General features: G+C 46.9%; 1 protein-coding gene across 1 annotated transcript; it reads right to left on the bottom strand.

Moving 5' to 3' along the window:
• Window positions 1-44,818: 44,818 nt before the first annotated feature.
• BATF2 (basic leucine zipper ATF-like transcription factor 2) lies at window positions 44,819-105,764 on the bottom strand. Its single transcript, XM_086938163.1, has 3 exons — window positions 105,625-105,764; window positions 83,520-83,645; window positions 44,819-47,439 (listed from the first exon to the last, which is right to left on the bottom strand). The coding sequence occupies exons 1-3, from the start codon at window positions 105,694-105,696 to the stop codon at window positions 47,239-47,241; spliced, it is 399 nt and encodes a 132-aa protein (XP_086794289.1). The 5' UTR covers window positions 105,697-105,764; the 3' UTR covers window positions 44,819-47,238.
• Window positions 105,765-144,179: the final 38,415 nt, after the last annotated feature.

The raw sequence follows: 144,179 nt of genomic DNA, 5'->3' as shown, positions 1-144,179 counted from the left end.
CAGGGCAACATTAAAAAGATGTTGTTTACAGAAGTGCAATATGAACGCAACCAACCACTGACGCGTCTGTATAACACTAAGCTGGCTAAAATGCTAGCTCTGGACCTTCTCCCTTTTTCTTTTGTAGAAGGGGTTGGTTTTCTAGAATTAGTGGCAGCGCTCTGCCCTAAATGGAAGGTTCCTAGCCGGTTCTATTTTGCCCGAGTTGCGGTTCCAGCACTACATGAAGATGTTCTGGAGGTGATTGGGGCAGCTTTGCAGAAGAGTGCTGTTCACACTATACATCTGACAACAGACATGTGGACCAGTGGCGCAGGCGCTGATTACATGTGCATCACTGCACACTGGGTCTCTTTTTCAGGGGTTAAAGCAAAGCTAAACTCAGGTGTTGACCCGGACAATGTTTTTAAAGCTGCTCGGAAACATGCAACACTAGCCATGTTTGGTTTGGAGAAACGTCACACAGCACAAAACATTTTGGATGTGTTTAACACAAAGGTCCTTGACTGGCTGTCCCCAAAAAAACGCCAGGTTGGTTATGTTTCCACGGATAATGGCGCCAATATAGTTAAGGCCATGCAGCTGGGTGACTATTTCAGAGTGCCGTGTTTGGCGCACTGTATAAACCTGGTTGTCAAAAAATTCTTGAGTGATGTTATGTTATTGTTTTTTATTGTGCGCACAGCTACTCCAGCCAAGGAGCGTCCTGGCGCATAGACAAGGAGAAACATAACACAACAGGGAAAAGAAGACTAAAAGGGACAGCTAAAACAGAAAAGTTTATATTGATTGATTGATAAAGACAGTGCAGCGTACAGGGTAGTGGACACCTGCCGAAAAATGTGCAACCATTTCTGCCATTCTTTTAAGGCCCGGAAGCATCTGAGGAGCCTGCTATATGAACGTCAAATGCCAGTGAAAGCACTCATCCAGGAGGTGGCAACACGTTGGAACTCAACCTTCTACATGCTTGAGCGTCTGTATGAGCAGTATACGGTACTCGATCACTATTTCTTAACACAGGGTACAGCTCAGAAGGAGGACCTGAGGATGGGTGCGGCGCAATGGGACATAGTTAAAAGCCTGACACGCATGCTTCGTCCTTTTGAGTTCTTCACACGTGCAGTCAGCAAGGAGGACTGTAATTTGGGAAAAGCTATCCCATTGTTGTACATGCTGGAGCACCAACTGAAGGAGGTGTGTTCTGTGTTTGAAAAAGATGAAGAAAACCAAGACCCTTTTGTTCTGGCGGAGAAATTATTAGAGCACCTACAAGGTGATGAACGTCTTAAAATGATCCACTCAAACCAGCATTACATTTGTGCTACTATTCTGGATCCACGCTACAAAAAGGCGCTGGCAGGCCAAGCATTCTTTCCTTTTGCTGATGAAGATGTTACAAAGTACAAACAGTGGCTAGCCTCCTCAGCCAAGAGGTTTGAAAGAGAATGGCAGCAAATTGAAGGAAAAGGCAGTACATCAGCATCAGCAGGCCATCCCCAGTCACAACAATCCACTTCTGCACCTGTGGCTGCGGCACAAGTGACCTCTCAGCCGTTAAAGAGACCGGCAACCGGATCATCTGCACCACCAGACACAACAGTAACATTGGAGGCTGCAGAGGATTGGCTAGCTCGGCTTGGGTTTGGTTCTCAAAAGGTCACAGCAACAGCTAAGCAAAGGGGAGGAACCTTGGAGGAGAACCTTGAGTCGATGGTGAAGGACTATCTGAATGACTCAACAGAGGTCTATGTTAATGCTGACCCATTGGCGTATTGGCATGGGAAAAAAGAATTGTGGCCACAGCTCTCCAACCTGGCTTTAAACTACTTGTCTTGCCCACTCGCAAGTGTGTCTTCTGAACGTGTTTTCAGTGCTGCTGGTGGCATTGTAACTTCCAAACGGAGCCGCCTCCCGCCCAGAAATGTGGAGAGGTTAACAATGATCAAGATGAATCAGCACCTCATACCACCAGATTACAGAGTACGAGAAAGCGCGCCGGATGAAGACTAGGTGGACAGCAACATAGATGAGGGAATTTCTTCTCTGTCAGGTGACACTGAGCTCACCCTGCCTGAATTCGCAGAGTATGATGACGAAGCCTTATTCTTATTTACAACAAGGGGTGGTGAGGGACAGAGTCTCTGAATTAAGCAGAAAGCTCTCACCCAGTCAAGAGATCAGGGCTAGATCCAACACCGTTTTTTAGCTCACTGCACCATCCCAGTTTCAGAACCTGGCTGTATGCAAATTAGTCTGTTCCTGTCCCAGTGCATGATGGGAACAGGGCAAACCAAACTACAAAAGCCAATTCTTACACTGGGAAGGAAACAAGCTCCCGGGGACCGGTTTCTGGCATTACAGCCGTCTTCGGCCTGGTTTGCTTGAATCCTGATGGTGCAATGAGCAAGGGTCTCACATCTGAGAATACCCTTCCACGCTTAGGGTGGACAAAAATATTTACAACAAGGGGTGGTGAGGGACAGAGTCTCTGAATTAAGCAGAAAGCTCTCACCCAGTCAAGAGATCAGGGCTAGATCCAACACCGTTTTTTAGCTCACTGGCCCATCACAGTTTCAGAACCTGGCTGTATGCAAATTAGTCTGTTCCTGTCCCAGTGCATGATGGGAACAGGGCAAACCAAACTACAAAAGCCTTATTCTTATTCATGGACCGTGATACCGAGCCCTTAAAATGAGACAATGAATCAATAACTTTCTTTTTCGTCCTTATTCACTTTTATTCCTGTGTGTCTGTCTTTCTTTGTTGTGCACAGTTAATATAATTCAAACTTTAATCACCTAATCACAAAAACAAGCCCATCAGCAGAACTGTCTTCACTTGTTTGCTTATTGATTTGAAGGTGCCGCAGTCTGCATTCCTCAGGTTCACAAGTTCAGAAGAACATGCTCCTCCATCCTCCTCCTCCAGACTCCTATTTCCATCAAAGCAGAGGGCTGGTTTACGCCCAATGAAGAAAGACTCAGCACTTGTGGGGGTGTTGTTCTACCTCTTTGCGGGTGAGTTGACGGCCCTGGGGCCATTGCTGGGAAGCTCTAATACCGGATAAAAGTGGTTTGGACTAAATCCGAGGCGGAATTTTTTTGGTGTTTTTGCTGACTTGCTTGCCTTTGAGGTGCTCTTTGGGGGGGTTCCGGCTGTTTGTGGGTGAGTTTCGGGGTCTGGGAGCACTGCTGGGACACTCTAATCTTGATTGCATTTGCTTTTCAGGAAATCCGGGGTGGTAAACCGGACTTATGGCCTAGCTACACAGCACGTTTGGACCGAAGGGCGAGAAATATTGTAAGTAGGAGATTTTGCTTTTGGCCTGTTTGGGGGTGTTATGCTTTTTGGCGGGTGGGTTGGCGGGTCTTAGGGCATTCCTGGGAAGGTCTAATACCGGGTAGAAGTGGTTGGGACAAAATCCACGCAGATTTTTTTTTGTTGCTATTTCTGACATTTTGCTCAATGTAGCGTTTTCGGGGGCCTGTTTGGGGGGCTTCCTGGTGTTTGTGGGTGAGTTTCGGGGTCTGGGAGCACTGCTGGGACACTCTAATCTTGATTGCATTTGCTTTTCAGGAAATCCGTGGTGGTAAACCGGACTTATGGCCTAGCTACACAGCGCGTTTGGACCGAAGGCCGAGAAATATTGTAAGTAGGAGATTTTGCTTTTGGCCTGTTTGGGGTTGTTATGCTTTTTGGCGGGTGGGTTGGCGGGTCTTGGGGCATTCCTGGGAAGGTCTAATACCGGATAGAAGTGGTTGGGACAAAATCCACGCAGATTTTTGTTTTTGCTATTTCTGACATTTTGCTCAATGTAGCGTTTTCGGGGGCCTGTTTGGGGGGCTTCCTGGTGTTTGTGGGTGAGTTTCGGGGTCTGGGAGCACTGCTGGGACAGTCTAATCTTGATTGCATTTGCTTTTCAGGAAATCCGTGGTGGTAAACCAGACTTATGGCCTAGCTACACAGCGCGTTTGGACCGAAGGCCGAGAAATATTGTAAGTAGGAGATTTTGTTTTTGGCCTGTTTGGGGGTGTTATGCTTTTTGGCGGGTGGGTTGGCGGGTCTTGGGGCATTCCTGGGAAGGTCTAATACCGGATAGAAGTGGTTGGGACAAAATACACGCCGATTTTTGTTTTTGCTATTTCTGACATTTTGCTCAATGTAGCGTTTTCGGGGGCCTGTTTGGGGGGCTTCCTGGTGTTTGTGGGTGGGTTTCGGGGTCTGGGAGCACTGCTGGCTATGGATACTTTACTTTGCAAGAGGTTTGAAGCAAATCCATGGTGGCAGAGGGGAGGTAGGGCCTAGCTGCAGAGCGCGCGCGGAGTGATTTGGGAAATTTGCAAAAAAAATGACCAAGTGCCCATTTTTGTACTTTTGCTCTTTGGCTGTTTGGGGGTCTTCTACTCGTTTTCTCCTGGGTTGACGGCTCTGAGGCCATTGCTCGGAAGTTCTAATACCGGATAAAAGTGGTTTGGACCAAATCCGAGGCGGAAATTTTTTGGTGTTTTTGCTGACTTGCTTGCCTTTGAGGTGCTCTTTGGGGGGGGGGGGTTCCGGCTGTTTGTGGGTGAGTTTCAGGGTCTGGGAGCACTGCTGGGACACTCTAATCTTGATTGCATTTGCTTTTCAGGAAATCCGTGGTGGTAAACCGGACTTATGGCCTAGCTACACAGCGCGTTTGGACCGAAGGCCGAGAAATATTGCAAGTAGGAGATTTTGCTTTTGGCCTGTTTGGGGGTGTTATGCTTTTTGGCGGGTGGGTTGGCGGGTCTTGGAGCATTCCTGGGAAGGTCTAATACCGGGTAGAAGTGGTTGGGACAAAATCCACGCGGAAAAGCCTTTTGGCACTTTTTGTAACTTAGGGTTCGTTAGGGTTAGCCCTAGCAGCAGGATTGCATGTGTTTCGGGGTGTTCTAGATTTTTGCAACTGAGTTCTGGGGTCTTAGAGCACTCGTGAGAATGTGTAATTTTGGTTGCAAGTCATTTGAAGAAAATCCATGGTGGGAAAGGGGGGATTTGGCATAGTTAAAGAAAGCCTTTGCCACTATTCTTAACTTAGGGTTCGTTAGGGTTAGCAGTATTTCTATTGCATGTGTTTGGGTGGGGGGTTTTCGAGTCTTGGAGCGATGCTGGCTATGGATACTTTTGCTTGGTTGCTTGCAAGTGGTTTGAATACAATCCACGGTGGGTAAGGGGGTATTTGGGCCTACTTTTACTTTCAAAGTACGTTTTGTCACCAGTTTTCTGCTAGGCCTTGTTTTTTGAGATTTGATTGGGGGTCTTCTACATTTTTGCGACTGGCTTTAGTAAGGGTCTGGGTGGGAGCACTGCTGGGAAGATCTAATTTTGTTCTAAAACACAGTTTACAGTACACCTAGCTTGAGGGGAAAGATCCACTACATTAATTTGCCCATACTTATTATTCCTTCAAAAGGTGACTCAGACAGAGTACGCACTTTCAAAAATATTGTACTGTCTACTAGGAAAATCAAAGTGTGACTTTTTGCACTCCACAGCCTACATACCTTATATTTATTTATCAGTGGTGTTGTAATATTATATCACTTCCTGTTTTTCGTTGAATAATTACAGGCCGGGTTTCAGTCTGTGCAATGGGGAAAAAAGGATGGAGTCAGGCTTCACATTAGCGCGCCGCAATTCAGCATCCGCCAGGCAGGCAGTGGACAGGGTGTCTTCTGGTCACCAACATTGATGGACAAAGCGTCAGATGGAATGGAGGAGTGCCGCTAATAAGAGGAATTTTTTTCTGCATGCAACTTACTTACCAATTTCAACAGGACAACTACAACAACATACTGATACAGTATCCATTGTTTCTTTCTATGACTGTGACTGCATTTCTTGGATCTCTCTCTGCTTCTAAATTGATCCCTTAACACATCACTTAGTCCACTCCACTATCACATCTGCACCACACAGTCATTTGTAAGTGCTCCTACGTAATTCGCAAGTCGCAGCACGCCCCAGCCCGTAGAGGACTGGGATGGCCCCAATGATGAAGCATGTCACCAAGGGGCAACCCTGGTGAGTGAGGGGACACCTAGAAAAAGAGCAATTTCTCCTTTTCTATCTACTATACCTTCCAGACCAACCCCATTGAGTGTTGTGAATGGATTTATAGTGACCAGCAAGGCTCTCAGGTATCTGGCAACAGAGACTCTATGTTGAATATAGTTATCAATATTTCCACACACGCCCTGTACGGTCGTAATCTTTCTTCCACAGTTGTCGAAAGTACTACTTACTTTTCACTGACATGCATGCAGTAGTGCATGCACTTTCAAAGATTGATGGATAGGTTTGTACATAAAGATTTGTTTATGTTCACAATTGTTTGTCCATGCTGTGCTATTTTTTCTTGTCTCCCAAAACCTTTCCCAAAAACCCCCGTAACCATCCATTTTTCAAACCCTAACCCTCTTCCCCCGGGCTGTGTGGTTTTGATTGATGTGTGACTAAAAAATTACAGCAATAAATCCACACACTTGCTGGGGAGGATAAGGTGATAGCAACAGGCTGCTGAAGAAATCCGAGGATATATTCTTACTCTGCTTGACAAAGACCCATGGCTAATGTCAAAGAACTTCAACCGAATTAGTAGTTATACTTTACCATTTGTTAGGCTACAATCTGGCACTGTTCTAGTGTACTGTCACCTGCTATATTCTCTATTGGACCGTTGTATTGCTCAGGAGGACAAACCAGATTTCATTTTCTTTTTTTTCATAGGCATGCAACTGCCACTGTGTCACACCACTAGTACCACCGCTATGAGGAAATTTTATCCGCCCAGGATTGCCAACCTTATTCGCTGTTTCCCGTGGAGCCAGCCCTGGGTCTAGCCCTACTTTCAAACACAAATTACAGGTAAGATAAGCGTTTGGTGGGAGGGAGTATAATGGAGTATTAGGAGAGACGAGAGACTGACAGTAGTACTACTAAAGTCCTAGGACTCTTGAATTCACTTCACTTACTCTGTGAGAGGCACTTAGTGTTGAAAACATTTGGGCATTTACACTTAAAGGAAGAAAACGGAACTAAACTTTCAGGAAAACAAAGTTACTGTTAAACCCCCACCCACCAGGCAAGCAGTAAAAAACAGGTATGCTCAGATAAAGTTTGAAAAAGTATATTTATATCCCTAACAAAATAATCTCCCGCAAGACCCTCCCTAACCCCAACGGTTGTCCTTTAAAAGTCCCAAACCCAACTCCCGATTCCCACCCCCCAAAAGTCTCTAAAAAAGGGGCAAGGGACACTATGGGTGGATGCTGTTTACTTTTTGGGCCAGGGCATCATACTCCTGGCGGAGCACGGCGTGCTCTATGCGGAGCCCCTCCAACACGTTTGTAAAGTGGTGGAGCTCCTGCTGAAGGCGGGACACCCTCAGGGTACTGCGGCGCAGGCATGCCTTGCAGTTGCAATGGCTGTGAGAGGCAGCTGTTGTCCTTGCTGCTCGGCGTCGGCGTTTGGCTTTGGCAGCCCGGCTCAGTCTGGCTGGAGCACTGTGCTGGGTGGCAGCCCGTGGGGGCACGGAGGCCGATGCAGACGACGTTGTTGTTGTGGTCGACTGCACACTTTCGTCGTCCTCCAGGGCCACCAGCCGCCGATATTCTGCAACAGTGGCATCGATCCTCCGTTGCCGGGCCGCTCTAGCCAGCTCCTTCCTCCTTGTTTGTTTGGAAGGAGCATCTATATGAAGAAAGAAAGGCATAGTCTGTAACCAATGCTCTTTAAGATTAACTCAATCATTCAGCAGAAATTTGTGTTGCAGTACAATTAGCAACTTGCAAGCGCATTACATAACTATTGAGGCCAGTATCTATCTAACCTCCCACTTCTTCATCCTTGCTCTAACATTAGTGGGAGTTTAAGGAACAAATTCTACGAGCACTATGAACTTCGATTGGAGTCGACTATGAAAGTACACCAGTCTTACTCTTCTTCTTCTCTCTTGTTTATGAAAATTGGTACGTTATCTTCTGCAAGCCGGCAATATGCCAGCGCAGTGAACTTGCACCCGAGAAAAAGAGGCGCACGCCATGATGAGTGACCTAGACTTGCGTTACTGTACCGGTCCAGTACATGCAGGTGGTGAAGCTCTTACTTTTCTACTACGGGTGGCACTGAGAATACTCTGTGACAAGGGCTACTGTTTAATTAATTTAACTTTCACCCTACAGTGCAAATGAGTACTAGAAATGGAAAAATGAAGAAGATAAATAATCTGATTATCTATCACTTCACATGGGATGTTTTTGCTTACATATTGGATGACTTTAGGTGCTTTGCTTTTTATTGAGTGACCAGTGATACATCCACACATGAATGACTGAGTACTACTAAACTTATTAAGAGAGGTAGGGAGTGGCCACCGTAATAACCGGATCTATGCTGTGCTTGCAATACAAACTACTGCTACTATTGATGGTAGTATTTGGACAAAATTACAACTTCTTTTCCTTGCCTTTCCTACACTGGAACGGACGTGCGGGGGCAGTGTTACATGCTCTGCAAAGTTACACTTAGTTCATCCACTGACCGTCTACTCTCTCTAGATCATGGGTACTCACAAACTTTCTCTCAGGGGCTAAATTTACAGTGTAGTTTGTGGGCGAGGGCCGCACTGGTGGGGGCGGAGTCAGAGGGGGCGGGGCTAAAGCAAAACGAAAACTTGTGACCATGAGGTTGCACACAGGTCCCTGCAGCAGATGCCTTCATCCACTGAGCCACCAGACCCAGCATTTACATACATCTCTCTCCCTCCTGCCCTCCCTCTCCATCTCTCTCTCCCTCCTGCCCTCCCTCTCCCTCCCCCTCTGTCATCTCACTGTGTGTGTGTCTGTCTGTGTCAGCCTTCAGCCCGGGCTGAGGCAGCTTCCTCAACGCGCACACACAGACAGCCACACCAAAGTACTTAACAGGTCTTTAAAAGACCATTAACATATTATTGAGGCTTTGTTTGTTGTAGCGCCCCTGCATCTCCACCCTGACAATCACTGCTTGCCCGGCCCCACGGAGCAGAGGCTTTGTTCTATTTCACCTCTTTGTGGCCCTGCATCTCCACTCTGCTCTGTGGGGGCCGGGGGAGCAGTGATTGTCAGAGTGGAGATGCAGGGGCGCTAACAGGTGAAATACAACAAAGCCTCTGCTCTGTGGGTGCCGGGGGAGCAGTGATTGTCTGCAAGGTCTGCGCACCGCCAAGGAAGGCTTGCCGGGCCGCCACCGGCCCGCGGGCCGTACTAGGAGTACCCCTGCTCTAGATACACATATGCTATCTAAGAGTCAGATAGTAGCATGATCCAGGTATATTATGGACACATACAGTTTCTGTCTCACCCACCCAGGCTGTTGTCCTTCCACCAATCATTGCTTCATCATTCACCCAGCCATGCATCTCATAATCTTTCCTTCCCAGCCACGTCTTCAATCTCAATAAGTAAGGAATATATAAGAGCTTACCTCTGCCCGCCTCCACCACCGTCTCAACTCTCACAGCCGGCACTGGAGCCGCCGCCTCCTCCCCTGAAGAATTGCCCTCCGCCTCCGTGTCGAGCACCACCACCTCCACGCTGGCCCCGCCACCAGATGTTCCACCTACAAAGTACATTTAAGATTGTTAGAATAAACCACTCACTAGTATTTGGTCTAGGAATGAAGACATGTGAAAACAATGTAATTTGTGACTGTCTACTCGAAAGTAAAAAAAAATGTCCCTTTTTCCAGGGAAGGGTGTTGTCTTGCTGCACTTTTTGGCACAACTGATGAAGGCTGGCTTTTTAACACGCACCATTTTTCTCCACACAGACAGAAGATGGACTTCTAACAACAAGATCAAGTTGAAACCAGGTGAGAGCTCGGCCCGACCACAAGAAATGTCTCCAATTAATCGTCAGCACTAACCACTTTTCCATTCTCAGTTAAACGTTTAGTTTTTTTATTATGACTTCATTTTAATAAATGTGTTTACTTTTAATAAAGCTTTTAAACTTAAATAGACTGTGTTTTTTGGTCCAGACTAGAGTGACTGAGCGAAAGGTTTTGCAATTTTTGCAAGCATGAGTCCGTGCCTCTGACACTTCTTGACTCTGACTCCGAGTCTGTACTCTTGAGCTACGTTGGATAATCATGATTGGGGATCAATCATCGATGAATTCGGGAGGTAAATGACTGTGCCACACTATGTAGTCAGTCAGTAAGGACATTGGGGGTTCTAAGTCTGTTATCACAGAGGTATGTGGAAACTCTAACAGCGCCTATTATAATTGATAAGCAATGCACTATTTATTGCCCATAGTTCTGTTTCTGCAGAAGAATTGTCCCCGCAACAGTAGTGGTATGGATTGTCCTCCTATCCAAACCAAAAGGTAGTATCTTATTCTTTCTTGGTGGTCATTCACATTTTATAGTTGGGAATTTTCAAAGCAGATAGAACTCTTCAAAAGACATTATGGACAATCCCAGAGGACTGCACTGCACTAAGTTGATAGAGCTATTGCTGACTAGAATGGGAGTTTCGCCAACCGTGCAATCTTAGTTAGCTACACAGACAGACTAATAAGAATAATCTAGTAATACCACAGGGAGTCATAGTAGAGGCAGGATAAGAATTTAGATACAGTCTACAAGAAGATCAAAGACGATTTTGAAAAAATCTAATGAGGAACGCTAGGAAAAATAGGTACTAGTCTAAAATGAAAACTTACTGGGGCCAGCAAAGGAGCCCTCGCCTGCCCGATCCTGGCCCTGTTCAACAGCATCCGCCGGCTGCTGCTCCTGTGTCCTCTGGCCCCTGGGGGGAGCGGACGTACAACATCAAAGAAAGAACAGAAAACATGGATGATTGTTGCTTGTCAATGTCAACCAAATCAAACATTTCAAAAAAACAATAACAAAATATTTCCGCGAAATTATATTGATTAGGTTAGTTTTCATTGATTTACGGACCTGCGACTTCGAAAGTCACGTAACTCACTAAACAAAGTACTGAAAGGTTCACCTAGGACTGGCAGGCAGCAGTCGGCAGGCAAGACACAAAGTGACAGACAAACTCCATTGTGATTTCAGTCAGATCATTGACAACACTAACAGTTGCCTGCTACATAACCAGTCATTTAAATAGTCTATCAATCCACCGCCACTATTTTTCTTATTGTCAGGGGTACAAAGGAAGGGGCAGATTTAAGCCCCTTGCTGCTCTTTTGCTCCGGTCTTGCGTGACTTTTGTGACGCAGCAGCTAAACAAAAGAGGCGCCATGGTGCGGCGTATAATATTATAACAACGTGACGCATTTGGGAGATGCATCCTGTTATAAAGCCCTGCGCCATCAGGGGGCGTTCCGGCGCAAGGGAGGGCATTCCTGCGCTGGAACACATCCTAAAAGTGGCTGAGGGAAATCTACAAAATTTCAATCAGTCACCTTTAGGACAATGATGCGTCACACAAACCCTGCACCTGCTTGAAGCAGACGTACGGCTTGACCCAGCATTGGGGCGATAGGGTACCCCAGAGCATTGCTGGAGCTGCGCCATCGTTGCGACGCAACTCCAGCAGTAAAGCTTCGGTGACGTTTTGGGCCCATGGTGCGCCGCATTGCAAATACGGCGCACCATGTTTGGTGGTGGTAGCGGGCCGCACAATTACTGGCGCATTCCTGCTACTTTGCAGGGATGCGACAGTAATTGCAATTCTGCCCCTTAGGTGCATACTTACTTACGCGTTCTGGCGCATCTCCAGAGATGCGCCAGATCAAATGCGTCACGCAAAACTACCCTTGCGACACGGCAGATGCGCCTCATTTACAATGCGGCGCGCCCTGGCATAAGGGTAGGCACTTGCGTGACTCATCTCATCACGTAAGAGCGGCGCATTGCTGGAGTCACGTCGCCAACGCAATGCAACTCCAGTGATGCTCAGGGCCACCCAATACTTAACATGCTGTGTCAGTCCTTACTGTGTGAAGAGACCCTGTAGGCACAGGGTGGTTGGCCTGAGCACACCTGTGGGCTATAATGAGCAATGTAATCCAAAGTTCTGGTTCAAAAAAGTTTTATTCACTTTTTCTCTTTCATAATTATGTTCAAACCATATTTTTCAAGTGTTACACAAATGATGAGCAAATTTTCATTTGTTGGATAAAGTTTGTCCAAAATATTCACATTCGATAAGGTAACATCCTCTCTACATGTCCTCACCCCGATGCATTTCGAGCCCCACGGCTCTTCGTCAGGGGGTATTAGCTGTGAATGAAGTAAAGGGAGGTGGTATCAGTATGGAGCCGGGAATGGGAAAACGCTAGCAATAACGTGGTAGTGAATTTGTGAGTCCACATGCATGCAGTGCTCTATATCAAGGAAGGGTGAGCTGACAAATTGTGCGCGTGCGTTAAAAGAAATGAAAATCAAGTGAATGATAGAGGTCTCAAGAAAATGTAAAGTCCGTAGACGCTGTGATCCCAAACGAGAATCGGATGTGTGGAAAAGTGACCCATGGATCCATCACCAAAAAAAATGATAACATAGGAAAGAAACAACCCGTGTTGTCGCCCACGATTTATAGCATGCCTGTATATTTAACAATTGTGCCATCGGACTTACCGAGAATTAACATGCAGGGAAGCGGAGGTTCCGCGGGACAACAGATGCTAAAGACGCCCGACAGACGCGAGTGAAACTGGCTAAAAGAGCCGCGATGGCGTTTAAAGAAACCAAACCGGTGAAATGAAAAGCGGACTGAAAACGGAAGCTTAAACTTGTAAACACCAACAAGGGACTGAACGTAAACACACATATCGTTAGCATATCCAAGATGTGCAATGCTAAAAGGAAATATAACAAAAGAACAGAGATGGCAAGCATGTGAAGGAATAGAACACGGAAAGGGGAAAATGGGTAAAAGTGAAAGGGAAGGAAAAAACAGTGAAATGAGCGCAATATAGTACATAAATTAAAGTTAAATACATGCACAAAAAAGTTGATCAACCAGCTGGCAATAAAGTTTCAAATAGTACTACATGAATGTCATAGAAAGCTGCTAAATTCCAAACGCTCGTTGAGACCAAGGGGCACAGTCGTTCCCAGTTTGAAAATCCAAAACAGTTCTCTTTGTAATAAATGTTTTTTGGGATCAATGCCCTCCGGTTTATTTACTGTTTCAAGAATCAAGAAGCGGATTTGACTGTTCGTATGATTTTGTTGGGTGAAGTGAGCTGATACTCAAGATTTCAAGTTTTTATTCCTGATGTTGCTTCTGTGTTCGTTTAAGCGTGTTTTTATCTTACGCTCAGTTTTACCTACATAAGGTAATCCGCATGGGCATTTTAGAAGATATACCACATTGGTGGAATCGCAGGTGGCATTAGTTCTCAGAGTAATGATTTTGCCAGAACTAGGATGGTTGATGTTCGTTCCTGGAATGATGTTGTGGCAATTTTGACAATTGTGACATGGGATCGTGCCTTTGAATATTGCTGGTTCATTACTCCGTGGTTTGATCAATGATCGTAGATTTCTAGATCTTTGATAAGCAAATATGGGCATATCCATGAAAATCCCATTAAAATCAGTTTCTACTTGTAGCATTTGCCAATGGGTTTTGATAGTTTTTTTAATCATATGGCTTTTGGTTGAGAATTTAGAAACAAACACGTTTGGTTGAGTTTCTGTGTTTGTTCTCACTTTTGGTTGCAGTAGAGTTGAACGGACAGTAGAAGTTACGCGTTGATATGCGTTGTTAATAATCTTTTGGGGATATCCTCGGCTTGAGAATTTTTTCATGATGGTAGAGCTGTCTTTAGCAAATGACTCTTCAGTGGAAGCAATTCTTTTTGCTCTAAGGAGTTGTGAATATGGTAGATGGATTTTCAGACTGGATTGGTGGAAACTAGAGTAGTGCAAATAATTGTTGCGATCAGTAGACTTGATATGCATAGATGTTTCCAATTTCTGATCTGTCTTTGTTATGTTGACGTCCAAGAAAGTGATGTTGGAACTATTGTACTGGTGGGTGAATTGAATTCTTTGATCAATGTTGTTCAGATTGGTGATGGCAAATATTAACTGATCTTCCGTGCCTTTCCAAATTAGAAAAATATCGTCAATGTAACGATAGTACAGTTGTAGATGGTTTTTCCAATGGGGTACTGAGAGAATGTGTTCATTTTCAAAGTCTTGCATGAACAGGTTGGCATACGCCGGAGCGGCACAGTTGCCCATGGCTACTCCGGATAGTTGACTGTAAAATTTGTTGTTGTACCTGAAATAGCTGTGCATCAAGGTAAATTCAATAAGTTCCATTAGGAAAATTTGCAAACTTTGTGATTTATCCGTTTTCAACAATGCCGCTTCTGCTGCCTGTATTCCTAAGTTGTGAGGAATGGAGGTGTAAAGGGAATTTACATCTATTGTACACAACAAGATGGCTGCATGAGGATCAATGGTCACTTGACTGAGTTTGGCCAGGAAATCTGTGGTGTCTTGTAAAAAACTGGTCATAGCTTTAACAGACGGTTGTAGATGACGGTCAATGTAGGTTCCAACTGGTTCGTGAATTGAGTTTATGGTACTCACAATGGGTCTGAATGGTGGTTTTGTCGGGTGCTTGTGAATTTTAGGAATCATGTATAGGTATGGAACACTGGGGTAATTCTTGATGAGATAGTTACGATCTCTCATGGTGATGGTTCCAGTGGACAAGGTTTTATCAACGATTGTCTGAAGGATAGCAGCATACTCCTTAGTTGGGTCAGATGGGATTTCCATGTAGGTGTTGGTCTCTGTAAGATGTTTTTGTACACTATCGAGGTAAAATTCACTGTCCATGATAACCAAGGATCCGCCCTTATCCGCAGGGCAGATGGTAATGTTTTCATTAGTAGCTAGTTGTTTCAAAGCCATTTTCTCTTGGTTGTTCAAATTTTGCTTCTGTCTGGTGGGCAATTTACGTATTTTATCAAAATCTTTTTGTACCAGATTCTCAAATAGATCCAAAGTTTTATGGCTCACGGGGGCCATGAAGTTGCTTTTGGGGCGTAAATCCAAGGTCGTATGTTCTTCTGTGTTGGAAGGAGTCGGGCAGATGTTTGAAAAGAAGTGTCTTAGCCGCAGATTTCGCATAAATTTAAACAGGCTGGCTTGAATTTCAAGGTCGTTCAAGTTGTATGTAGGGACAAATGATATCCCTTTTTGTAGAACTTTGTTTTGGGTGGTGGAGATGGTGGTTTTAGAAATGTTTATGATTATGTTCTGTGGCTCCTCGTTGACTGTGCTATGGGGCGTTGTTGCTCTGTTATACTGCGTTCTCCGGGATCTCCGGTTGCATCTGTGCCTACCCCTAAAAAAGGAACCGGTCCAGTGCTTTGTGTGGTGCTTTGGCTGGTTGATGCTGCGCTCTGCGGTTGAGAACTCGCCGAGGCGCCTCCTTGTTGGTGTGAGGTTGTACGAGGTGGAGGTCTTGGTTGCCGAAAGCGAGTAGAATCATCTGAGGAGGAAGTATCACCTTCTGTAGATTTATTTTGTTGTGTGCTCTGTTGTCGTCTAGCTGCATAGATCTCAGCCCAATTGTATACCTCCCCCAGTTTGTAATCAACAGTATCCCGTTTGAATTTACGTAGTTTACGTTCATTAATTTCTTTTGTGTACTTTTCCAATTGAGTATTGATGTCATCAAGGGTTTGTTTAAGTTCTTCTCCAGTAAGTTTGGAACTGAGTTCCTCCTTGAGCTGTGTTACTTCAGTTGTGAGATCTTCTAACATTTTTGAGAGTTCTTCAACAATCAATAAGATCAGGTCGAGCGAACATTTATTTAAAATCCCATACCATCTTTCAGTGAATTTGTTGTTGTTCTTGCATAGCGTAGATTTTAAAGGAATCCGTAGACCTCTTGGTATTCTGGATACTTTGTGATAGCGAATAAGTGTACTAGCATGTAGGCGCTGATTGATTTCCCTTTTTGCTGCATAAAGTAATTGTCGAATATTAGACTGTGTTGATCCCGTGCTAGAGCTAACACATTCCGGTTCCTGAATTAAAGTGTAAATCCGTTCCGTATCTTCTGTGGAAAACTCAAAGGTGTCAGCTTTGTTTGATGTAAGGTTTGCAATGTCTGCGTACGACATGATATTCAACAGGTGGGTGCAAAAAGCGGATTGGACAGAAGGAAATAACTGTAGTGAATAGGGTTCCGCTGCACTCCTGGGTTAACTGTAGTTCCTCTTATTAGAAATGGGAAAGGAAAGTCTTTTAGGGTGCTCAGGATGATGCTCTTACTGTCCGAAAAGAGCCAATGGAATACTGTGTGAAGAGACCCTGTAGGCACAGGGTGGTTGGCCTGAGCACACCTGTGGGCTATAATGAGCAATGTAATCCAAAGTTCTGGTTCAAAAAAGTTTTATTCACTTTTTCTCTTTCATAATTATGTTCAAACCATATTTTTCAAGTGTTACACAAATGATGAGCAAATTTTCATTTGTTGGATAAAGTTTGTCCAAAATATTCACATTCGATAAGGTAACATCCTCTCTACATGTCCTCACCCCGATGCATTTCGAGCCCCACGGCTCTTCGTCAGGGGGTATTAGCTGTGAATGAAGTAAAGGGAGGTGGTATCAGTATGGAGCCGGGAATGGGAAAACGCTAGCAATAACGTGGTAGTGAATTTGTGAGTCCACATGCATGCAGTGCTCTATATCAAGGAAGGGTGAGCTGACAAATTGTGCGCGTGCGTTAAAAGAAATGAAAATCAAGTGAATGATAGAGGTCTCAAGAAAATGTAAAGTCCGTAGACGCTGTGATCCCAAACGAGAATCGGATGTGTGCTTTTTGACCCTGGTTGGGCTTTCTAATAAGTTGAATCTTTCACAAAGATTAATTTTTTGTGTGTGAACAGAATTGTTGTTTTTCTTATTGTAAAAGAAGCTTGCCTATAATTGTGAATTCATTTGTATATATTGTCTTGTGTATAGAATTGCTTGTATGATAGTGTAAATAGTGTAAATGTGTGTAAGTAGTGTCTTTTCTCTACCTTAAAATGTCTTTAAAAATGATTTAACAATTAATTGTTTAAAGGGTTTAAATAAAATAACCCATACAAACAATAGGTTCCTTTCCCTTGCTTGTATTCTCAAAAGTTGTGAGAAAATTATCCTGGGGTACAACATTGTTTTTGTTCTATTATATTACGGTCCAGTTGAACCCCTGTCCCAGGACCAAACTCCGTTTCTTTGCAAATGCACCCCAAAATTTGGCACTCCCTATAGATACTAACTCTGCCATTAGCACGGATGAGACGAACATCCTGACAGCCGACATATCCAGTGAATTTGCCCAAAGCTACCAGAGTCCATCCTGTGCCAAAGATTTGAAAAAAAGCAGTTGATAAAACAAATTCATTAATGGATAACATTAATAGTACAACAATTGGGCAAAGCAGAATACCACCAGGGAAGGGCAGTCTAGGAGTCAACAAGAAGAATGAATGACCGGCCCGTGGATCATTGATGGCTGGAACTCAGACTTTACATTTGCCCCCAGTGGCTGCTCCCCTGGTGGTGGTATTGGGAAATGTGCCACCACTGCGGGAGGGCCAGGCAGAATCAACAGCTCAACTAATGTTTAAAGCCATGCATTGGGTGGTCAAAAAATTGGAGGGGGGCCTGGGTGGGAATCTACAAAGCCAAATGATTATGGCTAGAAGAGTTACCTGGGTAGGGCCCACAAGGAAAGAAATGTGGGGAGATTGTGTGGTCTTAAACTTCAATAATGGTTTCATCGTCAGATTCCTTGTGGACAATTTGGGTAATGATTTTGATAGAAATTCCAATATTACTGTGTTATCATTGGGCTTTTTCTATAGACCACTCTTCCGACAAGCAACAGGGAGCTGCCCCCAATATATGGAGAGACAGACATGGGGGGACTTATGGGAGATCCCCAGGTTAACAGACTTGAAAACAGATTTGCACCCCTCTCTGACCTAGAAGCTTGCGACTGACTACAGCTAGTGAAACTAAATCACACAGAGAGTAGTGAGAGCCGGCCCATTTTGGCCCCCATTACCAGTGATAGAGTACAGACATCAATAAGACAACAGGGGAAACAAAAAGCGGTCTTAAAACTAGCTTCATGGAACATAGCTGGTATTGTTTCCAAACTGAGTGATAATAATTGGCTAAGTGTATGGCAAGAGTATGAAATGGCATGTTTCCAGAAAACGTGGGCTGTAGGGACAGTGTACATCAATGGCTATCACTCCTTCCAGACTAAAGCCACACCATCAATTTCGGGGAGGGCAAAGGGAGGCATTTTGACACGAATCAGAAACGATCTAAAGGTTAATGTGAAAAGGTGTGATTGTACAAATTCAAATTTCCATATCCTTACTTTGGAGATACAGCAGGACGGGATTGGTTACTAGTAACTTTTTACACTAACAGGTTTGGCCCAAACATGCACCCAATTGTGGGTGAGGTTCTTAAGGCAATAGAAAACATTGTACAAAATCTTATGGGTGTGAATGCCAATATTATTTGGATGGGTGATGTTAACATTCACCCATGCGATCACAATGCACTCCCAGTTTGTGGACTAGAGGATATGGGGGTAACCCTATAGATCATTTTACTCATAATGAGTATGGTAACTCCCTAAACAGGTTATTAGCCTACCTAAATATGGAAGTAGTCTGTGATACAGATCTTGCTATAGAAAACTCAGGGGGAACTTAACACCGAAACGGGCAGGAGTCAACGATTGATTATATACTTTTAATGACCCCCCTCAGATTAAGGGCTTCCAGGGTAGGAAACTGTTTTACAACTTTTAGTGATCATTCTATTTTATCTAGGGAGATGAAAGAATCTACATGGAACACACATAACCACAAGCAAGTTGGAACTCCAATAGTGGCAAGGAAAAATGGAGTCCAACTGAAATGGGCACACATTGATAGGATAAAGAGGATTTCAGATGTTATAACAAATACACAAGATATCAAATTACTGTGCCTAGATCCAGAGGCTGGTGCAGGGGGAGTGGTGCTGACTTTCTGTGATATTCTAGACCAGGTAAAACTGGCCCTTACTCACACAAAAAAAGTAGAATAAATTAAAGGACAGGGGTTGGTTTGATTCACCATGCTCTAAAGCAAGGAAGGCACTGACTCTAGCTCTGAAAGCTAGGCCTAGAGTTCCGGAAGAGATAAAAACATTACGGGCCTCCTGCAAACTGGCACGGAAAAATAGAGAAAGGGCCATTAAGAGGACTTATGGGCTGATCTTGACAAGGCGGCTAGCACAGGAAATAGCCAAGATTTTTGGAAGCTCGTAAATGCACCTTATTAAAATAATTATAGCGACCCCACAATAGACACAAATGTGGATGAGGAAACATGGGTCTGCTATTTTGAAATACATCTTTGCTTTAAAGCCGAACTCTCCAATCCCCTCTATGGTTGTAGAGCAAAAGTCGTATGCCCCCCTTGTATTTTCACTCAACAAAGTCAAAGTAGGACTAGAATCCAAAGAATTATAGACCGATTTCATTATTGGATACAACATCTAAATTGATGGCCCGCCTCCTCCTCTCTAGGTTAGAGGGGTGTTGCTAAGGAAAATAACACCTTGATCCAGGCCCAGTATGGATTTCAGAAGGGAAGGGGAACCATGGTTCAGTGCTTAAACTTAGCACTGACCATACAAAAATACACAAGCATGAAGGGTGAAAGGATTTATATGGCTTTCATGGACCTAACGGCTGCATTCAATTGGGTGGTCCATGCTAAGCTATGGAATGTAATGGAGGTGATTGGGGGGATTGGAGGGGGTCAACCAACCAATACTAGACTTCATTAGACAATTGTACCTAAATGATGTAGTAACAGTCCGTTATACCAAGGACGGAGACTGTACACGCCCCTTCAATATTGCTAGAGAAGTATGGCAGGGCTGTGTCCTTGCCCCACTCCTCTTTTCCCTATATACTAATGGAGACGAGAAAGCACTCACTATGGCCTCCCAAGATGTCCCTGTTTTTGACTCCCAACCATTACCAATATTGGCTTACGCGGATGATGTGGTGTTAATCGCCAGAACAGGACTTGGCTTACAATGATTGATAAATGCATATGTCTCCTTCATGGACTCACTTCAACTGAAGGTAAACCAAGTTCTTTGTAATAATAGCGGGGGCGGAAAAAATGCTGCATCTGCACACGGATGCCAAAAGAATAGAGGTGGTGCATTCTTTCTCTTACCTGGGGTCCTCTTTGATAAAGACCTTTAATGGTGCAAGTTGATAGAAGGAAGGAAGCTTGCAATGGATTGAGGTATTGCTGCTGTTAAATCCTTCGCTCGGAAACTGAGTGCTAAACCTATTCTACGCATGAAAAACATCTATCAGGCCAAGGTAAAGGCAGCAGCGACCTATGGGGTGGGTGTGCAGGGTATGGTAACTTCAACACCACTCCAAACCACTGAAAACAGTTTTTAAAAAATCCATTGTGGGCCTTCCTCCTTCGACTTCTAAGTATATCTTACATTCGGAATTGACCATACCCTACATTTCTGATTCTATACAGCTAGCCCCGATTCTCCTTTGGCACTCAATCTGGCAGAGAGATACAGTGACGTCAACCAATCAATAATAAAGAGCTGTCTAAGCAAGGATAAGTGGAAGACTTCTAGATGGCTTAGGTATGTGGAATCTGCTCTAAAGGAGATTGGCCTCCCTGAACTGTTTTATAACCCATTAGCTTGCCGAAAGGTCTCCAAATAAAAGGTCACAAATATGTTTTTATTGATGTCCGAGTACAAGCGTAAGGAACACTATAAAGAGAAACAAGCAGTCTGTTTATACATTCAAAATCCCCCATTACTAGAGATGGGGTTTTTATATTTAGTAAATGTTACTTGGCCGCAACATAGATTTAGATTGCTGAGGTTCTGCTTGAACATGATCCCTTTGATGCTAGGGTATCCAGAAAAAACATAATCACTCAGACTTAAGTATATGCCAATGTGACAATCTCTCATCTCAGACAGAGTTGCATTTAGTTCTATTTTGCACGCTCTAAGAAAAAAAGGAATCACTACCTCACCCCAATTTTAAAACAAAAGAATTTTAACCAGTGTCGGGTGGCACTATATTTCTTAAAATCATTATCCGATCTGTGGATTTGTTATTCTGTAGCGACATTCCTATGGGCGTGCATGAGAAAGAGGAAGGGTGGGGCGTTAAGTTCTGTGAGTTTACCTCATGATTAACCCAATTGTGCTGATTTCTTTTTAAACATTTGAAATAATTTTATTGTATTAGGCTTGTTTTTATCTGAGAATTTATGATGAACTAGAGGGGGGAAATTCTTCTTTTAAGAAATTATGTTTTTCCTGATCTGTGCTTTTATGAGCATTTTAATTTGATTGAATAAAGATTGGAAATTGAATTGACATCACAACAGTAGGTAACCAGTTTTGTTACCTACAGTTGCTGTCATAGCAGTGGGTTATAAGATTCAGAAACTGAAATAAACAATAGAGTATCTCTAGGACAGCCATACATAACAAATATTTAAATCAGAATGAATTAAGATTTTTCAGATCCCAGACAGTAGGACAAGCTGGCGCATTTTGCGCTACAATAATGTAGATGTATACTAGTTCTGTCAAGAGTTCGAAAGGTGGCATCAAGGAAGAGACCCCTAGAACATCCAAGTCAAATTCCTCTAAGCATGAAAACTTTACGGCCGAACAGTAGAGGATGGTAAAGGTCACAAGAGTGTAAAGATATCAACAGCTAAAGGCAACCCAGAGAGTATAGATTTCTCTGTTACTCACAACTAGTGTTGCCACACAGCAGGCATTCCAGGTCAGGGTTGCAACTGTTCAGTGATGAACTATTGCATCTTTCAGATGCATGTACAATAGGCAGCTTGGAATGCCCAAGAAGAGTTTTAAAACAAATATATGTTCTGTCACCAGTTATAAGCCTTCGCTTGATTGCATCGGTTTCAGATACACAAATAATGCCAATCAAGCTATTTATCATCCAGGTGACAGTTCACTTTATTCCTTTTGGTCAATCTGTGCAGCGATTCTGCAAAAGTGTTTTGCAAGGTAGTCCGCATTCCCCCCAAAAATTAAAATTGCTGAAAAAGTTTGTTAGACCTGGCACCATTGGCATGGGTCTCCCTTCCATTTTTACTGTTGCCTCATGTGTTTTTGCTGGTGTTAGATGCTTTGGGCACTGTGCCACTGCTGTCCAGTGCCACGGTGTGAGTGCTCCCTACTGTAAATTGATGTATTGATTAGTGGTTCCATGATTGGATGTTTGGTTTACTTGTCAGACCCTAGTACAGTGCACTAAGCGTGCCCAGGGCGTGTAAATCCAAATGCTGCTAGTGGGCTTGTAGCACTGGTTGTGCCACCCAAAGAAGCGGCCTTGTAAAATGTGTCTAAGGTCTGCAATTGCAGAGCCTGCTTGCAGTCTGGTACGGTCATGCTGACTGGGCAGGTGCACCCACTTGCCAGTACCTAAACCTTCCCTTTTCTTCATATTAGTCACCCCTATGGTAGGCCCAAGGGCAGGGTGCATTGTACGTATAAGGTAGGACAAGCCCTAATGTGTGGGGTATGTTCTAATAGTTTTTCACTATTGCAAGGCTACCTGTTCTCCATAGGCCAGAATGGGCTGTTAGGATTATAAACTGTAATAATTCTAACAGACTCAGAGAACATGTAGAAATTAGAGTTTAGTATGCCTGAACTCAGAATAACAAAATACATCTTTTAGTGAAGTTTATTTTAACATTCTGTGTTTGCAAAGACCACTTTTAGAAAGTAGGTATTTACTTGCCTAGTCATTTGAGCCTGCCTCTCCGAGGTTGTGTATTCCTTGTCTGGGTGTGTGTGTGACAGGGCTGGGGAATTCCAGGAGACAGGCTGGGGCTGCCCGGTAGTGAATAGGGAGATATGCATTTAGATGGGAGGGAGGAGTTGCACCTGGGACCTGAATAGGGCTGGGCCATCCCTCTACAATGCTGGCTCCATCCCCTGTGGTGCGTCTGATGTCTCTGCCCTGCACCCTGAAAGAAGAAAAGGAAGACTGTCAACAAAGTGCTCCAGGACTGTACTTGCCTTCCACAATGCTGGCTCCACCTCCTGTGGGGCGTATGATGTGCCTGCCCTACGCTGTAAAAGGAAAGGAGAAGTCTGGTAAACAGAGTGCTTCAGAACTGGCTTGAACTGCGCACAGGCCCCTCTCCCCTCAGAGAACAAAGGATTTTGGGGTATAAATATTGGGACCCTGATCCCATGAAATTAGATCACTTCTGGACTTACAAGACGAAACCGAAACCTCTGCTGAGGGAAGGAACCTGAAGAAACTAAGGAGAGACTATTCCCAAGCTGAAGTGCTGCTTGGGGGATTGGCCTGCAGTGGTTGCCTGACTGCCAAAGAGAGGAGAAAGAACTTTGTGGACTTTTCTTTCAGCTTGTGCAAAGATCTCCAAGGGCTTGGAAGAGAGCTTGCCCCCTGACCGAAGTCTCAGGACCAGTGGACTTCACCAGCCTTTGTGAATTGCTGCTGGAAACAAGTGGCTACAGAGGCAGGGAGCTGTGACCGACTCTCACGACCAGCCCAGAGTCCTGTAGGCACCGCACCAAGCAACGTCCGCCTTGAACAACGCAAGCTATGCGCTCACCGACTCCGTCCTGACGCAGTCACCGAGCTGTAGCCTGCACCGCGACTGGAAGGACACCGTGACGTGCAATGCCTTGCTACACCGTATCGAACTGGTCTGACCGACGCGGTCACTGCTGCGGACTTAGAGTCCTGTGACCGCACCGGAGTTGGGCACCGCCTCGCCCGCTTCGGACCGTCCGACTCGCACTGCTATCCGGACTGATCAATGCCAGCTCCCGAACTCCGATGCATTGGCCGCACCGCAAGCACCGCATCGAAGCACTGTCTTGCCCTGCAACGCAAGCCTTGGATCCACCGACTGTCAACAGGCCGCTGCCTGCACCTCACCGAGGGACAACGCGTCTTGCAACGCTTCCTTTCTGCACCCCGACGATCACCGGAATCGGCTCGGACATCCGTGCTGGCCGTCCCAAGTAAAAGGTACTGTAACTGAGTCTTTCGACCATTGATTGGGCCCGTACTGACGCGGTCTGCTGGATTTGCTAGACTGTTATTTTCAACAACGCTGTAGCCCGTCCGGGCTACCGACTCGCACAGAACCTTGATTTAAGCCTTTTTAACCAGAACTCTTAAAAGCTAACAGTACTGTGGATTCTTTTTGTCGTTTATTGATCTTGTGGTAACTCTATATAAAGTATAACTTATTTTTGATATAAAACCTGTGTGGTGTCCATTTGTAGTGCTGTCACTGGGTTACTGTATGTGGTCACAAATGCTTAACTTACACCGCCTCTGAAATAAGCCTTGACTGCTTGCGCCACGCTACCTAGAGGGTGAGCAGGGGTTATTTTAAGAGTGTAATCCCCCTTACTCTGACTAGAGGAGAGGGTCCCCATTTGCCACAAGTACCTACCTGTGCCAACTAGAGACCCTCAATTCTAACATTGGAAGTCAAGCGGAAGGGATTCCGAATTTGCATTTGTGACTCATGTACAGTGATCGGTGAACACTACTTAGTGAGTGCAGACCATAACTCAGCCACGTACTTCTGATACTTGTTTTTGCCAGAGATCTCCATTTTTTTTAAAATCATGCCTGATTAAGTCATCATGGAGGAGACAGCCTCAGTCACATCTGTTGACTGTGATTGGGAGGAAGAGAAAATTGGAAAGCTACACCAACTAGCTGCTGAAGAGCTTCTGCAGAAAGTTTAAAATTTCCACAGCCGGGTTCACCAAAAAGGAGCAATACCACAAGGCGCTGAGGGCCTTGGTGGAAGCAAGGAATGCCCCTGGTGATTTAGTGAATTGAGAGGATGCGGAGGAGCAGCTTGGTGGGCCACTGGGTCCTGAGAGGAGGGGTTCGCCCTCCCCAGTGGGTAGCAGTGTTTCTGGAGGAGTTGGCAGACAGAAAAGAAAACAGGATGCTGAAATGGAGATGGCCAAGCTCAAATTGAATAGGCAACTGGAGCTAGAAAGCAAGAAGATGGCTCTAGAGGAAAAGAAATTGCAATTGGAGCATGACAACGTTTTGAGGGAATTGGTTCCGAGAGCCAGGAGCCTAGAGATTTCTCCCTCTGGAAGCAGCACGCCGTCAGCACCTGTGGAAGGTAGAGTGTACATCCCCAAAGATGTGGTAAAGGAGTTTAAGAATTATGTTATTAGACAGTGGTTCAGAGCCTATGAGGTAGCCATGTCTTCCCACCGGGTCCCTGAGAGAGATTGGGAAGCGGGGTTGTGGGGAAGGTTCCTTAGTGAGGGGCGGGACACACTGTTGGACTTGCCTTCTGAAGTCCATAATTCCAATAGCCAGATGAAAGAGGCACTCATGACTAGGTATGGTTTGACCCCTGAACTCTATAGGCAGTGGTTCAGGCAGTGAAAAAAGATAGAAAATAGTACCTGGGTAGAGTATGTCTCTTTCTGTTGCAGAGCATTGGATGGTTGGGTAAAGGGCAGCAAAGTTAGATTTTCAAGGTCTCATGGATTTGATTGCATCAGAGCACTTGTCTGATAACTGTTTTCCAGAGCTGCGCCAGCACCCGATTGATAGCAAGCTGACTAACCCTATGAAGCTTGCTGAGGAGGCGGACCGCTGGGTCAGTAGCAGGGTCCACAAGGGTGACGTGGGAGACTCAGCCAAAGGTGGGCGGGGTCCCCAGCAGAAGAGTCGGGGGGGACAGGGGTAAACAGAGGGAGTTCTGCAGAGGGCCCCAACGTATTTCCCAAGGGAAAGGTTTCCAGCCTCCCCCTCAGAAAAAGCCAGTGGTACCAACAGGTAATCCTGTTCCATAGGGACACCTGAAATGTTACTGATGTGGGGACCTGGGTCATAAGGCGACTGATACCAGGTGCCGCCTGTTTGGTAAACCAGCACCCACTGGTGCCCCGCCCCGGCAGATGGCTAGTGTAGCCTTTGGGGAGGAGGTGGCAGTCCAAGGTGGGTGGGGTCCCGCAGAGATGTTCCTTGTCTCTTTAGGAGACTGTGTGGTGGTCCTAGAGAACCAACTGCCCAACAACACTAAGAAATATGGGCAGTGGGTGACCATCAATGGCCAAAAGGTGGAGGCTCTTAGAGACACAGGAGCCAGTGTGACAGCTGTCACCTGGTGTCTCAAGAGTAGGTTGTCCCACATGCATTCTGCCGAGTTGTTAACGCCGACAACACAGAGTCATTGTCCAATGGCTCAGGTTCCCTTTGAGTGGGAAGGGGTCTCTGGTACTCTTCAGGTAATAATAATAATAATAATCTTTATTCGGTTTTTTAGCATTTGCAAAACCATAAAAGATATCACAGAATACAGAATTAATAATTGGAATCATTTAAAAGGTACAATTTAAAATAGACATTTAAAAGAGTTACGTTTTCCAATATTGATACAAAATTAATCCACTGTTTTACAAGTTGTTGCGATGCCTCATAATACACTTTAGGAAGTTTAAAACATGATAGACAGTACACTCAGAGTCCAAGATTTGGAGTGCCAGCATGGCCGGGCGACATTGTCTATGGCCCCATTTTTTAAGTAGAGGAATTAACCATATCTTCCGATGGGGATGATAAAACTTACAGAACAGTACCGTGTGTATGGTGGACTGTTGAGAAAGGTCGTCGCATGGACATGGGTCTATCTGTGCATTCCAGTTGTTTTTATCAGGGAAAGTCACTAACCTGAAAAAAAGGTTCATTCTAAATCTTGTTAAGAGCATTTTCTCATAGGCAGTTAGCTCCATGGTCAGATATAGCTGGATTTTCAGGGACTGCTGGATCATTATTGCGTGGGTGACAGATTTTTTTGTGATCTGCGTAGTCAGTCTCAGTGACTCCAAATGGCACAACGCAAGTCGTTTCAGTTCTTTTTTGGAGGTTTCTCTCAGGGTTTCTGGGGTGTAAAAGTACTTTTGTAGGCCCAGGTCCGTAAAAAAGTGTCTGACGTACGAGAGCCATGCGATTTTGTGGGCATGGTCCAGATCCATAACGTCCTGTAGGATACTTTTGGTCAGAGTGTTTTTTACCGAGAGCCAGGCTCGCCTCCAGAGCAGGAGAGGTTGGATTTTTATTAAATCTTCAATATGAGGGATTCCCAGCTCTAAATGTGAGGCGTAGGTGGAGGTACCTCTAGGAATTGCGAGAAGGAAACTGATGAAGATGTTCTCTTCTTTTTGTATTGAACTGGAGGAAACGTGGCCCCAAGTCCCTGCTCCATATAATGCAATAGATTGACATTTTGCAGCGTAGATCTGGAGCAGTTCTACTGGTGCTCTTTTTCCCAGTTTCTTGGAGAATTTTATCAGCGCCATGATTGCTCTTTTGAAGAGGAGCCTCCTGGACTCAACAGCCGCTTTCCAGTTTAAGGCATCATCAATCATGATGCCTAGATACGGGTATTGTGGGGTCTTTTCAATTTTTTCACCATTCAGAAAGATCGACTTGGTTGCTTTTCTTGATCCACCAGCTACCATAACGAACGTTTTTTTGATGTTGATACGCAGGTCCAAGGCCCCCATGAAGTCTGCGTATTTGGTTAGAGATTTTTGCAGTTCGTTAGGGGTGCGAGCCAGGATGACTGCGTCGTCCGCATATAGGAGCGCGGGGATCAAGCGACCTTTTACACTGGGGAGATCCCTCGCCCCTCGCAGCATGGACTCTTCTAGGCCGTTTGTATACAATGAAAAGAGAAAGGGAGCAAGGACGCACCCTTGCCTTACTCCCCGCTCTACCCTGAATGGTGCCGTCAGTTCTCCGTTTGTTCCATATCTTACTCTCGCCGTGGCTTCACTGTACAATTCCCTCAGAAAGTTCAGAAGGGGAGGATCGACCCCCATTACGTTCAGCAGTGACCAGAGCTTCGCATGCGAAACCCAGTCGAATGCGGAGGACAAGTCCACATAGACCATGTAGATGGAGCCAGGTTTAGCATGGGTATACTTTGATGTTAACAGACTTAGGTTTAGGGCCTGTTCAACTGTCCCAAAGCCCTCCCTAAACCCGAACTGTAAGTCTGAGAGGATAGTTTTATCTTCTACCCATTGCTGTAATTTTTCAAGGAGGACTCTTCCAACTACTTTTCCCAGAGAATCTAGGAGCGATATCGGCCGGTAGCACTTTGTGTCCTGACGGTCCCCCTTCTTGAAGATTGGGACCATTATTGAAGAGGACCATGAGTCTAACAGGCCAAGTTCCATTGTGGCTAGACATACTCTTGTCAATATTGGAACCCATAAGTCCGGCAGGTATTTGAACAAGTCAACCGGAACCCCGTCAGGGCCAGGAGCTTTCCCGCTTTTACTTGAAGACAGTGCCAGTGCTAGGTCCTGCATGTCAAGGTCCATGGTTATTGGAAAGGCAACTAGAGGAATATCGGAGTGATTTTCTTCGCTGGTTGATGTCAGTTTGAAGATTTCTGAAAAATGATTCACCCACGCGTCCTCGTCGATGGCCACATCTATTTTTGGACCGGTGGGGTCAGCTAGCGCGGGTGATTTAACAATCTTCCAGAAGGTCTTACTGTCTTTCAGGAGTGCGCTCTTATGTAGGGCGTTCCAGAGGGATTGTTTCAGTTCTTTTTTCCTCTCTTTTCTGGAGGAGATGTACACTCGTCGGAGAGCTTGGATCTCTGTTGCATCTCTGTTTGGTTTTCCGAGAGCTTTCCTTAATTTAGTTTGTGCTTTTCTGCAGTCTCGGTTAAACCAACCTGTGGAATTTATTTTAGTTTGTCTGGATGTTTTAGTCAGCTGTTTTTTGACTTGCTCTATTATTATGGTGAAGTTTTCCAAGATTTGTTTTGGCTCTGCATAAGGGTCAAGGCAGATCATGAAGCTGTTGTAGGAGGATTCTACTAGCCGTTTTGTTAGTATGTTTGGGTCCACCTTTTCCCATTTTATGGTGTAACCATTGTTCTTCCCCAGCTCCAGTCTGTTCTGCGCCAGCGTGTTTGCTATCGATGCCATCAGTGACCTTGGTTGATGGATATAGAAGCTCAGGTTTAAGGCAGAATGATCACTAAGATTATTTTCCAGAATTTTGAAATTTTTGGTATGATCTTTTAAGCCTTCTGTCACGAGTACAAAGTCTACAGTAGTTGCATGGCCCCTTCCTCTATAGGTTGGTTCTAGTTTGCTATGGCGCTGTTGTATAGGGTTCAGAATTTGTAGGTCCAAATCGGCTAGTGTTCTGTTCATGACATTCCCCACTCCTGAGTGGGAAAAGTGTACCAGTGGGTTGTCATTTTCGTCCTTTATCCCACATGTGTCAATCAGGGGGCAGGGATGTATGTTAAAATCTCCTCCCCAGATTATCTGCGGTGTTTCCTTTTTCTGTTTGGCATGCCAGTGATCAGTTATTTTTGATTGGATTAGTAAAAGGACATTCAGAAAGAGGTCATCCTCTAAGTTGTTGTAGAGGTTTATTATTGTGAAGCAAAGCTTTTTCCCAATTGTAATTGTGAGAATCTGAAAGTGTGGAGTTAGGTCTACCTTAGTAATCTTCAGTTCAGAAATTGTGTTAGCCAGGTATGTTACCAGACCCCCTTTCGGTCTACCTGCGCTGCTGGGAAGGGCGGGAGAAAAAAATGTCCTGTAGCCTGCAAGATGTGAAGGTGTCATTGTCCAAGTCTCTTGTAGACAAATGATTTGTGAGTCCTTCAGGAAACCAGCAGCCGAGCCGTCCTCTATTTTGTTTCGGAGGCCTGCCACATTCCAGAAGATAATGGATAACGGTGCATAGTCTAAAGGTGGTTTTTCCACTTGGGGAAGTTCTATTGGAGGATTAATCGGGTCCTTAGTTGTAAATGCTGACTCCGTGGGAATGCTTCTTTGTCAATCGACCATTTCCAGGCCGCTGAAACGATTCATTAACGGTATCCCTTGCCAGTTTTGCCCGTTGGTGGGGTCTCTGTAGCTGGTGCCATATGGATTCTGCAGTGGTCTCTCCCACTGCTCCCAATTTCTAGATCTGTTATGTGGGCCCATAATCTGCCATGGTGCTTCTCTTTGCGGGTGGATTTGGTTTGATGGCCACCAAGGGTGGTCGGGCTCATTATATCGCGGCATTAGTTTTGGGCCCGCGATGTCTATCTCCCATGGCTGCAGTATTGGTTTCCTCCAAATGCTATCAATATCACGGGAATGATTATTGTTCTGATATCGTTTTGGGTAGAAATATGACAAGGGTCTGGTGGCAATTCCCCCAGAGGTATTAAACTCCCGGGAGCAGATGTATTCTGCTATGGTTGGATCCTCGAACGTGATTACTATACAGTCACCCCGGATAGTTTTTTTTCTGTGACCCACCCACGAGGTCCGGGAGACTGAGGCTATTGTGCTTTTCCAATGTTGGGGAACAGGGCGATTAGTGTTCAGCCAATACTGTACTTTATTCTTCAGTGACCAGTTTGGTTCAGCCCCCTCCCCAGTAAGTTCAGGGACCCCTGTCATGACCACAACGTATGGACATGCCGCGGGGGGCAGGTTTACAGAGGATCTTTGGTCAGTAATCTCTCTCGGGGTACCTTTTGTTTTTGTTTGTTTTGTATTTGTTATGGCAGGAGTTATGGAAGCAGGGGGGTTTGTCGTCGCGGGGGTTTTAGAGGAAGGGGTATTTATGCTTGGAGTATTTACTATTGGTGTCGGAAGTGGGGTAGGTGGTGGAGGGATGGTCGAGGACTTGGGAGTGATTTTTTGGACAGTAGAAGGATTTGGTGCTGTTGGAACTTTTACTGTAAGTTGTTTTTTGCTCTGTGGAGGAGGCAACAGTACAGATTTCTTGTTTGGGTGGATTATGATCGGGGAATCTGAAGAAGGCTTTTGAGGGACATGTGAGGGTGTGATTTTGGGAGGACTGGAGATTTTTGAAATTAGACTCTCGATGTTGCTAAGTCTAGCTTCTAAAGGGCGAATATAAGAATTCAGCAGGGAGGCTATCTCCTTAATTAATCTGGCTGATTCTCTTTCTTTTCCTAGTAGTCGTGGGCTTTTTGGTTCCAGGATTGGGAAATCTTGAAGATCGTGTGGTAATTGATGTGTCATTGCTATATTACTGGGCGGGGGAACAGAGTGAAGGGGGAATACTGCAGTATTTGTGTCGCCTACCAAGACTATAAGGTCAGCCGTTTCAATGTTTTCGGTGTGGTCTGGTTTTTTGCTAGCATTTCTTTTTTTGATAGCTCCCTCCCTCCTCCCTCTTGTTTGCCTTACTTCTTCAGGGGTTGGGTCGGGGAAGATGTCTGGGGTTTTTTCGAGGTCACTATCCGAGAAAGCTACTGAGAGTTGGGTGGCAGAAAGATCTACGTTGTTTGGCAGACTGAGTCTGTTAGCAGATACAATCGTTGGAGTTGGCGTTGTCTGGGGGTCTGGGGATCTGGGGTTCTTGCAGTGGCTAGTAGTCCCATTGAGGATCGGCGAGCAATGGCGAGTTCAGTTGAAACTCTTCCCTCTATTAAGCTTATGCTTTGATCGATAAATGTATTTGCTTTGGCGAGGAAATCGTCCATTGGGCCAAGCAATTTATCTCCTATCCCATTTTTTTTGGCTTTTTTCTGTTTGTTAGATCGCGTGTTCATTTTCCAATGGGTGGAATTGGGAGGATCAGAGCGTTCTAAGTGCCTGTATGAAGATCGCCGTGATGGAGCAGTTAGGGGGGTGGGCCGGACCGGACTCTCTCGTACTCGAACGGCCTCAAACTGCCCGCTCTTTGCCCGGTCTTCGCCCCGGTAGTCGCCCCGCGCGCGTCCCGCGTCGCGGTGTGACCTGGATCCAGTAAAGAAGGAGGAGGTTGGGGGCGTGGCCGCCGGGGGAAGAGGCAGCAGCTGTGTACAGCTGAGGCTGCTGGACCTCGCAGTCCCCCGGTAGGCTCCAAACGCTGTTACAGGCGTTAACCTCTACCTGGGAGCGCGTTGGTACACCACCGACTGTGGAGCCGCTCACACCAGGGAGGACGGGGCAGGCAGCAGTGAGCGGCACCCGCGAAGCGGGTGTTGCGAACGGTAGCAGAAAATGCAGGGAAAAACAGGTCCTCACAGGGCGAGTAACAGAGTCCCAATGTGCAGGAAGCGCCCACTCAGCCAGATCCAGGGAAAGTTATTCACGGAGGCTGGGGGCGTGGCCGCCGGGGGAAGAGGCAGCAGCTGTGTACAGCTGAGGCTGCTGGACCTCGCAGTCCCCCGGTAGGCTCCAAACGCTGTTACAGGCGTTAACCTCTACCTGGGAGCGCGTTGGTACACCACCGACTGTGGAGCCGCTCACACCAGGGAGGACGGGGCAGGCAGCAGTGAGCGGCACCCGCGAAGCGGGTGTTGCGAACGGTAGCAGAAAATGCAGGGAAAAACAGGTCCTCACAGGGCGAGTAACAGAGTCCCAATGTGCAGGAAGCGCTCTTCAGGTAGCTGTGAGGCCCGCCATGCCTGTTGACTGTTTGGGATCGATTTGGAGAGCTCACCTTGGGAGAAGGTGGAGAAGAGTACTAACCTGAGGATGGTGGGTCGGCCTGACTGGGCGTGCGGACCACCCGGTCAATGGCAGCCAGTAGGGGTGCTCAAGAGGACCTGGAGCCTGAGAGGGAGGCCCAGGAACCTGCCTTAGAGAGAAGAGGCAGGGGGCGCAGGAAACCGGCCACTAAAGTTCCCACGGCCCAGGAGGAGATAGACCCTGAGGGGGCTGCCCTGGAGCCTACCGGGGAACAGGTAGCTGAACTAAGGGACCTGCCTGAGCTGACCCATTGGCAGCAAGGAGGCCCCTCCAAGGAGGAATTCTGCAGGGAGCAGAGAGAAAGCCCTTCTCTTGAGGGCTTGCGGCAGCAGGCTGCAGGCCAGGCAGCAGGTGATCAGTCTGGGTCACATTGGATCTACTGGGAGAATGGTCTCCTGTATAGTGAGCCTGGGTCAGCCCGTGTGCTGGTGGTACCCCAGAGCTTCAGAGCCTTCCTTCTGGGGCTGGCTCATGATGTGCAATTGGCAGGACAAGACCTTTGAGGGGCTTGTCACCCACTTTCATTGGCCCCAAATGCGCAAGACACTAATTGCAGGACCTTTCAGACTTGCCAGGCAAGTGGAAAGAGTGGGAGGAAGTAGAAGGCTCCTCTCCAGCCATTCCCTGTAGTCAGTACCCCCTTTGAGCGGGTGGGGATTGACATTGTGGGGCCACTGGACCCCAAGACAGCCATGGACAACAGGTAAATCCTGGTCTTGGTGGACCATGCCACCCGGTACCCGGAAGCCATACCTCTGAGGACAGGGATGGCCCCCGTGGTGGGACGAGCACTGATGGGAATTTTCTCACAAGTAGGATTCCCTCAAGAGGTTATGTCTGACCGGGGCACCAACTTCATTTCTAAGTATATGAAGTCCCTGTGGCAGGAGTGTGGGGTAACTTAGAAGTTCACCACTCCTTACTTCCCCCAAGGAAATGGGTTGGTTGAAAGGTTCAACCGAACCCTGAAGGGCATGATTATGGGTCTTGAGGAACCCATGAGGCGTAAATGGGATGTCCTCTTACCATGCCTGTTTGCATACTGGAAGGTGCCACAGAAATCTCTAGGGTTCAGTCCCTTTGAGCTTCTCTATGGGCACCCGGTCAGAGGACATTGGAGTCTGGTCAAGGAAGGCTGGGAGCAATCTCCCAGGAAACCTCCCCAGGATGTATATAGCTACATGCTGGCCTTCAGGAACCAGACTAGGTGTTTCAGGCAACACGCTGAGGCGAATCTGAAAGCCAGCCAGGAGGAGATGAAGTGGTGGTACGACCAGAGTGCCACTCTGGTAGAGCTTCAACCTGATCAGAAAGTGTGGGTCATGGCCCCAGTGGAGCCCTGAACGCTCCAGGATAAGTGGACCGGACCATTTTAGGTTGTGGAGAGCAAGAGTCCAGTTACCTACTTGTTGGACCTGCGGTCTCCCAGGAACCCCTTGCGGGTCCTGCAGGTCAACCGCCTTAAGCCCCACTTAGAGAGGTCTGAAGTGGGCATGCTCTTGGCAACAGATGCTGGAATGGAAGAGGAGACGGAGCCTCTTCCTGACGGCCACAGAGCAAGATAGGTCAGTGGATGGTGTTTACCTCTCTTCCACCCGGACCCCTGAGCAACAGAATGACTGTCGCCTGTTGCTGGGACAGTTTCCTAATCTGTTCTCCCTGGTTCCTAGTATCACAGATTGGTGCGTCCATGATGTGGATGCTGGAGACAGCTTACCTGTGAAGCACAAATCTTACAGGGTAACGGCTTGCATCAAAGAGGAGATCCCAAAGATGCTTGCACGAGGGGTGATTGAGTCCTTTAGCAGTCCTTGGGCCAACCCAGCGGTTGTGGTCCCAAAGGCTGCAGCGCCGTGTGCCACACCCGAACTCTGGTTCTGTGTGGACTACTGAGGGCTCAATTCGGTCACGTAGACTGACGCGCACCCCATCCCCAGAGCTGATGACCTCATTGATCAGTTAGGGGCTGCACAGTACATCAGCACGTTTGACTTGACGTCTAGGTATTGGCAGATCGCCTTGACTTATGGGGCAAAGGAGAGGTCAGCATTCTCCACACCAGATGGGCATTTCCAGTTCTGTGTTATGCCCTTTGGGATGAAGAATGCCCCTGCCACCTTTCAGAGGTTGGCCAACCAGGTGTTGGTTGGACTGGATGAGTTCGGTGCCGCCTACCTGGATGGCATCGCAGTGTTCAGTGTCCCTTGGGAGGAACATCTGTGCCACCTCTGGGAAGTGTTGTTGGCACTGCGGAAGGCAGGCCTCACGATCAAGGCGAGTAAGTGTCAGATCGGGCAGGGTTCTGTGGTGTACTTGGGACACCAAAATGGAGCGGCCGGTGGCGCCCCTACAACCCAAGATTGAAGCCATCCTGACTTGGGAACCCCCCAAAACCCAGACAGAGGTGAGGGGCTTTTTAGGACTTACAGGGTACTCCAGGAGGTTTGTCAAGGGGTATGGCAACATTTTTTTTTTTTAACTTCATTTTTATTGCATCACCAATATAAATGTACAGACAATATACTTAGCATTAACAACACATCATGTACAGTCTTAGTTAGCTCCAGTCGATCGCCGGCAGGGGGTTTCATCTCGAGCTTGGCGCGGGTGACCTCAACCCTGCCCATTTCTTGTGGCTCCTTACAGTGTCCGACCGCTTCATCAAGCAAATAACCCTGGGACGCTTTTGTGGTTTTCTCCCCTCCCCCTCCCCGAATTTCGGTACCCCAATTCCCCTCCAAAGCAGCCTCCTACCCACCCACCCCCGTGGTCGCTCTGCGCTGGGTTAACAGTGTAAAAGCGTCTGGTGTGTTGCAGGAGGAAGTAAACTTTCGCTAAGGTGTGTTCTCCTGTGTAGTGTTAGGGTCTGCTCCAGCTAGTGCACTCTCGCCATCCTGCCCCTCATCGTCCACATCCCGGAGTGCCTGCACCATCACCTCCCATGCCGTCGCCCTCTCCAGCGCCTTCTCATCATTCAACCTCCAGGCCAACTGGTATCGTAGGGTACTTTCACACGCGGCCCATCTCAGACATTCTCCATACCATCTTTTATACGTGGGCCCCACTCTGGACTTCCAGTTTCTCGTGATCTCCCGCTTGGCCAGGATGAGCCCCAAGTCTATAAATTTACTAGTCATCTTAGTCCTAGGTGTATGCGGGAACCAATGTAGGACGCCAACCGCTTTAGTAAACTGGATATCCCTGTCTGTCGCTGCGTTAAGGGCCCGCCCAACTTCCTGCCAATAATATCCCAAGGAGGGGCAATCCCACAGCATATGGCACAAATCCGCCCCAGCTGTGTTACATCTGGGGCAAGCAGCGTCAGTCGCCCCAAAATACTGTTGGATTTTCCCAGGGGTGAGGTATGCCCTGTGAATCACATAAAAGTGAATCAATTGGAACCTGGCGTTCCTCGAGCTCTTCCTTGCCCGTCTTAGCAACTGGCCCCAGGTCGTGTCTGGTATCTCCACTTGGAGGTCCAGCTCCCACTTGGCCTTCAGGGCTGCCAAAGGTTGCAAGGCCTCCCGCTGCATCCTGGAGTAGAGGCACGTGACAGCCTTAAAGGTTCCCGCCGCCATCATGGCGTACTGGCAGGCCATCGAGGTGCCAGGTTCCTGCAGCCCTTCCCCCCAGTGGGCTCGCATAGCGCCCGTGACTGCTGCGTGCAGCAAGTAGTCGCCCCTCGGAAGGTCAAATCGCTCCTGCAGGTCCCGAAACGGCAGCAACACCCCATCTTCGTAGAGGTCACCCAGCATTAGTATTCCCGCCTCCTCCCATCCCAGCAAGCGCGACCAGTCACCCCCATGTGGGAGGGCGGTGACCATCCCCAGCGGAATTTCGGGGGCATACATACGGCGGACACCCGCCCGCTTACGGGCCCGGTCCCAGGAAAGCCGGAACGTCTGCTCCTCGACCGTCAGATCACCCACCCGGAGTTTCTGGTGCAGCGTAATATATGCCAGAACGTGTCGCGGGGTGCCTTCTACTCTCGCGTCCTCGGGGCCTCTATACACTCTCGCCACCTCCTGAGTAAAGGTCTGCAGCTGCGCAGCCAGGTAATACCCTTCAAAATCCGGCACTGCCATACCTCCTTCATCTTTAGGGCGCAACAGCGTGTCGAGCGCTATGCGCCTCCTACCCGTACCCCACAAGAACGCTATGACCAATGACCTCAGGCGTTTGAAAACCGAGCTCGGTACCCACACCGGTAGTGTCCTGAAATAATACAAAAGCCTGGGCAGGGCTATCATTTTAAGCAGGGAAATTCTACCAGCTAGGGAGAGCGGCAGGGTTGCCCAGAAGTCCATGGACCCCCGCAGGGCGTTAATACAGCGAGTGATGTTACCATCCAGCAGGTCGGACGGGGCGTGGTAAACATAGACCCCCAAATAATGCAGACAGCGCGGCTCCCACCGGAGTTCCTGAGCAGTGAGTGGGCACGGTTCTCCCGGCCTCAGGGGAAACAGACAGGATTTAGGCCAGTTGACCCTCAGGCCCGACAACCTACCGAATCGTCCCAGTAGCTGTCGCGCCCCCTGAAGCTCGGGGCCCGCGTCGGCCAAAAACATCAGCAAGTCATCCGCGTACAGGGAGATGAAGTGCGGTCTCCCCCTAAATGACAAACCTGCGTAGTGGCGGCCCAGTCTGGCTTCCGCAGCGAAGGGTTCCATCGCCAACGCGAATAAGAGCGGGGATAGGGAACAGCCCTGTCTAGTGCCACGCCTAATCGGGTATTGGTTCGAGATCAGTGTGCCCACTCGGACCCTCGCTACCGCCTCGGTGTAGAGGACCTTGGTCCATTTTATATATCCATCCCCCAGCCCGAAGCGACGCATCACCTCATATAAGTATCCCCATTCAAGACTGTCAAATGCCTTCTCAATATCAATGGAAAGGACAAATGGGGAGACGGCGTCCGGCCAGTCCGCACCCATCAGTCTCGTGAGTCTACGAATGTTATGGGTGGTGTTGCGTGTCGGTATGAAACCGCACTGGTCACCGTGGACCAGGCCCGTCATATGTACCAGCAGTCTGTTGGCCAGAATTTTACTGAGGATCTTGTAGTCCGTCGTCAACATAGACAACGGACGATACGAGGACAGCGCCGCACTCTCTCTGCCCGGCTTCAAGAGCGGGATCATGAGGGCCTCGCACATGGAGCCCGGGAGTCGGCCCCTCTCCTGCGCCTCGTTGTATACCTCGCGCAGCCGTGGTGCAAGGTACTCTAGGTATTTGCCATAAAATTCGATCGGCAGTCCGTCAAGGCCCGGGGTCTTATTTCTAGCCATCTGTTTTATAGCACAACCTATTTCTCCGAGAGAGATGGGCCGACCTAGTTCTTCTGCCTCCGAGTCCTCCACTCGCGGCAACTGTAATCCGTCCAAGAACTCCTCAAGCTCCTCTGTCCCTCCTGTTCCACCACTCTCATAGAGCCCTTCATAATAAGCACGAAACTTATTCAGGATCCCGGGTTGAGTGTGGCAGGGCTCCTCCCCTGGCTCCTGGATCCCCATGATCGGCACTCCCCCCCGGATTGGGTTAGCAAGCCACGCCAACATTGACCCCGCCTTATCACCTTCCGCATGCGCCCTTGTCATGTACGCCTTGTGGTCGAAGCTTCGCAGCCGCTCCAGCTCTACTGCCAGCCCCTCCCGCGCCCCGCTAAGCCCCTCCTGCAGTTCAGGGTGATTCGGGCGCCTCTTCTCTAGTTCCCTCAGCCGTGTCTCAGCCTTATCTAAGTCATCCAACAAAGTCTTCCGAGCCCCTGCCGTGTGTCCAATACAGTGTCCCCGCACCACCACCTTGAACGCATCCCACTCAACCGCCCTCGTGGAGGCTGAGCCACTGTTCTCCTCAAAATACCTCTCAATACGCTCACTTAGGGCCTCCCTGAACAACAAATCGTCCAGGGTATCAGGTTGCAGGCGCCATGTTGGCACGCAGTTAACAGTCACCATCCATTCCAGAGATAACAACAAGGGGTTGTGGTCCGATATCGTCCTAGCCAAGTATTCCGCCCCTCCCACCGCGGGGAGCACACATGCCGAACAAAGAAACGCATCCAGCCGCACATGCAAATCATGCAGGTGTGAGTGAAAGGAATAGTCCCTAGCGGTGGGGTGCAACGCCCTCCATGCATCCGTGAGGGCCCAGCTCTCCTGCCATTCCAACCTACGCTTAGCGACCCTATGTACTGGGGACGCGCGCAGCGGGGGATGGGACCTATCTAGTAACACATCCTCAACCGAGTTGAAGTCCCCCCCCCCCAAGAGGACCGGCCCTGCCAGGTAACCCGCCAATTTGCCCGAGATGGTAGACAAGAAGGCGGGCACGTCTACATTAGGAGCATACACATTACAGAGAGATATCACCCTGCCTCTTAGCTTCCCCTCCACCGCCACATATCTGCCCTCAGGGTCCACCAATGACTTTGAGACCTGGAAGGGGACCCCCGCCCGTATCCAAATCAGTGCCCCCCCTTGCAAAAGCCGAAAATGTCGTGTAGAATAGCTGCCCCCTCCAGCGCCTTTGCAGAGCCGCCCCTTCCTGCTTATTAAGATGTGTCTCCTGCAGGAACGCTACATGAACCCCCCTACGCTTGAGGTACGCCTGGACTTTATGTCTGCGCGCCATGGACTGCATACCCCGCACATTCCAGGTCACACATTTCAAAGCCCCAGTGCTAGCCATCTCCCCCTACACAACCGGACCATACAGCAAAGAACAATGTCCGCACAAGTCCCGCGACCACGGGCCCACCCACCCACCCTCTCCAAACAGGAAGCTGAACCCCACCAACAACAACTGCCGCCCGAGCAACCCCAACTGCTAGCAACTCCCACCCCCCCAGGACAGGCCCCCCCGCAACTGGAAGTACCCCCATCCAAACCAACACTCCCGACCACCCCTCAAGGAGAGGAGGTAATGCTCGCAGTCCCCACTGCGATGACCTTAGGGGCCAGTAGGGCGCGGCTCAATGCGATAGAACCTCAAAACAAATCAGCCCCGCGCGCTCCACCCCGCAATCCCCTCATTACAACTCCCCAAAACCTCAATCAATAATGTTCCACTGCTGCGGGCCCAGTGCCCCGGTGTCCAACCAACGAGCTCACTCCACCAGTTCAGTTCAACACGCCTCCAATATCTCCTCCGAAGTCTGCGGCGTCACAATAGGGCCCCGGGCTCCACCAAATTCCGATTGTCCTGTCTCCGAGCCCGTGCCCGGGTCCTCCGATTCCGTGCCCTTCCCGGACCGAGTCCTGGCGGTCCTAGATAAGTCCACTACCGCCTGTAGTGCCGCCTGCCTCTCCGCCTCCGTCTGTGACACCGATGGTTTCCCGGTTCTCTTGCGGTTCCTCCTGATCCGTTGGGACTGCCTTACTGGCTTCGCCACCTTGGCCTCCTCCTCCCTGGCCTTGGCACCATCCGTTCCCGCTTTATAAGTGTCCCACCAGTCCCAAGCGTCCGCGGAAGTTGTGAAGAATAGTGTTTTCTCATCCACTACCACTCTTAGCTTGGCAGGGAACAGCAGGGAGTACTTGATGCCTTCCTGGCGGAGCTCCCGCTTGAGGGACAGGAAGTTTGCCCGGAGTCGCTGCGTCTCAAACGTATAGTCCGGGAACATGGTGACTCTATTGTTCTCCACTTGAAAGGGCCCTGCTTCTCTCGCCCTCTGTAAGAGCCAATCTCTGTCCCGATAATGGAGCAACTTGAACACCACCGGGCGAGGAGGAAGGCCCAAGGCTGGCGGGCGCGCTGGAACTCTATGTGCCCGTTCCAGGGAGAAGAAGGGGGACAGACCTTCCGGTGCCACCTCCGTCCGCAACCAGTTATCAAGGTATCCCACCATGTCGTCGCCTTCAATTTTCTCCGGCAGGCCCACTAGGCGTACGTTGTTGCGCCTGTTTCTGTTTTCGGCATCCTCGGCCCTCCTTTCCAGCACCTTCAGGCGGTCCATCACGTCTACCATCTGGGCCTTCAACGTTTCATGGCCCGGGGCTAATTCCTTAACCGTGATCTCCACGGTTTTCACCCTGTCTTTAAGTTTGTCGTGGTCGGCCTTCAGGAGGCCCAAGCCCGTCGCCACCTGAGCGATATCTTGCTGCAGGGCGTCCTTAGTGGTGGCGATGGCCTCCAGGATACGATCCTGCATCCGCTGCAATGCCGCTTGGTCTCGCTCCGCTCCCTCCGCAGCCTCTGTGTCGGTCGCGCCATCTCCCTTCCCCTTTGGTTTCCCCATCTGGGCCGGTTTGGGCGGCGGTCTCCGAGTATATTCCTGGTCACCCTCCGAGTGCCGTCGGGTTTCGTTCTTCGGCAGGGTTCCCGGGCCCAGTTTTGTCACCAAGTAGTAGGAAACACTGAGCGATCGCGGCCCGGCCTGCGCCAGACGTGCCAGGGGCCCGGGGCTCTCGTCACTGGGCCACTGCCGCACTGCCGTCGCCCCCACTAGGGGGGCGGTCCTCAGCCACCGCCCAAGAGTGCTCCCAAAGTCCACTCGGCACCCGGGGAGAGGCGCGATATGGCTGCCAACACCCTTGATTCGTCAGGGAGTAGTCCTCAGTGGGTCTCCGGGCAGATGTCTCCGTCGTGTCTGCTCTCATGCCCTCGCCGCCATTTTGGGGTCCGCAACTTCTCGCCTGGGTTCAACTTTCAAAGTCGAAATACTGCTGTGGGATGGCTCGGTGTCGTCCTCCGTGGGCCTCGGACCCTCCGCAGTAACGTCCAGTACCGGATAGTATCGGTTACCTCGGGGTCCGATCATACATGCTATATAACCCTCTGTGTTTTCCGTTCGGAATGACTCACAGAAATGGGTGTCTCCATGACTACACAGTGCCAGCTCCGTCACACCCTTCCAGGGATACCATTGGCTCCTGGGGAGACGAGCCCCCAAACAGCATTCAGCGGCGGCACCGCGAGTGCGGGCCACGTCCCATCTCAAGCCTTTCTTAGACGCTATTCACACTAGGGAACAGCTTGCCACTCGAACCGGAGGAGAGCTGAAGGTAAGAGCCTGTATTTTCGGAGCAGAGCTCCAGTTTCATTTTTGTCTGTGCAACCTACGCACAATCTAGCAGGTTAGATCGAGACTCCGAGAAGTTTTTTGCCTGTCCCATATGGAGCATGCCACCGAGCCATCGGCTATCACCGAGCTTCATTAGCAGGCTACGTACTTATAAGCTATCACTGTGCTTAGACATTTAGTCGAAGAATGCCCGTTTTTAAGCCAATCCGATCACTTTTCCGTCAATTCCCAGGCTTGCAGCTTAACCAACCGCCAATCGAGGGCTGCTCAACACAGCAATTTGCTATCACTTTTGAGCCCCCCACGCGGTGCACGGTTCCACCCCACTTTGATTCTCTCTTGGTTAATACCGCATGCTGAGAACACGCTGCTCAACGGCACAGCTCCCACCAGTATGATTGCAGGGTCTTTTAAGGACCGTAGCTGCGAGCCTTACCACAAGCTGCCCCCATCCAGTCACCGCTCGCAATGTATTATTTGCAACACATCGCATACCCATTATTGTTTGATCTGCCGTCGAAACCTCATCCCGATCCCTTTGCAATTTCAACTACAGGTTCCTTTTGTTGACTTCCAAGCAATAGATATTTGGGTGAATAATGACCCCATTCACAATTTGTGAGTCACCTACCTTATTGAGGACATTCAGGGTCACCTCCTTTCTGTAACACAGAGACTTCTCTTTTCAGATATCCGAAGAACTACCAACAAAGAACATCCATTGATTGTTCTTTCCCCAAACAGGTAACCTGCCTTCATTTCTTCGCCACACTTCACTCCATAAACTGATTTCATTGAATTACTTTTAGGTGCTCCGTACCACACCTCGTCCTGACGAAGACCCCATAATGAGGATCTAATAACCCTTCACCAATCAGGGTTCGAAAAGTAGACTTCTACATACTCTCAAACCCATAGGAACAGAAGAAATCAATTAATTGCGACCTATGTGTTATGAATGTAGGAGAACCAGGGACCTTTTTAAGGCTGTAAAGGTTCTACTGTATATAAATGTAATTGTGCCTTTACCCTGTCCCTCACGTATCCATTCACTCCTAATCTTCCAACGTACCCCCTTTCTATTACACTGTGAGCACTGTAAATATTGCATTATATTGAAGCAGATACACGAAATTACATTTATGTCTTTGAATTGAAAAAGCATTTAATGAATGTGTCACTTGGTATAATAAATGTATGTATCTGGCGAACAGACCATGTACGATCTTTGTGATGAACTGTTTGTAAGAATTCAAGAATATTGATATTATTCCGTCCTTTTTCCAAACGTATTGCTATTATGACCCAGGTCGGATTGGTTTTTTTGGGCTAACCCCGTTGAAACTCAACACGCTAGTGGGCTTGCAGGACTGGTTGTGCCACCCACAGAAGCGGCCTAGTAAAATGTGTCTAAGGCAGAGATCTTCAAACTTGTTGATACTGAGACCCACTTGTCAAACTTTTTTTTAGGAGTAAGGACTCCCCTCCTGATAAAAATTTCTAGAACCTGGTACTCCCCATCATCGACAACCGTAAACGCCACCAATTCCAACACAAAATAATGTTTATAGTGCGGAAATAATATTAAACAGTGTTTGGAAAACCTAAGGTTAGGGAGCATGGGGGGTGGTCAAAGGTGTAGCTAAAAACAAAGGGCCACATTTATAAGGAATTGGGGTCTGGCAGCGCTGCAGGTCCTCTTCCTGCGCTGCCCTATGCCAATGTGGAAGGGCAGGAATGCACCATATTTATAAAATACGGTGCATTCTGGTTCTTTCCCCTTGCGTGGTGCACAAATTGCTGCCTAGCACCAATATAGGCAGGATTGTTTTTGTGCAGGAAGGGCACCATCCTTCACAAAAATAATCCCAAAAGCAGTTTCCCCTTTCTATGTGAAGTGCAGAATGCAGCACACATGGAAAGAGGAAAACACGAGGAGAAATGTTTTCACTGGAGAGACGTACGTTTTTGGTGCTGCTCCAGGTTTAAGTGATTTTAATAATATGGGGCAGCATCAAAATACATGGGTGTTGCGTGGGAACACCACTGCAGCGCACATGGAACACCTCCTTGACGCAGAGTTAGGCAAGGCAGCAACTTGCCTGCTTTGTCTTATTCCATATCTATGAGGCCATGCAAAGCCATGCAGGGTGACTTTGCGCAGCTCATAGGTATGGTTAAGACGCTCGCGCCCACAGAGCATTAAAAAAAAAACCTGGTGCTCTGGTGGCGCAAGCCTATCATAAATAAGCCCCAAAATATTCGGTATTCTTTTTTAGGTCTTTCACCATCAGGTACCTACATATACAATAATGGGCAGTATAAATTAAAAATAAATGTAAAAATGTGTTGCTCAGTGGGAAAAGCACTGCAGTACATTATAAAAACTCTATTAGTTAAAGCACTGCATAGATGTGTGTAACCAGAGAGACAGTATTAAATCTTAGTAGGTGCAAAGGAGACAAGTGTATTTTTAGTGCAACATGATCACAGCCGGTGACAGAAAGCACTGTGAGTGTATAAGTTTTTATTTTATACTTGCATTGCATTACTCACAGTAAAATATAGACTGATACAAAATGTATAAATGGTTTTAAATAAAATGGTTCTTCCAAAATTTAGATTTTAGGAATCCCAAGGCTTATGTAATGCAATTTATTTTTTAAATAACTGTCCGTTCAACACCTCCTTAGGGGTACCAAGGGCTGCGTAAGTACAGTTATGATTAAAAGCAAACACTTCACAAATATATATTTTTTTAAATCTAAAATTTTAATTTTGGGAAGATCGGTTCTTTTCCAACTTCAAAAGCGTCCACACATTGTCCATACTACATTCTGTTTGATGCGCTTGCACTACTCCCACAAATCAATCTGCGGATACTCACTTAATTTTCAGCTTTCAATTTCATTTTTTTTTACCTTTTATAGAACATTACAGTTTGCTTCTTTATTCGCTCGCAGTTTACTTATCTGTTAATATGATTTAATTTTCTTAGCAGTCAGAGATCCCCTGAGTAGGCTTTGCAGACTGCCAGGTGTCCACAGAACACAGGTTAAGATCCACTGTGCTAACACATCCGTCAGTGTTGGAAGGCTCTCTCATTAATTAAAAATGCAAAGAAATAAGCTAAAACAGTCTATTGACAACTGTTAAATGACAAGAACGACAATTATAAATATAACTTTTAATAAAACTTTTACTGTAACTATATACACAGCTGAAGTATCACCTTTATACAAAGGTAGTACATATACGTCCATTACATTTTAAAGAGTGAGGTAGAATTTATATTGTAGGATTTCTCAATGTCGCCTAACTGCATGTCTATCTCAGAGTATACAATACAGGTGGCAAAATATAAATCGGACTAGATTGTAATTCATCATGATTAAGCCCTCCCTAAAATATACCAAGTTGGTGGTGGTAGTGGCGGGGGTGTAAAAGATCCATTATGAATCAGGCAAACTGGCATTACCACAGAAAACACCTCTCAGCACGATTTTACCAGTTGTGGAAATGCAGCTGGTAAAACCAAATGTGTGGGCATTTGGTTCTTCAGGAATAAATGTTCTTTGTGAACCACAATCCCACATGTTGACTGTGAGTAGAACCCTAACCCAGATGCAGAGTATCACTGAAGAATGAGCATCACCAGGAGCGGACTCGTTGGATACATACACAAGCACTCTCACTTTGTGGTACACTTTACCTGGCACTCACTCATTTTCTGACACTCTTCGTTTGTCTTTTTTCTCAATTTTAGGATCCTTTTGGGGGTCCATGTCAATTAGTTTGTGTACTTAATCATCCTAAACAGACACTTTCAGAAAGTTGAAGGGGCTCCGAAAGTGCCTGTAAAAGGGTCTTAACTTGGACATGGACTGGAACACCATAGGATAAATTCCTACCAGAGCCATACTGCAGAAATGGTAGATTTATAAGAAATGGCTTGGTCATCATAATTACAAAAGGCAACATTTGGCTTTTCACCAGCTGTTCAATAACCTCATCATGGCCCTCTACTTCTGTACTTGGGGGTTTTAAATGGTCCCAGGGTAGCCTGAAGAAGTCCACAGCATAGTATCCCACTTCTCTGAGATCCTACCGAAACATGGGCCCCACTCTTGCTGTCAAAATGCCCACTACCTTTAGACCCTTTCCTTTAGAGGAAAAAGGTAGGAGTTTGCAAGATGAACAGGTAGTACTGAAATACAGCTGTCATTATGTTTAGAAATCTTTTACCCCCTCATAGCCATTCTCCAAACTACTTTTTCTGGGTCCCCACTTGCTGATCTATTTTAGAAATACTGCTTGTTCAATATTTGTGAGAAAGGGATACAGCATCAATTCCTAGGTATAAATGGTGAAGGGAAAGACTGGGCCCTCCCTCGTCAAACATACAGAATGCAAATAGCGATCATAGTTCACGATGGAAGTTAATTGCAACACAAGCAGATATTGTTGAGGATCTGCAGGTCTACTTTAATGCCTCTAGAGTGACAGATGTGTGTAGTAGTAGTAGAGTTACATGGTGAACCCTCAATCCCATCATGCAAAAGCTTTCTAAGGGGGGGGCATAAACATATGGAGTAACCAGCCGTAAGCTTGGCATTAATAAATCATTTCCATACACCAGGCTGCAGCGAAATTGAAGAGCAGCGTTGGCCTTCAAGTACTTATATTATGTTTCCATACTTTTTTTCTCTAAAATATCTGTATTGTGATTTCAAACATTTCCATGCCACCATCCTGCCCCAGAGTTGAAATGCTTCCTTGCGTTTTTGGGCCTATGCATCAAACTTCCTGTACAGCAGTCAAGCATTCTCTTCCCTACCGCCAGCACAAGAAGAGTTCTCGCACTTCAACCTTTCCTCTAACAGGTCGACCATCCCCCAACTACACCCAGCTGCACAATGCGAACCACTAATAAGTCATGAAACTCCCATACAAAGTACATACGAAGGTGTGGACTTAAAACTGGGTGGTAACATAAAATCTTAGGATTTGTGATGAATGTGAAAAATCCTCAACAGGACCTTTGTCTGCTGGAAGAGAATAGTCCAGCAGAAATACCTCCACCAGAGGCATTTAGTATATTCACCCGAAACAAAGGATTTTTATTACCATCAACCTAAACATCAGGCCCTAAATCCGCACACAATTAAGTGACTTAGGGCAAATGCAAAGGTTGGAACAGGGAGTACAGTTTGACTGCTATACTAACAGTGCAATTGACTAGCTTATGCATTGCACACAGTGACTCAATGGAGATGGTACAACCCCAAGCACCAATGAGATGGTGGATCCACCATATTGTCCTCTCCTGTCAAGGTGCCCAAAGGTTGCGATGAAGGTCACCAACGTTTCACAGTCTTGAATCTTCGCCAACCTCCATAAACCTCAGAGCAGTCGCTCGCCGAGTTCCCTTCTCGTGGCCCTGATATGGCATGACATCATAATGCACTGAGCACCATTTGAACAACTCGTCATAAAGCCTGGGCTGATCTTGGAAGGCGAACCGGAAGTAGGCCTAACCTACACAAAGGTCAAGGCTGTACATTCTTGTCCTCCCACTGAGAGGGCCGACTTTCAGTTGGCAGCTACTTTCAGCCCCTCGTCTGTCCACAGAGGGAGGGTGTTGTGCAGCAGTCCCTGGTACATGTCAGGACAGCACATGATGCAGCTCGGTTCATGCTCCTGCATCGCCTTACTCAAGAACCTCATCTCTTTCGTCAGCTGGGCAATCTCTTTCCTCAGGGCAGTGTTATCTTTTTCCAGCCTTTCATGTTCCTGCCAGAAGAAAACAAGGAAGTCTAGAAGTTAGTTATAATTAACTGCATTAGTTTTCTTGTCAACACATCTTTTAATTGCACTGGACAGACTTAATTGTGAATTACAGTGGCTGAAGGAGAGGGAACTCTGCTTACTGCTTCATGAGCAAGAAAACAATTGTATTGCTTAAAATCTTTAGCTGTATAGGGCTGACCTAGGGTAGAAGGCACCAGCACTCATTATGGGGACAAGGATTTATTTGTCATCATTAGACTTTGACACAGAGCAAGCAAGTAAAGGAAAATGAAGGGAGTTGATAAAGCGAGTTTTAGTAATTAATTAAGTATTTACTCGCCGAGTCATACTTCCATAATAAATTAATAATATTAATGAGTTTTTGCATGTTTTGTATTAATTCAACCTAGTGTAAAATGCAATCATAAACGAGGGACTAACATTATGTGCTCTTTGTTGCCTTTACGTTTTCGCTGTAAAATAATATATTAATTTGGTCTCGGTTTTGTCAATATTAATTGCGGCTGTTTAAATAATGGCATGTGCTTATTTTTAAATGTGCTTTCGACTGTTTCGTGTCTTATGGCCTGTGTGTGTAAGGTCTTTATGTTTGTTGTTTACTCTGTGCTAAAAGCTAGGTAACATAAACTAATGGGTTAACATTAGTGATGGGGGTGGGTAACAGAAAGACTTTCATTACTCAAATTAATAAATATTTTGTGTTTCCTTGCATACTAGTGCTGCGGAAGGAGGCCTGAGGCCTAACTTAAAATGGATGTTTTTGAAGTCCTGTCATGATTAGCCGTGCACAGCAAAGAATGAATAAAAAGTCTGTTGTTTATAATCTTCAGTAAACAAATACGTGGAACTGAACTGTGCAGGATGCGCCTCGTGTTGTATAACTTTGCCAATGACAGGATATGGCAGAAAGGCCAAAGCTGAGGAAGCAACAAACTGTTATTCAATAAATTGTTGCAAAGGTCCTCGGAAGCTGTTGTCACTCGTAGACAATGGACAAAGGCGCTAAGGAAAAAATATGATTTTGCAAGAAGAGGCAATGACTTAATGTGGACTGACGGCTGTCAGCCAATCATTTCGCAGGATGGCTTTCTAAATGCATTCTTTTAGCTAGTTTTAGATAGAGAAAAAAGGTATAAAACTTGGCCCCATGGGAGGAGCTGGCTGGCTCATTCCTGTGATCGTGAGATGCTGTCGGACTTTTGACTCACGTAAGAATAATCAGAACTTATGTTTTTCCCTTTAGGTTCCATTTAGTTAGACAGGGAAATAGGGTTTAGGGAATGAGATTCTTAGCTTAAAAACTTACCATGCTGTTTGATTTGAAACGACAAACTAATGTGCCTTTACTTAATAAAAAGATGCTTTTCAAATGAAAATAAAGAATTAATATGCTTTATATTTGATAATAAAGTTAATAAAATAGATTTTGAAATGACAAGCTGGTCTTGAATATTTTTAAAAGTCTAGTTACCATTAGTTAATCCATTGCCTAGGTGTCTTAATTAAATGTGCATTTAATAAAATGATGATAAACTGCAGTTGTATATAAATATTCCTGCAATAGTTCCGATTAATTAGGTCACATGATTCAGTTGGCCAATTCATGTTTTAGTCTTTGATGGGCCTTGTGAAGAGTTTGTTTAATGGTGAGTATCATGGTGTAGATTTGAGTCGGAGACAGATTTTCTTTGGGCCCGCTGGATCAGAGGCAAAAGGAATAAGGTAGGAAACCAGTGACAGAGTATGCAAGGATGAAAAGAACTTGCAAGTGTGAGTTCGAGACAGGCAGTATGGGTTGGTGGAAGAAAGTAGTATGACGTGAAATACAGACTAGGCTACCTGGATATTGGACCACAATGATGTTAAGCAGGGCTGTTGACAAACCCCCACGGGGCATTTTGGGCCCCTGCACCTAAGAATTTAACAACTGCAAATGTTGACCCTGTGCAAGTACATCACACAGATGCTGCAAAACAATGGAAACGGTCTGTCTACTTTGTTTTATCCTGACCTACCACGATCATACTGATGCACCTGTGTAGACATTTGTTTGTAGGTCACTACCTCTGGGAAGCCTCTAGTCCTACAGCGGAGTTTGAACTTGGAGCTCCACCTATGAGTCACAGGTCTGTCCTTCTTACCTATTAATCATAATTCGCAATTCTTTTAGCCTTTCTCAAGCATAAGATTTGCTATTTCACCCTGATCATTTCTTGGTGAAGGCTTCACTTTATTGGAGGGGTATTCCATTCTAGGAATGCTAGATCCAAGTAGCCATGTAGAGAGCTGCGAGTGCTCTCATTGCCTTTAGGGTACTAGAAGCAAGAGCCACAAATGTGGTAACGAATTTACATTTGTATTTCCATCCTAGTTGCGGACATCTCATCGAAATTAAGTGTTTTGTTTGGTTCAAAAGCAATGATGTGCAATACCTTTAACTAGACATATTACCTTTTCTAAATCACCATAATTCCTACTGTAAGATGGAGGAACTTAATTACTCCACGTAATGCAATAGCAGATACCCATAGTCAGTGATTTTTCACCCTCTTTGCAGGAGGGCATCCTTCGCAAGATGCAAAGAGTTTCAAAGGTCCATCTCTAGTCCCATTTTTATTTCATCAGGTACAGGCCCCGCTGACAAGCGGTACCTCCTTTGGAAAGTAGAACATGTTCACCATACACACCTGGGCTTACCTGGTATATGTAACTTGATGAAGAGCTTCCAGAGGTACCCCGGCCCAAAGGTACTTAGCAATACTTTAGCCATCTTTAACTGCAAGTCTGGAGTGTTATGCAAGCTCATTCCTACGATTCCTACTTTCACTTATGGATCAAGTCATCACCGCAAGGACTTCCTCAGCTGCAGATGAAATTGAAACCTAGAGCTTGGCAGCGATGATCTCCTGCAAGCCCAAACCATCCAGTTGAAATTGTAAGACTGGACTCAATGCAAGATCTGGGTGTGTTGTTGCATTAATGTTTATGCTATAGTGGATTCTTAAAAGGATTAGAGCATCACTGGGCTGCCTACTTTCTTGGATTTGGTTCCAACTCCAAGTGACTCCACTCAAAATACACAGAGTTTATTTAGCGGTATTGACCGCAGTTGACTCAACGCTTTTAAGTACCCTCCTTCAGTTATGGGCCCTCTTCAGTGGATTGGACCCTTAATTACAAGGAGGATACTGATCAGTCATGATTTCCCTGCGGGCGAGGGCACTAAGGGTATTAACACACCCTCCCAACCTCCTGAGCGATTAATTAATCTCACCGCAGTCCAAAGTCTGGTGTACCTTTGAACATTGCACCAGCTCTGGTGAGAGGCTGCTCTCATGTCCACTCTGTGCTGGCCCCTCCTCTTCCATCTTAAAGTGGACATGTAAGACCAAAAGTCGCAGCATAGTAGGAAATGTTTTATTACTTTTGAGGTTCTTTAGCCTTCCATTTCCCCTTTGACAAGGAATGGGAGGGGCTGGCAAAGAGAGAGAAGCAAGGGGTGGCTCCTGATGACAGAGCTGCTGCTGCAGCCTTCAGAAGAAGGCCACGAGTGACCCACTGGGATAAGGCACCCTGGAAAAGCAGGAAACTTGCAGCAATGGAATAATGCAAGAGCAGGTGCTTATAGTCGCAAGGGGAGCATTCGTATTGTAATTATATTTATATAGCGGTTCAACCCTGATGAAGCATCGAAATACTTTACGCCGGGCACCACGCTGCTCTGGAACCCAAGGTTAATGGTTAGTTCAGTGTTATTGGTTACTATTTGTTATTGGGATTAGTCTTGTACGCTCAAAGCAAACCATTCCAGGCCGTCCTTTCAGTTTCTTACGGTGGACCAAAGTAAAAGTGGTTGATTGCAAATCATTAGTAAGGGGAAGGGAAGGTAAACTCAAGCACATGGTTGGTGCAACTAATACAGGAGTAAGTGGAGATTAAGTATTGTTGGATTTCATAGGTAGGACTTTCAGCGGAAGGAGGAGAGATTGTGATCTTGTAAATGAGTTGTGGGACATTTGCTGAAATAGATCTAGGTCAAAGTCAACTCCCCTTCTTGTACACTGAGTGCTAATGTGATTTGCTGCACAGTGGACATAGAATTCTTGCCTTTCACAAGAGTTCAGTTTTCCTTTACCACTGCTCCTCAATCTCAAACAGGTAGAACACACAAGGTCAGGATTGGTGCACTGTGCCTTGATAAGCAGTTTCAGAACCAATGACCTTTACTACTGCGGCAAGAGTGACGGTTTCGATGTCAAAATATGAAGGTGAAAATATCGACCAGCACAAATATCAATTCCAACTATAGGTTGTTCGGCATGTGTAGGGAAATGCATTACTTTGGTCTCATACTACAACTTTAGACTTAGCATTTTTCTTCATGGTTTTCAAATTATTGGGACTATGTGCATCAAAGGCCAATGTATATGAATTTGTCATCACATAAGTGTGTGGAATGGTTCTTAGAAGTCTATGAATTTAAGTTACTCCATTTCCTTCCACCATGAATGCAGGCATGTGCTAACACTAGAGCCTGACTGACAACCACAATCCTAACTTACAGCAGTCGTACTTTAAAACATATCAAAACACCTGAGGCCTTTACTGAACTCTCCTACCCTACATAGCATGTAGGTGTGAAAAAAAATAGGCTGGAGTGTGTGGTATTTATGAAAAGGCACTCAGTCTGAATTCATACTATCACGTTAGGCAGCGTAGTAAATTTGACGCGCTTTCTTTTCATGTGCAGGAATTCATCACCTACCATATTTTCAAATTCACAAGCACTTAAGAGGCAGCTTTTGACCTTGTTTAGTCCATGTGTATAAGAGCTATGCCTGTACTCTATTTTATTTTTAATAGCACTGCTTATCCCAATGCAGGGTGTCAGAGCGCCTTACGTAACATACACAATACTAATTGACTAGAAATCATGCCTGTAGAAATAAATGTACAGGATGTATTCTAGTGAGTGTTACATGTGTAGGAGTCCCAGGTCTTTTATAGCTCACTGTGCTATATTAGAAGTATTACAATTTATGAACTGCAACTAACAAAAGGATCTCTGTGTTAAAAGCCATTAACCCCTTGGCTAATGGGGTAATTTTCCTGCTGTGCTGGGGGCGGGCACAGCGCCCCGGTGCTCATGACGAGCTCAGCTCGTCATGAGCTACAGTGCTCCTGTGCTCATGACGAGCTGAGCTCGTCACGGCCACACCCGTTTCAATAGAACGTTCAGCACAGCAGGGGAATTATCCCAGCGTGCGAGCGTTCTAAGGGCCAGGACGAGCTCAACTCGTCATGAGCACTGGAGCACTGTAGCACTGTAGCTCATGACGAGCTCAGCTCGTCATGAGCATGCAAGGGGTTAACCACTTACCATCTACATAAATAAAAATCATGCATCTGCACGTTACATGTTGTGCTTTGCAGGAGACATTAACTTTCTAGACTACTTGGATTCAAGCCTGGGACTAGACCAAACACAGACCTCTCCAGCAAAAATGTTAACTCCAGAGTTAGCTTAGCGTTATTATTCCCTGAGATTTACTGGGCACATAAATATCTGTGCAGCAGGTGCCTTAACCCAAGAAGATATTTAAAAATGCAGACTTTGCAACAAATTAAGCAGAACGGATTTGCTGCCATGTTTCTCCTTGTTGCCAAATTCTTTGCGGCAGAGTTAAAAAGAAAAAGAAACAAGCATTTACAATGCAATGGTCTCGGCATCATTAAAGGTAGAGCTATTGGCATTGCTCATGACATTTCTTTTTTTTTCTTTAAATCATAAATAAATGGCATTGTCATTTACATTGCCAGCACACACCACTCTGCACTCAACAGCACACACCACTCTGCACCTGCACTCACTGCTCTGCGCACTCACCGCTCTGCGCCTGCACTCACCGCTCTGCGCCTGCACTCACCGCTCTGCGCCTGCACTCACCGCTCTGCGCCTGCACTCACCGCTCTGCGCCTGCACTCACCGCTCTGCGCCTGCACTCACCGCTCTGCGCCTGCACTCACCGCTCTGCGCCTGCACTCACCACTCTGCACTCACCACTCTGCACTCACCACTCTGCACTCACCACTCTGCACTCACCACTCTGCACTCACCACTCTGCACTCACCACTCTGCACTCACCACTCTGCACTCACCACTCTGCACTCACCACTCTGCACTCACCACTCTGCACTCACCACTCTGCACTCACCACTCTGCACTCACCACTCTGCACTCACCACTCTGCACTCACCACTCTGCACTCACCACTCTGCACTCACCACTCTGCACTCACCACTCTGCACTCACCACTCTGCACTCACCACTCTGCACTCACCACTCTGCACTCACCACTCTGCACTCACCACTCTGCACTCACCACTCTGCACTCTGCACTCACCACTCTGCACTCACCACTCTGCACTCACCACTCTGCACTCACCACTCTGCACTCACCACTCTGCACTCACCACTCTGCACTCACCACTCTGCACTCACCACTCTGCACTCACCACTCTGAGCAAAAGAGAGGGGAGGGGAAACTATTAGCAAATACTCAGAAGACTTTAAGTAGCAGCACCACTCCTGCGGAGGATTAATTATTTGACCCATATCTGTTGGTCAACAGACTAGTCACCAGTGCAGGCAAGATCACCGAGTTGGTACAGTGTGATCACTAGAACCACAACCGACTAGCAAGATTCCTGGCAGAGTAACTTATAGTAGAACCCTGGTAGTAGAACCCTGGTTTTCCAACAGAAGAACTTGCACCATAACAAAGAGGCTGTGATGCAAGGAACCATAAAAAAACGGAGGGCATTTACAGTGGGCATTAATCAATAGCATATTTTACACAAAAAACATTCAAATCTGTAAACGGGGCAACAGATATGGAAACATGTTGACGCTATGAGAGAACAAAACAAATCAGCTCTCATGAAGTGAATCCCTGGCTGGCTAATGTGAAAGCCTCTGCAGCAAGTGATGTACTATCGCCTGAAATCCTACCTGCACTAAACAGCTTTCACAGAGAATTCACGTGCCTTTGTTCTGCATGTCAGGTGCTGTCAATATGGCTGAGAGATGGCCAAACTCCATTAAAGTCCTAAATCAAGGATGCTGGTGTAATGAGCGCCGTCTGAAACCTCTTGTTGTGTACAAATGATGGAACGCTTGGTAAGTGTTCCTGGTCTTGTTTCTGGCACTATTTTGAGAGAAACATGTTCCTAGACATGGTTTTGGCTGCCTCACTAATGCATTTCAATATAGCATAGTTCATGTGCTCACCCAAACACACATCATTGGTTGTATGTGGACAAAAGTGGCTTTGCCCAGGTACCATCTTGTGGGCCAAGCGGCAGCACGTATGGAGGACTGCATGGCTCCAGCTCAAAGTACACGGGACAAGAGGTAATGGGTTGCTGGATGCTTAGTGTAGGCTTTGCCAGTTAGTCAATTGGGCCCGCATGACACCAACAGTAGGAAAGAGTGGTGACCAACGGGGGAGCGATGTGGCCCTATGCGCAGAGTGGCCGACATGAGAGCGGTTCAATATACGGTGATCATGGGCAGATAATTTAATGTCCTCAGACAAATGAGGTCTGGGGTATGGGGGTGACGCACTGAGTATCAGCAAGAAGATTCAGTATGCACAACAGTGGGCAAGCCACTCACCCCTGGTTAGATTTTCTGATTCGGAATGAAGGGCAGACAGAGCTGGCGCGAATGGGAGCAGCGAGGGGGGAGGGAGGAGGCACCAATTTAGGAGTTGGGCATTTTGTAATGGGGCACAAGAGCGAAAGGTTGTTACGCAATCTTACAATAGCATTTTACTGCTATTGGGGTACGAGGGAGCCGAGCCTTGGAGCTGCCGACTTTGGAGTGGGGGCGTGAAGTATAAATCTCGGCGTAGCTTAACATCCTGTGAGCCTGGGCAGATGATTTAATCTGCCAGAGCACCGCAAAGAAAGTATTTGTCCGGGGGTGACGGAGCGGGGGAGCATTAAAACACTTTTTACAAGTTTTTAAACAATTTCCAAAACATGCAACTATTGTTAAATTAAAACATACTCTCTTAGTATGCAGCAAGAAGGTTTTTTTTAGGGTAGGGTGGAAAACAAAAAGAAGAGTAATGACGCTTCACTTCTAGACTTCTGCAGTTGCGGCACAAACATCAAGCCATTCAATAAAATTAGCTGGGCGGCAGCCGCTAATAACTAGGGAAATAATAAATGCAAAATACAAAAAGAAAACAAACACTTACATCGTCCTCGCGCGCTCCGTGGACGGCCGCAGCCCCGGGTCTGCCGCGCCCGGTCCTGCTGCAGTAAGGGGCACGGCGCATGCGTAAACCCGAAACCTTGAATGGGGCACGGCGCATGCGCAAGCAGCGGGAGGTATAGCTAGCGTCTCAGCTTCCGAGGAGGACAGCGCGTTCGCGCGCGGCCGGCGCAAATTGCCTTGCGCGCGGCGAGGACTGTCCTCCTGGGAAGCTGAGTCGCTAACAATAAGGTCTCTGGCGAGAGCGAGCTTCGCTCGCTTCTAGCCGAGACCTAAAAAAAGGAAGTGGAGGGACTCACCAAGTTAGGCAAAATGGGTGTGACATCACAGGAAGTGACATCACAGCATGTGACATCACAGGAAGTGACATCAAGGTGTGTAACATCACACATATCATCACAGGAAGTGGCATCACAACCCATTACCTCACAGGAAGTGACATCAGATCTTAAGACTGCACATATGTTCAGCAGGTCTATCATGAGTATACTTGAGTGCATTACAATAATTAACAAATTAGATTTTTTGCATTGGGGTTGTGCCAAAATAGTGATGCAACCTAGAAGCAAAATCTGGGGCTCAAAGTATACATTTATTTCTTTTAATCCCTGCCACAAAGAAATTGACAACAAGGAGAAATTTGGCAGTAAATCTGTTCAGCTTAATTGGTAGCCATGTCTGTATTTTAAAATATCTTATAGGGTTAAGGCACCTGCTGCAGAGATCTTTGTACGCCAGCTAAATCTCAGGCAATAATAGTACTGGTAAGATAGCTCTGGAGGATAACATATTTCAGGTACAATGTATATTATTGCGTCAAATAAATGCATTTGATAGTTGTTTGGAATTCTGTAAGCCTTATTATTGGTTTAGAAAATGTGACTTCATTCATGCTTTTCCTGATTTTACTTAGCCCTTCCCGTGAAATTCAGTACTTTTCTGCAAATATTAAACCACCAACACCGGTCAATATTAATTGAGGTTTCAGCAGTTCATGCTGCTTTAATGACCAGAATTACTCCTTGCCTTTATGCACCGGTCTGTCTTCATGTGATGTAATCAGTGCACGTTTCTCGGGAGGTCAAATGTGGTGTTCTTATATACGTTCAATAACGATATTTGAAAACAAAATTTTGAAGTGACAGCTTTGTTCAGCAGATTCACCTACTCCATTTCCTCAAAAACAGGCACACACATAAGCATAAGACACGGAAGCTTGACGTAACAATATTAAAAATGTATAAATGCAAATGTTATCGCAACGGCACTATTCTTTTTCACCAATACAGATGAAATCTAGGCTGTAACCTTGTGGTATGTGTGCAGTGTCACTGTAGAGGGTTTCACCCCAGCGTTACCCAACAAAACTATTTGCATGAAGAGATGGTGATGTCTCTCTCCCCTTCTGTCTCTCAATCATTCTTCTCACATATCAATCCACTCGTACCTCCAATAACTCTTTCATACTCCTCCATCATCCATTCATTCATTCATTCAGCACATCTGCATTTATCCATCTAGCCATATACTCAAGGATGCATCCATCCACTCATTGATCCATCCAGCCAAATCACTCCTGGCCCACCACACATTCGTGCACTCATTTTATGTAAGCACTCACACATCCAGCTATACATCCATACACAAACCAGCCGATTCATCCATATCTCTCAACATCCATCCCTCGATCTAATCTCACGACCATCCCCCAGTCTCTTACACACACATTCAACCTTCCAGGTACTCATTCACCAAGTCATCCATTTAGCCGCCCATCTATCTAACTTCAAGTGCTCATCTATCTAACACCAGGCAAAGCACTAATGGGCCGAAAGACTCATTAGCACTGCTCAGGAATAATTCCATTTGTATTTCGTTTTAATTGCATGCAGTAGGTGTCCTTTAAATGTTTGTCCCGTGTGCATTAGATCCAACCACGGCTCCTCGGTGCAGTGGAGTACATCGAACTACAGTGACTGCCCCGTTAAAATCACGGCTCTGCGCTCTGTGGAGAGTGTGACCGTGTGCCAAGAACCCACGGCTGCGCTCGACACTACAGCCCAGATCTATCACTGGAGGCGGATGGAGCCTGCGGGTAGGGCAGAGGGCAAGGCTGGACTGGCTACCGGGCGTTTTGGCATGCTGCCGAGCTGGGGGCTGATTTCGTTGATGGGGACCTGCGTGTGCTGAACGAAATTCGTTTTGCTTTGTTTATTTCGTAGCACACGCAGGTCTCCATCAACGAAATTAGACCCCACCGCAGTGAAATCAGCCCTCAGCTCGGCAGCATGTCAAAACGCCCGGTAGGCAGTCCGGCCCTGGCAGAGGGAATGGAGGGAAACGGCTCGTTTGCATATTCGGCCCCCTTCGCTGCTTAGCCACACAATGCCTCTTTCCTCGCAAGCACCAAGGTTAGGATAAAGCCCCTCCCCTCTTTCCTTATCGCTGTACAAACACTGGGCCGCTGGGATTCATCCACCGCGGAACACGAGAGGCAGAAGGACAATAGGCCGCGCGGACAAAATGGGGGCGGAGCCGAAGCAGGCGCAGGAGTCTTTGTCTTCCGTCTGCTTCAAGGGGCTGGGGCCTAGAAGGCATAGACACGCACAGGCATACTCGAGGTCCGAGGAGGCGTACACCATGGGTTCACGCAGTCACAAACATACAAAGACGTGCAGGCACACTCATGGGTTCACGCAGTCACAAACGCCACATGGATGCAAACAGTCACACGCATATGCAAAGACTTGAGACCCACACACATACGGGTTAACGCAATAATAGAAACGCACATGGGAGCATGCAGTCACAAACACATAGATGCGCGCATACACACGGTTTCAGGTAGTGATAATTATGTGGATGCTCATGCAAAAGCGCACATAGGCGACAGCAGACACAAATACACACTTACATACACATGAGTGCACAAAAACCTTTGAAAACAAAGGAGCCGGCCCAGTAGCGAAACAGGGGGGTTTGAATACACATCTCCAGCTGGCTCAATTTTAGAAGGCTTACTGGACCCAACAGAGGCTCACGAATCTTCTGTGGTGATCGCCACACAGGGACTGCCAGGTGAGGGGCCCAAAGGTCTTACACAAAAGGCTGGTACCCTAAGACCCTGCAGACATAGGTTGGTCCTTTTTTGTACTTAGCCGATTACCCATTAGGCATCGTACATGTGCCCAAGCCCCACAAACAATGAAACACAATGAAAACAATCTGATTTGTGAAGGGCCCCATGGCTGAACGTGTTACCTGGGCCTCTGACACTGGGTGCAGAGTACTGTAATGGAGATACTGTTGTGACGGGCTGTGAAACTGAACGTGCTAATGTTAGCCTGTCCAAGCAGTCTGCTTTAAAAAGACATGCACTGCCCAGGTGTCTGCGATTGTAGAATAGCTGCATTTTTTTGTCTGGGTGAGAGAGGAATAGAAGGTACCAGAAACGGTTGCATCTGTGGTCTCTCAGTATTTCTCCTACTCCCCGCCCCTCCCCTTTTCTGGTGTCTTCTCCCATCCCTCTCCTACCCTTTCTCTTCCGGGGTTAGGATACACTTTAAAAGAGATTACACCACTTAAAGAGTGAAGAATACATGTCAACCCCCGGCCTCTTGTGTCCTTACCAGCTGAGGAGGGCAAGAAACCCGGGATCTGTGCGGGGCCTCCTTCATACTCCTCCTACAGTTCTTTGTCTAGTTTTCGCTCCCTTTTTCGTCTTCATGTGGCTTACCACGTTTTATTTTATTTGTATGTGCACATGGGCGCGTGTAGTTTTTTTTGTGCTAGTGAATTTGTGTTTGGTTGTGTGGAGTGTGCGCGCTGTTCTGTGGTGTAGGACTGCGTGACTGCTGTGTTGTGAGATGCTGACGTGTGTGATGTTAGTGTGTGTGTGTGTTTGTGTGAGGAGCGCTGGTGCCTTTATTTCCGATTATGTGTCCGTAAGCGTGCCTGCGCTTCTGTGCAATTCAAGTGTTGGTGGGGTGGCCTGTGTCCAGTTAGCGTTCGTGTGTTGTTATCTTTGTGTGCCTGCCTCAGAGCGTGTTTGCGTCCCCTGTATTTCCAATGCATGCTACGCGCGTGCGCTCGCGTATTTTAAGTATGTTTTGTAAACATTGGTTGTTTTGCTGCCAATGCCTTTCACATTTCCAAGCGCCGTGCACACTACACCATTTTAATGCATCCTTTCTCATTGATAAATACAAAAAACTGGGGCACAACCTGCAGCATTTGAACCCAATGTCTAGTACATAAGATTGCGGAGGAGGGCAGAGGGAAGGGAGGAGGCGAGCGGAGCCGAGCAGCTCCTAGGGAGGAGTGAAGAAGTGGACCAAATGCGGTCCGATGTGATTTTTAGCACGACGGAGGAGAGCTGCAGCGCAACGAGGAGGGCAGAGGGAAGGGAGGAGGCGAGCGAAGCCGAGCAGCTCCTAAGGAGACGAGCAGCTCCGAAAACACCACCACGTTTCTCCGAGGCAAGGAGAAAATGCCTTGGAGAAACGCACGGCCATTTTCGGATTTGGGGGCGTGTTTTGCTGTGCTGAGTGACGGATGACGTCACTGTCTAAAGAACAGCAAAAATTACGCCCCCAAATCCGAAAAGGACGGGGCTACATCGGAGTGATGGATCTCTCCTCCAATGGCTGGCCTCCGTTTAGGAAGCCAGCCAATTGAGGAGAGGTCGAATACAGAGGCGGGTTCAAGCTCCATACTCAAAATCATTAATTCTCTGACCGGAAGCTGGCAAGCCAGCATTTCCGGCCCGAGACCTAAAAAAGGAAAAAAAAAAAAAAAAAAAAAGAAGGAGGGGGGGGGGGGGGGGAAAAATCACTTGCTAAATCTCTTAATGCGCTTATATGTACTCATGACAAACTTACTAATAAGCATTTCTGTATCTTGATATCTGATGTTACTGTTGAGATGTCACTTCCTGGGATGCCATGTGTGAGGTTACTCGAACACTGCCTAACTAGGTTATTCCCCCGATTTTTTTTATGACTTGCTCTGCTTATGATCCTTTTTAAATATTTTTTGGGTAACTAAAGTCTGCATGTTTGATGAAGGCAATAACATATCAGCTTTTGATGATACCATTAAAAACAAACAAACAAAAATTAAAAACGCGAAATAGATTTTATAAGAGCAAGCTACTACACCGATGCAGATGCCCCCCCACCCAAAAAAATAATACAATCCACTATTGATCATTATTCGATCACCATTTTCTAGAAACACCTCGTTTTTGTGAGAATGCAAGACATTCCAAGAGAAGAAGTGCAGGGGACACATAAGCCGTTCAGTTGATACCACTAAAACAAGGTGGATCACGTACAATAAATAGTGCCGAGCACAATACTGCAGTCACAAATTTTGAATATTTTAGAACGTTAATTTTGGAAATACCAACAGAGACCCTTGAATTCAGAATTTGTTGCAGTCTTTGAATGCATTAGACTACTTATGTTTAGGAGTGTAGTTAAGACTTTAAAGTAACAGTTTTATTGTCCTTGCTCTTGTTTTTTTAAAACAACTTTCTAAAAAAAAAATATATATATATTTTTTTAAAAAGTGTGTTCACTGATTTCGCCTATTTTATGAGAAAAGTGCAAGACTGCCATAACCTGGAAGTCTGTATGTGACCTCATAATCACAGACCAAACGAGTGATCGGAAGAAGTGGGCAACTGCAGAGTGTGCAACTCTGGGAGACCCTAATGTCCAAACAGGACTAGCTGATTGGGCATTTCCTTATTTTTGATTTCATTTATTTAATGCAATTTTGTATAGCGCAAACTTTACCCGAAGGTGTCAGAGCGCTTTACATATGAACCAGTTGCATAACATAAGGATTTAAGATTACATGTGTTACATAAAGGATACAAACAGAAAAAAAATTGCAAATGTACAAGATGTAAAGTCACACAAGGAGGAGATACAGAGAGAAATTGCAAATGTACAAATAGTAAAGTCACTCTAGGAAGAGATACAAATAGATATACTCCAAGTGTTACATAGGAATGGTAGAGAGTACAAAGGTCTACTGCATATACTAGTGATTAGAGTGATCTCTATATACATACACATAGTAGATTTTCTCAGGTGAAGACCCCCCAAAAAAAACAGGAGAGCAGAGTTCCATTAACTGGGTCGGAGGGGGGACGTAGTCACAGCACAAAGGGAGGGGGGGGAACGGGGGGGGGGGAGGGATACAAGGGTATGGAGAAAATGCAAATCAGAAAAGGGAAGAAACATTTGAGGATCATCAGTGGGGAAACAAGGGAAAAGGGTAAAGGACAAGATGGCGGGTCGGGGTCCAAAGAAAAGCGGCCGAGAACAGCAGCAAAATGGCGGCCAGGACAAAAAAAAAAGTAAAGAAGTCCATGAGAGTCCTTGGCGGGACAGACCGCTCCGATTAAGTGTTCTCTGGGGGCCTGGGGTGGGTATGTTCCGGAAGGGGCTGCGGTGTGCCAAGCAATATAGGTCGGAACTGGAGGGTAGGCATGTCCAGGGTTAAATCGCAGGACCGCCATCACTCACTGCAGGCTCCGGTTTCCACAGGCTCCGGTTTCCAGCCATGGATTACACTGGAGCGGTTCCTCGCAGGCTACTCGCCGCAATCACCACTCCTCCTGGTCGGAGGCTGAAGAACCGGCAGCTCAGACTCCACAGCAGCGAGGCATCTCTGCCGAACCAGCAGCCATGTTGGTAAAGGTTCCGTGGGTGCTACCTCCAGAAACTCGGAGGGTGCAAGCAGGCCATCTGGATCGTTCCTGGGGTCCGCAATGCGTGGATAAATGGGCGAAATCCTCGAGTAGGGTGGCGGTCGGATGGGGAGAGCCGCCAGCTCAAACTTTACAGCAGTGAGGCATCTCCGCCGAGCCAGTGGCCATGATGATAGAGGCTCCGTGGGCACTCCCTCGAGAAACTCTGCAGGTGTGTTGCAGGCTACCCGGATAGGTCCATGAGGTAAAGGACGGCACCGGAGTGCAGGCACAAGATCCACAGTTGGTGGTTAGGAGGCAGAAGGGGGAGGGAGACCCGGGGCAAGTGCCAGAGTCCGTTCCCTTTCGGAGGAGCTCCCCGCTGGAGCTCCTCACCCGGCGGTGAGGAGCTCCACCTCCCTGAACAGAGATCTCCAGCCAGGAGTTAGTTTTAAAAAAAAGGATTAGGTGTCCATTTTGTTTGAGCTTGCTAGACACACGGATAATGAATCCAGTGATTTTTTTAAATGTACTTTTAATTGTAGTGTACATTTGATCATTTATATGGATTTTGTTTTTTACCGCCAGCATGGTCTACTGTGGTTGTGTGCGTTCAGTGTGATGGTGTGGGCGGCCAGCTGAAGCTGGTGCGACACCCACTGTGTGTCGGAGTGGCACTAGAAGCAGATTTGGACACGGATCTTGACTGAGGAAAGAACTGCTCCATGAAACATTGTGGGTGAATACTATCCGAAGAACGAGAATGTGCTTTTGTTACAATTATAGGTGCACCATCAATGAAATACAGATGCACCACTGTTTGAATGACGTAGGATGACCTAGCTATTAGAACCGTTACTTGGGACTATTCCATCAAGCTTTTTCTTTTTCTGGAACCAAAAAAAAAAAAAAAAGCATAGATAACAACTTAAGGTTATTTGGTGGTATTGGTTGGGGCGGGAACCAATTCGTTTAATTAAAAGTACCCGTGCTGAAGGAAGGGCAATGTAACTTGCATTCTAAATAATACTTGGAACAACTAGTGTCTAAGCAAATAATAAACACCAGATGGCGCCAGATCATAAAAAGTGAAATACCTCTTCAATTAGGTAAAGTCGCATGTATTTCTGGGAAATGGGAAAGCAGACAACATGCGTCTGAGGGGCATTCACAAAGCTCAATTTCCAGGAGTATTGTAATTGTGTATATACAGTGCTTATAACTGCGCAGAAGGAGATTAAGTGCTTTACGCCCGTATCACGCTGCTCCAGAACGCAAAGTTGGTATTTTTTCCAGTGGTGTTTGGGTTAGTCTTGTGCTCTTGAGGGAGCCATTCTATGCATTTACTCAAACTCCTGTGTGGTTGATTAAATTAACAGGAGTTAGGTGTGCTCATTAAGGGAAGGGGTGTATGCGAATTCATGTACATAGACAATATTAATAGATGAGCCACTGGAGATTAGATATTATATTGCAGGGGTATAACTTTAAAGGAGAATAGGCTATGCTCAGAGAGGAGGCATGCCGAAGACAGAAAGCTAGGAGAAGCTCATTATTATTATTATTTTAATACATTCTTTGTGGTTTTCATAATATATATACAAAACTTGAAGGTATATACCAACAAGCATTGAAAATGCAATGGGTCTCGTGCCTTTGATTAAGTTAAAGCCATTTGCTTTGCTAATGGTATTGCATAGCAAAGCAAATGGCTTTAACTTAATGAAAGGCGAGACCTATTGCATTTTTAATGCTTGTTTCTATAGGAGTAGCAACAATGTCCTAGGTGAGGCATTGAGAACAGGGGGCAATATTCCAGATGAGTGCCTCAAAAGAGGACATATTTCAGATGAGAACTTATCAATAATGTGTTACAGGAGAAGAGAGAAAAAAAAAAACATTTTTTTTGCAGATTTTTTACTGCTGCTACAGGTCACTGCTGCATGTGAAACATGTGCTGCAATATGGGTTCTGTGTTTGGGAAAATGTAGACTGCTGATGTCCGTACTCTACGTTGTTATCTGTGTAATGAAAGAACTGCAGCTGTGCATGCTGTAATTGTATGTGTATTAGTGGAGCATGGTAAAAATAGGTTACTACACAAAAGCGAAAACTATTTACTTTGACAATCCTCGTTTTATTGTATTTACGGCTGCGTTCATCAATTTTTTTATTATGCTTTTAATGCAAAGAAAGCTCTGCCCATTCTTCCAGGTGCTCAAAAGTCTTAACATATTTCAAACTTGAACATGCACTGCTGTAATGCTTACTCTGCAGCGTCGCCATTAAATATCTTAAAACAGTCCAGTACAATAGGACTGACGTCTTTTACCTTAGGGCGAGCCATCATCCCTCGAAAGAATGAACTTCTTGGGAACTGATACTGTCTGTCGCAAGTCCCTCCTCACTTGTGCCTCAGTCTGTCCCACACGCGCTGCTCTGTGAATGTTTAACGCTCTTCCAGTGGGATCACACTGTGCCCGTGGTGACAGTTTGAGCTCAGCAGGTTCCGTGGTGTGGGAATATATAATGGACATGGTGGCTCGCAGCCAAGAAGGTGCACTGCCCATTCTCCACTCAGTAGCCCGCGTGCGAATCAATGCCCGGACCGGAGCGTCAGCACTGCTCAGACAGGAGTTTTGTTTCATAGTAGCTGTTATAATGTAGAAGAAATTAAGATATATATAGTTAAAGGAGAGGCTGCGGCACCAGTTTACCCTAAAGTACTTCTTTAATGCTTTAATTCTGAAATTGTTCAGGTATTTACCATCTTTTTGTTGCGTAAAATGGGAGGGGGGGTGAAAGGGGCTTTGTTTTCTGTCTGAGTTTGTGGACCTTCCCAAAAAATGCTCTTGGATATTTTTAGGACTAGTTTTGACTACTGATCCAGTGACAATAGGCGTAGTTAAATTGTCCTTGCTATTTGCACTGCCTCTTGCCCCATCATCTACCGTGCACTGGGTGAATCTCAGTACTCTGTGCAGCTCGTGCAGGGAGCCGGGTTTCGCTGCTGGGACAGGGGAGGAGTGACCAGGGGTCGCCGCTGACAGCAAGGCACTGAGGAGAGGCAACAGGGGATTGTGCGGGTGCTGCGCACATAGCGCTAAGAGTGCGAGCTGAGCAGATAGCGCTGAGTGGCGAGCTGCAGTATCGTGGTCTTGGAGCTGCGTGGAGAAGGGAACCACTGCGAGGTCACCTTAAATCCAGCAGGTGAGCAGCGCTTAGAAGCACCATCGACATCTTGGAGCTTTAGCGTGTTGGATTTCGCTTTGGGTATTCCTCTGCATGTCTCTTTTTGTTGTACGCATGTGATTTATACTAGGATTAAAGAATTGCAAGGACCTGCCAAATGTAAAGTAAACATTAGGAGTGATCGCGCCGGGTTCGCTGCAGGCCTGTAAACATTTGGAGTCTGGGGTGGCCTGGTCCAAATCCTGCACTCGCACACCTTCACATAGTGTGCGCAACGGCGCTCCTGCGCAGAGGATCACGCGTTTGTCTCATTGTTCTTGGGATCTTTCTAGGGTGCCGTGATTCACAGCTGGGTAGACAGACTTCTCTTGGTCTACTACACTGCTGGGATTGGAACATGGGGTGGGGTGGGAGGGGAGGGGGGTGTCTCAGTTTCTGCAGAATCCTGGACTCTGAGGCGCCCCTAGGCCTCTTCCCTGTGTGAAAGGGTGAGCTGGGGCATTGCAGGACATGTGACGCTCAGATTCATCATACGGGTGTCCTAATCCACTTCAGCGCTCTGCCTGGTCGTGACTGGGTGGGGGTTTAGAAGCTGAAAACTCAGATGCCTTGTCACAAGTGCTTCCTACACTATTGACACACCCCATCGTGTCATGCCAGAGAGGCCATCTACGGCTGCATTTACATGTACGCACTCTTAAGCAAAGTTTGTTGGAACGTTGTGAGAGGATAAAGAGATGATGGGTGGGCTGTGATATCCCTCAGCGGAGCACTGTGCACCCCCAGCAGTGGCATATTATGTAATACGCTGCTCGGGTACCTGGATTGCCAGGAACCCTCTTCTCCAGCGGAAACGATACTCATTTGAAGAAATTGCTTGAATGTTTCTGTGGAGTTAATGGGCTGAGCATTTTTGTAACGAAGCGCGATGCATAAATAAACACATGCACAATGCAAAAATTAACACACGGCCTGCTTTCTTTCGGTTGTAAGCTATTTTTGTCTTTATGCGGCTATGTGTTTCAAACACATGGCCTCAAAGATAAGAAACCTTTTGCGACGCACAGAAAGCAGACAAGCCCATCCAAGTGGGCTGTCTTAAAAAAAAAAAAAAAAAAAAAGTACACGACACAAAAAGCTCTTTCGCAATGGCTGGCCACCGTTTAGCATAAACGGGGAAGCCAGCCAATGGAAAAGAGGTGCGGGGCTTAAAGCCCTTTACCGAAACTCCTCCAAAACATTAAATCTCGCCGAGCATGTGCGCAGCCACGCTAGTCGAGACCTAAAAATGGAAACGGAAGAGTGATCAACCCCACCCTCTCCCCCCCCCCCCCAATCCAGAAGTCCCAAAAAAAATAATCAGTTCTTCCATTGATAAGAGGACGGCATTAACCAGGATATCATAATTTCATTACATACATAACCTACTACATATCAGGCAATTATACATGACATTAAAAATGTTACATTCCTTCAATAGAATCCCCTTCTATTCTCCAGGAGATCCATCCCTTTGATCACTGCCATAAAGGTTGTCACCACATCCTATAACCATTTGCTTCATTAGTTCCCAGCTCCTCCCCTTCGCGGTACCATCTTCTCAAAGGCGCCCAGATTTCCAGCCCACTTTTCTGTGCCCTGTGCCCCCCTCCTAGCATAAACTGCTGTTTCCAGCCGAAACACCGCCAGGAACCTGCCCAGCCACTGTTGGCTGGTAGGTTGAACTGGATCCAGCCAGTGGGTGGCTAAGCAGAGTCTAAATAGCGTCATAGCAATGTATAAAAATACCTGCACCTGCCCGATAGTAACGTATCACCCACCCCTAGTACAATCAGCTGTGAAGACATCTATTTTCTGTCCCAATTGAGATTCCAGAATGGCACAGACATCTCTTTTAACAGTATCAAAGCTGGGGCAGGATGCGAACATATGCACACGATCAGATGCGTAATAGTCGCAACGCGGGCAGGATGACCCAGCCAATCTTCTCCAATTTGCAATCTTAGCCGGAGTGATATATAGGTTAAACCAGGTTTTAAAACACTGCAGTTGGAGGTTAGCCTCAATAAATGATGTTTGGGCCAAGTGTAGCAAGTCTTCGACTTCTCCCAATCCCACCTGTAGAAGTTCCTGCCACAGCAATCAGAATGCTTGGTTAAATCATCCGGCATCATCTCATTCAGTATCTTATACATCCTGCCAAGTATGGTTGGCCGTTTTAAGCAGCATCTCCACCAGTGTCTCCCTGGCAAAGCCACAGCAAAACCCTGCCTTTCTTGCTAAGAAATCTTATTTAAAGATACTTGAAGAATGGTCTATTCTCCACCCCAGATCTATCCATCATATCAAAAGGTATAACCCCTGTATCGTCCATAACATCACCAATCATCCTCACTCCTTTATTATACAAACATTTCATATAACCGTTATTAAAGATACCAGGAAGCGACTCATTATTGTACATTGGGGTATAGGCGTTAATAAGTCCCAAACAAAGTCTTTTCCGGACCAAAGTCCAGACTTTAAACGCACAAATAAGGGTCTTAAACGTAACACTTTTGTAATAGTTGAATTCAGCATGCCGCAAACGACACCTCCATTCCTAGTAATAGTTCATATATTGAGGTGGCGGCTGCCTCCTGTAACCCATCCTTTTCCTTATTGAGTAGGATACCCATTTGAGATAATACTGAAGACCAATGATATAGCTGGAAATTAGGGACAGCCCACCCACCTTTATCTCTTAGGAGCGTTAAAAATGTTAGCACTCCTCGAGGGCAGCAGTTAGCCACAGGAATCTAGATACCATCTGTTTCAAGACTTAAACCAGCAACTGCCTATGGTCAGAGGAATGGCCCTGAAAAAGTGTAAAATTTTTGGCAAAAAAAACATTTTAATAACATTGCTCCTCCCAAACAGTGTAAGTTTGAGGTTATTCAACCAAGCAAAATCAGTTTAAAATTTTGGGAGGAGCAGGGGAAGCTCATTTTAAAGAATAAAAGAAGCTACAGCAATCGAACTTTTAAGCGGAGGTCAAATTTAATGTTGAATACAGAGGTCGCTTTTATGAGATTGCGGTTTCTTTTTACAGCTTTTCATCCTCAGATCACAGGCAAACACTTTGATGAGCATTAGAACCAGTCAAAGTCTATCGTTTGAATGGCTGCCTTAACAATTGATCAGCCCATGGGCTAGAAGCCTAAAGTAATGCCTGGACACATATACAAGGAAATATCAAGAGATTTTAGGCTGCTCTCAACAGTAGCAGTATCCTCAATTTCATATCAACGTGGGGGAGTACACAGGTTAAATAATGCGAACACCAAAAGGAGATTCTGTCAATGTCTTCTGATATTCACCCTTAAAGTTTGGGTCACTATACACAAAAGCAGAGGGCGATCCAGGTTGCCCAGGTTGTGGCCCGTCACAAAATATGTAGATGATTCCTTCCCAGACAGTAGAAGTGTATTGCCAGCATTCCTGGGCAGAGGGGGTGGAGACCCAGATATTAAAGGGAGGAGGATTTAGACAGGGCTACTTCTAGCAATTCCAAGAACCTTGCTAGTAAGACTGAAGGGTTGGACTGTAGTTTCTATTGCTCAAGGTGAGCAAGTTTCTATGCCAGGCCTCCCCTTTGTCAGTCCGTAATTGCTGCCGCAAAATAAATAAAAAATGGCAGCCAGGTGCACAGATCTGACACTTCATTGTGCCCATATTGTGGGTAACCTTGCTTAGACCCTGCCCCAGTACTACCTGATGTGAGACCATCACTTTACACAAAAAGCAGGGATCCAGAGGAGGATACTTGAAAAAGAACAAAACCAAACAAGAGACATCACGAGTCAGTGGCTGCACAATCTTGGTACCATTTGAAATTAGAGGATCGTGCATCATGTTTGGACTTCTGCAAAACGTTGAGGTGTCTGAACCAGGCTAATTGGTAGCAATGTGCCCTCTGTTTCCTCCATTATTTATTTCAAATTTTGTCCCTGTGGATCCCTCAGATTATTATGCAAGTGTGTACAGCGTGTTCACTATGTACTTGAATTCTGTATAATTAACCCCATAACAAACATAGTGTTTCCTCTTAAACTCATAACCCATCTTTACTCCTGAATCTTCTATCTTCAACAAAACTCACCACAAACACCCCAACAACACTCATTCACCCGCCTCTCATCCATTGCACAATTTAGAGCCTTAAAAATGACCCACATGTTCCACCATTACTTACCCCGAACCCATACACCTTCCACCCTAAACAGACACAAACAAAACAAGTCACTCTTCAAAACTTGACATCTCCATGTCTATTACACAACACATGACCAAATCACTCTCAACCACCATCTCCACCACCTACACACAGACCCAAGCAAAAATACCTTTTAAACCTGATGGACAAAGATAACGATATAGACATACATTATGGCTAGCTTCATACAATTAATACCAACACTAATAATACAACTGCTACAAGTTCAAAGAGTACCACTCACTCCTCTAGCAAACAAAGTCACACCACCAAAACATAATCTCTAGATTACGTACTTATAAATGCTTAATCACTCTTAAAAACAAGCACCACGCTTTCCATGTGGTGTGGTCATGTCCACGCTTGGCGATCTTCTGTGGAGACAGAGGTGGAGCTGACTGAGGTGCTGGGGTGGGAGATTACTCACGCCCCCAAGCACGCGATCCTGGACATCACAGATGGGTGGGACGGGCCCAGACATGAAAAGTTGTTTTACACGACAGCGATGGCAGTGGCGAAGAGGGAGATTGCCTCGGTTTGGAAGAGTCCTGACCCTCCCACTGCAGGCAAGTGACGGGCGAGGGTCGACTGGTGTGGCGCACAAGAGAAGTGTACGCAGCACGTGGTTGCCCCAAGAAGTATCATAGGGTTTGGGGGGGCTTTGTTTAGTTTAGTAGGGGATTTTCCAAATGCGGTCCATTTGAGTTGTATGCACTGGTCCCTTTGATTGTCCAGATCATTGTATGCATTCCTTTGCTGTCCTGGAACCTTGATGAATGGCTGGTTTTTCATTGTAAAAGTCAATAAAATTAGTTTATCAAAGAAAAAAAAAAATAAGCACCACGTATACGACCTACTCACTGGTGCACGACTTACTCTTCATAAGTGGATCATGGTTGGGAGATGGCGTGGCTCCAGTGTTGCATGTACCGCCGGGCTCTCAAACTGTCACACAAAATCACAGACAGAAGAGCTTGACCAGCTGTTCTAGTCAAGGAAACAATAAATCTCACCAAAGCGGATAACATTTCCATACAAGGTTGTGAGGCACTCAGCTTTTTGACGCAAGAATCTGTAAAAGTGGAATTTTCTCCATGATATTACTATTGAGATTTACACTATACCCACAGTATACATCTTGTTCCTTACAAGCTGTGAAAAATCAAACCACTACTACCCTCTATAATTTGCTTATACTCTTTCAATATATCCTACCTTCACTCTGACTCATCCCAAGCCTTATTCATGATATCCCCAAGATCCCTGCGCGACTCTTCCCTCTTCTATCCCTCCTTGACTCACACCAATCTCATTTTACCATGATCTCCTAATAACCATTTTAAGACTCTTTCCTCCTCTATCCCTCCTTTGACTCATCCCAAACCTCATAACTAATACAAACTGCCATATAAAACTATATTTTCTTCCCTCTTTTATCCTATTCAATCAACCGAACAGAATCACATTTCCATTGCTCAAATTAACAACTTGTATTTCCCTACACTAATCCGCCACTAATCCTACAAGTTCGGGAGTACGTGCTACTAGCCGAAAAGCACTTCAACACCTCGCCAGGGGTAGTAAGTGCAGTATAAATACAGTTATAATTTTTTTAAAAAGTACAATTACCAGGCCATAAGCAGAAAAATATTAAACCCAAAACCCATCAGAGCATGCCAATTTGAGAACACGGGCTATAGCATGATGGATAAAAAGCACTCAGCAGGTGACAAGGACAGTACCAGGCAAAACCGCTTCATCCCCATGAGGGAGCCACCTGAAATAAATTACAGTCTATGCTCAAGTAAAAACAAACAACTAGGACTCTGGAGTGTTAATCAATTGCAAGGTAGTAATTTGACAATGGACTTTGAAATCGTTAGTCTGCCAGACTGGAAATTGCTAATTTAGGTTTTAGAAGCAATGCTTAAAATGTCTCAGGCTGTAAAAGAAGTCTGGGTCGACTACTAAATCATGGAGTAGTGCGTCAACAACAACTGACAGTGTCATCTGTCCTGGACAAAGGTAGTCTGTTGCAGCTTATAGTTGGTCTGTAATGGTCATTAGAATATTGGAATGTTCAGAGCTCCATTGAATTCAATGGAGTAGCTCTGGGCTTATAATGGCTGTTAGAAGCCGAAGGTTCAACATACTAATGCTTGCCTCTGTTTCTTCCCTTTTAATTTTGAACATTCTAACCCCCCCCCCCCATTTTTGGCACACTCCATAATACGTGGCATTTATCGGGCCTGACGAAATCTGTGCATTTTTGTATTTAATTGGTGGGTGGGAGTATGTATGTGGGGGGGTGGGGGGGATTTGGAGAGTGGAGATTAATATTGCACCCTCTCCAGGGTACTTGTAATTGGGCCATCAGATCAGAGGTTGTGGTATAGCGCAAATACAAAACGTTTTTAAAATACTCACATTTTTCTTTTTTTTTTTTTTTTTAAAGAGATTTCGCTGGACAGTGTTCTGTGCGTGGCTCATTTTCAGCCCTGTGGGTCTCTCAGAGGAGACTTTAGTCCAGCATACAGCTTACGCCTACCCTACTAAGTGAAATTAATTCAGGCAGTTCTCCAGCATTCAGCACACACAACTATGGTCCCACGCCGCCCTATTCTCCTGGCTGTTCCCGTTTCTGTCTTTGAACTTTTGCTCCCTTAGTGGTTTCATACCGGATTAACCACGTCTTCCGTGCTCTGCAGGAAAACACTTCTCACAGCTCTACCGCCTCCGGATTCCAACACTATAAGAGACCCAGAATCTCCCACAAGGGAACACGAAGCATGTAACAATAAATAAACCGAACTGCGACAGAATACACACGTTTTCCCAAATCACCACAGGAGGTTTCAACAGGTCTGCAGCGTGCAAAATTGTGTATCGCGATACCAAATTCAATTAGGACACAAATTCCAAAATAACCTCAAATGATTCACATTTAACAATCTTCCAATGTGTCATCTTTAGCTTGGAGAAATGGTCTGGGAATGGCCTTCTTTTGCTTTGGGTTTACACTATTGTCAAGTTTGGTTATTACAATACTCTTCACCAGGGACCAGATGGAACCTTTGGGTTTAATAAAGAGATATAAGTCGGCATACTCTAGGTGAGAAAAGACAGTTGGGTGGCCAGTGGCTCTAAAATGTGCTTTTGTATTTGGGGTTGGGTCTGGAAGTGGTGAGAAGACGTCTACCGAATTATGTTCAGACTCTGAACAATGAGAGGTGGCAAAAACGTCTGGTTGCAGTGGAGGAGGCCTTACCAAACAGAGAATGAAGTTGAACACATGGAGATGGTTCTGAAATGTGAAGCAGAGGTTGCCAGTAGTGTTGAGCATTGGCCTCGAGAAATTGGTTTGTGGTGGATGTTGCGATGAGTAGAATTTTAGGTACTTGGCAAGCACATGTCCTGGCTCTCAAGCGTACACTACAAGATGACTGACAAGTCTTGTTTTGATAATGGTGCATAAGAGGATGGATGGGGAGCACACTATACCTAGGACCAGGCTATTGTGGTGTGGCTTTGATTGGAGCGATGGCACGAAGTGGAATGAATAGTCTGGTTTTGTCCAGCGGGTGGTTGCTTGCTGTGCCTGTGAGGTCTAGGCTGCCACGAACTGGCCATTTTGAAATAGCCGGTTTCGGTAGTTGATGGGATTTTGTTGGAATAGGACTTGGGTGTTAACGGAGTATAGTTAATGGGAGTCAAACATGAGTTTATTGTTTGAACACAAAGACCAGAATAAATGTGACACCTCATGAGGTTGGTTAAGTCACAAGGGCAGCAATCACGCACAAATCTCAGCTTTTTACACACACTTCCTAAACGTACAGAGATTTTCTTTTACCCTTCGTGCATGGATTGAAAAAGGAGAAAGAAAAAAACATGAACAGCCAGGCTACGAAAACATCTCAAATGTCTCACTGGGAGAGCAAAGCTGGTCAGAAAGACATGTCTATGATGTCATGTAGCCATGTGCAACCACCAAACACAGACACATGGATGAATGTATTCCAACACGGGGAGTTCCAGGTTCAGGAGCTAAAACACTTTTTGAACCTTACAAAGGACAAAGACAAATTTAGTAAGTGTCATCGTTGAGTTAGCATTTTATTATTATTAAAAAAAGGTTTTAAAAAGCATTAATTTCGTGAACAAATTGACAACTCAATAGAAATGTAGAAAACGGTAGAAGTCATTTACCCCCACATGCATCAACCCATTTAGGAAGTGCAAACGGTGCGAATCGGTAAATTCGGCCGTTTGCACTACTTAAATAAGTTTTTGGGATGCATCATGCATTTTTGTGAAATTCGCTATTTTTAGCGATTTCCAAAAATGCGATTGCTTTTAAGGAATGGCAAATTTGCGATTCCTTAAAAGCAATGCATGATTGTTTTTCTAATTGCGAATTAGCAATTAAGAGGTGCAAATTACCACAAGGTTGAACCTCGTGGTAATTTGCAAAAAGTTTTGAAAATGCATTTTTTAAACTTTCATGTTTCAGACACACATGTCCTTAGGACATGTGTGTGAAACATGCACTTCAAATTACATTTCTGGGGTGCAGGGGGGGTCCTTTGGACCCCCCTCTGCACCCTTGGAATGCATTAACAAATTGCGATTTTCAAAAAGAAAATCACAATTTGTTAAAGCCTTCCCATTGATCCCTATGGGCCGTTTGGCCCATAGGAATCAATGGGAATTGCGAATTCGCACTTTGGAATTCGCATAATATTTGCGATTCGGTAAAAATTGTGATTTTTTCTGAATCGCAAATATTTTGCAAAAATATACATGCATCCCATTTTGCGAATTCCAAATTGCGATTCCCTATTTTTCGCAATTTGGAATTCGCAAAAGGCCGGGATGATGCATGTGGCCATTACGGTCTTAGGTCTGAGTGACCTAGTATAGATGGTACTTGGAGAATGAATGAGGATTTCAAGATACTTGTTTTTTCCCCACTCATATTTATCTACGTAATACTTAGCAAAATACGCGCAGCCAACCATTAAGATTTCAAGTGTTGCAGCTCAGAACAGGACTAACATGAGGAATTGCGGAGTTATTCCCCATTCCAACCTACATTACTCATAAATGATGGGGTGCAAATGTAGCACCGATTAAATACCATGCCTTGTGTGTTATATTTACGGAGTATGGTATTCCGGAAGCAAGTCACAGATTACCCCCAAATAAGGCTTTTAGGGGTAGGTTTCATTGCGAAAGGTACTTTACTTAAGAGACTATAAATATTATAATGGTGCTATAAGGAGACATTCAAATCTTAATTTTTACAATAAAATATATGGACATGTTCAAGTACTACAATCTGTACATTTTCAACTATTAGCCATATATTCAAACCCCCCCCCCCCCCGAGATTCTGAATATGGCGCCCAAACAAGGATTCTCTAAATTTCGGTGGCAATCAACCTGAACCACCTTATTGCCGGCTAAAAAGTCCCGACCTGATGTCTTGACACATTAAAAGAAAAATTCCATTCCAGTGATGTGGACTCATTTTTGGCTGTTGCGGTGTGAGGAGAACAGCTCATAACACAGGAAAAAAGGTAGTTGGATAAGTCCATTCTTGATCTGCTCTCGTTTCCATTTGTTTACCGATGCAGTTTTGTATAGTGGTAGATTTTTTAAATTTTATCTGCAAGTTGTTCTGGGATGAATTATCGATGAATATGAGAGAATAATTTTAGTTTGCAATGGGGATTTTCTTTTATCCATCATGTTTTGTAATGGTTTAATGGACTATGGAGCCAGTAAACTGAATGATTGACGATGCTAGATCTTCCATCTCCATCAGGGTGAGTTACTCGCCTCATGCATTATAGTAAAATCTCACTGACATTACCAATGTGCAACAGAGTTTAGAGGAAACAGACGCCATTGACCTATGATGCCGTGTTATGGGCAACATGAATCTATTATAAACAAGCAGATGTTCCCAAACATGTTGTTGATCACGAAAATAAAGGCATTCTTAAAAAGGGGTGCGCAGGGCCCGCTTTTTTTGCAGATGAATTTACTTAAGTCACCTTTTGAGCCCAACAAATGCCTTATAAAAAAAAAATTGTTGGGAAATTAAAATAGAAGTGTTTTTTCCCCGTGTCCTGTGAGGAACAATTCAAGAGTACACCCTCCCTCCCAACACCGGAAATCCCTGTAACACCCTCAGGATTCTTTCCCTTGACAACAGACAAAAATGCCTTTAATCTTCTCGATTTCCCCATCTTTTGCACTTTTCTTATTCCTCTACCCCTTATCCTCTCCTTCTGTTCTTTCCACCTCCTATCCTCTTTTCCGGATTGTTGCCCCTCATTAAACACAGTGCTATAAACAACTCTGAATTGGACAGTGGAACCAGAAGCTACTGGCTGGCATCTGAGGCCTAACGGTACCTCCATATTCCATGAAAAACACCTATCTTAAGGGAGGTTTTTGTTGGGACAGAAACTAAAAAGTACTGAAAGGGTTTAGTTATGGTCACTGTCCTCCTCTCCATGCTATTGAATCCTAAGATCATGCTGCCCATCTGTTACCTTCCAATACTACAATGTTAGCGTTTGAAGAAGGCAGGAATCTACAATTCGGCCAAGAAAGGATATCAAGCTGAAGCAGTCAGATCCCCGACCAATTTTAACCACACTATAGCAACTACCTTAAATCAGACTCCTAAAAATTTTTTTTTAAAAAAATGTAAAAAAAAATGTAAAAAAAAAAAAAAAAAAAAAAAAAAAAACCTACTTCACCAAAGATGTACAAGTTCAGAAATGGCTTCCATCTTTACCTCATCTCTTTGCCATCTGGTTACAGGAAAAGGACAATGTATGTACAGGGTGTTGGTAAAAATGATTGGGCTCTGCTGTGATATATTTGTCGCTTGTGGCTAGAGAAAGGCTCTTGATCTACATGTGCAAACACTTAAAACACGGCATGGCACCTAGTAGTAGGGCTCTTGCTGCAAGCCTTCGAAGGAAACCAAGCTCTATAGCATTTAGGGGATTAATATAGGCTTCCCTGTAATTTGGATTGAGATGGCAACTAGAGTTACCAGCCCCATTAGAATTACGATGTCCATGCAAAGGTGCAGAGCCCGGGGACTACACTTAATGGGAGCTGCCGAAAGCTGCAGGTAAGAATAAGAAATACTCATTGGTTGATGAGGGTGGGTGACAGGCACTCTGCAAGTTGCAGGAGGTGGGTAGTTTCAGGCCAGTCATGCAGGGAGGTGGGGTGGGGGTTCCATACGGAGATGGCGGGTGGATTATTTGGAATGTTATTGGGTTTTTGGTATCAATGCACTCAAATGCTGCACTTCCCACCTGTACATTCAGTTCCACTGTCATTCGTGCAAGTCTCATCCATCCTGGCCGCTTCCGGCCTCAAAGAATTGCCTGGCTTGGTTTGATCCCCTTTCACTTGATGTGATGGCCCCAGGTTTAGCGCTTCATTTATCCACGTGGAATGTCAACGGCTTGGGGAACAAACTCAAGAGGGGCATAGTGGTGCAATAGGTTACATGGAATGAGCTTGACTTGGTGTTGCTGCAGGAGACACATCTAGTTGGGAACTTTTGTGGGGCTCTGAATAGGAAAGGTTACCATACGATTGTTCACTCAGGGTTCACCTCAGGCTCTCGGGGTGGGGATTCTCCTCCGGAAGGGTTGCCCCTACATCGTTCACAGAACCTGGACCGACGCTCAGGGTAGATATGCTGCAGCCTTGAGCACCTGGGAGGGACGGGTTATCAATGTAGATGCTGTGTATGCCCCCCCTGGACTACAGAGTGATGCTGCGCGATGTGGGGTCCCTACTATTGGAGCTTCCATTGGGAGCGTTAGTGTTGGGAGGGGGCTTCAACCTTGCAATGAATGGTTCCCTGGACCGTCTCCCGCCCCGAGAGGACCCGCCGAGAGGCTCGTCTTTGTCTGAGTTAACTAACGCTTTAGGGGTTGTGGACATATGGAGGTGGTTTAATCCATTGCACATATGCTACACGTTTCAATCAGGGGCACACAGTAGCCAATCTGGGATGGATTACATATTCACACATGCCCAAGATGTCCATCTGTTTACTGGGACTGTCTGCTTGGCCCGTGGGATCTCCGATCACTCCCCGGTTTGGGCTTCCTTGAGTATTCTGCGAAAGGGGCGCCCGGGCTCCATCACTGTACAGCCATGGGCGTTTAAAATACTGCATATTAAAGATGCTCTCCGCAAGGATGCGGAATATTATTTTGCTGAAAACGTGGGTTCTGTTTGTGAGAAGTTGGCCTGATATGCAGTGCTCACTATTCTAGTGATCTCTATGTATCAGTCCAAACAACCCTTATTGATGATTGGTTGTAAGTCAACCGTAGACCAGCTATCCTAGTAGCATGGACAAGAGCAGTCTTTAGGCTAGACTCTAGAGAGCGTGTTAAGCCAGCTGTTATACCATCACATATACCCCTTGAACACCAAGTGAAAGGACACCACACAAGTTGTTATGAAAATAAAAGGATATTTATTTAGAACACAACAACCCTGGACTCTTTATGAGGACAGGGTGCTAAGCACAATACAAAATTCTTATGAAAATACTCAAAGTGACCGAGGTGGTCATCTTGGGTCGGAATAAACATCTCTGGGGTCCCAGCCATTGGCCCATCGAACTGGGCACTGCGCCTACTCCTTCCACCGCAGTTCGTAACCTGGGTGTCATTATTGACGACAGGTTAACTATGAGACAACAGGCCACTAAGGTCGCGGCCATCTGCTTTTCAACGCTGCGGTGGCTCCATAAGATCTTGTGGATGCTTCCTCTATCCTCCCCCAGAACCGTAGTCCAGGCGCTTGTAACATCTCGCCTGGACTATGGTAACATCCTTTACTTGGGCGCAGATAAAGCCACCTTACATGTATTGCAGGTAGTGCAAAATGCGGCGGCGCGCCTGCTAAAAAACATCCCCAGACGCACTTCAGCCAAGGCCGCCTTACGTGACCTTCATTGGTTGAGCATCCCTGAACGTATCAAATTTAAGGCACTATGCTATATGTTCAAGGTCAAACAGGGTAGTGCCCCAGCCTACCTCCAAAGGCTGATAACACCCTATAGACCCCTACGTCCACTTAGGTCATCGGACATGGGTAATTTCACTATGCCAAGATGGAAGCTGACAAAAATGGGAGGTCGTTCCTTCTCTATTCTGGGCCCCAAATATTGGAACTCCCTCCCACTGGACCTAAAACTAGAGACAAATTTGTTTCGCTTCCGTAAGGCTTTGAAGACATTGCTTTTTACTCAACGTGCCCAATAGTCTGCTATGGCTCTAGCCAGGTGAAACTGCCTCCTTCTACAGTCTATCCCTAGCGCCGGGAAACCCATTGTGGGTAGCTGTGCGCGGTATAAGCTTAAATAAATAAATAAATAAATAAAATAAAGTCGCACAAATTACACAAATGCCAGAGGGGCACGAAAAACCATATACTCTAAAAGTGTAATGCGAAATTACTAGCAGGTAAGTACTACTCTAATAGGCTTTAGGATCGCTAGGACTGGACTACTGAACCTTCAGATTACTAGCAGGAGGCCTAGGGAGATCGGGTGCAGAGTGTGCACTCTCACGCGGGATGCGGGACAAAGTCTATGGATGCTAGATTTCGTAAAGTTAGTGTTATCGGACGAATCAGACTAGGTAGAGCTGAAACGAAAAAGGATCTGCACCCTTGGATAGTGAGGCTATGCTGGAGCACCGAAATGCTGAGGTTACCTAGCCCAGGGGCTGCGGCTGCATAGGTCTGGAAAGACGTCGGGAATCCTCGTTGCAGTCTATGGAGCCTGAAAGAAGAAGTTGCTGGCAGGCGACCAGTGAAGAGATTCGGAGGGATCCGAGCCTGGATCGGTGATGGAGGATACCTGTAAGCAGAGGGGACCAAGTTCTGAATCACTAGCCAGTGATTAGATGGGCACCAGGATGGCACCGGATGGAGTCACCTCGACCAGGTGAGTGGGCGACGCTGGGCTCTGCAGTCTCACGGACCAGGAGGCGTGGTCGGCGACCAGGATGGAGGTGCGAGCTGTCCCACGAAGGTATCTGCTGTCGACGTCGCTGGACCCAGGATTGTGGCAACAAGTCTTGGCAAATGCAAGCCCTCGCGGTGGACTTAAAATGGCGTCTGGAGTGGACCAGGAGGGTCCGGGGTGCTCCTCTGTTGGAGGGGAGCAAGGGCCAGTCTGGAGCAACCAGACCAGCGGTGTTGTCGTCGTGGTGCGTCGTCAGGAGGGCCACAAGCCAGCAGGCAAGTAGCCGGACAACGCGGTGAGCAGCAAAGAGCAGAAGGGCCCCACGCAGATCTGGTGGATGCTGGGGGGCTGGACTTTGGTGCTGGAGCTGCTCAGGGTTAGGGCTTCTCGAACCCCAAAGCACTCACTCTAGGATCCCTCGGCGGTCGTGCTGGATAAGCGTTGTGCAGTTCTGAAGATGGCCGGTCCCTCGAGGTCTCGTCACACCCACGGATCTCAGCTGGGCTGATGATGTAGGTAGAGGTCAGAGGTGCCAGGAAAGCCGGGTCTCGTCGTGCTGGTCGGTCGGATTCCAGAAGAAGGACGTGCAGCAAACCGCAGTGTTCTTAGATGGTGCCTGCGGGTGCAGGGTGACTACTCCTTAGTCACAAGGGAGAAATCTTGAGAAGAAGTCTTGAGTTCCTTTCGTAGAAAGTAGTTTCAGGGTTCAAAGATGATCTAATTTGGAAGGGGGCCCGCTCCTATCTTTATACTAGGAAAAGGGGCTGGCACGCGACTAGGTCCTGCCCATGGGTGGGACCAGGAAGGGGGGTGGTTACACCCCTCTCCCATGTCGGACTTTCCCCAGCTCAGGGGCTGGTGTGCCCCTGGAACTGGTTCTAGCCGGCAGATGCATAGTGAGCACCGGGGTGCCACTTGCAGTCACCTTCCTCTAAAGCCCTGCCTACCCAGGATACACAAAACCCTGTCTGGGATGGTGCTAGCACCGCCCCCGACAGGAAACCCTTTGTCCAAGCTCTCCTCGCTGGAAGGACTCCCAGCAGCAGGAGGTCAGACTTGTGTCTGTGGTGGCAGCATCCATTTTGTGATGCTGAGGCTAGAGTTAACTTGAACCGGGGTTCACAGTTACATACATGTCGTGTCCCTCTAGAAGGGTGGAATGCTAACCCCGTCGCCAGAATTGGCGAGGGGTTAGTATTCCAATTCGTATGACACCTTACTCAACATGTTTTGATAAAGCGATACCAGAGTTGGCATATAACCGCGAGGATTATAATGCACTTAAGAGTATATGGTATGCGTTATCATGGAACAGCTATTAGGACTTGGTTCCGCAAGCTGCAAACGGGCTCAGCTCATGCCAGAGCACCATCTCACATGATTTCAAGCACTCTGCCTTCAGGATTGTCAAGGCCTGCCATAGGAGTGACTGATAGGAATCTATGTGTCCATTTTAGGGTTAGATATAGTATACCTATATCTAACCCAAAGGGTGATTACACCACCTTGCCCCAGCTGTCGTGCAGCCAATTGTGTCAGATTTAGATGGCCAGCCAGGGGTGGCATAATACATGCTGCAGCCCCTGGTAGGCCCTGGGTACACCTATGCCCTGAGTTATAGGGTCTGATAAGGTGGCCCAGTACCAATTGGTAAATGCACCTAAGGTACACGTGTCAATTTAGTGAGAGAACAGCAAGGCTGTGGGTCTGATTAGCAGGCCCACAGCCAGAGAAGTCGTAAACCAGTGAAGCAAAAAGCAAAAATCTGGGGTGATCATAGGATTGCAGACCCTACTCTCCTACACTGTTGACTCGCCAGAGGACTATGGGGTGCTTTTGGGGCAGTTATTAAGGGCCGGGCACTGTCCCTTATGGTGAGCCACAGGGCCAAGCTATTGAAAAGGGTATCTGAGCTAGAGTCGGACATTTCAGATCTGGAGGAGGCGCGCAATCCTAACCCCTCAATTCAGCATAGCCTTACGCTCAAGAGGCAGGATTACAGACAGCTTCATCTGGAAGACGCCACGGTGCGGGCTCGGTCTTCCCGACATAGTATTTATGAGCAGGTTGAAAGAACAGGCAAGCTTCTGGCATGGCTAGAACGCAGGGAACAAGCTTCTAGATGGGTGCACGCGATAACCAATTGAGAGGGTGTGCTCCTCACTGATCCTCAGATAGCTGACGCTTTCGCGCTCTACTAAGAGGAGGTTTATACTAGCTCGCCAACGTCTCTGGCCCCGTTAACGGCTGATCTCTTGGCCACGATTGAGGTGATGACCATTTCTCCAGAAGGCAGGGAGGCTCTTGAGGAGGATGTCACGGAGACTGAGATCCAAAAGGCTGTACATGATGTCTGTTATTGGATCCCATGGATCATAAAGCCATTTCACTCACCTATAGGAAATTGTTGAACAACCATGCAGATCCGATGCAAAAGTTGAGGAGACTTGGAAAAAGACTTGGGTGATATAGAGGATGAGGACTGGCGTGACCCACTGGCCTCCCCTCGTGAAGTGGCCATCCCAATGCGTATGCGACTCCTGCAGCTTAAGATCCTCCATCGGGTCTACTTTGACGCTAAACTCCTGTTTAGGATAGGCAGACGCCCAATCTGCTCTATCTCCGACATTGCAATCAAGTAGGCACCTTCAGTCACATACTATGGGAATGCGCACACATTCAGGATTACTGGGTGAGGATTGCCCGTCAACTCGAGAGGGAATGCGGCATGTCCCTGCCGCCATCCCCTCACCTCTGCCTGCTTAATATTTGGGGGGCGACTGATCTCTATCAGGCGGAACAGGCTTGGGCCTCGATGGGATTCGCCATTGCGAAGCGAAACATTGCACAAAAAGGGGGGGGGTGGAGGCGATCCCGGTCCAGAGGGCCTGGGCAAGAGGCATGGATACAGCAATGATTGCTGGGAAAAAAAAAAATCTGTCTTCAAAGGCCGCAGATGCCCCAAGAAATGGGACGATAAATGGGGAAAGTGGAATACATACAGAGGGGACATCTGTATCGCCCCAACGGTGGCGCTGCGGAAGGAAAGGAGCGAACGGATGGTCCAGCTGATGGCCGAAGTAGAGGCTTCTCCTCCTCATAATTGGTATTGAGGTGACCCCCCCGCCCCGGTTCTCTCCTGTACCAAACTATGCATCTCGCTGCCATGTTTAATGCTTCATAAAACTTGATATTCTCTCTGTAATTTGTAATGCTCCTAGCATATTCTATATGTGGATGTTAAATTGAATTATATGGTGTGGTGGGGAATTACTCAGTGGTACCTCTATGTCATGTGCCGATAATAGATTGTTGCTGGAAATCAATAAAAAGTTCACCCAAAAAAAAAAAAAAAAAAAAAAAAAAAAAGAAACACTCATTGGAATTCGAATCAGAATTACAGATTTTTACAGTAATTCCTCAAAGAACCTCAGGGTTCCAGCTCCAATCCCTAGTATTTCCCTTGTATTTCTGCACTTCAGAAGTTACCGGGACCCTCAATAAGAATCCAAGGTTACAGAACAACCCCCTAAAAAGTCAGGGCACTCACAATGGGTACCTCAGTAAATAGCTATCTTGACATGCCTTTACCTACCTGGTGAAGCAAATCTGCCTTCTGGGTCTGTTTCTGGCGGCTTTTCTGTGCAGCAGCTCGGTTCTTCTCTCTTTTTTTCCACTTTCTTCCCACCACGTCTTTGGGGTTTTGAAAATTCAAATAGCACTATAAAAAGTATATTAAAATCTCATGAGCTTAGATCTTTGTAGCACCACAAACACACAGATCAGAACACAATGTTCTCCTGCAACCAGACATTAAGGCATACGTTGGAGTACGGTCAGAAATTCACGATTTAGGACATGAGCTCCACCTTAACTCTGTGGGAAGATACCAGGCCTGGAATGAACAATTCAGGCCGGTTTCTCCTCGTGAGTTACCAGGGGAATCACAGGTAACTGGCCAGAATGAGGAATGACCCGTCAGACCTAGTATTACCCAGTCCCGGCACAGGTTCTCACCAAATTTTGGTAGCTTAACACGGATATTTACCATCTGCTCTTGGCAGGTGATACATTTCTGTAGCGGGTCGTGTGTGGTGTAAGGTGGAGTTGAGAATGTGGCCTCTCAGGCAGAAGTAATGTCTGCTCCCTCAGTGGTGCTGAAGGGGGTTAGCCTCTGTATGCAGTCCATGTCCCTCTCCAACCACGGTCTTTCCTAGTTTTAGACCCTGGTCTGTAGTTTTTGGACCTAGTAGTTTCGGGTTTAGAAACACTGCAGCACACATAGCTGAACAGCAGTATTCTACTATTGGCAACTTGCAATGGGGACCTTAGTGGAGTGGACTGAACACAAGTAACTATGGGCCTGACTACGATGGCAAAGGCCCGACAGCCTGTCAGTGGCGGGCCCTCCGCCATCGTCCTGCAGTTTTCCACCCGCCAGATTACTATGGATGGCGTAAACGTGGGGGGTGGAGGGGGGGCACCGCCATCTGCATTAGAATATCCATTTTTGCCCACCTGCTTGTGGCCGTTAGCCCACCATGAACAAGTTGGCCGAAAGGGATCTTGGGGCCTGTCGCGGGCCCCCCCCCCCTTTCAACATGGGTACTTTATTTTGGGGGTTGTGGGGCACCCATGGTGCACCCCTACATTTCCATGCACCATGTGGCAGGCAACGCATGGTGCCTGCCACTTAGTGCAGGAAAATGTAAACAGTGCCTTTTTTTTTTACATTGCAGAGGGTGCTGTAGCCAGCAGCACCTGCTGCACTGTAAAGTGTGGCAAGTGCGAGCGCCATGGTGGCAGTTGCATCGTAATACCCCCTGTGGGACCGCCGCCTGGTAGGCGGGGCTTCCCACTCCCCGATGGTGAACAGACTGAAATCCGTCCAGAGGCAATTTAAAGCGGCAATCACTTATGCTAGTACTACTTTATAATTGTAATATTTGCTCGTGCTAAGTGTCCGGGCAAAGGGTTCACTTAATTAGTACCAGTTTAACATATACAAATACAGAAATAAGCAACTGAAAAGTGGTCCGTTCATTCTTTGCATAGAGCGTTCCACTGTGCGGCAACACGTTGCCACGATTTCAGTTACTTAATCCGTTTGAGCTAGAAAAGTTTTTTTATTTTATTTATTTTATTTTTATTTGTAGAATATGCTGGAGATGACGGGTCATGTGATAAATCTATAATTCTGCAGAAACCTCAGCGGACGCAGAATCCCATAATTCCAATGGCCCTGCTTATCTGGGTCGATGTATTTGGACTAGGTGAGAAACATAAAAAAAAGTTAATTGCCTATTTATTTTAAAGCTTTATAGAGCGCGAACCAGACCCGTGAGGGTATCAGAGCGCTTTACAGGTTTAAGGGTGGTATACAGAGCCTAGTTTATCCTGAATGCGCAAAAAGGTATGTGCAAGTATTCTCCTGGCTTGGGGCTCAACAAGGTTGCCCTCTGCCCCTTCTGCTTGCAGGTTAGCGAAAAATGTACTTTGCGTTTTCCTAAAGAATGTAAGCAGGATTCCCGGGATTACTAGAGACACTGCATTTCTATTCATGCAATTTTGGTGAAAACGTAATCAAAATCTCAACCTATTAGTGACTATTACTGATGTATATTCACGTTTATGAGCGCTGTAAGTAATTAGCAATAGGGAGAGACAGCCAGCGGAACAGAACCAGATAGGGCAAGGGGTGGAGGAGAGAGCATTAACAGAAGCCAATAGAGCCACCACTCTTGGGCATGCAAGGAAATGGATATAGTTTATGAGAAACCTCTTAGATGAGAAGCAGTGTGTGTGACTGTCAGTAGACACTTTCCCGTTTGTAGAGAGGAAGTGTGTGGTTAGCTGGTTAGGGGTGGAAACGTGGGAGACAGAGCCACAAGCCGCTCTGTAGCTATTAACACATTGTCTACACATCAGACTGAACATGTCATGGCCTGGAAAAGCTGCAAATATATACTATAAGTCAACTATCTAATATCTGCAGAGCAGCATATATACTCCACTGTACCTTTACATACACCAAATGTTTTAGTGGTGCATCGCTGACCTGGAGAAAGTGCTGGACAACATTAAGCAATAGGATATACCAGACACAGTAGAAGTGAATGTTCACAAATTACACGTGTAAAAACGAAGAATGTGATACAATTCACAACAGACAACATAAAAATTAATGCAATTTATGTAACTCCTTAACACAGTATTTTTTTTATTGTAATGTTTTCCTCCCTAAAAAAATATGTCTGTCGCAGATTTACACCAAGTTTGTCCCTTCGAAATAGATAACAGACCAAATTTTGAACTGGACATTTTTTCGTCTGATCTGACATACTGGGAAACACTGGTTTGGACTACCTATTCTGTAATGAGTAGAGGAAACCTGTAAAATAGGATTACTTATGGTCTTTCTAATGCACAAATGTATTACAATATTTAGCATTGCACACAAAAAGGAAGCAATGGGCTAATCCTAGAAGGAGAACATTCCAGAGAAAGCATCAAATTCAACTTTATTACTTTGTCTTCCAAACCGCCCCTTCTCTTGGAAAGCTAAATTGCCAACACCAAATCTATTGGCTTTGCCAACGCATGTTTAATAGAACTGTGTCAAGATAACGCAGCTACTGAAGTGTGGGGTTCTCCACAGTAAAATCAAAGATGGGCTTTAGTCATCCCAGCCTTACAGACTAATCTCAATGCTGAAGTACTGTGGTGAACAGGCCGGAGTCAAAATGTATGAGTTTCTTATTTTAACTCTGAAATGTATATTCTCCCCACTACAGAAATAAACAAGTATTGGCAAAGCCAACCGGCCTCGCTTATGCAAGAGTTAGAGCTAGTGACGCTGTAAATGACAATGTCTTACTTATGTTTTATGGATTGTAGTGGATGTATGTGATGTGGCGTGCAGTGCAATTATGTGGGTTGGTTTGGAATTCTAAATTACGAAACTGTGTGACATGGAATTGTGTAGTGTGCATTTGTGTACTGTAATTACATGACATGGTGTGCATTGGAATTGTGTATAGTAATTATATGGTATTGAGTGTACTAAATTATGTGGAGTGGGATTGGGTGTCATGGAGTGCAATTATGTTGAATGGTATTTTGTGTTGTGGAGTGGTATGTAATGGAGTTTATGTGGTGGGCTGTTGAATTTTGTGGCGTGATGTGAAATTCTGTGGTGTGGATTGGATGTGTGTGTTGTGTAATTTTGTTGTCGAGTTGAATTATGTGGTTTGGTGTGGAATTGTGATGGAATGGAAATGTGTGGAGTTGCATTGTGTGGCGTAAAACTGTGAAGTTGAGTGGAATTATACAGATTGGAATTCTATGGCATGGTGTGGAGTATATTTATGTGGATTTCTGCTATGTGACAGTGGTTTTATGTGGGATGTATTTATGTGGTATTGAGTAGAGTGCAATTATGTGGCGTTGAATCCTATTGCATTGAGTGGCATTATGTGGAGTGCAATTATGCTGGGTGGTGTTGAATTGTGTGTCACACTAAACATCAAAACATTTATCAAAATGCAGAGTTGCCAATTTGCTTGAAACCACAGGCACCACTTGTTGCACCAAATATAGGCAAACAGTAGTTAGAAATCTACCATATGCCCCATGTCTGAGTAATACAATGTTTAGGACAACATGCCATAGAGGTTATGTTTCCTCGCGAAGCAATGGACACCGAGCATCTTGTTTTCAGGTGTATACGAGAGTAGTCCTGCTGTCCGAGATGAACGCCACCTCTTGATGAGGAGACAAAGCTTTCACAGCAAATCTGGAGTTCCAAAATGACAGACCACCTCTTAGGGAGTCAGGAGGACAGTTTTTGCAGGTGAGCAACCCTGTACTTCAGATAAGGATCTGGAAGATCTTTGCGTACATATCCTGTCTGTGAAAATGGGAATGCTGTCCTTACACCAGGTCATTGGTTGCTTGTTATTCTGTGTGACCCAAACATATTTGTTGCACTGGCCTCGTTGACAGTGGCAAATGAAAGGCAACAGTTTTTTGGCAGTCCAAATCTTAATATAAAATTGTGAGATCAAAGGAACGCAGGATACCACCATGCTTAGCAGGACCTTGTATTTTTTGGATTGCGATTTTCTGAAGAGTGAATCTTGAGACAGGGCTATGAGCCTTTCTTCTTGCCCTTAGGAGGTGCTTTCAGAAAGTCCATGCACAATCAAGCTCTTGAGAACCGTGCTTGTCAACTGGAAGTGAGAATGGATTTTATTTCACGGAGTGTGAGGACCAGTATGTGTAGCAGACATAGCGGTGACCACCCAGGATGCCTTTACTTTCTGGAAAGCTTTCAAAAGCTATTCACCCACGTAAAGGAACAGGCATACACCTCTATGTCGAAGGGGGCTGCCACTCCGCCAGGCATGTGGTCAATGCGGATGAAGGAGGCCCAAGGTTAGCATCCAGAACTTGTAGGGATGGCCATATACAGTGAAATGGAGGTGCTTCGATGGTGCAGAAGTGAAAATATGCATCCTTCATGTTCATAGAAGCCATGAACTCTCCATCGTTGAAGGGTCAAACTATGTTGAGAAGGGTGACTACCCTAAAATTCTCATGTTTGATGTACATATTGGAGCGCCGAATAATCGGATGGGGTGCCATTCCTGAGATTTTTTGCAAAGAACAACCCAAATAAACGCCATTGTGTCTCAGCAACATGGCCGGATTTGATCATGTTTTAGCTTGCCGACGAATATATTACTCCTTTTGAAGGACTTTAGCAGTGGTTTGGAGACAAATCTCCGTTGCATTTCCACACCAGATTATATTCAGCACCCATTGACATTGGTTGTTATCTTGGCAGTTTGGCCTAACAGCCCATATCCTACCTCTTATGGGATGCTTAGGGGTAGAAATCCGGAGATTCAGGTGTGCCTAGCGTGATACTGGTCCTACTAAATGAGGAACCTCTCACTTTCCGCAGTATCCTTCTGGTGGCTTTTTGCTGCTTCCCATACTGAAAAGAAAACTGCACCTGTGAGTAAGTCTTTTTAGGTCAAGCCTGGGCAGCTCATGTGCTGCTCTGCAAGGCATGCTGTATGGACGTGAATCTCTGCCCATATTTTCTCATTGGCTTGTGTTATTGTCCTCTGTAAATGCTAGCTTCCGATTCGTTAATAGGCTTATTAGTCCCTCCTCAGTACTGCCTTGTCTTAATTTGTAACCTGGTTGTTTTACTTCTGTTACATGGTATGTCTTATCTAGTCTGTAAGCACTATGTTCTTCAATGAGTTTCATCTAATGCAGGCACGACATGCTTTCTTGTACCATCCAGCACGCCATGCGCGCTTTTATTTTCCAAGCAGCCTGGGACAATCGCGACCGCTTCTTTGCAGTTAAATAGGGCTCGCATTTACAAGAGTATGAGCTATTGGCATTTATTTATTTATTTTCAGAGTTTTATATAGCGCGAACAAGATCTTTGCAGATATCAGAGCGCTTTACATAGACGGGTACATGAGGGAACAAAGTCAAATAGGTAGGTCGATAGTTCACAGAGTACAGAAGGGAACATAAGGGAACAAAGTCAAATAAGTAAATCAGTAGATCATCCAATACAAATAATACAATTGGGTGGCTGCAAAGCAATCAAGTGGGTGATAAGACAGCTCGTACAAATAGATAAGGGGTCAAGCAAGTAATACAGATCGCAGGGTGTTTATAGGGTTCGAGATAGTAGTACAGGTGAATTTAGCCATGAGGATAGCTTTTACTTCTTTTTTGAAGAGTGTAGTGGAAGAGATAAGCCTGGTTTCGGGAGGGAGTGAGTTCCAAATCCTAGGCGCCATTCCTGAGAAAGAGCGCTTGTATGTTTTCTCCTTCCGGAATCTTCGAGGTTTCAGCAGAAGATTGTTTGCGCCTCTCGTGTTTCTGATTCCCCCAGAGATTGTCAATTTCTGAGCAAGGTAGCCGGGTGAGTTTAGGTGTACAGCCTTGTGTGTCATACAGGCTATTTTCAGATGTATTCTGGCTTCAAACGGCAACCAATTCAGGGATTTCAAGTCAGGGGTGATGTGGGAGTGCTTTTTTGCCCCCGTGATGAGTCACGCTGCAGCATTTAGTGATGCTTTTAGTGGTGCGGTTGTAGTTAGTGGGAGTCCGCAGAGGGAGGTGATGCCGTATTCAATTCGTGGGATGACTAGTGCTTGCACCGCTGTTTGGAAGTCTTTGGCTGGGAGGTAGGGTTTGAGTTTCCTCAGAGTATTGATCTGGAAGTTCGCTCCCTTTGTAGCTTTGCTGACATGTTGCTGCATGTTGAGATTGGTGTCGAGTGTTATGCCTAAAGATTTTGCTGATTCCACGATGGTGGGTTGGACATTGAGTGCGGTTAGGAGTTTAAGCCAATGTTGAGTGGTGGATATCTTCGCTGGAGGTGCGATCAGAAGGAACTCTGTTTTCAGGGCATTGAGTTTGAGGTGATTGTCGGCAAGCCAGGATTGGGTGCATCTGATCGTCGAGTTCAGGAGCAGGAGGTCATTGGGTGATTGCAATTTGAGGTAAAGTTGGGTGTCATCGGCATACATGTGAAAGTGTACATTGGATTCTTGTAGCAAAGTGGTGAGAGGTTCCATGACTAGGTTGAACAAAGTTGGGGATAGAGAAGATCCTTGGGGGACGCCTAGCGTTACAGGTACTGGCGTGGACATCAGGTTGTTGCTCTTGAATTTCTGCGTCCTGTTGCGGAGAAAGGAAGTGAACCATTTGAGGACAGTTCCAGATAAGCCCATTCTTTTGTTTAGTAGTTCTAGTAGATTCTCATGTTTAACGGTGTCGAATGCGGAGGAGAGATCAAGAAGGATGAGGAGGCAGGTGTCATTTTGGTCTAGCATTTGAAGTGCGTCGTCAATTATGTGAGTCATAGCCGTTTCTGTGCTGTGTCCTGCTCGGAAACCTGACTGGTGAGGGTTGAGGAGATCGAATTGCTCAATGTGTTTAGTCAATTGTAGTTGTGCGCATTTTTCCAGCAGTTTGGCGAGAGTGGGGATATTGGTGATGGGACGGTAGTTGTTGAGATCCGCGGGGTCGGCTGTTGGTTTCTTTAGTAGAGGTGTGACCTGACCAACTTTGAGGGAGTCAGGTATGCTTCCTTGTTGGAGAGAGCTGTTGATTTTAGTCCAGAGAGGGAGAATCAGTGGGGTAAAATCTTTTACTGCGAAGGCAGGGAGGGGGTCCGTGAGGTGATTGGATGGTTTCAGGGTGCTGAGTAATTTGCCAATTTCTTCTTCCGAATATGTGTCAAAGGTTGACCATGTCGCATTGTTTTTTGGTTCAACGGGTGCTGGGCATTTGGGTTTGGAGTAGAGGCTTGCGTCAGTGAGGAGATCGCTTTTTATTTTGTCGTTTTTTTGGATAAAGAAAGCAGCGAAGTCTTCACATGAGGGTACCACGCGCCCAGTGTTGAGTGGTTGTGGTAGCTCTTTGGATTGCGATTTGATTAGCTCAAACAGTTTTCTCGGGCGGTTCTTTGCTTGGTTAAGTTGGAGGCGGAAGAAGTCCGATTTTGAGCGTTTTATTTTCCTGAAGTAGGCGTTTCTCTTCTTCTTCAACTCTTTTAGGTGCATTGCAGAGGGGGCTGATCTCCAGGTCCGTTCTGCCATTCGCATGTCTCTTCTATCTTCGTTGAGACTCCCGTCGTACCATGGTTTGGAGATTTTAGGGGCGACTCTTTTTAGTTGCATAGGTGCAGCCTCATTGATTATCGAAGTCATAGTGTTGAGATAGTGGTCAGTCAGAGTTTGGACGTCCGAGGCGCCTGCAGGAGGGAGTAGGAGATTGCAGCTGTTAGGGGGCAGAGAGCCAGGGTTGAGCTTTTTCGAGTTTCTTTTCCAGACCTTGGGCTTGGAGAGTTGCACAGGGTTGACTTTGACTTTTTCGTTGATAAAGAATGTGATAATGTGATGATCTGACCAGTCACAAGGTTGGATGGATTCGAGTTGGATAGAATGCTCCTTGGAGATGATCAGGTCGATGGTAGAGCCTGTCTCATGGGTCGGACTGTTGCATATTTGGGTGAGGTTCAGGGCATCGAGGAAATTTTTAAGACTGTTTACCACTGCGTCGTTGCTATCATTCCAGCGGAGGTTGAAGTCACCAAGGTATATTTGGGTGAGCTGGCGACCGGAATTGGTTGAGATCATATCCATGATTTGCTGGGAGAAGGTGAGGTTGTCCCTGGGTGGGTGGTATATGCTGTGCAGAGTGCATATCGGTTTGCCCTCACTAATAATGTCGAGGCAGATGTATTCACAGGATGTTGGGGATGGCAGGGATGTGGAATTGACTTTCTGAACAGAGAGGTTGTTCTTGTATATGCATGCGATTCCGCCACCTATTTGGCCTGTTCTGTCGAGCCTGATAATGTGGAAGTTGGGAGGAACCAGAATGTCCATTATGGGTGTCGAGGATTCAGTTAGCCACGTTTCAGTCAAGATGATTAGGTCAAGGCCCTGCGATAAGAGGAGATCAGCAATGGCTGCTGAGTGTTTCGTCGCCGATCTGCAGTTGAGAAGCGCGCATTTGAGACGGGGTGTGTAGAGGGTGTTAGATTGTTCTAGCGAGAGAGGGACTTCTCTAAGGTTATTGGGGATGGAGGCTCTGTTGTTTAATGTGGGTGGTCTAAGGGGATTTGGGTGTATCGTGGGAATGTTGCGGTGTAGGGTGCTTGTGTGAGTTTGGGGGGCTGGTTCATAGGAGCGGAGAAGGGTGAGTGTGTCGAGGTCAGAAGAAGAGTTGTGGGTGCGGCGAGGGCGGTTGTTGCGATTAAGAGCTGGGATTGATGTCAGCTTGGGGCATAGCTGAGTGCGAGAGTTAGTCTGAGAGGTGGGGGACACATTTGGCGGGGAGGTGTGGATGTGTGAGGCGTTGCAGGGGCGATGCTGGGGACTACGGGAGTTGCTGCGCCTATGAGCAGGGTTTGAAGCCTGGTGTGGGGCGTGGTGAGGGTGGGGGACCGCCGGGGGGGTAGGAGGCGGGTTGGGAAGGGGGGTGGAGGTGGCTGGGTGGTGTATAGGGCGTGTGGAGAGTCGTTCTTTGATGCCCTGGATGTCTTCTTTGATCTGAGTGAGGGTGGCCATGATGAGTTCCATCGTAGGGTAGGTGGTGGGGGTGGGGGTGGCAGTCAGGGGTGATTGGCTGGCCAGGGAATTTGTGTGCAGGCGGGGGGTTGGGCTGGTGTTCGGGCAGGTCTGCGTTGTGTTGGAGCGTGGGATAGGGTTAGGGAGGTGAGAGGTTCTGGACTGTTGGGGAGTGGATGGGGTAGGGAGGAGATTGATGTTATGGGTGGGGGCATTGGCGGTAGGCGTGGGGGACAACGTGTAGGCTGGGAGACTGGTAGCTGTGTTGGAAGGAGGATAGTAGGGGCTGAGAGTAGGAGGGGGAGTGGGAGTGGAGATGATCCTGTTAAGGGGAGGGGGCGTTAAATTAAGAGAGGGAGTACGTTCTGCGCAGTTGATTGGTGGGTAGTGAGGACTGAGAATGGGGGGGGATAAAAGGGGGGAATTGTCAGAATGCGTGTAATTCTGGTGCTGGACTAAGTTGGGAGTGTTAAGTGTGGGGATTGTGCTGTCAGCGCCGAGCGGGGTGTTAATGCCCACTGTAGGTGTGAAAGGTGTGTTGAGGGTATGTGTGGAGGTCCGGACGTTGGTGGAGGGGGCGGGGGAACTTTTATTAATGAACCCATAAATAAAAGGGCTTTGTCATTGTAATGACAAAGCCCTTTTATTTATGGGTTCATTATCAAAACCGATAAATAAAAAGGCATGGTCATTTACAATGCCAGTAGTTCAAACTCTCGCAAATGCGAGACATATTGCACTGGAAATGCCAATTGACTGTTGGTGTGAAGCTTTTTCAAACAGTAAGCGCTTCTCTGGCTGCAGGACTGGTGCAGGTAGGATGAGAAATGCTGGTAGTGCTGAAGGGTGCTCAACCATTTTGCAGTCTTTTCACTGCGCTTTATTGTCTGGGGTGCATCATTTACATGTTTAACAAACAGGTGTCGGTCAAATAGCATTTTGTAAGCGTTGGACACCAACTAATACAGCTGAAGAAAAACGTTATTGTGAAGAATGGCTTTGAGTGGTGCACTGCAGTCTTTAGGTAGGTTCAAAAAATGGAGAGATTTAATTTCACACTTTTGCTGTACCGGAAGAGTATGGCGTGTTGAACTTAATGGAGCTGCTGCAAGGCCCCAACCCTTGGTATTGAGGGAGTACAGGCTATAAAGATTGGGGTACTGAAAGTATATTCATAGAGACTAGGAAAATTCCTATGGCTGTTTACATACTGTACAGAGTGGTGTAATGGGATTGAGCGTGCACACAGACTGTAGAAAATGGTCCAATGAGAATGAGTGTATTGCATGTAGAGAATACTGCAACTGGGAGGAGTGTGTAGTGTGCAGAGAAAGGGGCACATACTGAACACAAAGGGTTATAGGAATACGTATACTCAACACTTTAGTTTTCTCCTGATTACGCAGCCATCAGGCTCGAACTGTTAGCAGGTTAAGATTTGTAGATCGGGGGAAGTGGTGGTACACAAGCAGCAGAATTCAGTGCAGCTAAACAGATTTCTGAAGCATTGTTTACATGCTCCCGCTGTAGACTTACACTTATGACTCCATGTTAAATTGCCATTGCAGTGTACCCATAGTAGTTGGAATTCTTTGTTTTGACAGTGCATAATACATTTTAAAGGGGGTGGGGAATGCAACAAAAGTAGGATCATGAAATGACTGACCATATATCTTTTTTTTTTGCTTAGTATATATTTTGTGACGAGTGGTTAGGTTTTGTGGGGGGTTTTATTACAGGATGAATCACCCATGAGTTTACTGTAATTGATCATGTTGGCATTATTTAATGATTTAACTGCAAATAAATCTTTTAAATGCCACTTGTGGCAAGCATGAGGTAAAATATAACATCAGGTTTTGCGGCTGATAATTGCCAGGTACCACCCCTACTCCTCCTTCCCGCTGTTCACCGTATCAGAACACAAAATCTCTGATGGAGGTGCGGGTGGGGAAGGTGTTAATCTCCAAGGGTACCAATACAAACATTTTTTTTTTTAAATAGCTCTGTGTAAATTGTCTTCAGGTACAGCATGTATGCAAATGTATAAGCATCTTTGAGTTAAAGGGGAGTGCATGGTATGTTCACCAGGGCTGCCAGTCTCCCCCTCTCGGGACCTCCGTGCCCCAGAGGACAGCAGGAAGCAGCTGGAGTAACCGGGCTACGATGATTAATGTGTCAAAAACCTGGAAGCAGGGCTCAAGGGAGGGCATAACCTGCAAGCTGCCAGGTGTGCGACCTGCCTTTGTATCCAAGAGCACACGGGAAGCAGAGCCAGCTATTGCAGGGCTTCACGTTAACGTATCTAGGGCATGCGCCTGTCACCGAAGGTGTCAGCACTTGAGGGTGGAAAGGAGTTATAGTTATAGATGTATATAGCGCTGAATCACCCATGAGGGTATCTCGGTGCTTAGGCTGTGGAACCCTTCCTGGCTCTCCCTGTGAGGGGCGGAGCCAGGCATCCCAGCACTGGTGGGGCCGTTGTGGAGATTAAGCAAGCTGTTGCCCAGAGTTGCGGCGTGGGGCCTATGATTAGAGGAGGCGCCGAAGCGAGATTTATCGAGTCCGTGGACATTGATCCTAGACCCTGCTGCGTCAGGAATTGAACCCTGGTCCCAGGCCTGATCTCTGCTTCAGGGTCTGCCGCCTCTAACCAGTGAGCCACACTTCTCCACTGATCCTGAACAACATATACACTGATAAGTAAGGGGATTGCAGAAAGACGGCCATGATGCAAAGTTGAGTTGCAATGGTGATAGTCTGCTGAGGGTCGAAGTTGCAGTATATGGAGGGGATTATGCTACCAAAAAATTCATAGAGCTTGTTGCAAAGGTCTTGCGGTGCAATGTTGCTCGAGGAATTGGGAGGTGCAGTTAAAGAGTTTATGATGGTGAAGATTTCTTTGCTGCCGGCGTTTATGCGATCTGCAAAAGATTTGCTCTTGGTGTTCCGTATGTGTTGATGGCATTATCTTCGGACGGATTTGAAGAGCTCTTTGTCTGTGGTGTCTTAAGTTTTTCTGCATTTGTGCACCAGTGCTTCATAGTGGCAGTTTGTCAGCCTGAGTTCCTCTGTACCAAGCTGGCCTGTAGTAAGACTCCGGCATTTGGGTTGCACTTGAGAGGAGCCAGTGTCAGCGCATGTGGTAATCCAGCAGTTTGGGTTTCTTAATGACTTCCAGCAAGTTGCCTGTGTTCTCGGGCCCAGGGAGAGAGAGCGAGAAAGAGCAGAAGCCCACTCCTCTTCTGTGATGCTTTTGCAGCGGAGGGGTGCTGGTCTGGTGGTGGTAGTAGATCTGTGGTAGTGCGGGATGGGTGTGCTGAATCTGATACGGGATGCTCTGTCCACATCATAGTTGACTGAGGTTTCAAACTGAAAAAAAAAAAAAATAATCGGGTCCAATAGGTGTTCGGTGGAGTAGGTAGCTTCAGTAACTTGCTGGATGAGGCTGAAGTTTCCAAGATTTTCTAGAAGGGTCTTAGACTTTGGGTCGGACACACATGCAGCGTCTGTTCTTCAGTTCTGTGAAGATGTCCAGGAATGAGGGGTGTTACCCCGAAACCGGTTCCTGGATGCTTGTTCCAGTCCAGGGAAGACCTGGCTTGCCAGTCCGGGCTGTTCCCATGAGGCACAGGGTCAAGGCTGATTTACATATAGCTAGGTGTGAACTGGGGATGCAAAGTGAGCTAAGAAACGATGATGGATTTAACCCAGATATGACTGGGGCGAGGGTCAGAAAAGTTTCAGTGCTATGTCCATCATCTCCTTGTGTTTGCATTGTCATTTACGATGCCAAGAGCTCACTCACAAACGTTAGACCTGTTGCATTGCAAATGCTGGTGATCCTTTGTTCTCCAGTTTATGTGCTATGCTCTGCAACATGTGCATTAACACACTGAGCTATCAACATAACATACTCAAATTTGACCCATAGCTCCTGCAAAAAATATTGCAAGCAAGACAATGATATGGAATTTATACAGTATATACATTTACAGTTTATGCATCTTTCGATAAGACACAAAAAAATAGAACGACTGGGCTATCTCTACAAATATTGTTACAGCGCATCAAAGTGCTTGCACTGTTCTCAGGCGCTTTAACAATAAAACCTGCAGCACAGTAAATACATGCGCATATAAATAACCTATAGCGTATATCGATCTGTTGTATGACATTACAACATTCATTCAGAGTTTAAGTGCCCTGACGGGATTGCACAGCACTCAATGTGTTGGTTTGATTGACTTGTATGACAAATAACTGAATAAAGGCTAGTTGCTTTATTCAGCTACGAGCCACCGATACACAAGGAGGTGAGATCTAGGCACTGGATCACTGATCTTTGGTTAAAACATTACTAATCTCAGTTTTCCAGCTTCGCCACAACGTGTGAGCCAGGGCAAACAATTTCATCTCCCCAGGACTCAATAACTTCGCTAAGAGCAAGACTGCACTGCCTGGGGAGAGGTAGTGGGGAATGGGGGAGGGTGGGCGTGGTTGGACGCTGGGTGCGCGTGCACACAGCGTCCAACCACGCTGGTTGGCTTCTGTTTAGAAGAAGCCTATACTAAACAGAAGCCTATACTCTTGTTAAGCGAAGGGAAGGAGGGGACAGGGGCATGTTGTCCTAGCCTTCTCTAGTCCATCCCCTTGATCTGGTAATTTTTGATTCCCAACCCCAGTGCATTATGGGAATGGACGTCGGAGAGCATGCCAAACATATGGAAGTGTATCTATAATGCCGCCTTATCAAACATGTCTGACCTCCTGTTTGGAATCTTGGGATATACCAATGGGCGTTCCCAATGAGAATTTGCATACTCACAACTTTTTCCTGGAACATTTTGCAATGCAATAGGTCTCACACTTGCGAGAGATTGAGCTATCGGCATTGTAAATGATAATGCCTTTTATTTCTGTGTATACAAAAACTGCAAGCAGTGCATAGACACAGATTGCAGGTTTTATAAACACATAAATAAAAGGCACCGTCATTTACAATGCAAACAGCTCAAACTGTTGCAAATGCAAGAGGTTTGTGGCATCCGCCCTTTAGCTTTCAACATCTGGAGATAAAAATTAGGTTACAAATGGGGGTGGGGTTGCACACTACTCACACATCGGCGGTGTCACCCCTAAGGACTCTGGTCAATGTAGTAAAGTGTTCGTGATGCATCATCTTTCGATCTTCTGCTATCTTCGCGGTCTTCACCATCCTTGGACACGTGTTTCGGGGTATTACCCCTCATCAGCAGGGATAGGCCGTGTACTGGGGTTGCCGATGGCTGCCAATATCTGCCAGGTATAGTACCACTCAGGCGCGTAGGTGCGGGATCCCAGGCTCGTCAGCCCGCTGCTCAAGGGAGCTTTAAAGTTACAAATGGGGTGGGGTCGCACACTATTTACACACCGGCGGTGTCGCCCCTAAGGACTCTGGTCAATGTAGTAAATTAGGTGCTGCAAAAGCTTTAAAAGTAAACAAATAGAGAACATTTTTTCCCCCTTTTGTTTATTTTTTAATCAATTGCGGCACCCACACTTTAGCTTAAGTTGTTTAAAGCTAAAGCACGTGGGTCGAACCACTGAATATATATATATTTTTTTAAACGAACATAAAGCGCCCGTGTTCGGCAGCAAACAACAAAAGAAAAGCGCCCCTGCCGTTATACTTGAAGAGGCATGCCGCACTGGATAAATGAGAAAAAAAAATACGCCCTGAGGGAGAGCTGTCCTGTCTGCAACAGCAGGCAAGACAAAGCTATTTAGGAAAATAGGGCTCAGAGACTGTAATTAAAGACTACCAAGTAACAACACATGTAACAGGGGGTGTCCTCACTGGAGGTTAAAAGAAGATGAAAGGCAGTACTAAGGACGGACTACTAAGCATATTGACCAATGAAAAGCCACCAATTACAAGGGACAGGAGCCAATTAAAAAGGTGGGCAGAAAGTGGGTGGAGCGTCATGCCCTTATCCTGAACACAGAATGTCTCGAAGAGACAGCGCAAGCGCTGCCTAGGCGAGACCTAAAGATATATACCTTAAATGCTTGCTGACAGCTGCTCGTGCTCACTTACAGGGCATTTACTCACATACAAAAGAGCACACTTGGGTGTTTCTAGTATACTAAATCCCATAATATACCTTCTCCACTGCATGAACTACACCTATGAGGCCCACCTAGGTGTGTGCATTCTACAGCTGGAAGCTCTCCATACACCTCGAGATGCACTCTGACCTGCACACTGCACTCCTAGGTTTCCTTGCCCAAACTCCCCCCCCCCCCCCCCCCCCCCCAGCACACATTTTCCACACCATGCTGATGCAACCCATATGCTTGCACAATCCACTGCTAGTCTGAATGGATTCTTACGTGTCCCACTCCTCTTTTTATGCCCACACTGCCTCCAGGTGACTCCTAAATTTTATTATAAATCAGTAGATACTCTTCCTTTGCTGATGCATTCTATGAGTGCACTCACCTGTGAATGCACTCCTCAGCCACAGATCCACCCTCCCCTTGCTAGGCAAAATACAATCCTAACCATTCTCTCTCTCAATACAATGTATGCCCTTCACCCAGAGTAGTCCCCCTGCATGCACACTGGATCTCTAGATGCAAACCTTGTGTGCATGTATATGGGTTTGTGCAAGTGCAACTCAAATGTGTGCTGCCTCCCCATTTATGCACAGTGTGCCTTTCTGTGAGAGGTGGGTAAGCCATAGGAAGCTCGAGCCAGATGCCTGTCTCAGCTCAAGACCCTCAAGCCGAACTTTCATGTGGCTTCTGTCTTCCTCAGTCATTCTACCCTCATGCACAAAGAGTTTAAGGCAAAATATTAACAATGGAGGTAAAAAGAAGACAAATAAATACCAATTTAGCGGCTGATTTGTGCAAAGTGAAATCAGCGGATTAATCCTGGCTTGCACACTTAACAAAATTGTGTGATCTTCTGCAAATATTTTATTGCCCCGATACACCTCTTTCTGCATTACTGCATTTAAAAGCGCCCTCAAATCTGGGAGCGCCAAATACAAACTGTACAAAAATGTATTGTGGTTAATTTGACAGACTGTACTATTGCTCCATCTATAAGAATCTGGACACACAACAACTGACTTGCCTCTAAATTCACTAAGAGCATTGTAACTAGGGCGAAGGCAGGAGTCGTTCTAAGTTAATGCTCAACAAGCATTGGCAAAGCCAATAGGTCTCGCCTTTCAAAGAGCCATTAGCATTGCCAATAGGTTTTAACCATGTTGTACATCAGCTTGGCAGCTTTCGGCATGGATAAAAGTTATTAGCGTAAAGTAGAGTGTTGTGGAGCAGAGTGGTGTGTTAAATAGAGAGGAGTAGAGTAGAGTAAAGTAGAGTGTCATGGAGTGGAGTCGCATAGTATTGTGGAGTGTCTTGGAGGGAGCAGTGTCGTAGAATGGAAGGGCATAGAGTGGAGTACAGTGTCAGAGTTGAGGGAAGTGGAATGGTGTTGAGTGGAGTAAAATAGAGTAGATTGTAATAGGGTGGAATGGCTTAGAGTGGAGTGGCATAGAGTGGAGTAGTGTTTTAGAGTGGAATGGCATAAAATGGTGTGGAGTAGAGTGAAGTGGAATTGAGAGCTGCTGGGCAGAATGGAGCAGGGTAGAGTGGCATAGAGAAGTGGTGCAGAGTGGAATGGGTCAGATTGTACTGGATTGGCTTAGACAGAAGTGGAGTGCAGTGGCGAAGAGTGCAGTGGTACAGAGCAGCCTGTTGTACATTGCAGTGGTGTACAGTGGCTTACAGTGCTGTGGGATACTGTGTAGGGGCCTAGAGTAGTGTTGCAGAGGCGTAGCGTGTACTAGTTTTGAGTAAAGTGGATTAGAGTGCATTGGCATAGAGAAGAGTGGTGTAGAGAGGAGCAGCATACAGAGGAATAGTGCGGAGTGGAATACAGTGGTGTAGAGTGCAGTGGCATAGAGTGCAATGGCGAAGAGTAGAGTGATGCAGAGGAGAGTGGCATAGAGAAGAGTGGTGCAGAGTAGACTGCAGTGGCGTAAAATGTAGTGGAATCGATGTTAGTGGCAGAGAATGCAGTGTTGCAGAGTAGACTGTTGTAGAGTGCAGTTGTATATAGTAGAGTGGCATAGTATACAGCTCTGCCAAGTATCAGGCGTTAGACAAACTCATTTCAGTGCGGTGGTCGCATTACCGCACTGAAATGTGAAGTCACGCATAACAGGCACAGCACCTGCCTTGCTTTCTTAGCCGCAGTAGTGCTGGTAATGCTGACTAAAATAAAGGAGTGGCCGTGCACTGCTTCAGACAGGCGTGGAGGCTGGCTAGTTGCTGCTAATTCACTGGCTGCCACATTGTATTAATAAAGGGAGAACATTACGGCCACACAGCATTTATTCTGACATTCAGGAGACCGTGTCCAATAGGCACGTGCAATACGTCACTTTTGTGGGAAGCCTGCTTGGCTAAGAGTGCGGAAAATCATGGCAGTGCGCTGTAAATTAATATCAATGACCGAGGCGACTGAAGGGCTCAACCCAACGGGCCCCGGCAGCCGCTGGAGCGCTGCCTACACTGTGCAGCTCAGCTGTTCCTGCTGCTGAGCCTATGTGAGTGAGTCTGAGCTCGGGCGGTCGACAGGCGTTTGCCGAGGGAGTGACAGGCTAGCACCTTAAGGATACAGGCGGCTGGCCTGACGGGCCTGTAAACCCAAATTGCCATGGCTCACAGGAAGTGTCAGTTAAACAGTGTGTGCCAGAGTTTTAAAATGTTAATCTACAAAAAATGTGCTTTTAACTGGAGCTCTTAGCGCGAGATCAGCTGCCTGCTGCCAGTCTGTGTAGTCCTGCCCTGGTCACTGAGGCTGTTGGCGGGCGGGCGGCCGGGTCAGGACTTTAACACCTTGGCTGCTAGGTGTTTTCCCCCCCTGTGCTGTAAATTGCTCTTAGTATGTATTCATGACGAGCTCAGCTCGTCATCAGCACAGCTCAACTGTGCATCATGACGAGCTGAGCTCGTCATCAGCATCGAAAGGGTTAAGTGGTGCCTGAGCTGTCTGTCAGGTTGTCTTGACCAAATTCAGTGCTGGGTACGTGCTATCTGCAGCCTCTAAGTTGTATCATGGACAATCGGGAGCTCGCCCTGAGCATATCGCTGCCCTTTCACCTCAAGGTAAACTGGCTCCCACTCATAGCCGCCTTTAATGTTTTGCATTGTATTTCTACTAGCGGGATGTACCGTTTAAAAATGGAAATATCAGTAGTTTTCAAATTGCGACCTAAAAATGACCTTTTAACAAAAAAAGTGCAAAATATTAAATCGTGAAAGATATAACACAGATCTATCCTGTCACTGGAAACGGCCACAAAAACTCAGCAGTTTGGCAGCCAGCCCTCTTTTTCCCCATCCATCCCCACCCTGTGCTATCAGGGGTTTCAACTTGTAACTTACAAGAATCCAAGCGTCCCCACCACACCCACACTCTTTACTTTCCTGTCCAAGCCATGGCTGTTCTGCAGTGAGCTTGGGGCTCTGCTAGCTCAGACTGATGACAGCACTCATAATTTCTATAAAACTGCTCTCCCCTTCCCAGACTCTAGTCTTTCTTACATGTCTCGTACTTTATAGCAGTTTTAAGATCTTCTAACAATTTCTCGTTGGGTGTAATTTCTCATATTTAGGTTTCCCCTTATTCATTGCATGATTTTGCTCATGAGAAAGTGTCACTCAGTCATTCTAATGCCACTTATAATTACACTGAAACTATGAAGATGTCACATCGCAATTTGAAACCTTGGCATCTATGAGAACGTACTGATGTTGAGTGCAGGTGAGTAGAATTGTGCAGATTACAGTGGCATGGAGTACAATGGTGCAGAGTGGCATAGAGTACAATAGTGTAGAGGCGTAGAGTATTGCACAGAAGAGTATAGTGACGTAGCCCGCAGTGGATGGATGCAGAGAGCAATGGCATAGAGTGCATCGTTTTTGAGTAAAGTGGTGTAGAGTGCGTTGTCATGTGGTGCAGTGGCTAGAGTAGAGTGCAGTGGTGAAGATTGGTACAGAGTAGATAAGAGGGGCGCAGAGTAGAGTTGTGCAGCGTAGATTCTAGTGGCGTAGAGTGGAGAGGCGCAGAGTGAAGTGGCGTAGATTGGAATGGTGCACGGGAGAGTGGAGTGGCGCAGGATAGAGTGTAGTGGCGTAGATTGGAATGGTGCACGGGAGAGTGGAGTGGCGCAGGATAGAGTGTAGTGGCGTAGATTGGAATGGTGCACGGTAGACTGGAGCGGCGCAGAGTGGAGTGGCATAGTGTGCACAGTAAATTAGTGTAGCATAGAGTGCATTGGTGTAGAGTGCAGGGTTGCAGATCAGAGTAGCATAGAGTGTAGTGGCGTAGTGTAGCGAGCATTGGCGTAGAGTAGAGAGTACTGGCATAAAGTGATGTATTGTAGAAAGGCATAGACTGAGGCGCAGAGTGAAGTGGTGCAGTGTAGAATGCAGTGGTGTTAATGTGAAATATGCATTGTGTGGTAGTGTGCTGCCATTACCATCAACACACCCTCAATTAAAATGATCATTACACTTAATAAAACTCGGCGGAGATGGGTAGGTCTGATAACACGGACACAGGCGATTCGAGCTAAACCCCATGGGCTCATCCCTGATGTTTTGTCCCGCCGACCCCTCATGTGGCATATAGTCCTTGACCAGTAGGCATAGGAGAACCCACAGAGGTAACATACACCACACACATGACACTAGCATGTTTTTCCTCACTTTTGTAAGGTCCTGATGAATCGCGGGTGATTATACCCATTGCGAGAAACATGTCGACCACTTTCACTTCTAGTCTCATCTAGGTCACCCGACCTAACCTGTTGATACCTAGCGAGCTAGCCCCACGTTTTAATTGCAGCCAGGGGACCCCCAGAATAAAGTGAATTCCGGTACCCCTTGCTACATTTTAATATCCTATTCACAATAACACCATCCTGCCCACACACCCCCACCTCACCATAAGGCTGTTGGAAAAAAGATCTCCGCCAAAGAGCCCCTCTTCGAGGTGAGCCCGTCGGGGATTGCACCGCCTCCCCGACGAGGAGCAACCGCCTATGATGAAGCATGACACCCTTTTGGGTGTGTGAGGCAACTACATCCAACAAAATGGATGCCCCAGGGTGTTACTCAAACACCTTTGGTCACGCCAGCTAAATCTTCCCTAGCTCTCCATAGGAACAGTTCAGCAACCCTCTTTTGTATACTTAATAAAGGAGAACAGCGCGCAAACTATGTGTGTAAATGTCATCACTTAGTGTATTGATTTGATAGTATTAAAATATTTGTTTCCACCACACTTCAGAATTACCCGCAGTAGCCAGCATGGCTGTCACATAAATCCTCTCACTTTGAAGTGAGAGAAAGAAAAGTAGGCACCAAGCTACCACGGAAGCTAAAGGGCTGACACTTGACCTCAGTCTTTGAATGTACAGCAAATGTGAGAAAATAACAAGATTTAAAATCCTGTTTAACCCCTCCCATGCTCATGATGAGCTGAGCTCGTCATAACGGCTCCAACGCTCGCACACGGGGCTAATTCCCCCGCTGTGCTGAGCGTTCCAAAGAAACGGGTGTGGCCGTGACAAGCTCAGCTCGTCATGAGCACACAGCCACTGTTGCTCATGACGAGCCCACCCGCCCCCCAGAACAGCGGGTGAAATTACCCCCCCCCCCCCCGGTTAAATAAAGTGAGCACTCAGAAGGATACTGTAAATAAGTTTTGGGCAAGGGAAGGGAAGGGACGAACTCAAGCTGGACAAGCTAAAACAAATAAAGCCAGCAAACAGAAAGCCAGAAAATGTGAGTTAAAAGCCAACAAAAACAATGGCAAGCAACAGGTGGAATGCATTCCCAGGGAAGCTTTCTGAATGTCCCTGATAAGTCGTTAACAAACTAGACAACCGCGCTGTCTGATTGGCTTCGCCCTAAAAACTACAACTTTTAATAAGCGCCTCTCAATACAGTGGTGATATAAAGTAAAGCATTATAGCAGCGTCCAAATGTTACATAGATTTGTTAACATTTCAAAGAGACTATTCTATTCTCCGTGAGGTGTGTTGCATGACTTACATGGAAACATTTTCGGGCTGGGCTCCTACACGTCCTCTTAAAGCCAAGCGGGACCGTTGGCTCGGCTCCATTAATTTGTTGGCTTGCCCACCACTTCTATTTTCTGCCTCCTCCCGTGCATGCATGTATGTGCTGCCCGCCTACGTGTCTCCCACCATGAGCATGCACAGTACATGCTCAGGAGAGGCGACATACAGTAGATGTCCCCTCGCACGCATGCCTTGTGCACCTCAAGTGTTCCCTTGCAGTCATAAAAGTTGCGTCCCCTGTGCATGCACGGATCGTCAAATGTGACCTCTTCTGTGCATGCACACTCGCCTAACGATGGCGCTACTCTTGAGCAGTGCACCCTCCTCAGTGGATGGCCACCACCGGATTCTCCATTCATTCACCGTGCACAAATAGCGCATTGACTCCTGCGAGAGGATGCACATGGAACACCCCTGGCTCCTTCCTCACCTGCGTGCCCTGGTAGATATCCTGGGACTCATCGGAGATGCTGCTGCCACTGCTACTACCCAACTGCTCCATCACCCCTCACAAAAATAAGTGCACAAATTGTCGGGGAGAAACCGGTCACACACCCATCTACAAGAGAAGCTTGCACGAAGCTTGTGTTGACTAGCGCTCACTTATCTGTTTAAATGCCCCTCCGGCCCAACCCTCGTCTTACGTCACAGAGACATGAAAAGGATCCTGGCGGACCGTGGGCGGCCATTGTATTGTTAGCATTCCTCGTACAATGAAGTTCAAGCGAGGGATAAACACAGTAAAATACATTGTAACATTGCTGTGTAAATACCAAGCATTTTGAAAAAAATTCTGACGAGAAAAAAATTGCTAAAAAAGACTAAAGTCAAGCTACTTTTTATATAAAAAAATCGCCCTCTATTTAATAATAAAATAACCTATACATTTAAAATGTACGTCAATTATACGTTTCGTTCCTAAGAGCATTGGTTTCTTTGTTGTTTTAAGACTTTTAGCTGTTTTGTAGTCTTTACAAGATGGCTTTAGTTTTAACTGACTTGGAATGGTGGCGAGCGATATCCTAATCACGCCTGCCGCCCCCTACTCCTCCCCCAAGCGTGGCCTCGTTGGGGCTCAGACCCGCCCACTACCGTGCTTCCAGTTTCAATTTATTGTAAATCAGGGTACTTTAAAGAAAAGACCGAAGCGACTGGTCAAAGAAGTCACGTGATCGGAATTCCCGCGCCCCTGCAGCGCTACGCCTGCTTGCTAAAGGATGCTGCTTGTTGTCTGATGCAACCGACCGGAGATGGGAGGGGAGATCTATGTAGCTTTCACTTTTTCTTTGGTCGTGCAATTTTGTTTGCAGAGTGCTTTCCGGAAAGGGTGCAATATTCCCAGAAAATACAATTAGGTCAGTCTGTAAATCAAGCAGAGTGACACAATAAATAGCATTTCAGGACCGGTCTGTTGGAAGGCTTGAGGATTTCAGTCGCCAAATCCATCTCTTGAAGTTGCTCAATGTTAAAAGAATTCATGCAGAAGGGGACGCCCTGAAAGGTGAAAGGGAGTTTTTCCTGCACGAAGCTGAGTTAATGGTTGCCAGTTTCTTCACCTTTAGTTAGGAAAGGGTTCTCACATTTGGCTTGCACAGATACGGTGGGTCAGACATGCAAATAAGTTACTTTACCAGTGCATAAATCTCACCACTCCCCAATATTGAGCGAATTAAATAACCGATTGACATTTAAGAGTATGTAAATTAAGAGGATTGCATTTGAATGCTATTTTCTTTGTTGTAAACTCCTACATGCCAACAGTTTAGAATAGAAAAATGGTCGTTAATGTATTGCTTATTTTATCTATCTATTTACTGTAACTCTTACTCCCCTCCCCTTCTTTATTTTCTTCAATAAATCAAACTTAAAAAAAGAATAGAAAAATGGGAGATTTCTAAAAAGTAAAACTGGAGAATGTATTTCTCCCATCAGGGGCGCAACTAGACCAAGAACTTCAACCCCCCCCCACCCCACGTGAAGACTTCAAGTGTGGTGGGAGGCAGGGGGGGCTCAGACTCCCAACCAGGATCTGCTCGAGCACTGGTGGCGGCCGTTACAAAAGTCTTTTTTGGTGCAATTCTCCCCTCTATCCTCCTTCATGAATTCCCTCACTAGCACCTCATCTCTCGATAGCCTCTCTCTAACGTACATGACATTTGTTTATGGTTCTAATCACAGTCGCAGCTCTTGCAGGCAAGCGGGCGGGGGGATGGCGACACACAACCGAATATGAATTATTTAGTTATACAAATGTTCTCATTCCGTCATCTGTCAACATCTGCCCCTCTCCACCGCGCTTACCTGCAGGAGCTGCGAATATCTACTCATAGTTGTGATATGCATGGTACACCTTCTTTGCAGCAGGCACATTAACCCTTCTGTGCTACGTTACGACGAGCCAAAACTGCAACTGTACACTATTCGGACCTCTCACTAGTAGGAACATTAATCACCAGAGTTATCTTGATATTTTTATTGTTGCCTGAAAACTACCTGATGCACAAGAAAGTTCATGTGCTTTAAACCAAAAATAATTTTTAAACACACGCCCACCCCCACCCCCACCAAAGTCCACGGCAGCAGGGGCGGCTCTAGGCTCATGGAGGCCCTGGGAAGGAAGCGTAGGTAGGGCCCCCGGAAGAGGGGGTCCGGGCGGGGCGGAGCGCGGAGGCCAGTTAAGAGGGGGGGGTCAGGGTGTTTGGAAGTGGAACAGAGCCGGAGCCGGCAAATCCCTGCCAGGGGCAGGCACGCAAATATGTATCCATCCTCAGAGGATTATTATATTAAGGATATATATTGGCGTGGTGGCCCCTGGGGTTTGGTGGCCCTGTGCAGGTGCACAGCTAGCACATGCCTAAGGCCGCCCCTGACGGCAGGTGCGGCCATAAATCCAGTTCGGCTCCCAGCATTGGGGCACGACAAACATTTCCGGAAATGAGGTGAGAGCTAACTTCATACCCATTATATAAGGAAAAAGATCTATGTAAGTTGTGGGGTATGATATTTCTCCCAATTTCAAGCAAGCAAAACAAGTTAACAGATTTCTTGCAGATGAATTACGGGAGAGTAGAATTTTTCCCTGAGAATAACTTCTGGGATAAAATTTGCTAAAACGCCGTAGACCAGTGCTTTCCAAACCCTGTTACTGTGTTCTGCGTGCCTGTTGCCGCGGCGGTGAGTAATACACTGCAGCGTCTCCAGCTGGCCGCTCTGCAGTCCAGTTCAGCCTACCTGCAGGGGGAGGCCGGCAGCCCCAATAGGCTTGGGGGTCACATCCGGCCCTCTCTGCTGCTTTCTGCGGAAGACCGAAGCAGGGCCGGCTCTAGGGCAGTGCGACCGGTGCCTGGGGCGCTTGTTTGGAAGTACTTTATGGCTTTAAAAGCACCTGCTGCTGCATTGCTGGCATCTGCAACTTTCATACAAAAATACAAATGTCAAGATAACACAGTGATTAATGTTCTTCCTGGAGAGAGAAGGAGTTTTGTCAAGTGTAAGGTTTAACTTATTTTATGGTAGCACAGAGAGTTAATGTGCCTGCTGCAAAAAAATGTGCACTATGCAGATCACAAAGTGCATATAGTTTCAATAGTCATTGCTTTTGTCAGAGAGATCCTTTTGGTTCTAGCAGTGTAGATGTTAAAATCCTAACAAGGAACAGCGAGCTAATAACTGTCATCAAAGAGCTGCATGCAAACTGCAAGGTATAGATTAGAGCATTATGATGTTTTCCTCCGTCTTTCATTATTCTAATGTTTCAAAAAGTGATCACTTTGGTAAAAAAAATCCTTATTAAATGTAACCCCCAAACATGGGGTATATTATAAATTCTGAGTCTACGCTTCTCCAGACCAAGCACTCTTAAACTATAATGTCTACCAGTATGGATGACATGTGACTCACTTTGTAGTCTTCTGGCTTATGTAACAATCCTTAATGACTGGAACCCAATCTCCACTGAGGACACCATCCGCCTGATGAACTCCATCCACTCAGGATCCCCCACAGACCCATGTCCCCACCACATTTTCAACAAAGCAGACTCGATCATCGCACCCCATCTCCGCGATGTCATCAACTGTTCCTTCAACTCCGCTACCTTCCTGGAAAGCTGGAAACACGCCAAACTCAGCGCCCTTCTGAAAAAACCCACAGCTGACCCCACCAAACTCAAAAACTACCGCCCCATCTCGCTCCTTCCATTCCCGGCCAAAGTCATTGAGAAAGCTGTCAACAACCAGCTCGCCGCCTTCCTCGAAACCAACAAATCCCTCGACTCCTCACAGTCCGGCTTCCGAGCCAAACACAGCACTGAGACCGCACTCATCGCAGCAACAGACGACATTCGAACTCTACTGGACAATGGAGACACAGTCGCCCTCATCCTCCTCGACCTCTCCGCAGCCTTCGACACAGTCTGTCATAGCACCCTGTTACAACGCCTCAGGAACATCGGAATCCAAGGAAAAGCACTGGAATGGATCACCTCGTTTCTCGCCGGAAGAACTCAGAGAGTCCGCCTCCCACCATTCAAGTCAGAGGCCACTGAAGTCATTTGCGGCGTGCCACAAGGATCTTCACTCAGCCCCACCCTCTTCAACGTATACATGAGCCCCCTCGCGGTCATCGCACGCCAACACAACCTCAACATCATCTCCTACGCTGATGACACTCAACTGATCCTCTCACTCACCAAAGACCCTAACACCGCCAAAACCAACGTACCTGAAGGAATGAAAGAAGTAGCCGAGTGGATGAAGCACAGCCGTCTAAAACTGAACTCGGACAAAACAGAAGTCCTTATCTTAGGTACCTCCCCCTCCGCCTGGGACGACTCTTGGTGGTCAGAGGCCCTTGGAAAAGCACCCATCCCGACGGACAACGCACAAAACCTGGGCGTCATCCTGGACTCCTCACTCTCGATGACCAGACAAGTCAACGCCGTTTCATCATCTTGTTTCAACATTCTTCGCATGCTCAAAAAAACATTTCGCTGGATCCTCACCGAACGGAGAAAAACGGTCACCCACGCACTGGTTACTAGCCGCCTGGACTACGGAAACACCCTATACGCCGGCACCACCGCAAAACTTCAGAAAAAACTCCAACGCATCCAGAACGCATCAGCCAGACTCATACTAGACATCCCGCGTAAAGACCACATCTCTGGTCACCTGAAAAACCTCCACTGGCTCCCCGTCAATAAGAGGATAACATTCCGCCTCCTAACCCACGCACACAAAGCACTTTACGAACTTGGACCCGAATGCCTCAACACACGAATTTCCTTCTACACCCCCCCCGCCAGCTACGCTCTTCCAGCCAAGCCCTTGCTGCTGTACCTCGCATCAACAAAACCACCATGGGAGGAAGATCCTTCTCCTACCTGGCGGCTAAAACCTGGAACTCACTTCCCACTCACCTTCGCCTCACTCAGAACCACCTAGCATTCAGAAAGCAACTCAAAACCTGGATATTTGAAAAGTAATTCCCCACCGCTCTTCAAGCGCCTTGAGACCCTCTGGGTATGTAGCGCGCTATATAAATTAATTGACTTGACTTGTGTGATGTAAAGTGCTTTGACACCCTACACTGGTATAGGTGGCGCTATATAAATAATGAAATACATATGAAAGAAAGAGTGGTTATGGAGACTTGAGGGGGCACTGTTAAAGGGTAGTAGTGAGGGAGTCTGTGGGGGTCACCTGTGGGGGGGCGCCCACAAACCTTGTCGCACAGGGTGCCACGAGTGCTAAAACAGGCCCTAGGCGGAAGAGGGAGAGTCTCCTGTGATGGTGAGCCCTATCGGAGTATCGCGCTGCCGTTCTCCCACTGGCTCGGTGAAGCGGCGGTGAGTAAATTAGAAGTCTACAGCCGGCCGCTCCTGCCACCCAGCAGTCCCAGACACAGCAGCCTCAGAAACAGCCATGTTGGACACAGCAGCACCATAGGCAGCACAAAGCGGATGCAGCAGCACTAGCCACAGAAACAGCCACACTACAGGTACAGGCATCAGAGACAATAACACCAGAGGTAGCAGGCATATGTCACACAGAGGCACGAGAGACAGCAGCCACTGTATGTTATAATTATGAATATAAGTTTATCTACAACACACAAAAAATAGCTTTAAGAAACTCATTAAAAATCCTTGAATTAAAAGGTTAACCAGTAGCACAATATAATAAAAATCTAGTTTAACCCAGAACTGGTTTAACCTATTTCGTGAAAGCCTTAAAAAGGTGACACTTTTGAAGTTCAGGATTTGCTGTGGGGCATTCCAGAAATCTTGTTACTAGGCAAGGGCACGATAAGGCAAACAAAAACACAACATGGATAAGTTTATAATTAAGAAGCGAAAAACTGGTGAAGAGGACGTTTGCGATAAAATGTAGCAGCTATTGAGGAAAGTATGCAAGAATCTTTCCATCCGCGGACCGCGCGCTGCCCAACTACTACATCCAGCGGGCAGCGCGGTCTCGCGTGAGGTGCTCGGCAGCGGCCCTGCCCACCCCCCGGCCCTTTAAATCACCTCCGGGACAACACGCGCGGGACGCCTTTACAAATTGAATCTCAGTCCAGGACCATTTACCTGCTGCTTTGCCCGTGATCTGCTTCTGCTGGGGGCCCTGTTTCCTGTTTGTGGGTGAGCCGGTTGGCCTTGAGGCTCTCTTTCCATCCGCGGACCGCCCGCTGCCCAACTGCTACATCCAGCGGGCTACGCAGTCTCGCGTGAGGTGCTCGACAGATTATGAAATCTTTAATGGCACCACTCCTGGAAAGGATAAAGTGTATCAGTGAAAAAATGGATAATCTGGAGAAAGTAATGAAATCTAGCTCTAATACCCTAGGGCAATCAGCGGATAGTGCACACAGTAAGGCCACGGATCCCCAACCACGCCCCAGAGCCCTAAAAAGTGGTCCTAATAATATAATCCCGCCACCATCTGCCCCCAGGCCCTTAGATGCTCAAATGATGAAGAACACTGAGGACACTGGTAGGCTCTATCAGAGGATGCCGAGGGCGGCTGTAGGTAAGGACGTGCAAACAGGGGAGAGTGGCCTGCACAAGGTTGCAGAACCTGTGGGACAGGAGAACAAAAACATCTGTGCAGGCAATGGTCTATCCTTAACTGCTAAACCAAAGAGGATATTCCCACACATTGATTTACCTCCACAATCATCACCATATACTGTAGTGTTAGTCGGTGTCCCGGAGCTAGGCCAAGAAAAATCAGAAACTTACCCCGAGCTAAGAAATAAAGCTGCACATTGGCTAAATAGGAATAGGCCACTCCTGTTTAACATGTCTGGGAAAATGTTATTTGCGAGAAGGTTAAGTTAGCTGGGCCATAGAAGAAATGATTTTCTGGGGGACTGCATTGTCATCAATTTTAGGGACAGGCGGGTGGTCCATCATATATGTAACTGGCATGCTCAGTTTGGTGGTAGTGCAATCCATACCATACCAGGGATCTGAGTTTTTTCTATCCCCAATTTCCCCCCTCACTAACAACTACGTGTCACAGGGGAGTACCAAACTTGGAGCTGATGGAGGGGACCAGAACCAGATATAATATCCGACTTTCAATTATTTTGACAAGCTCTCTGACCTGGAAAGGGTGGACTGACTTGAGTTTGAGGGCCTGATTTCTAACATAATGCCCAATACACTTGCCCCTTGTGTATATCTAGATAACCCGGAACAAAGCGGTATTGCCAACGAAGAAACTCTGCCCACTACGACCCAGATTAGTCATCATGAGGAAAATACTGGTTCAGACTCCAAACTTGTAATCAACAAGGAAAACCCGTCCCTGAAAATATTATATTGGAACGTCGCTGGCATACGTGCTAAGGTGGTGAATGAGATCTGGCTTGATTTTGTTCATAACTTTAGTTTTTTTTTGTTTTTTTTTGGAAAACCTTTATTGAGGCAAGTATAGATTACACAGCTTTTTTGCCTACAACCTGTAAATTCAGGCCGGCAGCTACAACAGTATCATTGATATATATCTCTTACTGAGGGAACACATGTCTGACATAGCAAGCCGCCTACAACCCATCAGGGCCAGCCGCGTTAAAGGCTATTGGGAGCTGTGTAAGGGTGCATTCGGTAATGATGGAGATAACGATGGACATAGGACAGAGAATGCTTGAGGTTTCTCAACTTTTTAAAGTTTTTTTGTTCAACTTCAATTTAACCGTGTAACCCGACAAACTGGTGGGTCTAGTGCTGACTGTTCCTCCCCCTGTGTACCCACCATACTGGGTATGTGGAAAAAACAAAGGACTCTCGTTGCGGGACGTTAAGGTCATAGCAGCGGCCCTATCCCAACTATACGGACCTTGAACTGATGTTTTCTGCACCTAGTGGGGCAATCCTAAGAACGTGGGACGGGGGGGGAGAGGTGTGTAACTGATGATTAGATAATGAATTAGACTAAACGTGACAATTAATACATCATGCTAAATGTACATCCATTGGGTTAGTGGGGACTCAACTAACTAGCTAAACAGCAAGGAGTGTAATGATTTTGTCATGAGTGCAACCCATATAGTTGAAATGAAATGTAGATCTCTGACATCATAGGTGTACAGTGGATGCTAATGAGTATAGGACAGGTGTTCCAGTGTGTAGAAGTGCAGGTAGCATTATACGTGACGGATAGGGCATGTGTACTGGGGTGGACTCTACGAGTGTTATGCATTAGGTGTGAGGTGCAGTATCTGGTATTAAAGGGGCATCCCCTTGGTGTGCCGTGTCCTCGTCCGTCTGATTACTGGCTTGTAGTCGGAGAAGGTACGCAGTAAGCGGACCCCATATGTCCTTGGGTCTTGATTTGTGGGGGAGGAGCTCCGCGTAATTGTGCAGTTGGTCTTGCCATGTGATCATTGTAGTCAGCCAATCCTTAAACTTGGGTGCTCGTCCGCGTCCCCAACGGCATGCCACATGTCGCTTCACAAGGAGAAGGCCTAACGCGAAAAATTTACGGTGTGCCGTCAACTCGGGGTATGCCTGCCCCAGCAACGCGACCCTCAGGCAGGGTGACACACTCACTCCAACCATGTCCGACATGGCTGTAAATACCTCCTCCCAGAAAGACGCCACAGCTCGGCACGTCCATGCAAGGTGGAAAAAATCTGCGCCTTCGGCCTTACAACGCAGACACCGGTCATCATCCCGGAGTCAAAAGCGATGCAGTTTGGCCGGGGTATAATAAAGCTGGTGCAGAAATTTATAATGTACCAGTCTGAGGCGTGTGTTACCTGTCACTGCATTAGTGTGTGCGCAACTCTCTTCCCATTGTTCGTCCGACATTGGGGCGTCTAGGTCATCGTCCCAGTCATGTCTCGCTCTAAGGGTGGGAGGGGATGGGGTTGCCTGTGTATGTTTATAGAGCATGGAGACAACATGTTTCGGGGCGTCTGACTGGAGTAGAGAATGAAGGGGCGGGACTATGTCTGGTTCATCCGGAAAAGGCTGGGGTGACCGCTTTAACGCTCTGCCTTAGTCGCACATATAGAAACGTATCCAGGACTGAGGGGAATTCTTCACCAAAGAATTGCGCTGATGTGCGGAAGCTGCCCTGAAGATATAGGTCACCCCATGTGTGGAGTGCCAGTCTCGTGAGCATTTTACGGCCTATTTCCTCACAGGTTATGCTAAGTCGTGGGTCGTGTGCTAGGGTTATGAGTGGCGAGTATAGGAATGGCGTCCCCATGGATTCCGCTAAGCGCCTCCAGGTAAGTACTGTACAGTCAACCGTGGTTGGATCGCAATCGACAATCTTAGCGTCTGAGTAGAGGTAGCCCGATGGTTGTATTGGCCTCATGTACCCGTCCTCGACCGCCAGATGTACCATGAAAGGGGGGGGTGAAGCCAGTATGCGGCAAAGTGGCCCTGCGCACAGTCGTAATAGCGCCGGAAGTTAGGTACATCGAATCCTCCCTGGTGGTAAGGTAGCATCAGTGTCTTCATGCCGATCCCGGCTTGTTTACCACCCCAAATGAGTCGTGACATTTGTGAGTTAAGTGCACGGAAAAAATGGGAACCCGGATTATATGGGATATTAGTGAAGAGATACAGTAGTTTAGGTAACACTACCATTTTGATCAGGGAGATGTGTCCCGCCATTGATAGTGGGAGATGAATCCACCTGGTGACGTTGTCAGTCAGCTTGTCCATAACTGTCCCATAGTTAGCCCTAATGAGAGTATCCCAGTGTCTAGTCACGTTGATACCCAGATATTTAATCTCCTCTGCCTCCCAGATTAGAGGGTAATCAAGGGGGAATTGCGTGGTTTTGTCTGTCATGGGAACAGGGCTGATTTCGACCAGTTTATTTGTATTCCTGCAATACCACCGAACTTGGTAATCTCGTGCAGCAGAGGATTCAGATTTTCCTGAGGTTTATGTACGTAAAGGGTCATATCGTCAGCATATAATGCTATAAGCAATTGTCTTTTCGGATATATGAGAGAACGATGATTGTGGTGTTGACGCAATTTGGCTGCTAATGGTTTGATTGCTATTGCAAATAGGACTGGGGATAATGGGCATCCCTGCCGCGTACCACGATGGATCTCGAAGGGGGCTGAGCGGGAGCCATTCAGCACAACAGAGGCCTGGGGCTGACGATATAGTAATCAAATCCAGTCCAGGAAACTAAAAGGAAAGCCCATCCGATCTAGTAACGCCAGTAGGTAGTCCCATTCTAGCGAATCGAAAGCCTTCGTGGCATCGAGAAAAATAGCGGCTGCCTCGCATGTGGGAGTTATGTCTTGTATCACTGCTTGAAGTGTATGCAAATTATGGGAAGTCGCGCGGTTTGGGACAAAGCCCGCTTGGTCTGGCAACACCAGCCTTTCCATCAGCAGATTAAGGCGTGATGCCAGAACTTTAGCCAGAATTGTAATATCCGAGTTTAATAGGGATAGGGGTCTATATGAGTCACAAGACTCCGGCGGTTTGCCCGGCTTCAGCAATGATGGTATAAGGGCCTCGCACATAGTGGTCGGCAGAATACCTTCATCTAGGGCCGTGTAATACACTTGCTGTAGTATCTGGGCTAAAATATGCATGTAGGCCTTGTAAAAGTCAATTGGCAACCCGTCTGAACCTGGCGATTTACCTGATTTCATGGACATTATGGCGTCTGTTATTTCCTCCAATTCGATTACGTGATGTAGGAATTTCTGTTGGGATGGGCCTAACCATGCTAGTGCAGTGTCCTCTAAATAAGTGTTTAAATTTATCGGAGTGGATCTCTGGGAGGTGTAGAGCGTAGAGTAATGCTCAGTGAGGACCCTAAGTTGGTCTGGTAAGCTCCGCTGGGGAACGTTGTGGTCGTCCAGCAGGGTAGTGATATAATTGTGATATCGAGGGGGGTTAACGGTGGATGCAAGCGCTCTACCTGGCCTATCACCCTCACCATATCTGCGTGAAGTGTATGTTTTCCCTAGGAACTTACATTCTTTCTCTGATAGTTCTGCATACTCATTACGTTTCTCTCGGAGTTGAGCTCTGGCTGTGTGGCCGTGTGTGGTATTGTCAACATCCTGTTCTAGTTGTTGCAGCTCTAATTCAAGTTTATGCAGCTCGTCGCGTAGGGATCTGAGGACTCCACCCCCTTTAGCAACGCACGAGCCCCTCATGGTGACCTTGAAGGCCTCCCAAACTGTTGTCAGACTGGACACCGAAGATATTTTGCGTTCAAAAAAATCTTTTATGTCTTGTTCGAGTTCCGCTTTGAAGGCCGAATCGGTCAAGTGTGCAGGGTTGAGACGCCAGTTTAAGTAAGGGGAAACATCTAGAGGAATGTGTAATGTCACTAATACTGGGGAGTGGTCAGAGAAGGTACGGGCGAGGTGGGAGGCTCTGACTAGCCAAGGGGAGAGCCCCGCGGTACAAGGTATGTAGTCCAGACGTGCCCAGGTGGAGTGTACTGCTGAGAATTGAGTGCCCTGTGCGTGTGTGGGGTGTATATATCTCCAAGCGTCAATCAAGCGATGTTCTTCAACAATGTCCGACAGGGCGCGCTGAGTGCGTGTGTAATGCGTCGCCTGTGGGTGGGATCTGTCCATGTTTGGCCGAAGTGCAGTGTTGAAATCACCTCCCAGAATGACGTGAGCAATCCCCATCGATTGAATTTTACCCCATAGTGTAAGAAGTGAGGTTGGGTCGTCCGTATTTGGCCCATAGTACCATGCAAATAGGACTGTATGTGAATAGAGCCTGCCCCACACCATGCAATACCTACCCCCTGCATCAGCCGCAGTACCAGCAGGAGTGAAGCGAACCCCTCATCTGACCAAGATTGTTACCCCCCTAGCGTAGTTGGAATATGACGAGAATACTCTGCTGGAGGCCCAGCGGGATGCAAACAAAGGGGGACTACCTGACATTAAATGTGTTTCTTGAAGCATTGCAATGGAAACTCCCTGCCTATCCAAGTAACTAAAAATTTGCCTTTTTTTCCTCGGGTTGTTAAGTCCACGTACATTCCACGAGATCAGTTGCAGCTGTTGGATAGGTTGTGTGTCTGTTACGTCACCCAAACCAATGGATACAGAAATGTGCAATATAAATGAATGACATCAAGGTTCATACAATAAACAACGTCATCAGTGCATCTAGAAACCCCATATCGCAGTCTAGCAATCTCGACCCAAGTCCATACCAAAGTTGTTGTGACTATGTTCATTATGTGTCGGAACTTCCACCCACCCACACTGGCAACCCCAACCCGCCGGGAAAAGAGCAAAGCCAAGAAAAAATAAAACAACATCCCACAATTACCCCTACCCTGTGGAGGGAGAGGCTGCAAAGGGGTTCACCCATTGGGGAAACGAATCCAGGGGCGCCCGACTTGCCTCCCACCTCACAGTTCGCACCCACTAGACGCCAGGTAGTAACCTGTTTGTCTGTCCTGGGATGGAGGTGGGTTGCCGAGCACATATTATCATTCAGACCAGGGGATAGTAAGTCATTAAATGTACCTCACCGGGAATACAGTGCATCATGAGCAGCAATGTCCAGGCATGCGGGTCTCTTGTACCAGGCAGAAGCCTAGTGAATTTCAGTCCTGATGCTCCATTGGCGAGCGTGCTCTAGAGCCGCGCCCATCCACATCCTCCCTGGCGCGGTCTCGTTTATGTTGCTTGAGAAAGTCTTCAACTTGTTGTGGATTTGCAAAGATGTGGTGTTTGCCCTGGGAGGAGATTTTTAGTTTCGCAGGGTAGAGCATGGCGTATGAGAGTTCCTGAGCTTGGAGCTTCTTTTTTACAGCCACAAATTTACGCCTTGCCTCCTGTACTGAGGAGGTAAAGTCTGGGAAAAAGGATAAGGTTGTGTTGCCATAGTTTATCGTGCCAAGCTCGCGGGCACGACGCAACACCACGTCGCGGTCTCTATAGTTCAGAAAACGTGCAACAATGGGTCTAGGTGTAGCCCCTGGAGGAGGGCGAGCTGCGAGAGATCTGTGTGCTCTCTTGACGAAGAGGTGTGGGGAGAAGGATTCTTTCCCGAACAGTTCAGTCACCAGGTTTTCAACGAAGAGCTCCATTTTCCCCGTATTTGTAGATTCCGCCAGGCCTAAAATGCGGAAATTATTTCGGCAGGACCTGGCTTCCAAGTCCTCATTCTTGTCTGCAATGACTTTGAGGAGTCTGTCCATTTTTTTTTTTTTTTTTTTTCCAAAACCTTTATTGCACTTTGCATAGTACACAGCGGAATGCCTACAACCCTGCGGGCCGGCCGCTATCAGAAGATCGTTGTTCACAGTGTTTTTCAGCAAAGAGGATAGCAAAGTAACAGTTACATTAAGTGTCCGACGGAGCTTACTGAAAAAATAAAAGTGCAGTTTGAGCAAGCGTTCAAAGCAGAAAATGAGGTTTTGATGGAGTTTTTTCGTTTTTGAAAAATAACAAACTCATAACGGCAAACAGTTAGGAATGACAGTACGGTCTGGTACGAATCAGTGCATTTCAAGTTACAAGTGTCTCTTGGGATTATGGAAATCCGACATCCTAGCTCAGTACGTGCATGCATCTATCTACAACACATGTCCCCACCCCCCTTGACTCACAGTTCTAAGCTCTAAGATGAGGCCTCATGCAGCAGTCAAGGCCTCCATCCCACCCATCCATCCCGCCCAGCATCAGCCCTCCTCATCCTCGTCGTCGGAGTCGGCCTGATCATCCTCTAGTAAGGGTTCGCAGATGTCCCCTCTATATTCATTCCATTTCAGCCATATTTTATTCCATTTCCCTGGGCAGGCTCGGTTGGAGTATACTGCTCGCTCGGTCAACATTACTCGATCCATGTTCAGGCACCACTGGGACTTGGTTGGTAGATCTGCCGCCCCCCAGCGCTGTGCTATGTCACGTTTCGCTACCATTAGCCCCGCCGTGACCCAAAGTTGCTCGTATCGGGACAAATCGGTAGGCTCCCATATATTTAGCAAGCACCTTCTCGGGTCTGGCAGTATGGAGTGGTCCAGTGCTTGCGAAAGTGTGCGGAGTATTTGTTTCCAGTATTCCTGGATCTTGGGACAGTCCCATATGGTATGGAAGAACGTGCCCTCCTCCCCGCACCCTCGCAGACAGTAAGGATGGGGCGCCCTGCGTATGCGGTGCAGCATTGTCCTTGTATAATAAACCCTGTGCAAGATCTTAAATTGCACTAGCCGCATGCGTGCCGAGATGCCTACTTCTTTAGGGGACCCAAGTGCCTCGTTCCACTCATGTTCATCCATGTCGTTAATCTCCCCTTCCCATTTCTCTTTCAGGTGGAGTGTAGGTTCAGGGGTGTTATTGAGTAACTTTCGATAAGTGAGGGATGTCGCCCGTTCTAACATGTAATCAGTGAGTAGGCGATCTTCCAAGGGGGAAGACTCGGGCAGTGGTGTGTCGGCTGGGATGACTGCAAGCAGTGCGTGCCGGACTTGAATGTATCTATAGAGTTCCCTGTCACTGAGCTCATATAATTCTTTTAGCCGGGCAAAGGGGATCACCTCATTCCTCTCCCACAGATCACCCACCGTGGAGATACCTATTGTGTCCCATTGTGTGAACCCCTTAGTGTTCCTTAGGTTGCCCAGTGTGCGAGAGTCCCACAGCGGAGTCATCTTAGTGATCCTCCCTTTCCAGCCCAGAGCTGCCTTAGCTGCGTGCCATATCTGTACAGTTAGTTTAGTGGGGCCCACCAGAGTCCGTATCCTGCGGTGGTCATACAGTGGACCCAACAGACTATCAGTGCCCAACTGCACCCTGTCCGACTGAAATGCTGGCTCGGTATGCGGTGCGTGGATCCATTGATTAATGGGTTTGAAGTGTGCAGCCCAATAGTACAGTTTCAGATTCGGTAGCGCAATGCCCCTGCTATACCAGTCTCTATGTAACTTGGATTGTGCCACGCGCGCCGGGAGATTGCCCCATAATAGGTTGGAGACCAAAGCCGCAACTTTCTGGAAAAGCTTGGGGGGCACAGGATAGGGCGAATTTTCAAGGACGTACAAAAAGCGTGGCAACGCCATCATCTTGTAAAGCGCCGCCCTACTGAGGAGTGTCAACGGCAGGCCCGACCAGAACTCTACATCCAGTTTAAGCCTTTCCAAGTGTGGTTTCAGATTCTTGTCTATGAATTCTGTTGGGTCCTTAGTGACATGTATGCCCAGGTATTTAAATGATGATCCCGCCAGTTGCAGCGGGCAAGTACTGTCGAGGTCTGGGGCCGGGCCTTGCAAGACGTATAACTCTGACTTGGACCAGTTTAGCGTGTAGCCGGAGATCCTGCCGTACGTGTCGCAAATGCGTAATAAGGCCGGTACACCCTCCTCGGGGTCAGTTAGATACAGCAGCATGTCGTCTGCGTATAGAGACAGACGGTCTTCCCAACCCCCGGTCCCTGGTATACCTTTGAGGAGGGGAGAGGCTCGTATGAGAGTCGCAAGGGGCTCCAGCGAAATGGCAAACAGCAGGGGTGACAGAGGGCACCCCTGTTGCGTGCCCCTTCCCAGCGGGAATGTGCGTGAAATATGGCCATTAGCCACTACGTGAGCCACTGGGGCTGTGTACAGCAGTTTGACCCATGCAAGAAAGCAAGGCCCAAACTCCATACGTGTCAACGTTTCGAAAAGGTACTCCCACTCCACCAGGTCAAATGCCATTTTGGCGTCAAGCGCTAGAATTACTGCCGGCGTGTTGATGGTGCCAGTTCTAGCTAGGATGCCGTGCAGTCGCCGCAAATTCAGCGCTGTGTTCCTGTGCGGCATAAATCCGGACTGATCCGGATGTATAATCGATGACAGATGGGGCAGGATCCTTTGCGCCAGGAACTTGGCCAGGATTTTCACTTCCGCGTTCAATAAGGAAATGGGTCGATAAGAGAAACAATCCTCTGGTGGCTTACCCGGCTTGGGGATAGTTACGATAGTAGCCACTCGCTGGTCTAGTGGAAGGGAACCCCTCTCTAAACAATCCTTGAACATCCCCAACAAATGTGTGCTAAGGGCTTCCGGCATCACCTGGTACCATTCTATGGGTATCCCATTCGGTCCCATTGCCTTGCCCGGGTTCAGAGCCTTAATGGCCAGTTGGATTTCATCGGCTGTGATGTCCGCCTCCAGCTCGCTCGACGCCTCTGGCGATAGTGTTCGGACCTCAATCGGCGCTAAGAGCGCCCTGGCACTTTCAGGTGTAATCTTACGCGCCGGGGTATATACTTGTTCAAAATGGGTCGCAAGCAGTTCTGTTATACGCCTAGGATCAGTGTGTGGCACCCCCTGTTCATCTTTCAGACGCTGGATCCCCCTGGAGCTGCCCTCACGTTTATCGAGCCACGCCAGCAATTTCCCTGCTTTGTCCCCCACTTCATAAATCCTATTCTGAGTGTCGGCTATGTGACCCTTAACTACCAAACGTAGGTGATCATTATACAGCTGTTGTTGGAGAGTGAGTGCATGCAGGGCAGAGGGAGAAGGGTGTGACTCATGAGCTGCGGTCCGTTCCTGCAAAGTCACCTCCAGGTCGGCCAGTTCCTGTGACGGCTGCCTCTTGTGCCCGGTTATGGTGTTAATGGCTTGGCCCCGCAGAACCATTTTATAGGCCTCCCAAAGCGTTGCCGGGGAGCGCACTGAATGTGTATTTTCAAGGAAATATTGTTTCGTGGCGTGTTTGAGAGCTTTGCGAACCTGTGGAACCTTAAAATATGATGCGTGCATGGGGTAGATGCGTTTACGTGCTCTCGTCTGTAGGGAAAGCGTCAGTGTGAGCGGCGAATGGTCTGAAATACCTCGAGGGTGAATCACCAGGGTATCTACATGACAAAGGCCATCCCCCAGCGACAGGAAATAATCGATGCGAGACAGGCTGCCATGCACTGTGGAGTGAAAGGTGTATTGCTTCATGCCCGGGTGTAAGTGCCTCCAGATGTCCGTCAGGCCCATGGCCGTGGTAAATCGTCGAAAATATGTTTCCCCCCCTGTCGGGTTTGGCGAGGGGTGTTTATCTAGTTGTGGGTCTATGACAGCGTTGAAGTCCCCCCCTAGAATGGTCTCACCCTCGGGGAGAGTTAAAAGGAAGTCCCCTAGTCTTGGGAGGTGGACCGAATGCAAAGCCGGTGGAATATACACTGACACTAAATTGAAGAGTTTCCCCTCCCACTGTCCCTGCACGGCCGCAAAGCAGCCCTGGTCGTCAGTTTTAGTTGATAGGGGCATGAATCGTGAGTTTTTCTGTACTAAAATGCCAGACCCCCTGGAGCCGGACGTGAAAGCAGAGTGGGCCCACATTTTGTAACCACGTCTATCCAAGGCCTTCGTAGCTCCCCCTACTAGGTGTGTCTCCTGCAACAGGGCCACCGTAGGCCGCAGACGCTTAATAGCAGTCAATACCAACCCCCGCTTAACCTTGTCCCCCAAACCTCTCACATTCCAGGACATCATGGTGATAGGTGGGCATTGTGCGTCTGAGGGATTCACCTCCCCTGTCGGTGCGGAATTGTTAGCCATCGGGGAGTATAAGGTGCATGTCGTATTGCCCCAGAGATGTAACCGGTCTACCGGCTGCGTCTTCGTGCAGTGAGGCGTTCAGAAGCATCATGGGGGCATAGCGTCACTGTCCGTTCCCAGCAATGTGCCTTGATTCCCATAAGTACTGAAACATCGTCCTTGACCCTTTGCGTACATTCCTAACATAAACAGTTTAAAACAGACCCCCCTCCCTGCCCCCCTGCTTAACGGACCTCCAACTGCCCGCCACCCCAACTGAGCAGAGTGCTTTACCCATCCCAAAACCAGAGTACTTGCGTGTAGGGGGGAGAGCGTCTCCCCGGGTTGGCGGCTCCCCTTTGGGCTCTCAGGGTTGCCATGCCAGAGTCAACGTGCAGCTATGAAAACACCAAGTTAGGTCGGTGATCGGCGATCGCGTTCAGTTCAGAGTTCGTAGCCGGAGTCATTCATCTCCGCCTCCCCCTTCAAATCCATGGGAGGGTGAGCGTTCTGCACCCTCCACTCGACCAGACGCCTGCGAGCCATTCCTGCTGCCTCCTCTGCGATCTTGATCCGGTCTATGTGTCCTGCGCTGTCATCCAACGGTGTGCCAGCCCTCCAGCCAGTCCCTGGCCGTGTCCGGAGAATCGAAAAACCACACTTTTTTGTCCGCTACCACACGTAGCTTGGCCGGGAATACCATTGAGTATGGTAGTTCTTTCTCTCTCAAGGTTTTTTTGACTTCCAGAAATGTTCTCCTCTTCCTAGACACCTCCGCTGTATAGTCCGGGAAGAAGGCAATTCTGGAGTTTTGAATTTGGATGGCCGGCGCCACTCTTGCGGCCTGTAAAATGGCGTCTCGATCCCGGAAATTGAACAATCTCGCCAGTATCGGTCGTGGTGTGCCTCCCGTCCTGGGTTTCCCCCCTGGGACGCGGTGGGCCCTTTCGACAGAGAAGAAATTGGATAGGCCTTTGGGTTGGAGTCGGTTTTTCACCAAATCTTCCACATATAGGTCCAGGGCCCCTGTGTCTTCCGATTCCGGTACACCTAGAATGCGGACATTATTGCGTCGTGAGCGACCTTCCTGGTCGTCCAGTTTGTCCCTGAGCAGTTTATTGTCAGTTTGTAGGCGTTCCATCGCTGTCTGCAGTTCGGACACATCTTCGACCAGTGCTTTAGTGACCACTTCGACCTGTTTGACCCGCTCATTCATTTTTTGGAGATCCGCCCTGATTAAGGTGACTTCATTTGCCGTGGCCCCCACAGTCTCTTGTACTTGCGCCAACGCCGCCAGGACATCATCCAGCGTGGCCTTTCTCACCACCTCGGCATCCGCCATTTTCCCCACGGTTTTGCGTTGGTCCTGGGGGGGTGAGCGTCTCTCGTATGCAAATTTGTCCAACTTGGCCTGGGTTGTTGTGTTTTTGGGGCCCCTGTGCGACATTGCGCAGTTATTGTTGAGGCGGCCTAGCGGCCTTCCTGGTCGTCTTCGCCGGGTAATGGCGGCGTTGAGTCAAACTTGCGCGGCGCCTTCCGCGCCTCCGGCAGAATTTTGCACGCCCGGAGAGGGTCAACAGGCGACGGCAGAGTGTGCTCTTGAGCTCGGGTCGCTGTGAGGAGTTTTCGTGGGTCTTCGAAGTGGCGCAGGTGACGAGCCGACACTTCCTGTCCTTCGGCCCCGGCTTCAGGTCGCTTCCGGCCGGGCTCGACCAAACTGTGGCTCCGCGGCTTCGCGGTCGAGAGTAGGCCCGGCTCCTCCTCCGCCTCCGGCCAGCAGGAATGTGCTTGTTCGGCCTGCCGCCGCACCCAAGAGGTCTGGAGACGCTCGCTGCACGGACTCCGGGTCCGGTCCACCCTTTGTAGCCGGAGTAGATCAGGATAATTGTACGGATTGTTGCGGAAAGCCGCCTTTACCCGGGAGCCTCCCTAAGCTGAGGCCGCCATCGTTGGCTGCTAGCCACGCCCAGCGGAGTCTGTCCATTTGAGTGACTTGTCGGTTCGCGGAGGTGGCCCCATCTTCCAATCCAGAGATCCTGTCCTCTGCCTCTTTTATGCGGGTATCATGTTGGTCCAATTTCGCCACTACCCCATCCATGCGGGAATTTATGGTGTCGATTTTGGCATCGATTGTCGAGAGGCTTTGTTTCATGCCTAAAAGTAGGGATTTCCAGTCGTCGTCCGGCGGAGTGTGTGTAGTAGGGCTCCCCTCCGGCCCAGGCATCGTTTTGGTTGTCTTTCTGGCTTCAAACGGAATTTTGGATTGTTTAGTGTTGCCACGACCCATGACACGCCTCGGCGTCCGCGATGTCGCGGCCGTGGGATCCGCCAGACGCGCGGTGGTTGAAGAACGAGAGCTGGGGAAGAAGCCTCTGGCTCAATAATCAGGAGGAGGTTGTGCGCAGGCCCCCACGGCCCCCGAAGAGTGCAGTACCACAAGAGGAAGGAATCCCCCCTCCACGGCAGTCCTCCCCACGTCAGTGGGTAAGATCGTTCTGTGGAAATTGTGACGGATCAGCAGAGAGGGCACTCACACGTGTATGGCGTGGGGCACGTGGGGGATATAAGAGTATTTCGCCAGGCCGAGTAGCATCCGATCCCCGTTGGGCGGGAGAGGGCCACTGCAGAAGGCCTCCCAGAGCAGCTCTGCAATTGTTCCTGACGGCACTGAAGTGTAGGCGCAGAGACGTATCTGCAGTGCAGGCAAAGCCGCGCAATGTGGGGTGAGGGGATCCCTCAGCCAGCAGGTAGAAGGGGATGAGATAAATATGACTGATCGCAGGGGAGCAGTAGCCAAAGTGTGTGTCCCGTCTCCCAAACTCCCGTCGCTGCGGCTCACAGTAGTCTAGGCCACACTCTAAAATGCCCGAGTCGGTTACAGAGGATATGGACGATGCACCGCTCCTCTCGGCAGCGGCGGGGGGGGTAGTACAATGGAGGTTCCGTTCTGACGGATATTCGCGGCAGTCAGACATACACCAGCCGCCGATGATAGTTATAACAATGCCAGGGAGGGACCGGGCGTTATGCTACGATAGGTGTCCGCGTCTCCGCGGCGGCGATCTCACCACCGTCTCCGCGTAGGCATCCAAAAGGCAGTGGTGCCGTTAGTGTCCCGCGGCGGCAGCGCGGACCGGGCAGTATGTCCGTTCGCCAGGTAGCGCCCGGCGCCGAGTCGGGGCTGGTGTCTCTTGGTGGATTCCAGCATGGAGAAGGTCGCACGTTGCCAGTCACCAGGCAGAGGGATGGTCGGCGAACGGTGCTGGTGTTCGGGGGGGCTCTCACCTCCTTAGGGGTTCGTCCCTGATGGCTCCACGGCTGTGGAGGGGGTCCACAGTCACCTCCGTCCGAGGAGCGGGCACCTCCGTCTAGGCCCCAGATCCCCGGCTTTTCCTAGCTTGTCCTCCCGGGAGGGCGGGACCTCAGGAGAGCGGGGAGAAGGGCAGTTTTCTCCGGCTCAGGGAGTGCTGCGTGGGAGAGGAAGGTACCGGGACGTTCCTTTCAGCAAGGCGATTCAGGTCCCACTGCAGGCAAGGTGATATTTTTGGGTCAGGATGATATAAAAGATAAATTTAGGCTCGGCTAGGCGAGAGCCTCACTATAGTGCGGCCATCTTGGTCTGGCGCGACCTAGCCCCCCCAGCATTCTGTGTTTACAGGAAACATGGGCGACATCCGAATTACACCTTGAGGGCTACAAAACTTATTTTTCCCCAGCCCTACCATCACCCTTTGGTAGAGCAAAGGGTGGTCTGACTATTTTTGTGTCCAATATCCTGCAATTCACAAACATATCCCTATCAAATTGGAATCAAACTTCCAAATACTTATTTTACATCAGAACAATACTAATGCCCTTGTAATGGTGAATTTTTATAACAATCTCCCTGCAGACGATCTAATAAAAGCTATAAAGGAAATATTCTCCTCCCTTTACGAATTATCGAATAAGCCGATAAGGAACTGGCCATAATCTGGGGTGGGGATTTCAATCAAATTCTATGCAATCACAGTGTAAACACAGTCTGTGGTGTTGTGGATGAAGACGGTGATCCAGTAACTCACTTTCCCCATACTTTAGTTGGGGACCGCCTGAATGAAATCATGTGTGCTTTAGACCTTGCCCTTGCAAATGATCTGGTGAATCCCCCCATACCTCTTATACCCACTTTTAATCGTAGAGGTAGGCCAAGCATAATTGACTTCATTTGTATTTCGGAGAAAGCAGGACCACAACTACAAAATTGTAAGACCCATGACATTATTATTAGCGACCACTACCCAAATAGCATTACACTAAAAATCCCACAGAAACGTGACAGGTATGACATCAAGACGATCCTTAGTCAAAATAACCTAACATTAGATAGGTTAAACGGCTACTCATTAAAGTGGGAAAAATTGGACCCCCTGGAGATTACAGCAAGACTGGTCAGAAATTTAAGACCAGTGATTGATAAATGTCCCGCTACTACTAACGAGGGAATTATGGCAAACTTCGAAATACTGTCGAAATCAATAAAGGAAATTTTATTTGTATACCTGAAAACCAGTAAAATTAGAACTAAGGGATGGTTCGACAGCAGTTTCACACAAGCCTATCAGAACCTGAAAGTAGCTTTACACAAAAAGGATAGAAACACAAAGGAAATTGTAGCTTTCAGAAATATCTATAACCAGGCCTTAAAACGCAGGAAGGAAAAATTGAAAAAATATCTTTGGGATCAATTGCATAAAACATGTACCCTGAGGGACAGTGCCTCCTTCTGGAAGGTCGTGAAGTCTCCATTTTTATTATATACAACGGCTAACCCCAGTATTGACGTTGCGATGGATGAACAATTATGGGTTGATTATTTTGAGCGGATATTCGGCCTTCCTTCAACCGCAACGCAAACGACCTCAGTTTTTTTTATTTTTTTTAAAAAACCTTTATTGATAAATGCACAATACACAGCGTCTGCCTACAACCCCGCAGGGCCGGCCGCTATGACATAAGCAGGATAATTAAAAAGTAGATTAGGAGACAGTACGTTGTTAAAGCAATCGCTCGAGTCCACAATATCGGATAGAACATAGCACCATATAAATAGGATAAGAAAGGTTTAATTTTATGTTTTTGTCGAAAGGAACAATAACACACAAACACATGGTATCGTAGTGGCAAGGGTTACTGGAGGTGGGAGGGGAGGGTGATCAAGTAAAGAAGGACATATGGCGAGGGGGGGGCGAGCGCGAGAGGAACACAGAGCGTGTGTTGGAAATTGGAGAAGGAACGTAAATCATGGAGAGGAGGGGAGAGGAACCTCATAGTTCAGTGGAGGAGAGCAAATATCTCCACGATACGAATTCCACTGAGCCCAGACCCTGGACCATTTCTTTGGACGCCCCCGCGCCTCATACACAGTTTTTTCCCTGAACATGCACCAGTCCATGTTCTCTTTCCAGGCACTGAGCAAAGGTAATCTAGGGGAGCCCCAGAGCTGCGCTATATCTCTCTTTGCGACCATGTTGCCCAGGGTAACCCAAAGTGTCTGGGCAGCATTACAATCAGACGGTTCCCACACATTTAACAGACAATGTCGTGCTTCAGGAAGGAGTGGGATCCCGGTGACACGACCCATAACATCATGCACTCTAGACCAAAAAGCTGCAATCATCGGGCATTCCCATAGAACATGAAGGAAGGTACCGTCCATCCCACACCCACGCCTACATCGTCCATCCGAAACCAAACCCATTCGCACCAGACGCATTCCAGCCAGATACACACGGTGGAGGATCTTCAACTGGACAAAGCGAAGTCGAGCCGGAATAGCCACCTCCTTAGGGGAGGATATAGCTGACTGCCAGTCCTCGTCGTCTAGTTCGAGTCCGTCGGCCGTCCAGGAAGCGCGAAGCTTCTCAAGTTGGTCAGCCCTGTTGTTGACAAGCTTTTTGTATATCAAGGAGATAGTGCTATCGGGGACGTGGCCGTCTAGAACCCGATCCTCCAAAGGGGAGGACTGCGGTATGTCGGTACCAGATGGAAAGACAGAGGACAAGGCATGCCTCACCTGCATGTACCGGAAGTGCTCTCTGTCATCAAGCCGGTATTCCAGTTTCAATAACTCGAAGGATTTGACCGCGCCCCGTGCCCATAGATCCTCCACCGTACTGATCCCAATCATGTCCCATTTCTCAAACCCTTTCGTCTTCCACAAATTGCCCAACCGGTCCGAATCATACAATGGCGTCATACGCGTTAGCCTACCACCCCAGCCCGTGGCCACAGTGGCATCCCTCCACGCCCGCACCGCACATTTCGTTGGGCCCGTGAGGAGTCGGAAGGGTGCCTTAGAATACAGAGCCCTATTAAAGTTGCCTCCGGGTAGCAGTAGTTTATCCAAGGCAAAGGCAGGAGCAGGTTCCGGGGCGTACGTCGCATGGTTGATGGCGCTCAGGTGAGAGGCCCAGTAGTATCGTCTAATATCCGGCAACGCGATACCACCATCATACCATGAGAGGGTGAGCTTGGACAGGGCAATGCGGGCACGGCCATCCCAAATCAGTTGTCGCTGCAAACTCTCAACCTCACGGAAGTAGCGAGCAGGGACAGGGTCAAAAAAATTTTGCAGGGCGTAGAGAAATCGGGGGAGCGACATCATTTTGAAGAGTGCCGCTCGGCCCAGTGGGGATAAGGGCAATTCACGCCATCGTCGGACGTCTTGCTTGAGTCTACGGAGCGGAGCATACAAGTTCCGCTCATAGCGAACAGAAGAGGTCATGGAGATATAAATCCCCAAATACTTAAAGCCATCGGTCGCAAACAGTATGGGAAACCTGCGAGGTAGTGGCGGCAGAGTCCCGGCTATGACGTACACACAGGACTTAGTCCAGTTGATGACTAGCCCCGAATTCTTTCCAAAGGAAGTGAGAACGTCAAAGAGAACGTTAAGCGACTTTTGAGGGGATGTAAGATAAAGAAGGATATCATCCGCGTACAAGGAGACACGATCTTCGAGGTCTGGAGACCATCTGATCCCCTTAATGGAAGGTTCCCACCGAAGCCACGCGGCAAGGGGCTCGAGCGCCAACGCGAATAGAAGAGGGGAGAGCGGACAGCCCTGGCGCGTACCACGGCCTAAAGGGAAGGGATCAGAGCATCTGCCGTTTACCACGACCTGAGCCAAAGGCTGTTCGTAAAGGAGCTTGACCCATGCGATGAAGTTAGGGCCAAAGCCAAATTTGGCGAGAGCCGCCCAAAGATAGGGCCATTCGATAGTGTCGAAAGCCATCGTGGCGTCCAAGGAGGCAACCACAGCCGGCTCGGCGAGAATTGGAGCTCTCGCGAGAACACTGTGGAGCCTACGCAGGTTAAGGGCAGTGTTCCTGTGTGGGATGAAACCGGATTGATCCGGGTGGATCAGGTCACAAATCACCTTAAGCAGCCGATTGGCCAGAACCGTAGCGAGGATTTTGGGTTCCGCGTTAAGGAGAGAAATGGGGCGGTATGAGGCGCAGCGGTCGCGAGGCTTGCCGTCCTTATAGATGACCACTATGGTAGCAAGGCGCTGCTCGAGGGGGAGGCTGCCAGCCTCAACCGCCTCGAGAAACATCTGGCACAGGTGGGCAGCCATCTTGTCCGGACAAAGTTTGTAGAGTTCAATAGGCAGTCCATTTGGGCCCATCGCCTTTCCCGAGCGCAAGGATCGGATAGCAAGGGCAATCTCATCAACGGTGAAAGGTGCCTCCAAGACAAGGCCATCCTCATCCGAAACAGTAGGCAGGGCAATGTCTCGCAATAGTAGCCTGGAATCGGCCTCATCCCGATCGCTAACGGGCGTATATATCTTCCGAAAGTGGTCTACAAAGCAATCCACAATTTCACCAGGATCAGAGACACTCTCACCAGACTCGCGAACAATGACAGGCACAACACGACTCGCTTGCTCAGCCTTATCCAGCCATGCCAGGAGCTTGCTAGCCTTGTCGCCCACGTCATACAGTCGGCCTAATTGATTCGATCGCATCAGTTTAGCAGCATCCGTGACACATGCTTTATAGTCAGCTTGTTTTAATTCCAGAGTGTGCAACAATGCAGGCGTGTCATTCCCACCCAGCTCACTTTCCAGCGCCGTAATCTCAGTTTCAAGAGCCAGTACAGCCTCCCTCTTTACCCTATGCTCTGCGGCAATGAGTGATAGGGCAGAACCCCTAATAACCGTCTTGAAGGCCTCCCAAAGGACAGTGGGGGAAGTGACCGAGCCCACATTTTCGTCGAAGTAGCAATCAATTGCCTTGACCAAATCTGAAAGGAGCCGGGGGCTTCGGAAATGCCAGGGAGGAATCGGGGGGACCCTGTTGCCAAGAAGACCACCCACAGTAATCCTAAGCAGCAAGGGGGAATGGTCCGAGATACCCCGGGGAAGATGTCGTACCTCCCGAACGGTGGACAGAGTGGAGGCTAACATAAAGAAATAATCGATACGGGAGAGGCTACCATGTGCACCAGAGTGAAAAGTGTAGTGCTGGACATCGGGGTGTAATGAGCGCCAAACATCAACTAAGCCAAAAGTGTCAGCCATCTCACTGAGCCACATCTGGGAAGGAAGCAGGACCCTAGGGGGAAGTCGATCACAATCACCAGACATAACAGAATTGAAGTCCCCGCCCAGGATTAACAGTCCATCCGGAAGACCAAGGAGAGTCCTGCCAAGATCGGCATAGGTGGTGGCCTGCAGTCCTGGGGGGATGTAGACAACAACCAGCACAATCTGTTTACCCTCCCACCTCCCAGAAACAGCAGCGTACCGCCCACGGTCGTCAAGGATAATCTCGTCAATAGCGAGAGCAAGGGAAGACTTCACCATGATACCCACGCCCCGGGACCCAGAAGTGAAACCAGCATGTGCAACCAGGCGGTAGCCCCGGCGGTCGAGGGCTTTACAAGCATTTCCAATTAAGTGGGTCTCCTGTAAGAACACAACATCAGGGGCATGGCGCCTCAAGAACTGTAGTACAATGCCCCGCTTGATCCTATCACCCAACCCGTTTACGTTCCAAGAAAGAACCCGCATTTCACCCCCCCCCATTACGACAACTACATTCCACCCCCCTCCCCCTCCACATCCCCAAGTTCAGAGTGATTGCAAACTGTGATATACCATGGAAACAAATACATAACAAACTAAACAAAACACAACCAAATCCCCAAGAACCAACCCCCCAACAGAAACCCGTTACAACACCCCCCTCCCTGCACCCCTGCTGACTAAAAAGCCACCCCCAACTGCAGTGTGCCTGTCGCCCCATCTTATCTACACAAAGAACCCCCCGAGGAGGAAGGGAGAAATCACCCGTTCCCGCACCGCCACGGGCAAATCCATAAAGCGCACAGATAGTTTACTCAGTACAGTACGTAGTCTCAGTCCGGACCTCCGGGGTCCCATATTACTCCTGGGCCGTTGCACCACCTTCCGCACCACCAGGGCCTCCGCTCCCAGAGTCTTCTGTCGGCAACGAGTCCAACCAGTCGGCAGCACGCTCCGGTTGATCAAAAAAGTATGCACGTTCTCTAAATTCAATCCGTAGTCGGGCTGGAAACAACATGGCGTACTTCAGTCCCCGTTCTCTCAGGCGACGCTTCACCCCAAGGAACCCTGATCGTTGTCGCTGCACTTGGGGAGTGAAATCAGGATAGATGGAGACAGAGTTGTTGTCATACTTCAACGGGCCGTGTTTACGGGCGGCCTGGAGGATAGCGTCTCTGTCTCGATAGTGAAATAGTCTTGCGATGATAGGCCTCAGCGGGCCTCCTGGTTTCACTTGTCCTCCTGGAAAACGATAAGCGCGCTCTACGGCAAAGAACTTACTGAGTCCAACCGGAGCAAGTTTAGCAACGGTAAGTTCCTCGACCAATAAGTCGATCGAGGCAGCACCATCACATTCCGGCACTCCGACTAGGCGAATGTTGTTCCGCCTGGCCCTATTGTCATAGTCCTCCATACGCTTGAGCAGCAGATCGTGCGAGGCACGCAGATTCCCAATCTCAGACTGTGCCTCCGCCATGTCCGTCACCAGACTCGACGTCTTAAGATCTAATGCCTTCACCCGTTCGTTTGTTTTGGCTAAATCGGCCCGAATAAGAGTAACGTCCACAGCCACCGTGTCTATTTTGGACACGATGGCCTCGTATTGCTGACTCATATCGGCCTTGAGTCCAGAGATGGCAGCCAACAGATCTTGAAGCGATACTTCCGAAGAAGACGGCATATCCGTTTGAGGTCCTTCAGCTCCTGCGCTCGGAACTCCGGGGGAGCCTCGCGGCTGGGTGTAGCGTTCGATCATGTTGGACTGGATCGACCCCCCCCGGGTTGCAGCCTTCCTGCGTTTTTCGGCCTCAGCTTTCGTTGCCATGTCGCCTTCGATGCCGGCCGAGTGGCCAGGTGAAGCTGTGGGACGGAGGAGAAATCCAGAAACTCCGACGTGCAATTCAAGAGGGAGTATCGCGGCCTCCTTGCCAGTCCAATGATGGAAAGTGTGGATCGCGAGGCAGCAGGCGAGGGCAGAGTAGGAGGAGACAGAGACAATGAGGCAGGAAACCGAAAGCGAAAGCAGTACACCTCCGGTGGGCCAGATGCCAGGCAGCCGTTGTTGTTGAGTTACGGGTCGGCCACAGTAGGCAGCCGAGTCCCCGGTCGTGCCCGCGGGCAGGCCAGAAAGTTGAAGACGACACAAAAATGGTCCCCAAGGTCCGATTTCGACCAAAAAAGGATCGCCAGCATCAGTAAGGATAGTGCTTCAAAAGCCCGTCAAAATGATCAGGATAGGTACAGGATAAACGAAGAAGGGCGGCGCGGGTCTCGGGAGCTCTCTGCTCACGCGACCATCTTGGATGCCCGCGTAGCTCCTCCATGACCGACCTCAGTTTTGAATATTTCTAGACCAAAACTAAATCCCTTCCCGTTACCTATTCAGATATCACACGAGGAGGTGGAGCTCCCACTGTTGGCCAGCAAAAACGGAAAGGCGCCGGGCCCCGACGGGGTTCCAAATGATCTTTTTAAATTTATTATGGACCTATGGTCCCCAATTTTAACTAGGGTCCTTCAAGCATCTTGCGCCTTGGGGCTTGTTGATTCCTGGTCCCAATCAATTCTTGTCCCCATTTTTAAAAAAGGGGACCGTCAATTACCATCGAGCTACCGGCCTATTTCCCTGTTGGATTCGCTGGGGAAAGTGGATGGACGCGTTATTTTAGAGCGCCTCCAGCAGTGGGCATCCGACAACAAAGCCCTATCTGACCTGCTATTTGGGTTTCATGAGGGCCTGGGAACGACAGAGCAAGCCCTTAACCTAGCTTTACTAATAGGCAAATACGTAAACGCGAAAGAGGGGGCTTTATATATGGCGTATGTCGACCTTTCAGCAGCTTTTGACTACATCAACCACATTAAGTTGTGGACTATCTTAGCGGACATGGGAATAGAGGAGTCCCTCGTAACTTTTTTACTTGAGCTATATTCAGACGCCACAGCCAGAGTTAGATACGGTGTGGGGGGGCGAGTTAACAAAGTCGTTCAGAGTAGAGAGGGGAGTAAGGCAGGGCTGGTCCTGGCCCCGTTCCTATTCAATCTATATACCAATGGCCTAAAACAAGCTATGGTAACAGGGTGCCAGGACCTCCCCATCATAAACAAACGCCCAATACTGGTGTTACTCTATGCGGACGACGCTGTAATCCTAGCCCATACCCTCATGGAATTACAGCGTGCTCTCGTGAAATACCGCACCTTCATGGCCAACCTGGACCTGAAGATTAACATTAAAAAAACGTTTGTTATGTCTGCTGGTTCGAGGATTAAGAACATCAAGGCCATGTGCATTGACAAGAAAAAACTTGAGAGCACAATTGCGTACCCGTACCTGGGCATTGTGTTCGACCACAAATGCTCCTGGAAGTACGCTATCCAATCCAGGAAACTTCTTTTCACAAGGGCAACAGTTGCCCTGGCTAATTTTGCAAATAAACTTGGCAGACGACCTACGGTCGAACCCATAGAGATCTATAAGTCAAAATGTTTAGCCAGTGCAATATACGGGGCTGGTGTGTGGGGATAGGCGAAGGTCGAAGAGGTGCAAAGGGTGGAAAACAGTTTCTTAAGATTTCTACTGGCAGTCCCGCGGGGCACGTCGACCTATGCATGTCATTTGGAAGTGGGCCTGTCTTATCTTATATAACAGACTTAATCAAAATCCAACCCCTTATCTTATGGCATCGCATTTGGTCTTCTAGTGAAACTACTCTCTGCCAAAGGTTTATAGAGGACTGCATTTCCTTAGCCAATGCACATAAGATCGGATGGATTGCATACATTAGGAAATTCTTCAACGACTTGGGTATGTCACAATACTATTATTCCCCCACCTTAATTGCTGTGTTACTGAGAAAACAGTTTTAAAAAGTCTGTTTGGCCCATTTAGAATCTCTGAGACTGTCCAGCAAGGTTGCCAAAGTCACAGTGCAACACTCGCTATTAATTCAAACAACCATGACGGTTCAGCCGTATCTAACTTTCAACCTTTCTGGTTATGAACAATTTCTGCTAACTAGGTTCAGACTAGATATTTTCCACCACCTGGTCACTTTTCCTACAACTAACATTTGGGTAAAGTCTTAACAACCTTGTCCTTGTGACGAGACTTCCCCCCAATCAACGATTCATATAACATTGTTTTGTAAATTCAACCAGGAACTGAGGAAACGTTAGCTCATACCAATTTTAAAAAATGTGGGCCTACATACGTGCCTCCCCGCATTTCTTGCCCTCCAACTTTTGGATGCTGAATGTTTTGCCAAACCGATAGCAAAATTCCTGAACCTAGTTGTTAGGCATAGGAGGAATTTGGAGTAATATAGGATGCCCACTTTTACCATGATTTTTCTTAACTGTTAAGGTCCGATTGAGTTTATCAATACTTATTTTACTTCAGCGAAAGATCGCTGTATTTTTAATTGTTTTAATTACCGATTTTAATGTCATCATCATTTTTCCATGCATGCACTACGCACTTTATATATGTCGTGTTGAAGTTTTGTTTTTCGGAGTCTCATCTTAAAGAATATTGATTGACTTTTTTATTGCTACCAGAAGATCAGGAGAATTATATGGTGCTATAATGAACTTGTCACTATTATGACATTTTATCATAACAGTTATATTTTTTAACAGTATTTTTATGTATTTGCAGATATATTGTGCTTTTATGGCTGTTTGTTACAACCGAATAAAGCTGTATTGACTTGACTTGACTTGAATTACTGTGTCGCAATATGATGCATGTCTAAAAGTGTGTCACCAACATGAAAAGTTTGGAAAGCACTGCCATAGACCCTTATGAGCATTCATTAAATATTCCAGTACTTTCATGGTGCACCAGGTAAGCCTGGCCTTTCCTAGGAGGAGTAGATTTCATTTTTTTCAAATGTGTTATGTCAGAAATTACTTCCGCTATACCACAGTCATTATTTTTTCATGGGTGAGCCTCTTATGCCAAGGAGTACATTCAGTATGACAATGTCAGAAATTTACCACACCACGAATACTTCAGCCACAGCCATGGGTACCTCTAAAAAATTCCCTCTGGTATACAAGGGTAAGAATTTTGACATTCGCACCCCCTATAAAATGAGTACAGGAAATCTTATGACAAGAGTTATCTCAAATATCAATTCCAACATTTTGCTATGGATCCACGCAATGTGCTAAGAATTACATGCATTGTGTCAGTGCCTTCAGCCAGGTGTGGTGGCACGTATTCTGTGTCCCTGCCACTTGGTATGACTGGGATTGCAGCTGTTCCAGTTAGACAGTTCAATTACCTACAGGTAATGATGGTGTCTTAATAGAAGCACGTCAGGGCCTGCAGTTTGCCATAGGTAACACCTCCCATCCATATTATATTAGTGCCCTTGTCCATAAGGCAAGAATAACCTCCAGTATGCCAGACCGGCAGCACACTTGCGCGCATAGCACACATACACTGAAACACATTGTCTCACACACACAAGCTCACTATATCTCTTGCACTCTTTTATACATTTGTATTCTGTCACAGTCACGCACAAACACACTGCCACTCGCACTTCCATCAGTCAATCTGCTTTTATTGTGTTAGAAAAGCTTGCCCTGTTTATTCTGCTATACCTGCCTTGCCTTATAGTGAAGCTTAAAAAAACATATTCTCTATACGCTATTCAAAAATAATAATATATTGACCATGTAAGTTTGTTTCAAGTATGATGTAAATGAAAAGTAAACTCAACAATTGTTGTTTTTGCATTTGTCCCCCCGAGTGGGATGGGAATGCGCAGACGTGAGTCCCATGCTCTCCACACCCCTGGAGTCAAGCTATCCTGGCTGAAGACGGCTGATAGCCAGAAACTGGTCCTAGGATGCTTGATTCCGGTCCAGGAAAGACATGGCTTGGCAGTTCGAGCTGGACTGTTCCCATGAGGCACAGGGTCAAGGCTGGTTTGCATATGGCCATGTCTGACCTGGGGTGGTGTGGAGTGCAAAAAACTATGGATTTAGGCCCAGATCTCAGCACTGGGGTGAATGTATGACATTGTTCTGCATTCTGTCCATCAATTGTTGTTTTTGCACTTGTCACCCCGAGTGGGATGGGTATGCTCAGACGTGAGTCCCATGCTCTCCACACCACTGGAGTCAAGCTATCCTGGCTGAAGACGGCTGATAGCCAGAAACCGGTCCTAGGATGCTTGATTCCGGTCCAGGAAAGACATGGCTTGGCAGTTCGGGTTGGACTGTTCCCATGAGGCACAGGGTCAAGGCTGATTTGCATATGGCCATGTCTGAACTGGGTTGGTGTGGAGTGCAAAAAACCGATGGATTCAGGCCCAGATCCCTGCACTGGGGTGAATGTATGACATTGTTCTGCATTCTGTCCATCAATTGTTGTTTTTGCATTTGTCACCCCGAGTGGGATGGGTATGCTCAGACGTGAGTCCCATGCTCTCCACACCACTGGAGTCAACCTATCCTGGCTGAAGACGGCTGATAGCCAGAAACCGGTCCTAGGATGCTTGATTCCGGTCCAGGAAAGACATGGCTTGGCAGTTCGGGCTGGACTGTTCCCATGAGGCACAGGGTCAAGGCTGATTTGCATATGGCCATGTCTGAACTGGGGTGGTGTGGAGTGCAAAAAAAGAATGGATTTAGGCCCAGATCTCTGTACTGGGGTGAATGTATGACATTGTTCTGCATTCTGTCCATCAATTGTTGTTTTTGCATTTGTCACCCTGAGTGGGATGGGTATGCTCAGACGTGAGTCCCGTGCTCTCCACACCACTGGAGTCAAGCTATCCTGGCTGAAGACGGCTGATAGCCAGAAACCGGTCCTAGGATGCTTGATTCTGGTCCAGGAAAGACATGGCTTGGCAGTTCGGGCTTGGCTGTTCCCATGAGGCACAGGGTCAAGGATGATTTGCATATGGCCATGTGGTGTGGAGTGCAAAATAACGATGGATTTAGGTCCAGATCTCTGCACTGGGGTGAATGTAAGACATTCACCCCATCAATTGTTGTTTTTGCATTTGAAGGTATACCCAGGGCCACTGGAATTATATGACAGAAGATTACCAAATTAGGTAAACTGATTTATGTGACAAGAAAAGGCAAATTATGTGGTGTAACGCAGCACATTTTGTGACAGTATCATTGCATTATTTTGTCTTTTTTAAATGTTGACACAGTGCAAAAGTTACACCTCATTAGAAACTGTTAACACTTATATACAGCGATAGGTAATTGAAAGGTGACCAGTCGACTTTTTTTGAAGGACCTTCCACTGTGCGTCAACACTAGTCTCTGCGTTTTCAGTAACTTTTCATCCCTTTGAGCTAGACATATTTAAAAAAAAAATCTTCAAATGACGCAGCAGGTGATGAATTATATGGAAGATACATAAGTATACGGAAATTGCTGCAGCCGCAGAATCGTATAATCCCAGTGGGCCTGGGTATACCTGTTACTGCCTGCTCTGTACCTGTTCTGAGATGGAATCTTGATCTGTCCCTGGTTGGACTCTCCCTAACCTTCTTGTGGGGTATGCTTCCACTGCTCTCCTGCTTGTGTACTACTTCTGCAGTTTATGAGGGCAGTTTTTAGTTGTAATGCTAATGCAGTATCTGTTCCGTGTTTGATGGAGTCTTGGACTACTGCCTTTGCAAAGCTTGGTTTTCTTCTGCGTGTGGCAGAGCCTTACTCTCTGACAATCTGGGAAATTTGGATAAAACATTTCCACAGAACAAAAGCACAGATATTTGGCCTTATCAATACTTGAGTGCATTGCATTGTGTTTCATTACTCTATTTATTTGTGGTATTTGCTTAGTGCTAAGTGCAGCTTTCCAGTTGCCTTAAAAGCAGTTTGCTTGACCTCAGTGTTCCGATTAGAAACCAGCTTTAAATTGGCAGAACTTGGATCACTTACATGTATAGCAATAGCACTGTAGACCTGTATTTATGGAAAACCAATTAAAAAATACAGCACAAAGTTGGCAGGAGTTGAATAATCTTGGCAGGGGATGATGTATTCCACTCTTCCTTGCTCTTAGCAGGGTTCTTTATGAGTGTGAAAGGTAGCTAGTTTTAAGTATCTGACTTCTGGACGTGTGCTAATTTTCACTCATTTAAGTAGGATAACATGGTACATTTTTTATTGGGGTGCAATGGTTATGAAACACCTTTTTGAGAATGTTTAAGTTACTTACCATGTGCAGTCAGGTTTTTTTCTGGTTGCAGACAAGATCACCAATCTCTGCTTTGACCCAGAGCAAAGTCCAGACCAGAATCTTCACAGTCACACAACGTGACATAGTAAAAGGAGATTGTGTTTTTTTCATTTTTCCTCCTTAACATTTTTGACTAGTCACAAAGGGCCAGATGTATCAAACGGTTTTGTCCATTCTGTGGCTATGGGTAAATGTGTTGATACATATGTCCCAAAGTGAAGCAAAGCCTAAGGGTGCAAAGTTTGCAAAATACTGGTTAAAAGTTGGTAAATCTGTATACCTTTAAGCGCCTATGTTTTTCAGAGGAGGTAGAATTGAGCATTACAAATATGTCCTAAAGTAATTTTACGTCTTTCGAATGTGCTAAAATTCTGAAGAACTGAAACATGTTGCAGAATGTTTAAAACAGCCATCCTAGCATAATAACACACTAATAATTGTAATTATAATTGATTTATATAGCGCCTAATATCCCTGACTAGGTATTGAAGCGATTTACGCTGAGCTGCTCTGCAATACGGTTTCCTATGGCAGCAAAAGAGTGACGGTTTGTATAGAGGCAGAGATTTTCAAGTTCTGCTCGTCTGTTCCTCCTGCTTTTAATGGTGGCGAGAAAGGAAACTTGGGGGGCCTGAAGATGCTCTTCTTTCTAGTTCTTCTTGCCCCCTGTGAATCTGGGCGGGTTGTGCGATCTACAGACTCTCTTGACTTTTCACCTGATTTTAGTTGATGGGAAACTAGAGTGCAAAACCAGGTGTTCTTCAAGAAACTTTAATTGTGTATCAAGACAGGTCCACGTTGGGCACAGTTAAAAAGTTTTAACTTCTGGTAACTTACAGTACATGTTTATTGATGTGTGTAAAATGGCACATAACACCTAACTAGGAGAGGGGGCAGAAATTCTATCAATTCTTTAATCCTTTTTTTTGTTTTCATTTCCTTATTTCCTTTCCACGATAAAAAATATATCTAGAAATATCAGTGTTGCAGCCAAATCCCACCTTCCATCTTGTCCAAATAATCAATAAGAATTATTAATACTTTGCTTTCAAGAATTACCTCTGGAATCAGCAAGATGTTTCCAGTAAAATTAATGCTTCACGTCATTACTGTACTGACCGCAGTGGAGTAAAGAAAATTTGCCTAACGATTGATTGTTTCAGCTCTGCTTGATCAGGAGTGCAACAGGTCCCAAGAACCATGTACACATTGGTTTTGTTTTTCTATTTCCCCTCAAAATCAGGAATGCCATAGGTAAATCTGCTCAATGATTCCTGATATTTTTCAGATAGTCTCCATTCCAAAGGTTCCAACTCATATTTGAAGGACTTCTGTTGGATGAGTCTGGTTTTCTGGAATGTGCCTACAAAATCCCTCCAAACTCGTAATCGGGGGTCATATGAAAAGTGTTGTCTGTCTCTATACTTGGGTTTCTAAAAAGGTCTCAAAGGATTTTACCCTTCAATCCTTTTAGAGGTCCTCATCGTTTTGCATTGATTGGTAACCTAAGTCCTATTTATAATTGCCTTTAACACCCACTTTAGAGTTAATTCCCTATAGATGCTGAAAATGTATGCATGTCCCTGTTCTGGATACGCTGCAAGCAGTGATCAATAAAAACAAGTAAAAAAATGTTAATTTCCTCATAGCGAGATGTTCCTCCAGACAGCTGCTCAGCTGGTTACAATCACAAATGAAATCAAGTGTCTAAAAGTAGTTATTGGACTTGGTGACCACAGTATATTAGTTTGTTAATAGAGAGAGCTCTGTTGCGTGCCTGCCGGGACTCTTTGCACATATTGTTGTATATAAATCTAGGACCCTAGTGTAATTTTCCCGATTCATGTTCATATATAGGTATAAATCACCCAATCCTTATATAGGCATAGAAATCATAACCATATTTAGACTTAGCCTATGCAGCCTAAATACGGCATGGCTACTTCCACTAATTCCGAGAATCCACAACGATTTCTTGGAAAAACCCGCCTTCAGCAGTCAGGGACTTCTCCTTGCTTGAATATTGATTTATCCAAGAACTCAAGGAGTTTTCAAAGAACTGAGTCTTTGATGACGTTATTATGTCCAACCTTACATCAAACTCAGCACCTTCAAGGTATAAATATGCCCACATTTGCCCAGGCAAACACACGGTGGTTTGGAGCATTTCGACTATCTACTTGCCCGACGCGCCTTGCAGCAGCAAGTGCCGAAGGAAGCCGACCCTCCAGCTGACGCACTGAGAGACGCTGTCTTTTCTCCTGCCGAGAAATCCAGCTCCAGTGTTTCCAGGCTACCCTTGCGGGTTGCTGGGAAATCGAGTCCTGAGAGAGAGATACAAGACCTCCTTCATTCTAAACCAATGTACGGAGCTGATTAGACCCTTAGAGAATTCTTGGAATAGATTCTTGGCAAAAGAATACTAAACTTAAGCTACACCTCACTTAATTCTTCCCTCGTACTAGACCTAGGTTAGGTACACCGGGGTAGGCATATTTTAGAAGCACCAGTTGAGTACTTTTAGTCATTATTTATTAATGTATGTATTATATATTATTTTATATGGCTCAGAAACCATACCATGCTTTTACAGTATTATTTCATAATTCTCTTCGCACTATATGGACTGTACTTTATAACCAGTATTACGATTGTAGCAGTACATTTCTTATGCTTGAGAAAGAAGACTGTTCAATAAATACTTTTTATTGAAAACGCCCGTCTCTCTATTTTCTCAGCACCTCTAGTGAAATGAAGCATGCACGATTAACGGAGTAAAATAGCTATCTATTGTTTTCGCGACTCTAGAGATTGATTTATTATTCTTGGGAAACAAAGTTGTCATGTTTATGTGGTTGTCAGAAACTAATCCCTTCTTGTGAATTCGAGAAAGTTTCTAGTGACCTCTGAGCTAGGTGGCACTCACAATTAAGTTTATTATATTCGATAGAGACCTAGTTGACCTAAGTCCTACGTCAAATCTATAGTATATGTTATTCCAATGCGCAGAGTGTATTGGGAATATAGGAACTACACTACAATATGAGCCCTTTTCTGTGTCCTCAGGATCTCTGGGAGGTGGCAGAAGGCCCTCTACTGCAAAGGACAGTGAGGTGCAAACAGTACCTCAGTAAATAGAGCATTTAACTTATAAATTAAAAAGCAAAGCATGATTTTTGTGAATGGGTACTTATTGAATTGTTTTACTTGTTTTAATGGTTTTGTCCTTTCTATTCATCATTATTTACCTTGTATAAATATGTTTTGTTACAGATTTTGAGCTAATCTCCAACATCTAAACTTCAATAGTGTTTAAACAAAACACCAACTCTGCATGTATGCTAGAACGATTTAATAAATCTATTACATTATTTCCACTTCTCACGATACCAATTGTCTAAATATTTCTGAAAATTAAGAGGGTACAGGAATCATATTGACTTTAAACAGTCCGCTCTGTTGCTGCAGGTATAAAGATTCGTACCTCACTTCTGACACACATTCATGATAACGACTGGCGGATTTACGAGGCCTCATTATGTTCGACTTGCCATTAAACTATGCCTTGCTGATACAACTAATGGAACATGAGACCAATAATAAATGATGCTTATTTTATGTGGTTAATCATTCATTGCTGGAACTGTGATCATGCTGGCTTGGGGGACACCCAACCACTGGGAGGTTTGCACCTGGGCAGATTGGGAGGATGGTGCAGTCCTAGAACTACGTATATGCAAAAATTGCCGTGCTGTTCCTAAGAGAAGGGATTGATACAGTCTGTGTTGCGAATGATAATGGTAGGGTGACTCGGGTTTAACCCTGGGGATCCATTTTGTTGGATTTAATGCCCTCACACACCCTTTCGGGTGTCATGCTTCATCATTTGGGCCGGCTCCTCGTTGGGTCGGCGGTGCAATACCCAACGGGCAACACCTCATAGAGGGGCTCTTTGGCGGAGATCTTTTTCCAACAGCCGTATGGATGAAGTGCGGGTATGGGGCCAGAATAGAAGGTAGACGTTGAGGAGTGAGTTAAAATAAAGCAAGGGGTACCGGGAATGATTTATTCAGAAGGTCCGCTGCTTTAATTAAAAACGGATTTCTAGAGGAGAGTGCTGGAATATTATGTTTCCAGAGATCCTCCAGATCTTATTATTGGCCGGTCAACATGTTTCTCGCTGGCGTTAATTTAACAAG

This window comes from Lissotriton vulgaris, chromosome 9 (genome assembly GCF_964263255.1).
Source record: "Lissotriton vulgaris chromosome 9, aLisVul1.2, whole genome shotgun sequence".
Lineage (NCBI taxonomy): Eukaryota > Metazoa > Chordata > Amphibia > Caudata > Salamandridae > Lissotriton > Lissotriton vulgaris.
The sequence above is the reverse complement of the archived record's forward strand: the minus strand, read 5'-3'. Positions and strand labels throughout refer to the sequence as shown.

Excerpts from the sequence above, each read along its gene's own strand:
- BATF2 (XM_086938163.1), bottom strand. The coding sequence starts at position 105,696 with ATGGAGCAGTTGGGTAGTAGCAGTGGCAGCAGCATCTCCGATGAGTCC. Across the intron at positions 83,646-105,624 it reads ATATCTACCAGGGCACGCAG|TGCTATTTGAATTTTCAAAA; the intron begins GTGAGGAAGGAG and ends TACTTTTTATAG. Across the intron at positions 47,440-83,519 it reads AGGCAGATTTGCTTCACCAG|GAACATGAAAGGCTGGAAAA; the intron begins GTAGGTAAAGGC and ends TTCTTCTGGCAG.